At 28.3% G+C, this 144,179-nt stretch overlaps 3 protein-coding genes across 4 annotated transcripts in view; 1 reads left to right on the forward strand and 2 right to left on the reverse strand.

Annotated features, from left to right (window-relative positions):
• Nucleotides 1-11,498: 11,498 nt before the first annotated feature.
• LOC100200741 (profilin) lies at nt 11,499-14,838 on the reverse strand. The gene is made up of 2 exons (XM_065801209.1): nt 14,704-14,838; nt 11,499-12,064 (listed from the first exon to the last, which is right to left on the reverse strand). Exon 2 carries the CDS (start codon nt 12,055-12,057, stop codon nt 11,638-11,640), a length of 420 nt encoding a protein of 139 aa, XP_065657281.1. The 5' UTR covers nt 12,058-12,064; nt 14,704-14,838; the 3' UTR covers nt 11,499-11,637.
• Nucleotides 14,839-19,165: 4,327 nt separating this feature from the next.
• LOC100207829 (putative E3 ubiquitin-protein ligase UBR7) lies at nt 19,166-86,679 on the forward strand. 2 transcript variants are annotated; one of them, XM_065801210.1, is made up of 11 exons: nt 19,166-19,316; nt 23,699-23,826; nt 42,831-42,891; nt 45,521-45,616; nt 46,524-46,577; nt 47,790-47,886; nt 69,267-69,397; nt 74,885-75,004; nt 80,993-81,152; nt 85,838-85,896; nt 86,322-86,679. In XM_065801210.1, exons 1-11 carry the CDS (start codon nt 19,188-19,190, stop codon nt 86,415-86,417), a joined length of 1,131 nt encoding a protein of 376 aa, XP_065657282.1. In that variant the 5' UTR covers nt 19,166-19,187; the 3' UTR covers nt 86,418-86,679. The 2 variants fall into 2 exon arrangements, with proteins under 2 accessions (XP_065657282.1, XP_065657283.1); XM_065801211.1 differs by lacking the exon at nt 80,993-81,152 and having other exon boundaries at nt 86,322-86,454.
• Nucleotides 86,680-110,438: 23,759 nt separating this feature from the next.
• LOC100213720 (MATH and LRR domain-containing protein PFE0570w) overlaps nt 110,439-144,179 on the reverse strand; it is a 40,617-nt gene continuing 6,876 nt past the window's right edge. Inside the window, exons 3-12 of the mRNA XM_065801212.1 lie at nt 129,185-129,941; nt 128,614-128,831; nt 125,398-125,494; nt 124,696-125,083; nt 122,284-122,353; nt 120,577-120,703; nt 117,823-117,884; nt 111,403-111,822; nt 110,909-111,050; nt 110,439-110,791 (exon numbers count right to left, since the gene is read on the reverse strand). Coding sequence (XP_065657284.1) covers nt 110,675-110,791; nt 110,909-111,050; nt 111,403-111,822; nt 117,823-117,884; nt 120,577-120,703; nt 122,284-122,353; nt 124,696-125,083; nt 125,398-125,494; nt 128,614-128,831; nt 129,185-129,941 — 2,398 coding nt within the window. The 3' untranslated portion in view covers nt 110,439-110,674. The remainder of the gene's footprint in view (nt 110,792-110,908; nt 111,051-111,402; nt 111,823-117,822; nt 117,885-120,576; nt 120,704-122,283; nt 122,354-124,695; nt 125,084-125,397; nt 125,495-128,613; nt 128,832-129,184; nt 129,942-144,179) is intronic.

The raw sequence follows: 144,179 nt of genomic DNA on the forward strand, positions 1-144,179 counted from the left end.
ATGTTCTTTCTTCCGCCTCCAGTGGTTTCCGCCTTTCTATTCCAGAAGAAATTTTGGGGGCAAAGCCATTTGGAGGCCGCCCCCAATGACTTCTGCCTCTTAACTGGCGGCGGCCGTCAAAATGGAGGCGGAAATTATTGTCTCCCGCCGGCGGATGTAATGAAAAATAATTGCTCGTTTGCTTTAAAGCAATTAAATATTAACTAGAAACAAATGTTAAATACTTGACATCAAGTTTCATTTTATATGATTGTTTGCAAAAGTTTTGAGTATTTAAAAAAATTCTTATTTTTTTTTAAACTAATCAAGGAGAATATATTAGTATTTTAATTCATGCCCGTCGCAACGAGGGGAGCAGCAGGGGCATTTGCCCTCCCCCGCCACCACCACCACCCCAATAATTTTTTAAATAAATAATTTTGAAGGTATTGTCTGAAAAAATGTTAAAATTTGGAAATTTTACTTCTATGCAATTAACGAATAAATCTTTTTGACAAAAAAAAAAAAAAGTTATAATAAGTAATTAAATTGACTGATTTTAGTAAATGTTTTTTAGAACAAGTCGACATGCATAGATTTTTATCTACCATATCATTTACCATCACGTTTAATACTTATTTTTAATTTTGGATATTGTAAAAGTTAAAAGTTATTTAAAAAAAGTATCAGCGAATTTTTATTAAAAATTTGCGACCACGCTGTATTACGTTAATAGTTTTGCCAAATTATAACAACAACAACAACAACAACAAAAACTTATAAACTGACTCTAATAAAATTGATAAACTCACTCTATACCTTTAAAATGATTAAAAATTTAAAACGTTTAAATGTTTAAAAAGGTAGAATTAAAAATTGAACTTATAAAGTTTTAAAATATTTAAATTGATTTGATTAAACATTTTAATTGCTTAAGCGATGCTTCTTGTTTTTACGTTTAAAATTATAAAATGTCTGCAAGCATTATTTGTATATTTGAGTCATTTTCTCATTCCGTCAACTCCGTTACTGAAATTTTGTCCTACAGCTATAAAAACGCAATTCTTGTACAATTAACATAAAAAACAGCACCGTGGGTAGTAATACTTATCGTTAATATAAACTAGCATTTTATTGGATATTTCCAACTAAAATTTAAAATTTCGTGTGCACAATTATTAATCAAAAATGTCCACTCCGTAGATGTCCTGCATCTAAGACATATTGTTATACTCAATAATTTTTTTTTCTTTTGTATTAAGGCTAATCGGGGACTTAATTTGGCGCTTTAGACATGCTAATATATGGTATTTTAATACATGTATTAATTTACACCTTATCCTGCTGTAGCTCTTGTCAAAAACTTGCTGTCCCCACATTTTTTGTCCACTCCGTTATTACATTCTAAAATAGTCACAGGTTTGTAGTTTTTACTTATTTACTAATTAAAATAATGAAAAAAAGATGTTGTGAGCGACCACGACTTTTTTCTCATTAATGATGTATGGTAATGATCCAGTAACGGAGCGGACAGTATTTGTACAATTTAAATCCGAAAAAGATTTTTGTCCAGTTAGTTTCTTTTTTTAAAGACGCTTTACCTTTTTTAAAAAAACAATGTACTGAATTTATTTATATACTAAGATTTTCCCTTTAATTTAAAATGTAACTTACACTGTTTTGCTTTTAAATAATAAATAATTAGCAAATGTCAGTAACGGAGCAGACATTGTCACATAAATTAAATTTTTTATGTCATTAAATTTGGCTAATATACTTAACATGTAGGCTGTAGTTATAGTACCCAGTATATTTCATTACAAAAATAGAAAAAATTATAATAATTCACAGATGTAGTTACATTTATGTTACGGTAACGGAGTGGAAAAAATTATTGGGCCTCATTACTTGATGATATCCAAAAACATTTAAAAAACAGATTCGTGCAAAACCAAATCTTTTTGTACATCCCTAATGATGAAATTTAAAATACTTGTTAAAATTTTATAGATAGTCCAAACTTTATTTTCATGCAACATTAGTTGCGACAAAACCGTCTTATGAGAAATTGACTCATTTGTGCGTTCGAATATTTGTATGCGCTTATTTGTACATAAATTACAACCATTTATTTCATCGAAAAATCCAGTGTAATTTAACTTAGTAGCTTTTACTATAAATTAGATTAATTTATTAACAACAAATCCTATTTAAATAAAGACTGAAATGCTTTTAGTTTAGAGATGCCTGCCAAAACCTAAACCCTCTCTTTATGTCAGTCAATCTATATACACTACACTGTGACTACGGCTATATTAGTCGATGTATGTATGTGTATGTATTCTAAGAAACTTTGAAAAATAAAAACAGAAATTTTTAATAAACATTAGTTATAGAAAAAAACACTTAAAGTTAAGACGCAAAAAATAATTTTATTTTTTGCTTTTTAAAAAAGATGAGTCTAAAAAACACGTATCCATAACATATTAATAATTATTATTCATAATGATAATTTATATATTTATAATACAAATAATAACTGTTATTATTAATGTTATTAATAAATATAATATGCACAATAGTTATAATATTTAAACCAAGTTTTTTAAGATAATTTTAAGTCTCTTGGAACGAGAGCGCAGAATAGATTTATTGAGGCCGTTACGGCATTACCTCTTTTAGTGGGCACAGTACTTTTTTAAACGTACTTTGGACGTTTTTATTAGGTTTAAACCTAGTCAAAACGTACCGTGCCCACTGGGCTGGCTATTACATTAGCATGATTTTTACTCCCGCGTTTTTTTTTACCTTTTTATATACTACTTAATAAGATTTTATATACTACCCAATGTCATATTAAACTTTCACTTTCAGGTTAAAAATCTCCTATAAAAATTTTTTTAAAGTAAGTTTTCTATTTTAAATTGAATTTAATATTTTCTCTTTATATAAATTTTATGCGAGCCATTATTTATAGTTTTATGTAATATATATATATATAAATATAAATATATATATATATATATATATATATATATATATATATATATATATATATATATATATATATATATATATATATATATTCTAAAAATGTGCTACCAAGTTACTGGAATTATTTCCGGCAAGAGTTTCCGGCCACACGCGCCCTTATTGTTCTTGTTCTGTACAAATCAACATGTCTTGTACATGGCAACCTTGATAAAGTCATTATTCTGTTATTGATTGGTGTATAACTCTTTAGAATCTTAAGACATTAGAATTTCAAAACAAAAAATTGAATGTAATGTTAATGGGTCAAACATAAAACATTTTTTTAAAGAAAAATTTTTAATTTTCAAACGACAGATACTAAAATGTTTTTTACAAATGACTGTTCCTTAAACGACAGTTACAAATATATATTTTTTTTCAAATGACGGTTGCTCGTCCTTTAATAATGCTACCGATAGTGACCAATAGGTAGGTACCCGTTGACAGATGCATGTCGACAGCCTTATATATAAGTTTACAGTTCGCATTTGACCGATTAACGAAAATTTATATTGAAATTGTGCATTAATTGCCAACCTTTGACTATTTAAAAAAAAGTTGCGATTTCGTCGCAGAGAATGGTTTTTTTCTGATACAGTCGAATAAGCTAGCATTTTTATATTTACACCAAATTTCAATGAACATTCATTTAAGTATAAATGAATTTTATAGTTATAAAATATTCTCGAATTCTTGTACGTAACTTTTCTCATTTTATTTTACATTGAATAAATTAAAAACCAATTTGATTAACATTAAAAAAGTTAATTTTACTGGATTTGAATCTAACTTCTGTTAATTAAAGACTTGTTTTATTATTTAGAAAAAGTAACTGTTTGTTTTACAATTTAAATTAAAAAGCGTTACGTACATTCATTTTTTTATAAGGTTAACGTTCTTAAAAAAATTTTACTTTGTCAAGCAAATCCAAATTTTGTCTCACGAATAAAATCGCGTTTAATGTTTCATACGAAAGACGAGTTCTCAAAATGAGTGTAGACTATTGCAAAACTACTAAAATCTCGTTCAACTTTAACCTGAGAAAATGCAGCACCAAAAACAACTTGAGAAATCTTAATAATCATCACGTTTTAAATGCCAATATTCAAGAACATTAAAATTTTCATTTACCCCAATACGTGGCTCACTATACACAAAGTTTTTTTATTTCCTGATAAATTCTTGTATTTGGCTTAACATGTATGGATTGACATTGACCTCCTTCTTAAAGAAGATAGATTAGTTATTAGTTATTTATGAAGCAACAAATTTTATCAAATTTATCTGATGAAGTTCAATCAAATTAAGAAGAAATACAAAAGGTTTGAAAACTAAACTTACTTGTCAATAAAATGTGATACTTATTTTTAGTTTGATTTTTGAAAAGAAAAAATAGATGAACTTATGATCCTAACCCTTGACATTATTAATTTTCTATTGATGATGAAAGTTAATATAAAAGTAGTATTGAATTTTTATTGATTTACAATGAAAACTTTTGAATGTTAAAAACTTCTTTTATTTAAACTATTTCATAAAAATTTCATTTAAATCATTGTATATCGAATATTGATTAAGTATCAATAATTAAATAATATTGAAATACCTGAAAGTTGAGTCAAACGATCTTCATCTTTATCTCGTACATTTTCATCCTGTCGAGCAATTTCAGCAAATTCTATTTGTAAGTTTATAAAATAATGAATTTTAAGTAGGTGATATACTCCACGACTTTTCAATAAATCGTTGAAAACTTCATGACAAGCAGTACTCCATGCGAAACGAGGATCCAATAAGAGTGCAGCAATGAAACCATCGCACTCAAAAAATTTTTGCGAACGTATATTTAAAGCTTCGAGAAGTTTAGATTTGAAATTGTTTTTTCCATCGGGAATTTTTTTCAAGTTCATTACCATTCTCATCCATCGTAAAATGAAGTCCGATATGTTATAGTCTGATTTTTAAAAATCCTTCATTGCAAAAAAAATTGGTTCAAATACTTTTGTATATTCTTCAATAAATTTCCAGATTTCATCAATTAATCGTAAAATTTTTCAAACATGTCTGATACCATAATATACGTACTACCCCATCTCGGAGCAATATCTTTGCGTGATCTCTTAGGATTAATAAAAGTTGCATCATATTTAGGCGCTCGTGTATTTTTTATGAATTTTCTTATTTCAGAAAGAATGGCTTCAAACGGCTCAGTAACGTCTTTAGCAGCTTATTGGCAAACGTGCGCTCCACAAAACATCTTGGTGCAAATTGTACTAATATTGATTTCTAACATATTTAACCTTTTCCCATGTTCTAGAGTTTGCAATTGTCTTTCGCTTTCGTTATCTGTATTTTCGGAATTTTCAACAACAATTTCTTCTTCGAGATTGAATCAATCAAGCAAATCAAAATCTTCAAAATCAAACTTTTGTGCCCCCTCGACAAATTCATTACAAATAATCATTTGATTTTGCATTTCTTTGACAATATCAGAAACCTTGATCTGAACAAGTTGAGTAAATATCGTCTACTCCTTTCCCTACTTTTGCAAGCGTAGTAATCAGCTGGTCGGCTAAAACCATCCTAAATTGTCGTCCGTGCTAAGTGAGCATTACCAAAGTTCTATCATACAATTTTCCGTCTTTTGTAAACCGAATACTTCCAGAAAAAACATTCGTATTGAGACGAGACGCTGAATCAAACATTAATGATGGATATACGTTTTCTATGTCTTTTCTAATAATTTCATAAATTTGATTAGCAGCTTTAAGAATAAATTCTTTTGCTTTCTGACGATTTCATGTCACACATGGGGAAGAATAAGATAATTAGAAAAACTTGAAAAGCTTTTCTAATTTTTTCATTCTTTTTCATGTCATCAGCAACCGTCATTGGCAAATTTCTCATTAGAATTGACTGAAAATCTCTTACGGTATCGTTAAAATCAAAGTCAGACTTAACCGTTCTACGTGAAACAAAAGTAGCAACTTTTTCAACGTTATCATGATTTTTGTTTTGAACCCTTTTTTTTCAAAAATTCCAAGTTCTATGGCAATATCTTTGTGCTTTGAATGCAAATGATTCTTGAGGTGAGAAAAATTACCGGCAAGAGTTATGTTTTTTCTATACACACTTTGCATTTCCATTTCTTATTTTCAGTCACTTCAAAATATTCTTTAACTCGTTCGTTTTTCATCTTACTCTGTATGCAGCCTAAGTTGTTATGAACAAATTCTCAGAAAAAAAGTTACTTTTTTGAAAAAGTCATCCTTTTTACTTGTTATGAATGACGTTATCTATAATTATAGACAAACTAATGTAATTGATAAAGCTTGCATAAGAATAAACATCCCATGTAATCTTAATTATCAATTAAAATTACTTTAAAATCTAAAGCACTTATAATTGTATTTAGTTGTGAATATGACCGGTTTGTTAACGGTATATTCAAATATTTACTGTATATCAAATATTTCACTCGGAGTCACGTAACAAAAAAACAGTATTAATTCAATAATTTCAAACATTTTAAAGATTGTAAAGGTCGTAAAATAAATTTTTACGCGGAAAGTCAAAATCTCAAGAAAGTAAAAAATTAAAACAAGTTTTTTACTGTTGAATAAAAATAGTGAAAAAAAGTGATGAAAAAAAAAAGGTGAACAAAAATATAAAATGAAATTTTTTACTGGGTATTAAATATTTATCATTTATAAAAAACAGAATAAAAATCTCATACTACACCGCAATTTAAAAAGGTAAAAAAAATTTTTATACATTTTGAAAAGAAGAGTTTATAACAAATAATTAAATTTATGTCAGTTAGAATCAAAAAATATTTTTGTTACAAGATCTTTTTTTTTTTTTTGTGTTAATCCTCCTTAAATTTTTAATGAATTTTAATCATTCTTTATTATAAAAATAATTGAAATATACTACATTCATAAAAAATTAATAAATTTAGTTTCGATTTGATTTGATTTGATGTCAGCTTGAATTATATTTTTTTCCAATGATAAAAAATTTTACGAAAGTTAAATTTTTTTTTGATAATCAATTTTTTTGCAACCGAATTTTTAGCTTGTGTTCATATGAATAGTTTTTACCCTGCCTTAGCGGGAACCCGGTGATTCATAGGCGAGACCTCGCCTAGGCAGGATAATAATTTTTTATACGAACGCAATATTAAAATTGTATGAGTTTTAAAGAAGAGGCTAGATCTTAATGTTTTTTTTAATCCCAGTTGGGCGAGATGATTTTTATCCGTATGCACAGCCTTTAAAGCGCGTTTTTCATTTTCAAATCTGTTACAAAAAATTTTACTATCAATAAAAAAATTTTTTTGTTAAAGTTTGGATTATTGGAAAATGCTCAACTCAAACTGACATCGAAATAAATTAAATTTATCAATTTTTAATAATAATAAAAGATCTTGTGTTTTTTAAATATTTTTAAAACATACAATGACTAAAATTAATAATTTAATATTATGGTCCAAAAATTAAAGTTTTAGCGTGACATAAGGGTGACAAAATATCAAACATTGATCAAAATACTGACAGTTTAATTATTTGTTATAAACTTTTTTTTTGACTTTTTTACTTAAGGCATGTCAACAAAACTTTTAATTTTTAACATTTGTTTTGAAATAAAAATTACTAATTTATTCGATAGCCCTAGAAAAACAACTGCTCTGACAAAATCATAATTTTTAAATAGTTCATAAATCATATGAAACAAAACTTTGATGTCAAGTATTTAACATTTGTTTCTAGTTAATATTTAATTGCTTTAAAGCAAACGAGCAATTATTTTTCATTATGTCCGCCGGCGGGAGGAAAATATTTGCGCCTCCAATTTGAAGACCGCAGCCAGTTAGGAGACAGAAGCCATTGAAGGCGGCCTCCAAATGGCTTTGCCTACAAAATTTCTTCTGGAAGCAGCCACCATTGGCTTCCGTCTCTCTATTGGCGTCGGCCTCCAAAATATTTTGCCTCCAAAAAAGAACTCTGGCTTGGGCAGAAACCACTGGAAGCAGAAGAAAGAACATTTTGCCGCTAAGAATTGATCAATAGGCTGCCGCCAACAACTTCTGCCTCACAATGAGTCAAAATCCATAAAAAACGGCAAAAAATCCCCCACAAAGAACTATTGCTAGAAAATAATTAATTAAACTCTAATGTAACTAAATACCACTAAAAGACATTAATTAATTTTTTTGTGAATAATTTTTAAGATTTCACTTTTAAGATTTCACATTTAGGATATAAGTTAGATATTCAAAAATACTTTGCCAAATCCCCTGCTGAAAAAGCATCAGTTAAAAGGAAAAAATCGAACATTCAACTGAGGTTTTGAGAGGAGCTTATAGTTAATATGCCTAAACAAGGTTTTGACAACACCTACGATGAAAACACTACCAGAAGGGCATTTGAAAATGCTAAAACTTTCGCTGATATAACGGGATTGGCAGTAGATGAAATTATTAGATTGAGGAAAATCCTAATATCAGTATGCTCCTGTTATGAGTTGAACTCTGAAAGTTTTGGCCAGTATTGCTATGAAACTACAGCTCTTATACTCATAAACTACTGCTGGAATGTGATTCCCCCAATTGTTGATAAACTCTTGAAACATGGTGTACATATATCTGAGACATTAGAACTGCCAATTGCTTATTACTCTGAAGAGTCACAAGAGGATCTAAATAAGGAAATTCGCAAAGCTAGATTAAACTATACAGCCAAGATATCTAGAAAGAATGTTATAAAAAACCAGTACCAATGTTTGCTGATTAGAAGTGATTCTTTAACATCAAACATTTGTTTCAAAAAATACAAGGTTGAAAATGAAAAAAAACTTGCCCATGAAGTTTTATCTTTGTTAATACTGTAAAAATGAAATAAAGCTTTTTTATTAATATTTGCTTTTTTTTGTTTTCTTTATTTATTTTGTATTTAATATATTTTAATATTATTATAATATTAAGATATTTTTTGAACCCAATTTTTCTTTTTAATTAGTAAATGTTTTGGTTTGAAGAATTTAATTTTTTTAAGTTATATATTTATATATTTTTTGCCGTTTTTTCGCTTTTCTGATTCAATGTGCGCCGGGCGGCGTTATCAACTCTGGTGATTAATATATTTTACTATTTTGTTAAAAATTATTCTATCTATTCAATTACCCTGGTACAACTCCCGTATAACAATATATTCAATTACCCTGGTACAACTCCCGTATAACAATATATTCAATTACCCTGGTACAACTCCCGTATAACAATATATTCAATTACCCTGGTACAACTCCCGTATAACAATATATTCAATTACCCTGGTACAACTCCCGTATAACAATATATTCAATTACCCTGGTACAACTCCCGTATAACAATATAACAAAAAGTTTTCAAGTCATATGATTATTCTAGAACTCTACTTGTAAAAAAACTCAAATACCAAAAAATATCAAAACAAAGTTGTGAGACAAAAAACGATTTGATTTCAGTCAAAAATTAGAAGTTTTAATCTTTAAGAAAATAGTAAATTCAAACTGTAGGGAGTAATGGTTGTCAACGATCTCTAGTTCAATCTTAAATGGATCTATGGTATGACCTACAACACAAAGAAAAATTTTTTTAATTTACAATATTCATATTAGTATAACGTACATTGCTTTTTTACAAAAACATTTTTTTGACGTTAAAGTTTACAAATAAGTTATTATTAAACAAAGCTTTCATATTAATTCAAATGAGACATTCTTAATTACATAAAATGCATTTATATTTTGCTAAGTTAGTATTCTAAGAGTAACAAAACATTTACTGAAAGAAATTAACAAACCGAAAATGTCGGTTTATTTTGTAAAATTATTTCAAAAAATGACGCTAAGAATTCCAACCAGCATAGAATTTCAGTAATTGAAGATGTAGATTTAGAAAATGTACCAAATGGACTTATTTAGATTGTATTTCTAAGTGCCATTGAGTAAATTTGTTTATTTGAAGTAAAATTTTATACTAAAAAAAATAAAAAATTCAGTAATTGGCGGCGCCAATGATCTATAACAATGCGTTAAAGGTCCATCCATTAATACAACCTTGCTACTACGTACCTTTCATTGGTGTAAATAAAAAAATAAAAATCGTAACCGGCTAAACGTCAAAGACAATATGCGCCTTACGTTGTCAAAGACAATTCCCTAACATGGCGGGCTTATTATAAAAAAAGCGGCAACTATCGCATAAAATAACTGTCATGTGCCAAGTTTTACTTAATACTAACAAATAAAGGTATTTTTCAATGCTCTTATTTTATGCTAACATTTACAATTAAGTTTCCGTCAGATTGCTAAAACTTTGAAAATGGTCCGTAACTACAAAAAAAGTTAAGAACCACAGCTATGACTTAAAATTGTACTGGTTAGAGTTCTGGCTTCAGATCTGGAGGCCCGGGATTCTAAGTTGACACTAGTCGTATACGCATTATTAGTAAGGAAAAAATACGCATTATTGGTAAGAAGGAAGGACATTTAACCTCTGCTTAAATGCCGTGGTTCCTGATAAGACCGTTCTCGGAGCACCTATAACAAAGCGGGTACTATTTTTACTTGAAATTTTAAATTGTCATTTTGCTTATTATATTTTGTTTACTTGAAATTTCCAGTGTTATTGATTCGTTTTTAAATAATAAAAATTTGCTTTTGATTATCAAGTTGTATGAAAACAAGTTAAGCACTTACAACAATGGATAAAATACAGCCGTGTTAAACGCTTACAACAATGGATAAAACACAGCCGCGGAATATAAATATTTCTCAATTTATATGCATTTTTTCTAAATTATATTTATAGTTCATAAAGACGGGGGAGATAAGAGGAATTTCAAAAGTGTACTTTTTATGAGGGAGGGGGGTAGAGGGTTTAAAAGTGTAGAAACAAGGGAAGGAAGGAGGGAAATATATATAGGGGAATAAGACTTCTAAATTTTTGGCGCAGGAACTTTACGGATGACCTCTAATTAGCGAAAGAAATTCGTTTTTTGACAAGCCTCGCATTAATATATCAACACTTTCATCAAATCAACTTTGAAACACACATACACAGAGAAACAGTTGAAAAAAACAATTCTCCTCAGCATTTAGAAATAGTTTAAAACGATTTAATTTAGCACTTGAACAAATCTCAAAGAAATTATGCTTTGAATTTTTTACTTTATGCATTCCTTAATATGCAGTAATGCATTTTGTAACAGATCAGGTTACGAAAAAAATTTTCTCAACATAAATTTTTTTGGTTTAAATAAATAAAAATTATAATCAAAAATCCAATTTAATTTTAAATTTTTAATACCAAATAAAAATTTTTCACACAATAGTTGTTCACTACTGGAATTTCAATTAATAAATATGAAAAAGCTGTTTTTTTTTTTAATTTATATGTCAAAATCAAATCAGGTTTAAAAAAATACAAAGAAAAAGCTAACTTTTATTTAAATCGAGTATTATAAAACAGCAAACAAAAAATGCGCTTTTAACATTTAGTTCCGTAAGGTGATCAATACAACTACGTAAAATTCCGACATTGCAGCACGGTCATTGTCTGAAAATTGAATGTTTTAATTTTTACATTCCTACACTCTCAAGATAGTCAGCGATAACACCAACAGCCTTGTTTGTATTACCTTGCTGGCAACCTTCTGATGTATGTCCAATAACTACAGCTGATTTACTTTTTTGAATTGTTATAGCTCCATGATCTTTCTTTTTAGCAAAAGCTACTTTTCCATCTTCTCTGAGAAATTGATATTTAACACCTTCCATAATAATACCATTTGCTTGGGCAGATGAGTAATCACCAGACTTCATCATTTGGGCGATTTTCTGTCCCTCAGCAGGTGTCAATTGAATACCATGAGGATGATTTGGAGAGGTCCATGATGCACCTCCATCTAAAGATATTATAGCGGCTTTACCACAGTGCGCTTTGCCAGTTGAATCATTTGATTGTGCACAGAGATTATCAAGATAAGAGTCCCACGACATTGTATATCTAAGTTTGATTTAGAGATAAATTAAAAAGTTGAAACTTTCAAAATTATTTTTAGATTGACATTAAAATTTGTTATTCAAATAAAAAATATGCCTAAAATTTAAACTCTTTTAAATCACATAAATATGTAGATCATACAGCAATTGACACTGTCAAAAGTACTCAAAAGCCCAACCTCAACATGCTGTTTTTAAAATACCAATTTATACTTCATATTGGTCGGCAGATCAATTTGTCTATAATCTATATATGAACCTTCAAAACTAGGGTCTACACTCAGCAATACCAACCTACCTGCACCATCAGACACAGAAAGTGTTTTAAGGTCAATATTTTTAATGTCAACTTTGTTGATGAAAATATTATGACAATTTTAATGACAACCAAAAACACTGTAAGGTTAGGAATTATTGCTGACTTTTTTCCCTCTAATTTTAAGTACTGATATATATACATACATAAACATACATACATACATATATATACACACATACATACATAATTATATAAATACACACACACGCACACATATATACATACACACACATATATCTACTGCAAAGATTGCTTGTTATATCACTAATGACACATTGCTGTAATATGTATAAATAAATGTGGAAAGGTGGCATCTACATGTAAAAGAGATTTATAACAAAATAAAATTCAGGAATGTAAAAATACCCACAAACATGAACTTTAACCAACAGTAGTGTATGTTACATGCATGTGCAACTGACAAAAACTTTCAATACCATTATGAGTAGGAAGAACTAATCAATTTTGAATGACATCCTACTAGTGGAATATATATAGTTGAGGCTGCTCATTATTTGGGTTATTCATTTTCATTAGTGCATTTTTTTAATAGCACCGTCTCAACCCTTTCAACAAAAATGTGGTAATCTTACAGTTACCCGGCCTAAAATAATTATACTTTTTTGCTTATTAGACTTGTCCTGACACTTTTTAATCATAAAGGAATATTCATTGGTTTCAGTACATACATCAATTATCTTATAGCCTGCTGCCATAAAGAAGCGCTGCTACATTAATTGAGGGTTTGGCATGGGTCAACAATTTTTTTTTCATTTCTTATTGAAATAATGAAAGGAAAGATTGCTGCCTAATGCCAAACTCTCAGTTGATGTAGTGGCACTGATGTATAAGATGGTCAATGTAAGTACTGATGCCAATAAATATCATTCATGTTTGAAGAATACACTAACAAGAGCAAAATAAGCAAACAAAATTAACTAATTTAGGCCGCTTAACTGTAGGAATACCCCAAAACGTTATGTCATTATCATACATCTCAGGTTTGTGAGCATTCAAACAGACAGAAAAAAGTAGAAAATATAAAAAAGATATATTACATTAAATAATTGAATCGGTGAAAAAAAGAACAGTACTAGTCCAATATCTTCATTTCGAGATAATCAATGTTTAAGTTTTAAACAATTACAGTTTATAAACTATTTATCAATCTAATTTATGGCAAAAAAAAAAAAAAAAAAAAAAAAAAGAAAGATAGACTAGTATTATTTTTGTAGTACATAGAGATCAACATGTTATATGAAATTATGAAAAAAAAGTGCAAATAACAAAAAATGGACTAGCACTGGTCTTCTTCTCACCAATTAAATTATAAAATATACAAAATATTTTTACAAGGTAATAATTTACCAGCAATATCAATTAAGTAAAAAAACACTAAACTATTAACTACCCTGAAATAAATATTGTATAAATGCATTTGTATATATGTAGATCACATGTGCACACTGCGAAGGATATATATTTCTGGCACTCCTCTTTAGTAAGTCCATAAAAAACAAGTCACATTTTATGCAATAATATTTAACTACACTAACCCTGAACCTAAAATTAAAGTTTATTTTATTGAAAGCCATACCATAACCAAACACTAACCTAAACCCTGAGCCTAACCCAAAGAGTCAGGGTTAGGGTATGGCTTTTAGCAATACTTATTTCGTATGACTTTTTTACGGACTTACTAAAGGAGGGTGCCTGAAATACACGTCCACCCACACTATAGTTGAAAAAGTAAATGGGCAGTAGTAAGACAAAATATATACACATCAACACTATGTAACTTCTTTTTAAAGGGATTTTTATACAACACATTAATAATAAACACAATTTAATTCAATAAATAAAAAAACTACACAAATAAACTAGCACAACTCAAAGAAAAACAGTGTAGTAAATAAAATATCAGATTTTCTTTCTCTCTATAGTAAGACATTAAGATATTCAAAAAAGTAAATATATACATGCATTTATCATCTAGCTAATAAATACCAACTGCTTGTATTGACTACACTTTGAAAACTGTTTATAGATAATACACTACAAAAAGTAGTTTAAAAAAGACAAACTATTTACACATAAACATATTATTAGTTAAAATTTAAAAAATAAATATTTATGCATTCATAAAAGTCTTGATAAAAGGTTTAATAAATCGTAAAATAAATCATAAAAATAACTTCGGTAAGTGAAAGAAACCATTTTAAACAATAAACTATTATACAGTAATACAAAAACTTTAAAAGACTACTACTATCAATTGATATTTTTTTACTCTAAAGCTACATTTGTAACTCAAACATACTTACATTTAAAAATTAGTAGACACAAAATTTAGCTTTGGTTGAGACAAGACAGATGGCCAGCAAAAACGCCCAATCAACTGTATTAAGGGAAGAGACGCTCATAAGCTTATGAACAACAAACAATAAAAATTTTAGACACGCCACAGAATCTATCTGGGGGCTTTTTTTTTTAAATTTATATTAATAAATTGTAAATTAATTTTTTTTTATAAGTTTTATAAAATAATAATAAAATAATTTAAACATTTTTTAAAGTTTTACTAATTATATTAAAAAATAAATTTTCATAATTACAAAAAAAGTTTATTTTAAAATTTTGAAAGTTATATATTACACCCAAACATTTTAGTAGAGTTCATTCCTCTCAGTTGATGTTGTGAAACACTCAATAATATTACGGGAACGATTTATTTAAAAACTATTAAAAATTTAGCATTACTGTTTGAGTTAGGGCGTTTGATTTTTTAAAAGCAACAAGAATAAAAAATAACCAATACATCATTAAATCAACAATATAAAAATAATAAAAAATAATCGATTAATATTAACTTAAAAAGCACTCATTGTAGTTTTGCAAACATTTTCACGAAGCAATATTTGCAGACGAAATTACATCATGCGGGAGGTATGCATCCATCAAACCGTTGAGTCTATCTAAATAAAACAACCACCCAATCATGCAATATACAACTAAACATGTTCTACATTTTAGATGCATTTATACTTACCATATTTTTTGATACTCGCCAAAAATAAAAAATAAAAAGTTTTTGTATTTTATCAAACTAAATTACATTTTGTCGTCATTACAATTTTTTTAAATTTTATTTTAGCTTTTAATATTCGTCGATATTTATATATATATATTTTTTTTCTAATTTATTCTTTTTTCGACTTATTTTCGACTCGTCTGATTATTTTTATATATTCATCGATATTTATAGATCTTTTTTTTTTTAAATATATTTCAGTTAATATTCGTCGATATTTATGTAGGAACTAATTTATTTCTTAAACAAGCAAACAGGTTTTTAATCTAATAAAACTATTGGTCTCTTCGCTTATATATTTTTATTTTTTTGATAAATATAATAGTGTACTATCACAAGAAGATTCAGTTGGTACTCAATGCTTTAATTATCAATAAGAATTGGATGAATTGAGGATGTTTTTTTTTTCAAATTTTTTTCAGTTATACCAATAATAGAAAAATCAAAATTAATTAATGGTAGCATTATGTTTAAATCCTTTAGGTGTTTTGTAATAATGATGTTTTGGATGAAAAAGGGAGAGAGCATTTATTTTATCAAAATTAAATGTACAGAACTTGCTTATATTATTAAATATACAAACTATGACTAATGAAGAAGTGATTTCCTCATCGGAATCTAAAACGTGAGGTGAAACATAATCATTAATTTGATTAGAAACTTTATTTAAATGAAAAGACGGAAAAAAGTAAACTGAGATGTATCATCAGTTTAAAGATGAGAGCCTAGAGTAAGGGGAGTGTCATTTGAAGGAAAGTGTCATTGTAATGATGGATTGAATAAATCAGAGAAAACATTGGAATATGTCAACAAATATTACGTGAGAAGATTATAGTGTTTTTTATAAACTTAAATTTTTATAACAACGTGATAAAAATCTAAGTTAAATTAATTAATTTAACAGCAAATATTGAAAGTTTTTTGTTTAAAATTAATTAAATTTTTAAAAAGTTCTCCTTTATATCTTTGACTCATCATTTTATTTCAAAGCACTTCCATTTGAAAAAGTGATTCTGAGTTTTGACAATGATTGCAAAGGTTTTCACTAAATAACTTTTTAATAAATTTACACGGAGCAAAAGTTTTTTGACTTTTATTAAATCTTGATACGACAGAGTACTTTTACAATCGAACAAATGCCAACTGCTGCAAAGTATAGTTTAAGCTGCAGAATTTAGTTTAAAACGAATCAGGTTGCTACTTTTAATAACGAGGAACCAATTAACTTATCTAATTTTCTCATATCCTGCAAAGTAAAATTTACATAAACAGGTTTTGTAAAACAAGTTTTTCAACTTCTCTTGCAAATTCTGCAAGCCATAGTTTTCGCTTTAAACTTTTTAAAAAAACTTTCTAACAAAAATATAAAGATCAGCAATCTAATATTAGACGGGTGACAGATATCATAATATCATCGTCGTTATATTTTTTTTTACTCCGTCACTTGCAGGACTTGACGGGATTTTTATTCCACCTGTAACAACTGCTTCCTCAACATTTATGTTGTTACTGTAAACCTTTCATAAGCTTCTCAAGAACCAGTATTTTCTTTCCATAACTCTTATGCAGCAGTGCAATTAGAATAACTGATTTTCTTAAGTCACGAAGTTGTTGATCTATTTGGGTTATAAATGTATCCAATATATTGAAATTAAAGTGCATGGTTAAATCACCAACTTTTTATCTCTGTAAAGTTCTTTTGTTATGCGTTTCTTTTTTGAAACTCGCCCCCCAAGCAGTACGGAAAACGCCGGAAACGTTGACCCAACATGTTGTGGTGCTTTCTTCAAGTTTAGTTTCTGCATCTGTTTTGTACATTTTCTTTTCATAAAAGAATCGATTGCCGCATTTAGACCTTTAAAAGCGTCGTCACTTTTCATGTAAAACAACTTTTTTCTTGAAACATTGATTAATAGTTTTACAAACCAAATATCTATACCTTTGCATTGCAAATTTTTGAAGCATTTTTAAATTTATTAAAGATTAATAAATTGTAAATTTAGAAATATATTAGAATATTAAGGAACTTCATATTTAACTATCTGTTTAACATATTTGGTAACCATTTTTTACAAAAACAGCGTAGAAAAAATTTGTAGTGAATATTTTGTATAACTAATTTCATTAATTAGTCATCTAATAAAAGAACTGTATATTGTAATAAATACTTATTAAATAATTATTTAATTTACGAGCAACACTGGCACAGCTTTTATTCCGAATTTTAATTCCCGCTCTGGCGATTTCTGCAAGACGGCTGTATCTTTTTATTTAAAGCTCTTCAATCATGTTATGCAACAAGAGGTCTTTTTGTTGTATTTTAATAACCAGGAAGTAAAATAAATCAATAAAAAAAATTAAATAAAACAAGAATTGAAGATTAATAAAACTTATAAAGAAGAAACAGTAATAAAAACTTCAAATAATTAGACTAAACAAGTTTAAAAACTTTAAAAATATTATAAAGACGTCTTTATAATTTTTTTAAATGGTGTTTAACGTACTCCAAAAATATTATTTCTATCTAATCTTACATAGTGCAACAATAAATTGTCAAGTATTGATGTTCGTACTGAGATTTTTCTAAACCTATGACTCGAGGTTTAAAATCTTTTTTTTTTAGCAAAAACATTTTAGGACCCTTATTAAGTTTTCTTCATTACTTTTCCGTTCCTTAATTTTATCTGAGCTAACTTAATCGCGCGTAATTTTGAAACTGAAATCGCGCGCAGAGTATTGCGAATCTGAAATAATAATAAACATAAGGTAATGAATTTCTAAAATCAATTGGTGTGTTGAAAAGTTCATCTGAAAATGTCACAGTTTATTGACTTAGTAACAATGTATAAATTCTTTTAAAATAAGTTTGCAAAACTATACACAGGTCTGATCTTAACCCTAGCAGTAATTGTGTCTAACATAAATTGAGTCTAATTAATTGTGTCTAGCAAATTGATTACAGTAAAGAGTTATTAGAGAAACTTATTGTTTAGTTAGTGTCAAAAACTAGATGTACTGAAGAATTAGTATGCAGTTTTGAAAATGATAAAACTACAAGGAAAAGTTCAGATTCTTCATTAAAAGTTACAAATTCTTTTGTATTTAATGTTTCTTAGGGTTTCTTTTTTTAACTTATTTATACTTAGTTTACATGTTATCATAACAATTATGTATTTTTTTGTTTAAATAATTTTTTATTGCAAATATATTTTTCTAGTTATATAGTTTATATAGTTTTTTAGATTTTGTTTATGATTCCGAATTTCTCCACTGATAAATACATAAATATATGTAACAAAAAAAAGAGATAACATTTTTCATTAATCATTAGTTTAATGTGAAATATGATAAAGACTTTTTATCATCACTATTATTACAAAAAAAATTGCACATGACATGTCAAAATGTGTGAAGTTGAAAATGTATAATTATATATGTTAACATTTTAACTATATTATATTTTTAATACAAAATGCAAACTATTTGTTATAAAAAACATAATTTTTTTTGAAAGTTGGTCACTTTAATATGTCGTATTTACAAACGAATAATTTATAAAATTTATATATAATATAATAAGTTTATAATATATAAGTTGTCTGTTAATATACTTAGCATATTAAAGTAAGCCACTTGTAAAATATGTGATATTATAGAACAAGTTGTTATTACTATTATATGTAAAAGAATTTTTTCTATTTATTAGTGCTATAAATTATGTCTGATTGTCATGATGATGAAGATATCATTACTGTAGAGGATGCAGTATATGAAATGGATGCTCAGGTTGAAGAATCCATTGCAATTTTAGGAGCAAGCGATTCTGATAACTGTACATACTCTATGGTAAAATATAGCCCATTTGTTTTTATTTTAGTGTATAGTTGCGAATAGCAGCTTACCAAATATATAGCAATTAGATTGCAGAGTTTATTAGACTGGTCAGTATATTCTATTTAGAAAAGTTAAATTATGCCAAATTAAAAAAACTCTCATGATAAGATTTCATATATTTTTTATTTGAATGGATGGTGTCCCTGTTTAAACTTTTGGTGTGCATTATCAAGACCACATTTAAAGGCGTTAAAGCCCACAACTTATGCCTTTCTCAATCCCTAACTCAAATAGTCAACTTTCCAGTTCGCTTTCTAGACAACCCAAATCATTTACCTTCTCTACTCAACTTATGTCTTGTTTCTGATCCTAGTCAGTGCTCAGTTTTTTCACATTTACCCTTAGGTGCTTCTGATCATGGTTTGATTTCACTAAAACTAATATCTCATTCTTCTTAATCATCTGAATCCCCCTATTATTGTACCTCTTACAACTACGTTAAAGCTGACTGGGACTCTTTCCATGGTTTTCTTCATGATGGCCCTTGAGTAGAAATCTTTTGTTTCCTTGTTGACAAATGTGCTTCTTACATAACTTCGTGGATTCAGGCCGGCATGAAATCTTTTATTCTCTCTTGACGATTCCAGGTCAGACTTCACTCTTCATTTTTTTCCCTCACATTGTGCTGTTGCAATTTCCAATTGAAACCGTTACTTCCATATTTATCAGCAAAACAACTCTCCAGAAAACAGATGTCTGATTATTACTGCTAAAAACCATTGTAAAAAGGTTTTCTCTAATGCCAAAAACCCGCTATTCTCAGGTCATGAAATCTAGTATTTTATAACAAAAATTAGGCTCTCGTGACTTCTGGATAATCTTTAATAGTATCAATAATAAGGGAAAGTCTGTTATTCCATCTCTCTTGTATGGTTCAGACTTTGTCACCTCACCTAAAGACAAAGCTGAATTGTTTGCTAAGAATTTTTCATCAATATCATCTCTTGATTCCACTAGTTGCGTTCTACCTGATTTAGCGGTCCAACAGGTTGATCCATTGCTTGACATTCGTATCACTCCAGCTTCTGTATCTAAAGTGATTTCCTGCTTAGACTCTTCTACAGCTTGTGATCCAGACAACATACCTGTTATAGTCTTACAGAAGTGTTCTCCAGAGTTGTGATCTATACTTTCAAAACTATTTAACAAGTGCTTATCAGAGTCTTGTTTTCCAGCCTGGTGGAATCATTACCCCTATTTTCACAAGTTCTGCAGAGTGATCTGATTTGTCTAACTACTGTCCCATTAGTCTTATACCTATCATAAGCAAGGTTTTTGAATCTTTAATTAATAAAAACTTAATCTCTCATCTTTAATATAATAACTTACTTTCTAATCATCAATATGGATTTCAATTTTCTCTATCTACAGCTGATTTGCTAACAGTAATAACCAATAGGTTTTATCGTGCATTAGATAAAGATGGAGAGGTTAAGGCCATCGCTCTTGACATTTCTAAAGCTTTGATAAAGTTTGGCATGCTGGTCTTCTCCATAAGCTTTTTTCTTATGGTGTATCTGGTAACATCTTTAAGATTACTGAGTCCTTCCTTTCCAATTGTAGTATAAAAGCTGTCCTTGATGGACAGCTCTCTTCTTCATATTCTGTAACTTTAGGGGTTCCTCAAGGTTCTATCCTTGACCCTATACTCTTTTTAATTTACATTAACAATCTTCCAGATATTGTCACATTTAAGGTGGCATTGTTTGTTGATGATACTACCATTTTTTCTTGTCGTGATAAACCAACACTCTCTAGTTGCTTTGAGAGGGCATTTGAGCTTGAAAAGGATATCACTTCTGCTACAGCATGGAGCTCACAGTGGCTGATGAACTTTAATTCAGATAAAATTCAATTTTTTTCAGCCAATTTTATCATAATAATTTAGATCTTTATGAATGGTAATGTACTCGATGAGTCATCTGCCCTTCATCTTCTAGGATTAACTCTTACTTCTGATCTTTCTTGGAAACCATATATCATATCTGTTCCAAAATTAGTATCTGCTAAGGATGCATCTCTGTATCGAGCTCTACACTTTTTACTCAGGATTCTATTCTCTATCTCTATAAATCTCAAATCTGACCTTGTAAGGAATACTATTGCCATATCTGGGGCGGATCTTCTAATGATGCTCTTTCTCTTTTAGACAAGGTGCAAAAATATATTGTAAACATAAATGAACCTGCTCTTGCAGCCAACCATTGTTGTAATGTTGCTTTTCTTTTTCTTTTCTATAAATACTATAATGGGCACTGCTCTAAAGAGCTTGCATCTCTTGTGCTATCTACTATAATTCATTCTCGTGTTACCCGTCATTCAATCAAGTCTCATCCTTTTTCTGTGACTGTTTCTAAGTGCTCCAAAAACTCTTATTTGTCTAGTTTTTTTTTTTGAACATCAGTTCTTTAGAATTCTCTTCCTTCATATTGCTTTCCTGATTCATATAATTTGCAATCTTTTCAGTTGTTTCTCAATCATTATATTTTTTCATTTGTCAATCATTATAAGTTGTTTGTCAATCATTATCTTACCCTAGAATCTTCATCTTTTTTCTTCCAGTAACTTCCAACTCTAATAGTGGTTGCTTGCAGCCTTGTTGGAAGCGAAGATGTTAAATATATATATATATATATATATATATATATATATATATATATATATATATATATATATATATATATATATATATTTTATATATATAAGTTATCAGACAAATTAAAAACGTCAATAACTAATTTATAAATAAAGAAACAAACTACTATTATATTTTTTAAAAATAAAACATTTATCTTTTAATAAAAATGTATTATTTTTTATATGAAAAAACACCATCATCTGCAATTGATCTCAATTTTGCTCTGAAGCCTTTCATATGCGACTGTAAAAAGTTTAAATCAATTTCTTGTAGTTTTAATTTAATGCGATCAATCAAAACTTGCTCTGTTGAAGCTTGCCAATCTCTCTCGTAAACCTTCTGTGCCAAATGTCCCCCAAAATTTTCAATTGGTCGTGCTTGAGGCACATTTGGGGGATTGGATTCTTTATCAACGTAATAGACATATTGGTCCATCCAATTTAGAGAATCTTTAGAATAATGAGAACTTGCTAAATCTGGCATAAATAAATAGTTAAAGTCTCCATGATACTTGTGAATAAATGGAAGAAGTCGTTTTTCTAAACATTCATTAATATAGATTGATGAATTGATCGCTACAGCCTTGGAAGTGCAAAACAATGGCTCGGACATACCACTGTCAGATATGGCTATCCACATTAATAATTTTCTCTTTTCCTATAAAACGAACACTTTTTGGGCATATCTTTTTGTTGTTTGTGTAGTATCCAGAATTTCCAGACATGTTGTCCCCTGCAAAACAAAAGTATTTTTCGTCATCAATGATTAGAAGCGATTTTGTGTTATAGAGTTGGTTAACTAGTTACCTGCTTCTTTTCTTTGCCTTTATTTGTTGTTCTATTGTGTATTTTGGAGTCTTTTCACGTTTTCTATATTTAATATTCATTTTTTTTAACTGACGACCAATTGCCGATTGATTTACACCGAATTTAATACCTATTTTTCTCTGACTGACCCCTTTTCGATTGTTTTAGGTTATTATATATTGTACTTCGAGCAAGTCCTTCCTTTTCAAAATGATTTACGATTTTTTGTTTGTTTATATTAGGTTTATTTACAAAAAACATTCTTAGTCGCTTTCGAAAAGATTCTCGTTCAGCTGCATTTAACCTCATTTTAAATAATTGTGTTTTAAATAATAAAGTTTATATTTTATAGAACGTTTATGCCTACGCATAAAACCACAAAAACAAATTACTATGCTCAAATAATGAAATTAGGATTTGTCCGATAACTTCCGCATCACCCGTATATATATATATATATATATATATATATATATATATATATATATATATATATATATATATATATATATATATATATAGATATATATATATATACATATATATATATATATATATATATATATATACATATATATATATATATATATATGTATATATATATATATATATATATATATATATATATATATATATATATATATATATATATATATATGTATATATATATATATATGTATATATATATATATATATATATATATATATATATATATATATATATATATATATATATATATATATATATATATATATATATATATATATATATATATGTATATGCATGTATGTATATATGTGTGTCTTTGTTTTGCACACTTATATATGTTTATGGCTTGTTTTTTTTATATACTTATGACTGTTTTAAATTTTTCTTTTTACAATATTAGGGTTATATGGAAAGACAGGCATTGTTTGCATGCAAAACTTGTGATCTGAAAAGTGATGCTGGGATATGTTATGCTTGCTCCTTGACCTGCCATCATGAGCATGACCTTATTGAGTTATACACTAAAAGGTAAAAACTTCAAAATTTTAAGTAAAATATGTCATGATTCTTATTGTTATATATACACCTATTTATCACCTGTTATAGTTTTTAAAAATTTGGTATTTATGTTTATTATATCAGGGCATGAACATCAAAATATCTAATGTTAAAGTTTTTTTATAAGTTTACCTTCTAATTGTTGGGATAAAATTATGAAGTTATATTTTGCTAGGAAATCATGTAAAAAAAGACTTTTAAATTGCATTTACTTTTAAAACGTTTTTATTCCTACTTATTTATTCTTCATATTCCAGTGCAGCATTTTTGGTGAATGTTTATGAAGTGAGTGTTGCACCTAATGTCGTTTTGTCATAAAGACCAAAATAGTTTGAGAATGGATTGGGAGTTCGAAGGAAGGCAGTTAAATGGAAAATCTAATGCTTTAAAATTGATGCAAATGCATTGTACATAACCATCTGAGAATATGAATTTGTTTAATTTTCAAATAACCATTATTTTCAAAGCATTAGGTGTGCGTAAGGATCAGACACAAAAGCGAGTTGGGAAGGTTTGGATTTTTTTCCCAGGAAAATATTAACCACTGTTTGAGAGTATTATTATCAAGTGAGTTACAGTGGTTTACTACACTTTCCGATAACAGCGCTGCAAAGCAGTAATAGTTGACAGTTTTTATATGGCAGTATTTACTGTTACTTTTTATCTTTATTTACTGTTACTTTTTATCTTTATTTACTGTTACTTTTTATCTTTATTTACTGTTACTTTTTGTATTTGAATAAGCCTATAAATTTTAATGTACATAATTTATAGTTTTGTAATGGTTACAAATGAAAATGAGAAAAAATGTAGTAATAAATTTATCTTATTGTCATGGTTGTAAAAGTAAAAACCTTTAATGACTTAATTTTTACGATCTCAATAACAAAAAAATGTATACACAAATTTTTATATAAGGTACAAACAATAGGTTTTATTATTCATGTAACTGTTATCCAGTTGAATATATCAGAATATAGAAGAATATACCATATCATATTGCTTAAGCAATCCAGTTATGACCAATTGAGCTATGTAGACATTAGTCCATAAAGAAGGCCATCCTTATTGTGCATAACTTATTAAGTTTTGATTTGAAACAATTTAGGGAAGTGACTGTTACAGTATTATTATCAAGTGAGTTACAGTGGTTTACTACACTTTCTGAGAAGAATTAATGTCTGACCACAGTTGTGAATCTATGCTTAACCAGTGTAAGTGGGTGACCTATTGTTCTTTTTGTTTGTGGCTAATTCAAAATTTTTTTTATATGAAATGGCAGCAAACCTATCAAACATCTTATACACTTCCATTAAATCCGATCTGTTCCTTCGTTCCTCAAGTGTTCATAAAACTAGTTTAAGTATTCTGTCTGCATACGATAGATGTTCCACATCTATTATCATTTTACTAAAACAATGTTGTATTTTTTCGATTAGTTCTTTATCTTTGACATAAAAAGGTGACCAAACAGATATGCAATATTATGTGTGGACGAACTAACGGTTTATATAGTTTCATTATAATATCAAATTGTTTATAAGCAATTGTGCGATTTATCATTCACAGAATTTTGTTTGCATTGCTATATGCCCTTGCCATAAGGTTAGATGTTTTCAAATCATTTGATTTCACAACCCCAAGGTCTTTTTCAGTCTCAACTTCTTCTAAAATAACCCTGTTTATACTGTATTCATAACCAATGTTCTTTTTTCCAATGTGCATAACTTTGCAGTTCATAACATTAAATTGCATTTGCCATTCAATAGACCACTAAACAAGCTTTTGCAGATCTTCTTGGAATTGTAAACCATCACTTCTGGTATTAACTTAAGAGAATATTTTGGTATCGTCAGCAAATTTTAATATGGTTTGTCACACCGGTATCCAGATCATTAATGTATATCAAAAGTAGGATTGGACCTAATACTGATCCTTGTGGTATGCCACTAAGTACTCTCCTAAAAGAAGAGTTTTTTCTATTCAAAACTACCTGTTAATCAATCAAGAATTTATCCATTCAAAAAGTTTGTCTTCAATTCCATGACTATACAATTTTTTTAGCAATCTTTGATGAGGAACCTTATCAAAGGATTTTGCAAAATCTAAATATATCACATCTACACAATCTCCCTTGTCAACAAATCCTGTTACCTGCTCCAAAAACAATAATAAATTAGTCACTCATGATTTTCCTTTTCTGAATCCATGTTGCTAGTCTACTATTGATTGATTCATTTCAAGGTAATTGATTAAAGCATCCCGTATTATTGATTTGAATAGCTTACAAATTTGACTAGTAAGACTAACAGGTCTGTAATTTTCTATGTTTGATCTACTGCCAGTTTTAAATAGTGGAATAACATTAGCACTTTTCCAATCATCTTGCACTATCCCATTATCAAATGATTTACGAAACAGCAAGTAAAGTGGAGCACAAATTTCATTTTGAATATTGTAAAGTAGCCTTGACCCTATATCATCAGCTCCAGCCAATTTATCTATTCTCAGTTTAGATAATTTTATCCTCACATCATTCTTGGTAAAGATGCAGTTACTCATCCTACCAATATTATGCCTATTAAGGATACCTTTAGATTCTGGTATTATGTCAATATTCTCATTAGTGAAAACTCAAAGTCAATTTTTGCTTTCCTAATTAAACATTTGCATTTTTTATTCACACTAACCACTGCAAGATAAGATTTGTTTTTGTGTCTGGAATATATTTTCCTTTTTCATCTATAAGGGTTTTTTATTCTTAGGATTGGTATTGATCATTCGCTTTGGAACATGTGTTGATTCTAAGTCAAGCCCCCCATGTATTGAAGTTGTGAACATTGCTTACCAAATCATGTTCATTGCTAAAAACCAAGTCTAGAATACGTTTGTCTCTATTGGGTTCAGAAACATGTTGAATTAAAAATGTATCTTAGACGCATTCACAGAATAGCTGAGTTTCCTGTGAAGCTCATGGTATAGCCAAACAAGTCAACCTCTTCCAGTAAATATTGCCAATTTTTACTACAATTATCTTCGCAAAGTCAGTGTACAATATTCTATGTACACTGACTTTGTGAAGAAGATCTCTCAGTAGACTATCCACTTCTTTACCAAATATTTTAACATTGTTTGTTCTGTAGCAGACTCCAACCAGTAGATTGTCATTTTGTAAACCAGTTATACTACACCATATATGCTCAGGGTAGTTAGACCTGGGCTGATATGCAACAGGTTGCCATACTGCTTTGGTATAAAGTAACACACCTCCCCCTCACTTTGTGACTGGTCTATCATGCCTAAAAAGTATGTAATTAGCTAATTCAAGTTCAGAGTTCAAAACACTTTCTGTAGTCCAACTCTCAGATATCCCAGTTATATCTGGCTGTAAAGTATAGACAGTTGCTTGAAATTCAATTACTTTATTAATCAAACTTCTTGCATTTAACTACAAACATACTAACAATGATTCATTAATATAATCAGATAACAGGGCTTCATTACTTTGGTCAATTTTATTTGTGCAAACTCTATCAATTATATTTTTCCCTAAGATTTCTTTAACCTTATGATTTTCATTTATTCTCTGCCTCTTACTACATGTATCCATTCCCCCAAAATTTCTTTTTCTGTTTTTTCCTTTGCTTCTGCATCAAGAGTTTTGAAATTTTTTCTTTCTTTTATTGTCAAATCATGAGCCATTTAAATATAAGCCAGCCAATCAAATCATGAGCCACTTAAATATAAGCCAGGGTAATTCCTTGTCAATTGAGCCAGAAAATTTCAAAAATGTCACCATACGTCTCAGATTTTGCTGAATTTTATACAGTTGAGAGTACTTAGTAAAACAAGAAATTCTTGAAAATTTTAGCTTCTAGCTCCAAGAGGATCCTGAAATATGATCATTTTACTTTCAACTGATCTTGGCCAGGCCCCTCTTGTCCTCTCAGAACTGAGACCTTTGTATAAAGGTTCCAAGTCACATAGCTTTAAAAAAATTTGATATTTTGACTTAAAAATTTGTACCTGACTATTTTCAGGGTTGAAGAATCCAATGAAATAATCAAAAATATAAAAAAATATTTTTAAGTACTTGTAATTATCAATTTAAATCAATTTAGGCAATTTTTTATATACCTGATTTCGATGCTCAAGAAACCCACGTGGCCTTGATGATATCAAAAAAAAATATTTTACACATTATTCTAAATTTTATGATCTTTCAGAAAACATAAGAATTTTGATCTGCAAGTATATGGATTTCCATATATGGATAAGGGGGCACAGGCCCCACTTTTTTGTAGCGGAATCTTGCAATACATTTTCCACTACCTTTCAGACTAGCTAGAGCTATGAAAGTTTCTTTATTTTTTTAGTGTCAATAAACGAGCATTTTAAAATTAAAAAAGAGCCCAAGAAACTAGGGGAGGGGGCTGGGGGCATGTGCCCCACTTTTTTGAGCAGAATCTTGAGATGGATTTTTCACTATCTTCCAGACAAGCTGCAGCTCTGAAACTTTCAGCATTTGTGTAGTCCTGATGAACATGCGTTAAAATTGTTTCAGGTTAGACGACCAGATGGTCCATGGGGCTGGGGCACCTGGAACCATGCCCCCCTTTTTTTCTCCAAAAAATTTTTTTTTTTTTAAAACACATAAATGTGTCAAAATTTAAGATAACTTTGAAAATATTATATTCAAAAATTGTTATTGCTTTATACTTGTTCCGTTTTACTTCATTATTTACAAAATAAAATACAAAAAAAAGAAAGTCAAGATAATGTTAAGATTAGCTTAGATGCATCGACGGTCAAAGTATAAAAACGTCCATTTGTTGTTACAGGTGCATCAATTATACAAGTTATGTTGGTAATTTGCACCCAACACTCATCTACTCTAGATGGCCAGAAAAGTTTATTAAAAGGACCATGCGGGTGCATGAGCGTTACCATAACATCTTGCTCTATATTATCAATTTCATTGATCATACCAATCCAATCAAACGCATCATATTTACACATAATGAATTCACCCAATTTCAAGGCATCAATGTTAATTTGCTGATCATTTTGAGAACTTTGAATTCCAGAAAAAGAAAAATGCCTGTTATATGAACATCTTCACTTGTCGTTTAAAGCTAATAGTATCTATAGATTCTGGTTTAAATTGATGATAGCTCCTAGTTCCAGGAATTGTTCTACTTAGCTCAAAACGTGTTTTCAAAGTGGTGCGCAATTCTGTCAGTCTTTCTTTTTCAATCTTGAAAAAAATAATCCCTTTAATATTTTTAGTACAGTAATCAAACATTTTGTTACAATTCAATATCTGGTCATTTATGGGCCTTTGTAGACTTGCATTTGTAGTTAATCATTTTACAGTGCCACCAATACCATCACATAGTGACTTACCATGGCTTGTAGCAAAAAATGTCCACTCTGCATCAATGTCAAAATCATTTTTATGGAGACAGATATTGTAAAGGTTTTTGTGATTTTTATACTGTGCAGCACAACCATCAGAAAAATAAAAAATCTTTGAAATTTTAGGATGATATTCTTTTAAATAGTTAACTATTTGTGTTTGAACTTCATACACAAAACCAGTGTCATGCTCATTATCTTCTGACATGAAGCAAAATGATTTTTCTTCAAGTTGGTCATTTTCATTTAATAAATAGAGGGCAACGGGGTGCAATGTGCATTGACTTTTGCACCAATGGTAACTTTGGATTTGATCTTGAATCACAAAAGTGAAGTTTTCTGCAAAGTCACCTAAGACAATACAGCAGTCTTTTGCTAAATTTTCCTTTGTCGCTTTAGATATCTTGCTTGACATTTTGCAATGTAGGAATGAGCTGTTAACTTGTTTATTGCCTCTGATAACATCAATTTGTATTCTTCCATTGTTGTTGTCTGATAGATCAATGTTGTTCTGTCTGTTTTCTGCCACTGATTGAATGACACCTCCTCGTCATTGTCAATTAGTTGTGCATCCAGAAACTTCTTTAAAGAAACTATACCTGGACAGTTCGGACATCTATGAACCATGCACTCATTACTTGTAACATAACAAACAACTTTTGTCATAAGATCTTTGTAAGTACATTTTATTTGTATAGCATTGGTCGAGAGTATTGCATTTTGGTGGAGGGTATATACACAAACAGAATGAGTACCTGATGCTCCAACAGTTATACACCATTTTGGTCTTAAACTGCAAAACTTAGAAAATCCAATAACTTCTTGAGGATATTTAGTTTTAAAAGAAACATAAAGTTCTTTAAGATTACATAAAATAAGGCGCTTTTGCATGTGTTGTTTTCTACCTACTGTTTTCTCTGGCATCTTCTCTATAGCAATCAAATTTCTTTAAATCAATCTTTCTACAATAACTTAGTTTATGACAAGTATCATTTAACTTTTTTCCAAAATCACATGAATCCATTCTTACTGTAACACTAAAAACAATTTGAGATTAATTTAAAAATGAGAAACCAATAGTAATTAATTTAATGAAAGCAACTTAAGCAATCACCATGGTAATACAAAACTAAACAGTGATTGATTTTTTTTTTTTTTACTTTGACAAAAAAAAAGTTTCCTTTTCACAAAGTTTAATGATACTCAATTTGTTAATGTTAAAAATGTTAATGATGACTTTAATAGGTAACAAATTTCTTCTATACTAGTGTAATGACAGGATGTTTTTTGTTTCTGTTAACAACTTGCTGTTACCATTTTAGAATTAGCAAAATATATTTTTCTTTTTTAATTCAAATTTTAAATTATACAAAATAAAATTCTGTTAAAATCATTACTTTAGACTGTTTTTAATCTTATACATGCAAATCAAAATTTTTATAAACATTAAGCTTCTTAAAACATTTTTAAAAGATTATTGAACATAGAATAATCAAAACCAAATGGAACAAATATAAATCACAAAAATTTGGGAAGCAATGTTATCAATGTTTCCCAAATTTTTGGGAAACATTGATAACATTGTTAAACATATGAAATGTTTAACGTTGTTAAAAATGAAAATCTATAAAAAAATTTGAAGACAATAGTTTTAAAGTTATCTTAAATAAGTTTTAAAGAAAAAAAAATTTTTTTTTGAGAAAAAAAGTGGGGCATGGTCCCAGGTGTCCCAGCCCCATGGACTATCTGGTCATCTGACCTGAAATAATTTTAACGCATGTTCATCAGGACTACACAAATGCTGAAAGTTTCAGAGCTGCAGCTTGTCTGGAAGATAGTGAAAAATTCATCTCAAGATTCTGCTCAAAAAAGTGGGGCACATGCCCCCAGCCCCCTCCCCTAGTTTCTTGGGCTCTTTTTTAATTTTAAAATGCTCGTTTATTAACACTAAAAAAATACAGAAACTTTCATAGCTCTAGCTAGTCTGAAAGGTAGTGGAAAATGTATTGCAAGATTCCGCTACAAAAAAGTAGGGCCTGTGGCCCCTTTATCCATATATGGAAATCCATATACTTGCAGATCAAAATTCTTATGTTTTCTGAAAGATCATAAAATTTAGAATAATGTGTAAAATATTTTTTTTTGATATCATCAAGGCCACGTGGGTTTCTTGGGCATCAAAATCAGGTATATAAAAAATTGCCTAAATTGATTTAAATTGATAATTACAGGTACTTAAAAATATTTTTTTATATTTTTGATTATTTCATTGGATTCTTCAACCCTGAAAATAGTCAGGTACAAATTTTTAAGTCAAAATATCAAATATTTTTAAAGCTATGTGACTTGGAACCTTTATACAAGTCTCAGTTCTGAGAGGACAAGAGGGGCCTGGCCAAGATCAGTTGAAAGTAAAATGATCATATTTCAGGATCCTCTTGGAGCTAGAAGCTAAAATTTTCAAGAATTTCTTGTTTTTCTAAGTACTCTAAACTGTATAAAATTCAGCAAAATCTGAGATGTATGGTGACATGGCCTGGCTCAATTGACATGGAATTACTCGCCAGCCAATCCATACATGAGCCGCTTAAATATAAGCCAGCCAATCAAATCATGAGCCACTTTGATTGACTTATACTCAGTATCTGCATTTTTAAGTTTACTTAGATTCTCCATCACAAGGTTTTTTTGACATTGATTCACTAGTTTTACTAATAACGGTCTTGAACGATCTAATGCATTATCATCTTTTTTATTGGATCACTTTAATTATATCTTCTTTAACAATATCTGTTAATTACACTGAAAATTTCAAACAAAATTTATCATCTTCTTAGTATTGTTCATCAGCTAAGGTACTGTTACTTTCTGGTACTCTAAATAGTATTATATTGTTTCTACGAGTTTCTTTGTTCTGTATTTCATGAGCTTTCTCTTGAGCTTGTTGTAGAACATTTTGCATCTTGTCAACATCTATTGCTCTGGTCTTTAGTTCATTAACTAGCTATTGAGAAATGACTTCAGACCATTTTTTCTCTTGATAATTGACGCTTTTGTCTATTTGAATGTCTGTTTTTCGATAATAGAGTTTAATTCTTTTTGAATGTTGTTTATTTTTTATTAAATTTTTCTAGTTGAATAGAAACTTCTAGACAACATTTATCATCTGTCTCCTTTTTTCTTTCTTCCATATGCTTGATAAGTGATAGCTCAAAACCTTCAACTTTGTCTTGTAATCTCTTAATTTTCGTAATTAGTTTACCTGTACCAGAGCCACAACCTTTACAGAACCAATGTGTCTGATCATTCAAACTAATAACTTCATAGAACTCATTTGTTATTCCTACACACTTACAATGATGCTACTTGTCGCAGATTTCACACTATATAGCATCTTTGCTACCTACATTCTTGTAAGAAACAACACACTCATTTTTCTTGCAAATTGTGACTTTGTCTTTATCTTTATCTTCACTTATTGAACCTTAAAGGATTTGCTATTTCCACAGTTCTGATTTCACAATCCTTAATGACAGGAGGGCTACCACCTTTTAAAATAGTGAATTACCTTCTTGTTGTTTTTAATATGTTAGTTAGCTTATAACACAATAAAACAGGAGTTATTGTGTTTTTTTCTGTTTATAAATTTGAAAAAATAAAATAAAATGTATATTTTTTTCAAATAATTTTAGCATTTCATCAACAAAAAATAAACCAATTTCATCAACAAAAAAAAACACAATAATTTAAGGGGTAAACAGATTCTATCTGTTAATCAGCCTCGCACCCCTTCTTCATCTATTACGCTGGCGCAGATGTATTTTTAATACATTGTTTCCAGTTTAGGATGTTGAATGCTGGATCTTCTTGACTCAATGCATGGGTTTTGCTTGTGTCTCTGCTTTTATGACTAGGCAACTCATTCTATTACCTTGTAATAAGGGTACAGCTCTAAAACTCAGTTTTATGGTTCTTAGGCCGCCTGGTAGTCAGGTTTCCCGAACTCTATGGTAGCTCTCAGAAAGGCTGATTCCATCAACAGCTGAAAAATATCAAAGTATTAACAGTGCCATGTTGCGCATGGATGGCGTCCCTGTCCAAACTTTTGGTGTGCATTATCAAGGCCGCATTTATAGCCCTTTGTTATGGGTTTATTAATAATAATCAGGTGATTGCTTGGGCTATTAAACAGTGTACTGAGTACTGTCTATTAGGGTGACAAAAAAAAATCAAAGTGCTCGAAATTGAACTCTCAACCCTTTATTGTGTTCCTTTTAACTGAAAAATATACTGTGCAAAATATTATTAGGATATTTTCATATCTAGAGGTTGCTCAATGAGCTTGATATTATCAGATTTAAGGGTCAACGTAAAGTAAAAATGAATATACTTTTTTATTTTTTTTCATTACTACAAAATTTTAATTATTTTATTCAAGTTTAGTGTTATTTATATGATTTTAATCAATGTTTGATTCAGGTTGTTCACTTGTTTTTATTAATGCATTAACAATTGTAGACTTTCGCATATCTGGAATTTGACGTCAATGTTCTTCCACAATTTGTAAAATATATTGCAATTGATTTTCATTTTTTGTCAAGATTTTTGTGTAATCTGAAACCAGTTTCACTGCTCGTTCAGCTGTGTCATTCACAACTTTCATAGAGTTAACAATTTTATGTGCATCCTGGTATTCCGTTATTGTACTCCACTTGTCTGGGCAATGTTCCTTAATAAATGCCCAATTTATTCCAAGCAATTCAAATAGATATTTTGATCTATTTGTTACAAAGTCATCTAAGTTCATGCTTACAATTTTATCCATTAATCCTTTACCTTCAACCCTTTTTATCTGGGTTTTATTGGCTGGCTTTTCAACCGCAATCAACATTTTTTCTTTAGTTTGGTTATCAACATCATTACTGAAAAAAGAGAGACTCACAAGGTCTTCAGTTAAATCCATAAATGTCCTGCAATGGCTTTTATGGTAGATTCAGCTACTTCTTTGTCAAATATTTTGAATTTATTCAATTTCCTAATCAGTGTCAGGTCATTGTGAGGAGCAGATGAAAAAATGGGACCCCGAAACCAATGTTCCATTTTTTTTTTTTTTTTTTTGGTATTCACCTCCTCAAGGCCATGAAGGCCACTACAGATGAGGAGGCTACTTAATAGTGGTTATAACCCTCTCTCAACTCTATAACTCCGAAACACGAACCTCTACCAACAAGGCCGCTGCGCGGAGAAACAAGTTGAGCGCGGTACTACCAGGGACGTGGTGGGGATCGAACTCAGAACCTCTCGCTTCTGAAGCGAGCGCTTTACCACTACACCACTACCGCATCACTACCAGAGTTTTTCCTAAAAAAAATATTGCTAGTTGCAAAAACTCATTGTAATCGTTGCGAGGTTGTTTTGATCCTTGCATCATAATTACAGCAAATTCTATAGCTGATGGTACAAGTGAGCCATATACTTTGAGATCTGCATCAGTTAAGAGCCATGATTTAGAATTAAGTTTACTCCACTGATCACGAAATCGTTGAAACAACTTAACCTCTGGACCAGAAAATGTTCCAAAACAAGTTTTGTAAACATGGGATAAAATCACTTCATGAATATGGTGTCGACAGGCTGTGTATAATAAAGACTTTCCAATTAATTTTTCCAGCAAGGTACAAGCACCTGAATGTATACCTGTGTTGCTTGAAATAGTATCAAAACAGAGCGCCACAATTCTGTCATATGAAATGTTCCAATCTTTTAAAGCTGGTTCTGTTGCATAACTCATTTGTTCAGCAGTGCCTCTATCCAGTTTTGGGACTGACAACAGTTTTTCTACATCATATCCTGTCACTAATATGGGCAGTCGATCCACTTCATTTCTGCTTGTCAAATCGGATAACAATTTTCCATCCCAATGTACAGTTAATGGTAAAAGTTAATTGCAACTTCTTTACGATTTTCAATATGTGCACATCGAAGAGATTCATATGATGTAGATAAATGTTCAATATTGGCACCTAACCCTTGACAAACTGTAGACAAAACCAAGGAACCAGAACGATTGGGAATTTTCAAACGATCAAGAGCTGAACAAAATGCTGGAGTAATCACTTTCTTTCTTTCTGTTTTTTCCCTTTTTTTTCAGTTTCTTTGCTGATGATGTAATAAAGTCATCTACTTCATTATCTGTACCCTGAGAGGAGTCTGATTCTGTCAAAACTAGGTCTGTGACTTTGAACACATTCCTTCTTTTTTTCTTTTTAACTCTTTTATTTCTCTTTCTTCATTTGCTTTTTTTCTGTTTGAAATGCGCTGTTCTTGTTTGAATAATTCACAATCAACTGAACTCATATAACCTTTTCTTCCTTCTCTTTGTAGTGTAAGAAAGGTCTTGTCTTCTTCTATTGTCAGTAATTTTAAAGCATCTTCATGAGCAATATCAAATAGTTCTTCAATTTTTTGAGAAAAAGTTTCCACATTTCTTTGCTGAGTTTCTGTTTTTCTGCCTTTATTCTTTTTCAGCTTTCTGTATTTCTCAACAAGTTTTTCAACATGTGTTATAACATGATAATGTTGTTTTGTTGGAATTCTAGCTCTTTGCCAAAAGTCTAGAACCTGATCTGTCACAAGGCCTGCACTTTCTTTTACATTGTTGTTATTTTTGAAGAAAAAATAAGATTTTAAAACTTGTCTTTTAGATGGCAACTTGTGCCCTGTGATCACAGATGTAGCTTGAACAATACACCATAGTTCATTTTGACTTTTTGTCTCCATTTACAATAAATCAATTTTGAAAATATCTCTTTAATAATGTGTTTTAAAAATGTATTTTATATTTACAGGATAATCCAATAATTTTAGCAGTAGTGCAATACTGATGCAGTAACTTAACTGGATGATGAAATATTACAATGAGTGTTTTAAATGCCAGCCAACTTATTTTATTTTTACTTTCTAATTTTCTAAAAAAAACAATGTGTATTATGCATGACTCATTAGATTAACAAATAATAAAATATTGATAGCATTGTCAACTTATTTAGTAAAATAGAAAAGATAAATGATAAAATATGAAAAATGTGGGTTCGAGCAGCTTTGTAAAAATAAAATATTGGATTGAGCAACCCCTAAACCTTAACAAATTGTGTCCAAAATTTCCCAGTATCATTTTTTCATTAAATGGAACCAAATAGGTTGAGAGCATAAAAAAAAAAAAAAAAATTTTTTTTAATAAATTTATTTGTCACCCTACTGTCTATACTTTGAGTCAAGTTCTTTAACAAATTTAAAAATAAATAAAGTACTAAAAACTATAAAACACAAAAAACCATCATCATCACCAAGTTCTCTAAACCTATCATTCACTAATATTCGTGGTCTTCGAAGTAACTTTTCTTCTGTTGAGTCTTATCTCTTGCAAAGTTCACCAGACCTACTTGCTCTTTGTGAGACTATTTTGAGTTCAGCTGACTCATCTTGTGATCTTAGCGTTGATGGTTATCTTCCTTTATTTCATAAAGACTCCAATAGTCACATGCTTGGCCTGGGCATTTACATTCGTAAGAAATTACCCATTTGTTGGGAAACTAGGTTTGAATCCACAGACTATTCTTTTATGTGCTTTCGTTTAGCACCACTTCACTCTGTCGCCTTTTTCTTTGTTCTGTATCGCTCTCTTTTATCTCAAGACTGCACTCTTTTTGATGTTATTTCTGATCATACTGACCAAGCCCTCTCTCTTTATCCATCAGTTAATATAGTTGTTGTCAGTGACTTTAATGCTCACCACTCTGAATGGCTTGGCTCTAGTGTCAGTGATTCTGCAGGCATTAAAGCCCACAACTTTTGCCTTTCTCAATCCCTAACTCAAATAGTCAACTTTCCAACTTGCTTTCCAGACAACCCAAATCTATTATCTTCACTACTCGACTTATGTTTTGTTTCTGATCCTAGTCAGTACTCAGTTTCTCCACATTCACCCTTAGGTGCTTCTGATCACAGTTTGATCTCTCTAAAACTAATATCTCATTCTTCTTAATCACCTGAATCCCCCTATTATCGTACCTCTTACAACTACAGTAAAGCTTTCCGTGATTTTCTTCGTGATGGCCCTTGGGTAGAAGTCTTTTGTCTTCCTGTCGACAAATTTGCTTCTTACATAACTTCGTGGATTCAGGTTGGCATTGAATCTTTTGTTCCCTCTCGACGATTCCAGGTCAAGTCTCACTCTCCTCCATGGTTTTCCTCACACTGTGCTGCTGCGATTGCCAATCGAAACCGTTACTTCCATATTTATCAGCAAAACAACTCTCCTGAAAACAGACGTCTGTTTATTACTGCTAGAAACCATTGTAAAAAGGTTTTGTCTAACGCCAAAGCCCGCTACTCTCAGGTCATGAAATTTTGTGTCTCATCTTAAAAATTAGGCTCTTGTGACTTCTGGAGAATCTTTAATAGTATTAATAATAAGGGCAAATCTTTAATTCCACCTCTCTTGTATGGTTCAGACTTTGCCACTTCACCTAAAGATAAAGCTGAATTGTTTGCTAAAAACTTTTCATCAATATCATCTCTTAATTCCACTAGTTGCATTCTACCTGATATTGCCAACAAACGAATTGATCCGTTTCTTGACATTTGTATCAATCCAGCTCCTGTATCTAAAGTGAATTCCTGCCTAGACTCTTCCACAGCTTGTGGCCCGGACAACATACCTGTTATTGTCATGCAGAAGTGTTCTCCGGAGCTGTCATCTATACTCTCAAAACTATTTAACAAGTGCTTATCAGAGTCTTGTTTTCCAGCCTGCTGGAAAGCAGCATCTGTTATCTCTATCTTCAAAAATTTTGGAGAGCGATCTGATTCGTCTTACTACCGTCCTGTACAGTCTTCTTCCTATCATAAGTATGGTTTTTGAATCTTTTATTAACAAACACTTAATTTCTCATCTTGAATCCAATAACTTACTTTCTGACCATCAATATGGATTCCGATCTTCTCGTTCTACAGCTGATTTGCTAACAGTAATAACTGATAGGTTTTATCATGCATTAGATAAAGGTGGAGAGGTTAAGGCCATCGCTCTTGACATTTCAAAAGCTTTTGATAAAGTTTGGCATGCTGGTCTTCTCCATAAGCTTTCTTCTTACGGTGTATCTGGCAATACCTTTAAGATTATTGAATCCTTCCTTTCCAATCGTAGTATAAAAGTTGTCCTCGATGGACAGCACTCTTCTTATTCTGTAACTTCAGAGGTTCCTCAAGGTTCTATCTTTGGCCCTATACTCTTTTTAATTTACATTATTGATCTTCCAGATATTCTGACATCTAAGGTGGCATTGTTTGCTGATGATATTACCATTTATTCTTGCCATGATAAGAAACCAACACTCTCTGATTGCTTGGAGGGGGTATTAGAGCTCGAAAAGGATCTCACTTCTGCTACAGCATGGGGCTTACAGTGGCTGGTGAACTTTAATTCAGATAAAACTCAATTTTTTTCAGCCAATCATTATCGCAATAATTTAGATCTTCCTATATATTTATGAATGGTGATGTACTCAATGAGTCATCTACTCTTCATCTTCTAGGATTAACTCTTACTTCCAATCTTTCTTGGAAACCATATATCAAATCAGTTGCAAAATTAGCATCTGCAAAGGTTGCATCTCTTTATCGAGCTCGTCACTTTCTTACTTCGGATTCTATTCTCTCTAAATCTCTATAAATCTCAAATCCGGCCTTGTATGGAATACTGTTGCCATATCTGGGGTGGATCTTCCAATTATGCTATTTCTCTTTTAGACAAGGTGAAAAAATGATTTGTAAACATAGTTGGACCTGCTCTTGCAGCCGACCTCCAATCATTTTCACATCATCTTAATGTTGCTTCACTTTCTCTTTTCTACAAATACTATAATGGGCACTGCTCTAAAGAGCTAGCATCTCTTGTGCCATCTACTGAAAATCATTCTCATGTTACTTGTCATTTAATTAAGTGTCATCCTTTTTCTGTTCCTAAGTGCTCCAAATACGCTTATTTGTCTAGTTTTTTTCCTCAAACATCAGCTCTTTGGAATTCGCTTCCTTCATCTTGCTTTCCTGATTTATAAAATTTGCAATCCTTTAAGTCGTCCGTCAATCGTTATCTTGCTCTACAATCTTTATCTTTTCTCTTCCAGTAACTTCCAACTTTAATTAGTGGTTGCTTGCAGCCAATGAAAGATGTATTTTTTCTATTCTCTACTGTTCCACCTTTTTATTTTGGTATTGTTATATACAAACCTAATTTATCTTGGAAATAACTTTACCCTTTATTTATATAAATTCCATCTGTTACCAGAGGCCTTTTTAGGCTTGCAGATTTTTTCAAGTGTATTCACCCATATTCTAAGCAAACATAACTTATGAGGCTTTTTATGTAACAAAGCAGTTTGCTTTATAACTTAGGAAGATGCTTTTTAGGTGCAACTCTGAAATAAGATTTCATCCATAAAATTGAATTTGATATTTTTAATAGTGTCTGCAATTGCTAATTCTAAAGGATGTGTTACGCACCAGGTAAACACAAGCCACTGGTTCTTCTCGTAAAACTGTTTTCACGCTACCACCTTTATTAAGAGAATCTCCATCAGAAGTAAAATCAATACACTTCATTAGTGGTAGTAAATTTGTTAGTCGTTTTTGTAAAACTATTTACTCTCAACCAGTTTGGTTCTACTGATTCTAAAAAGTTGGCTGAAAGTTGAAGTACAACTTTGTTTTTAAAAACATATCTATATCTGTCATATAAAATATATTTTATCTGTTGAATTGTCAAACTGTAATTAGATCTTATAGTATTGTAAAGTGAATTTTGAAAAATGACTTTTTGCCTAACAAACAAATTTTTTAGTCAATGAACACTACACAAATATGAGCCAAGTGTTTATTTCAGGTCACCAGACCTGAAATATACATTTGGCTCATATTTACGCCAAAAAGCTTTAATAATTCTGCTACGAGACTTTACGCTAATTGATTGAACCAATTTCTTTACTGTCAGAACAAACTTAGAAAATTATATACGATCTAAGTTGTTTTTTTCAATTTTTCAACTCTTAAATAAAAGTTAAATTGTTTTCCCATTCAGATAAAGTTGTGGATGCTGATAAGGTTAATCAGCATCTATGACTTCATCTGCATTGAATTAACCTAATCAGCAATGAAAACTGAGTAAAAGTGTGGTTGTGTTTTATTATGATGAAGAATTTCAATGTTTTTATAGTTTGTTGATCCAGCTACAAAGACATCAAAAACATAAGCCCTAGTTTTTATATTTTAATTTTTTACTTTTTTTTATGTCATAAAAGCCATTCACAAACTGAATTCTTTACAATTTTTTTGCAACTTCTATGTTTTTGTCATTAATACTAAATTTTTGTGTATGACTGTTGTGACTTATGTGCTTCTAGAAGGAAACTATTCTCAAGAATTGAAAAACAACAGCAACCACAAAAAAGATTAAAATGTTTAAAATCAGTTTTCAAACCTGTTTTTTCTTTATTTTCTTTTTTCAATGAGTAACTTTTAAACTTGTTAGACATATGCTAAAATTTTTCAATTCTTCAATTATCGCTTTTCAGTTCATAACTTTTAATTCTGTTAGAAAAGATGCTTGTTTCTTCTGCATTTGCACAAATATTGCAAATAAAAGCTTCATAAGCTTCATTAGTAGGTATATTGCAATTCTTTTAAAACAAATGCTACAAATTGCCTAATGCTAGTTACTTTATTTTATGTTCTTTTGTATTTACACTTTTTGAAAGTATTAAATTTTGAACCAGGTACACTATTTCATCAGTTATAAAATGTATCATGTCATATATCAGCTTTTAAAGATTAAATCACCTTTTTTTGTTATTTGTTGGTTGTTATAAGAGTTCTTTTAGATTTTGGTAGTGTTTTTAACAACTTTTGAAGTGCAAAAAACCTCTTTAATTTGCTTTAAAAGCAATGCATTGTGCACAATACACATTGCATTACTTTTATATTCGTTCACAAAACACATTTCATTATAATTGCACAATAATTTTTATCATTTATATTTAAAAAACACATCTCATAACGCAGTTAAAATTAAAAGGAAAAAAAGTGTTTTCATTTTTTTGCAAACAAAAACATTACTATATTTTAAGATTTTTACATACCTTATATAAATTTTAAATTCAAATCCAGTTTTTGGTCGTCCATAAGGTATCTACACTTTTATTTTGACTCCTCCCCTCCCCTCTATGTATTTAGTTTAAGCTTTTTTGAGTACCTTCCACCTCCCTTAAAGTACCTACGCTTTTAACCAACATTTATTAATTAGTGTCTCCTTACTTTTATAATTGACCACCTGCCCCCTAACTCTTATACGCCATTTGTAGATCCCCTCTATCCCATCCGAGCGTACATACTTTAAGAAGGATCTCTTTTAAGTTAAAAACTTCAAAGTCATAAAAACATACTATGTTTTTGTAAGATGATGATAAATTTTAACAAAATTATATTTATACTAAAAAAAAATTCACTTAAAAATTGCAGCATTCTTTATTTTTTTCTTTTTTCTTTTTGCTGAAAAAAAGTCTGGAATAATATCTTTAATTTTAAAAATTAAAGAGACCTGAAAATATAAGTGAAGTCCAAACCTAAATATGCAGTAGTCAAAGTCTTGCGTCGTATAAGTTTTTCTATGTATGAAGGCTGTGTGTATGAAAGAAGTGATTGTGGCAGGGTATTGGTTGTTGCTATGCCTAAGTCTTAAGTGAGCAGATCTGGTGGTCCAACTCCACTTTTCTTTGTAAATTTTCATAACAGATTTTAGAGTAATGATGTCAAGAAAGGTTTATTTTCATTAAATTCAAATTAAATTGGACATTAGGCTAAATTGATTGTGAATAAAAAAGTTTTTTTTTTTGTTTGTTGGCAGCAAGCCTTATGACATTAAACATCTCTTCAGTTAATGTATATTGCTTAAGTATAATGCTTAAACCCTTTCTACTGTGCATTCCCTCAAAATGTATAATGATAATGGTAATAATAGTGAATAGTGCTTGATGTATGATTGTTTATAGCAAGATTCAAATATTTTTTTGTTTATTGTATTAAACTTAAAAATTCTTCTTAAATTTAAAAAGTTACAATCTCTCATAAAATGCTGATATCTATCTTTACATTTAAACATCATACAGAAAAAAACCTGACCATGCTTTATACTTTAATGTTTTTTCAATATAAAAGTTTGAGGGCTGTGAATAACTTGTGTGTTATACTGTGATACTTTTTGGTACTGTGTTATTCATATTGCTTTTATGCTGTGATATGCATAATGCTTTCCTGATGCTTTATTATTATACAATATAACTATTAATGGCTAAAAAGGAGGGGTTTGTTAATATTAGGAAGGAGGTATTTCCTAATATTTAAGTAGACTAATTTTAAAAGTAAAATTTTTGTGTTGAATTATTTATTTTGTTAAATTATTTAATTTAGAATTTTAGTTTTTAACTAATAATGTTTATTTTTAGAAATATTCGATGTGATTGTGGAAATTCAAAGTTTAATGGATTTGAATGCTCCCTAATTAAGGTAACGGGTTTGAATGCTCTCTAATTAAAATGAAATGGATTAAGATCTTTAAACTTTTAAAAAGTTTTTATTTATATATATATTTTTTAAATTTAATGTATATAAAGTTGAATACAAATCATTATTCTTGATAAATTTTTCATTGAGAATTCAATCATTTTGTATAAGAGTTACAAAGGCAAGCGGATTTTTTAACAGTGTATTCACCTATAAAAACAATACTTCTTTTTTACGTTGAATGTTTTAAATCTAAGCTAGATTTTGGAAATTGTTAAAAGCTAACTTTTAACAATTTCCAATCGACTAATGATAAATCTTAAATGTAAATTCTGAAAATAACTTCCTAAAAAATCTAAAAATAGATTCCTCAAAAATCTAAAAATAGATTCTTAAAAAATCTAAAAATAGATTCCTAAAAAAAACTACAAAAAGCAGCTTCCTAAAAAATTCATCAGTCAGAAATTCTTTTCTGATGAATTTCTGACTTTATTAAAAAATCTTTTCAGTATATGAGGAGGGTGTCATTCTAAGTTATTGAACATTTTTTCACCTTCAGAGAAGTTAGTGCACATTATGTTAACAAGTTTTTAAATTTATTACCTAAAACTCATTTAGGTCTCTACTTTTTTATTATTGCTTTCTTGGTAGCTACATCAGAACAACTGTTTACTGTACTGATCATCTTCTTTACTGTGTTATTTTAATGCTTACTTTGATTGAAAATATCTCATTAAAATATCTCATTAAATATTTTTTACACCTAAGCAAATAATCCCCAAAATTATTTGTGTAAAATTATTGTAAAGCTTATTTTAAATAAATAAAAAGAACAAAAAAATTGTCAGCCGAATTTCTTCATTGTTTTTAGAATGAACATATATAAAATAACAAGTTTTATTTTTGTCTTACACATTGATAAAAAGTTTTGTTACACATTGATAAAAAAAGTTTTGTGTTACACATTGATAAAAAGTTTCGTGTTACACATTGATAAAAAAAAGTTTTGTTACACATTGATAAAAAAAGTTTTGTGTTACACATTGATAAAAAGTTTCGTGTTACACATTGATAAAAAAGTTTTGTTACACATTGATAAAAAGTTTTTGTTACACATTGATAAAAAGTTTTGTGTTGATAAAAAATTGTGTTGATAAAAAATTGATAAAAAAATTTTTTGTGTTACACATCGATAAAAAAGTTTTGTGTTACACATTGATAAAAAGTTTTGTGTTACACATTGATAAAAAGTTTTGTGTTACACATTGATAAAAAAATTTTTTGTGTTACACATTGATAAAAAAGTTTTGTGTTACACATTGATAAAAAGTTTTGTGTTACACATTGATTAAAAAGTTTTGTGTTACACATTGATAAAAAGTTTTGTGTTACACATTGATAAAAAGTTTTGTGTTACACATTGATAAAAAAGTTTTGTGTTACACATTGATAAAAAGTTTTGTGTTACACATTGATTAAAAAGTTTTGTGTTACATATTGATAAAAAGTTTTGTGTTACACATTGATAAAAAAGTTTTGTGTTACACATTGATAAAAAGTTTTGTGTTACACATTGATTAAAAAGTTTTGTGTTACACATTGATAAAAAGTTTTGTGTTACACATTGATTAAAAAGTTTTGTGTTACACATTGATAAAAAGTTTTGTGTTACACATTGATTAAAAAGTTTTGTGTTACATATTGATAAAAAGTTTTGTGTTACACATTGATTAAAAAGTTTTGTGTTACACATTGATAAAAAGTTTTGTGTTACACATTGATTAAAAAGTTTTGTGTTACACATTGATAAAAAGTTTTGTGTTACACATTGATTAAAAAGTTTTGTGTTACACATTGATAAAAAGTTTTGTGTTACACATTGATTAAAAAGTTTTGTGTTACACATTGATAAAAAGTTTTGTGTTACACATTGATTAAAAAGTTTTGTGTTACACATTGATAAAAAAAAGTTTTGTTACACATTGATAAAAAGTTTTTGTTACACATTGATAAAAAGTTTTGTGTTACATATTAATAAAAAATTTTTGTGTGTTACACATCGATAAAAAAGTTTTGTGTTACACATCGATAAAAAAGTTTTGTGTTACACATTGATTAAAAAGTTTTGTGTTACACATTGATAAAAAAGTTTTGTGTTACACATCGATAAAAAAGTTTTGTGTTACACATCGATAAAAAAGTTTTGTGTTACACATCGATAAAAAAGTTTTGTGTTACACATCGATAAAAAAGTTTTGTGTTACACATCGATAAAAAAGTTTTGTGTTACACATTGATAAAAAGTTTTGTGTTACACATTGATAAAAAGTTTCGTGTTACACATTGATAAAAAAAGTTTTGTGTTACACATTGATTAAAAAGTTTAGTGTTACACATTTAATGTGTAACACTAAACTTTTTTATCGATGTGTAACAAAACTTTTTAAATAATGTGTAACACAAAACTTTTTTATCAATGTTATTGATAAAAAATTTTGTGTTATATTAATTATCTATTATATATTATTTATCTATTTATATTATCTGTTATATATGGTGTACATTAATATTTTGTATTTATATTCTCAAACGGTTTAAATAAGATGTTAAGTTAAAAATAACTATGATTTAGAATAAAGACCTTTTAAATGAAAAAAATGCATATAATCACAACTATAAAGGTTTATATTGCATTTGTGATCGACCTTATCCTGACCCTGAAGTAGAGGTATACTTTTCCTTTATTCAACATTAATATTTTGCAACCCTCGGAATTAGGGTCAGCATTCGGCAATGCCGACCTAAATGCCGGCCTTAAAGTATTTGAGATCGACAAAAAGTTGCTGACCTCGTTTCTATGTTTTATGGTTAGACCTTTGTATCAAATAATTTTTGCCGACCTGATGTCGACCTCAAAAAGATTGAGGTTGACAAGTTATTGCCGACTTCATTTTTCCTAATTCCGAGGGTTGATTTTGTCTAGTAATTTATTGTTTTTTATATTAAATTCAAGCAAATTGATTATAATGGTAATAGCTTTTATTTTTCTTCATCTAAATCAAATGTTATATTTTGTATTATGTTATATTATGTATATTTTATTTCTATAAAAGTAACTCCTAAATATTTTGATAAATGTTATTGCTACTTATGCTTTATCTTTTATTATATTATGCAGTAATTACTGTCTGTCAAGTATGTATTCAAGATTTAAGGTATTTTATTTTCAAGACAGTTAAATAAATTATTTCAAAAATCATGTCTGTTCATATTTTTGTTTTACAAAAAGATACTGTCTTTGGATACAGAATAGTTCAAAATAAAATACTGGGGAGAGAATATATCAAAAGTGCGTGTACTATTTTAAGGAGATGGTGGTTGTCTACCAGGTTTATTCAAACCTTATATCTGACCAGGACCGTGAAGAGGGTCAAACTTGAAAGTTAGGCTAAAACTAAAGACTAAAATAAACCTCGCCTTGAAAACAAATCTCAAATATTTTAGGTTATAAGCAATAAAAAAACTAGCCTTGTTTTTTAATATTTTTATGGATTTTTTTAAAGAGGTATTTGTTATCATCATTTACTAATAATTTTGATATATCTATTTAATTTTTACATATATTTTTTCTTTAGATAGAAGATGAAATGATTCAATGTGTAGCATGTGAAGATTGGTATCATTCAAGAGTAGGTTTAAATATTATTTGTATTTGTATTTTATCCTGTTATTTTTTATTTATTTACAAATCTATTTTCATTTTTTAATAAATAAAAGTAATACTTTAAGAACTTAAGGCAAAAGTTTGGGTCAGGTCAGGATCATGATTACTCTGATACTGGTTATATCTAAAAGGTTGTGATAGCACTCAAAGGCTGATTCTATCAACATCAAGCTGTAAAAAATCAGAATGTTGACTATTGTGCATGAATGGATCCCTATTAATGCTTTTTGTGTGCATTTATCTAGTTTTATAAGGAGTTGTTTGTTATGACTTTTAAGGATTTATAAACAGGAATGAGGCTACTGCATAGTGTATTGTTTAAGGTTCCAGCTATTTTTGAGTAAAGTTATTTTTAATAGTTCAAATCATGGCTATTGTACTAAATAATATTAAACACTAAAAAAATTTTTGTCACCACAAATTTGTTTAATTTATCTTTTACAAAATTTTGTGGTTTTTAAAGTAACTTTTTTAAATGGCTCTAGTATTAGCAACTTTAAATTGTTTTTTAGACTACCCAAATGACTTACATCCACTCAATAATTTGTATCTTGTCCCTGATTCTACCTTGTGTTTCCTAACTTGTGTTAGGAAAACACAAGGTCGGAAGTTTCCAAACTTATCATTCTTCTTCTACACTAGATTTGTACTTCTTACAACTGTCTTAAGGCTGACTGGGATTCTCTTTGTAATCTCCATGGTAATAATGCTTGGGATGATGTCTTTTATTTCTCTGCTAAGAATTGCACTTCCTACCTTTTTGATTTAAGCAGTTAAAGAAGTTTCTGTTCCCTCTTATTGGTTTTAAGTCAAGCTCTATGTGGTAGTGGTGTAGTGGTAGAGCGCTTACCTCATAAGCAAGAAGTTCTTAGTTTGATCTACACCACGTCCTTGGTAGTTCAACTTGTTTCTCCGTGCTGCAGCCTTGTTCATCAAAGTTTGTGTTTTAGAGTTGAGAGAGGGTTGTAATCTTAGAATTTTATACCATAAGTTAGAGAGTAAATCTTTAATAGTGTCTCTTACATATTTTAAAATTTTATTTCATTTATAGGTCTAACCAAGAAAAGACAATTTTCTCTGTGAAAAGTACTTTTTCTCATTACTTGCAAACAAAAGTTATTAACAAATTAATTTTTTATGTCCTCTTTTTTTTTAAATTATATTTCATTTATTTTAGCATTTAGGTTCTTTACCCCCTGCCGAGTTTCATGAAATGGTGTGCTATCTCTGCGTTGCTAAATATAATTTTCTTCAGTATTATTATAATGATCAAGGTAGTTTTTTAACAATTCCTAAGCTTTATATTAGGCATATATTAATAACTTTATTTAGATTATATACAGTGCTGACTTTTAGTGCTGTAATATATGTAAAATGTTAAACACATTCAAGAATTGAAGGAAAAGATTTGTTTCTAAATTATGTGCTTTAAATGTTTGAATTTTGAAATATATAGGTTTGAAATGATAGGTTTCTTAAAAAAGAGTAGTAGTAGAAAAAGGCAGGTCCTGGCTCATTTTTTTTTTCAACCATATCCTTAACCATAATCTCATATCATATTTAGCTATAAACATATCCATACTCTCATAAGTCATTTAAACCAGTCGTAGTATGAAATTCGGTTTCTTGCTCATAAAAATTCTTTGATTTTACATGGATCCGAAGGATCTAAAAAATCAAAAGATTTTTCCGTAGATCCAAAGGACCTTAAAAAAAGTGCATTTTCAAAAAAAGTGTCTGAACCAAAATATAAAGATAATGGTAGTATAACAACCATAATATATTAATATATTATGGTTACAAACTATAAACTCTGAGCTAAAAAAAATTTTTTGTAGTTTTGTAATTTTAAATCAATTTTTAAGTCTTTCAGACCCATGTAAATTCGAAGAATTTTTCAAGCTATAGTTTCATAACTGAAATCTAGCTACGCATAATAGTAAATTACTCCTATTAAATCAAAACTTCCAGATTTCCTAACTTGCTCATCACCAGAGTTTATTGTTACTACTAATCTTCTACCATTAGTAACGCTAGGCATGGAGTCATTTTTACCAAAATTTCTGTAAAAAGAGATAGTAGTTGTAGAATCAATTTTTGGTTTTGATTGATACAATAGTCCAGATGATCTATTAGCAAATGAAGTAATATTAATTCCATTCCATGAAGATAAATAAAAATCTACTAAACCAGATGAGCAGTATATGCATCTGCTATTATTTTCATATCCAGGAAATATTAAATTACTATAGTTATAGGGTGTCCAAGGTTGAATAACTGAGTCATTGTTTTTAGGAGAATCGATTCCGTCATACATGCGTACTCTTGATTCATACCAATTTCCAGATTTACTGATAACATGCATTCTAATATATTTTAAATAAACACCATTTCTATTACTTGCAATGTTTAATAATATATATTCATTACCATAAGTTGTGTTCAAATATCTAAATGTGGATGAGTATAGTTTAAGATCTGAAATAAATGGGGGTATTAATGAAATATTTGCTTGCTGTGTTGAACTTATTGTAAAAAAAGGTTGCAATGAATATGTAAGTGGATTTCCAGTTTAATTGTTTAATTCAATTTTTAGATTAGTTTTAAATGGTAAATCAAGTGTAAAGTATCCTCCTAATTCAATATTAGAATGTATATTACAACCTTGTAAAGAGTTAGTATAAAATGGCCCACCAAGTGGAGCGAATAATAAATCACAAGCTATACTTCCTATGCAAAGCGTATTATCTGCATATATCCTAATAAATATGTTACTTGATACACTTCCATTAGGATTTGTTCCTTTAAATTCTAACCATAGTTTTCTGAGAATACCAGGACCACTATTTTGAATAAAAACTGCTGTTCCATCAGTACTTGTATTTGGTTCATCAGTACCTGTATTTGGTTCATCAGTACCTGTATTTGCTTCAAGAGTCTGGGATTTTACTCCCATGCATGTTAAGCTTGAATTTGGTACTATTTCTAAACTGCGAGGATTAGGTATTATTGTGTCAACATAGTACTTTGTAGCAGCATCATTTGGATTTGTAGGTTCTGCTACATTCATTAATTTGTTTGTATTCATGTCAATATCACTAGTTGCATTATTTTGCCCATCTCTTCTAATAAACATACTATCAGCTTGAGATGCTGTTAATCCATTTGAAACTACTCAACTTGTAGTTGAATAAATTGTTGTACGTCCGAATTTATCAACAGGCATTTTATATATAAAGAAAAAAAAATTACCATAGATTATTAATGAAAAATCATATCCTTCATCTGAAAATCATATCCTTCATCTAGTTTTTTTAAAACATAGAGACACAAATGTCCACAAAATAAAGTATTTCCAAACTGAACTCTATCACTATTATAATAAACAAAGTCTTTTAAATAATTAACAACTTTGACAGGTGGGGGTTGTGCATAAGAGTCAAAACTTAATTTTTTTTCACTGTCTTTGTACCAGCAAATCCAATGAAAACCCTGTGTACTTGAATCTCCTGTATTTAATATTCCACATTCTTTTTTTTGTGTATTTTTAGGTAATTGATCTCTTACAAATACAGCTTTAAAATTTTTTATTTTTAGTTTTTTTGCTGCTTCTAACAATTGAAAATTTGTTAAAGGTTCATTAGGTAAAATTATCCCTTCAACATTGATAAGTTTATAATTATTTCTCATTTTTACTTATAAATTATTTTTTTTCTCAAAAAATAATTTTTGGGCTACCCTACCCCCACCCCTTGGGCTTCCCTATCCTCTACCCTATGGGCTCTTTGACCTCTTTGCCTAATTGACCTAAAAATTCTTTGAATTTCTATGGATCCGAAGGATCTATAAATTATTTTCTTTTAATTTGTAGTGTCCATATGCTAATGTGTGAATTCCGTCTTCTAAAATGACTCTTTTATCATCGTCTGTACTTAATGCTATTTTATTGACCTCATCTGTGTAAATTTCATGTGAATGTGATCTTATTACATTCATTTTCCTAACTTGATCCACTTTATTTAATAAACAATGTTTATAATCTTCATGTGTTATATGATTTTTTACAACATTTACTTTATTCCTTTACATTTTTTATTTTCTTTACCGTGTACTTTGTAGGAATACAATTTAGATCTTAATCCTACAAATTCTTCAATTTGTGCTCCTCCAGACTCATCTTTAAACATTCCAATTACTTTTTTATTTATTTCAACTTTGAATCCTACAAGTTCTTTTGCTGGATGCTTTGGATCAAATTCACTTGTATCAAATTTGCTTTCAATATCTTTAGAAATATCGGAAAAAAAGTCTACTGTTTTAATTTCGTATGCTAAAGAATCAGTATCTGTGAATAATAGTTTTGCTCGATCAGCATATTTTTTCTTTATGTAATCATAATGAAATTCATACATTGGAGTTTTGCTCAAATCTAATATACACATTCCTAAGTAAATTGGTTTGTTATACATTAATTTGGTTCTCTTCATGTGAATCGCTATTAAATTTTCATCAAATATCGTTCGACTCTCCAAGTTTGGTCTTGAAGCTAATTTAACAGCTTTATTTCTATTTGTCACTAATCTAACATCAACTCTGTTCTCAATGTTCTCCATTATTTTTCCAAATACTGAGTTGTTCATCAGTTTGAAAAAGTCTTTTTCAAAATCATTCGTTGTCTTGGTTCTTAGATTAGTATTTAGGTCAATGTATTCGCTTAACCAAGAGCTTTGTTCAAAACTTAGACCTCTATGAATTTTTGTGATCTTTAGACCTAATCTTTCATACAATTTAAGATTTTCATAATGGGTAACATAATTTTTCTTATTTTCCAAGTTAGGGACTAGTTTTTCAACTTTATCAATATTTTATCTTTCAGGAGCAAGTGGGTAGTCATTATGATCATCATGCAGATGTTCAGGATAATTTAAATCAACTTCTAGTATACATGGAATCGATTTCCAGTTTTTCAACTCATCTTCATCCATCCATTTAAACCCATGTGTTGGAAGTGGCTTACTCATCGCCCATTCATATAGATTATTAGTGTCTAGATATTGGATGAATGTTGATTCTTTGCTTTTGTCATATGCGTCATCCATTTACTTATTATTAGATGTTCCTAATCTATTCGATATCATACTGATTCCACCTCTTATTCCTTTCTTTATTATTAGTATCATATCGTAATCGCTCAACAGTTCTAATTTTACTTTTGTTTTCTTCAATGCTGCATCCCAAGCTAATCCTGGTGATGTATAATACCAAGCCGGATCTAATTTATAATTTTTCATGCAAACATCTCTAAAATTTTCAAAAACATCTGCTAGTAAAAGCACATCTGAAACGTTGTACAAGTCATGATAATCTCTAAATGTTTTGCAATTAAACTCCTACCATACATTTTGTGCATGTGAGTAATCATCATCAATTATATCTTCATCGTTCAATTTAGAAAAAAACGATTCTTTTGTGGGTAATTGAGTTTCATTAAATTAATCAACAGAGTCTACCCAATCATAGGGATATACGCCTTTTTTTAGTAATAAATCTAATTGTTTCCCTGAATACAATTTTCTGATATTTTTACATTGCTCTTTTGATAAATTTTTTGATAAAGAATCTTAACTTGAAGGCATAAATCTATAACTGTCTAAGAAACGAATCTGGTGCTTTATTTCAACACTCTTTCCATCTTTAACAAACTCTCCAACTTTAATCTCTCTAGAAAAGCTAATATACTTTTCTTCGTTGTTTGGGATACAGCTCAATTTACCTCCTGATAATTTCTTGATAAATAAGTGAGAATCATAACCAGATAAATTATGAAATAGTACTGGGAAGAAATCTGGAAATTTATATTTTAAGTTACAACTACTATGAGCAGCACCTCTATATTTTCCAGTAATGTGACAGTGGTCACGTACTTTATCATTATCCAAATCTTTTCCGCAAATGTGACATTCAGTTGCTGCATCGAAATCTTTCTTATTTGCATGTGTATATACAATATTCTTTTTAAATTTAATCCTGTTACAAATTTTTATGATATCTTCTTGTAATCTGTCAACAAATATTTGTGCAACATCATCCGTTTCATTACTTGCAGTAAATGAAACTGGATTGCTTTGGTAAAAACTTTCATCGAAACATTTAATGTAGTAGCAGAACGAACTTGGTATATGCTTTTGATACTGTTTAGTATAGGATTCATTAGGATTAGGTTCACAGTACTGATAGGTTTGATGAAACTTTCAAAGTCAGCATATACTACAAATGGTACTCTCATCGATCTATTGTGATTAGTAAACTGCATTGTCGATTTTGGTGGTAGAAGTTCAATACGCACTGAATCATATTACAATACGATTTGTGTTTAGATAATGATTCTTCAGAATTAAACCCAAGTAAGCAATTTCTACAATAGTGAATAGTACATTTTTGCTTGGATGTTTGTGAAGAAAGTAATTTGCTCAAACTTTTTATTAAGCAGTAATGGTTGGTTTCACTATTTGAGATTAATAATAAATCTATTAAATGCTGACGATCATTATTCTTTGAAACACGTAAAGGATAAACTTTTAGTTGCTAAATTTTTGTCAAGTGGAATATAAGATTTAGGTTTAAGAGGATTATTCTCTATAGTATTTATATCCATCTTTTTAACAGAAACAAATCTCCAATTTGACCCTAGCTGTTGAAATGATGATAAATTTTCTAAAATTCTCAACTTTGCTGTTTCATAAAGCTCATCTAAATCTGTTGATTCTAATACAACAGTACTCTTCATTGTAAATGGAACAGTTGTGGTTATAGTTTCTCCTGTTTTAATATCAGTACGCTCCATTTCACAAGTGAGAACTATATTAACTTTTGATTTTCTATTTTTAGTATTTTAATTGCACTTTTTTTAGCAGCGTTCATGAAAGATATAGCATCATATCCTTTTATTCCTTTAACTGAAAACTGGTTTGTTACATTCTTAACAGCTGATTGTGATAATTTAAATTCTATCGGATTTCTAATTCCAAATTTTTGATATAAATTTAAAACTGTAGATTTTAATTCATCAACTTGTTTATTCACAACCTTTTTAATCGGTTCTGGAACATATGATACAATCAAATCTGCAAGATTAGTAATCTTTTTATTTATTTCTTTTCTAATTTGTGTAATAGGTTGAAAAGGTGACGGAGTTAAAATTGTAGATGATATATCTGGAACAGGCTCATCAAGTAGATTTTCCATTTTTATATATGTAAGATTTTTTTAATAGAAAAAATTTCTTTATATCATTTTTCAAAATATTTTTGCTTGTCAATATTTCATATGTAAAGTTTCATATGAAATTTAAATGCATCAATATTTCTATATGGCAAGATCTTATTTAATTTTATTTAAAATCATATTTGAAGATATTTGGATTATGTGATAAGCAAGTCCAATCTACTTTATCTAAATTATCTTTTAATAGTTCAACTGCATTTGGATTTGCAGATAAGTTTTCCCAATCTACTTTATCTAAATTATTTTTTAATAGTTCTATAGCATTTGGATTTTTAGATAACAATCCCCAATTTACTTTATCTAAATTATCTTTTAATAATTCAATAGCATTTGGATTTTCAGATAAATTTTCCCAATCTACTTTATCTAAATTATTTTTTAATATGTCAATTGCATTTGGATTTAACGATAACATATGCCAATTTACTTTATCTAAATTATTTTTTAACAATTCAATCGCATTTGGATTTTCAAATAAATTATCAGATCCCATTTTTATATAGCAAAATAATTTTTTAAGTTTTTTAATTTTTTTTTAATTTTTCAGAATTTGATATTTCAATCGCATTAAAAGATAAATTTTTAATTGAATTTCAATTAAAAATTCCACATTTTTCTCCCTTTTATCTCAATCTCATTTTCTAGTTCTTTAAAGAATAATTTAAGAGCTTTTTCATAATCATATGTGAAGGTATTTGGATTATATGATAACCAATTCCAATCTACTTTATCTAAATTTTTTTTTAATATCTCAATTGCATTTGGATTTGCAGATAACCATTGCCAATTTACTTTATCTAAATTATTTTTTAATATTTCAATTGTATTTGGATTTTTAGATAAACAAGTCCAATCTACTTTATCTAAATTATTTTTTAATATTTCAATTGCATTTGAATTTAAAGATAAAATTTCCCAATCTACTTTATCTAAATTATCTTTTAATATCTCAATTGCATTTGGATTTAAAAATAAAAATATCCAACATACTTTATCTAAATTATTTTTTAATATTTCAATGGCATTTGGATTTTTAGATAAATAAGACCAATCTACTTTATTTAAATTCTTTTTTAATATCTCAATTGCATTTGGATTTTGAGATAAATTTCTCCAATTTACTTTATCTAAATTAGCTTTTATTAATTCAATTGCATTTGGATTTTCAGATAACCATTCCCAATATACTTTATCTAAATTATTTTTTAATAAATTAATCGCATTTGGATTTTTAGATAATATATGTCAATTTACTTTATCTAAATTATTTTTTAACAATTCAATCGCATTTTTATTTTCAAATAAATTATCAGATCCCATTTTTATATATAAAGATTTTTTTTTTAAATTTTTCAGAATTTAATATTTCAATCTTATAACCATTATCAATCTTCCCATCACGCATTTCAAGATATCTATATCAATGATCTGTTCCACGCATTGCACTATATAAAGATTTATATACTGTTTTTTCTCCTGTTTTTATGTTTGTTAATTTAATAGTGACTGTTTTTTTCTTAATTGTTCTTAATCTTTCATATTTTGGATCTATTTCTTTTTTTTCTTCTTTTACTGGATGTATTCTAGGTCTTCCAACTGGTCTTTTCTCATTTACTTTGCATGGATCCGAAGGATCTACTTCTTTTACTGGATGTATTCTAGGTCTTCCAACTGGTCTTTTCTCATCAGTTGCTTCTGTTGCTTTTGACATGATTGATTTTTTATCAATCAACCCATTATCTACAGCAATCATTAACAATGTAACATAATTTTTAGATGTTTGTGAAATGTTATTTTCTTTTAACAACTTCTGCAAGTTTTCCCTTGTATAATACATTAATATTATATAAAGATAAAAAATTTTTTAAATCAATTCAAAAAAAAGTTAATAAACAACGTTCAACTTATTTCCGTCTGATTGAAAGTGTAAAAACTTATTCGATATTACAACAGCAAACGCTTCAGTATCTGCTGGAACAGCTGCATTAAATGTTGCTTTAATTTGTACATCTACTACTGATGATTTTAATTTTTCTGATTGTCTACTAACATCAAAAACCATAAGTGGGTATAAATCTTTAAAGTCTGAAGGAGTTATGTTGCTTTGTGTTATCAAATCGTTCATTCCATAAAATATTTCACTAAATACAGATGCATCTCTATAGGCTCTTGAAAATTGATGATTTGGAAATGATAAGTTATAGTCAACAGCTGGATATCTTTCTTGATTAAGCATAATGTACATATTTTTCAAGTCACAATGATCAAATATCGAAGAATTAACTTCTTGATTTCCATCCTTATTTGTTTGGAATCCAACAATAATGTATCTTGGTTTTTTTGGAGATGTCTTTACGCTAAGTCTCCAAGAAAACGTTGTAGATTGTGGAACTGTTATAGTATCACACTGCCTTGCGCGAAAAGTTACTGGAAGTGTCACTTTTGATTCAATACTTTTATAAAGATTAACTCTCTCTAAATCTGATGGAATCACATGTGGCATGAACAATGATATTTTATCAAGATTAACTTTTCCTGCAGCTGCAAGAGCGTTTCTAAAAATTGCTTCTGTATCACCTTTTCTAACAAGAGTTAGTGTATGTTTAAATCCGTAAATAACTTTGTTGTAATCATCGCAGAATCCAAAAATGTGTCTTAAAGGTATACAAAATGAAAATGTTCCCTTTGTAGTGGGTTTCTGAATTATGTATGCTTGTCTTAATGTAAACCCTGTGTTATTAATTGTTGTTGTTGAAGAATCTTTGTACCACAATTGATTTAATCCTTGTGCTAATTGAAAGTCATTTGGATATTTAAGCATTCCTAACATTGTTGTTGCTTGACCTGGATAATAAGCTGACTCTATTTCTTGGTTTGATAATTGATATGATATTTGACTAAATAAGTGCATAATACCATTATTTGTGAGTGACACTACATCTGCATTAACATAAGCTGTCCCATCAAGTTTAAGAAGTCTTCCTTCAAACAAGAGATAAGCCTCAGATGGAAGTGTGAACAAATCTTGTTGCTCAATGTTAATTCTTATTTCTCCAGCGCTATTTAAATTTGTGCAAGCTACTGGTTCATATTAATGGAATTCAAATCTTTCAATTCCATCATCCACAGTTGGGATTTCTGTAAAATATTATATATCAGAAGTTGCCATTTTTTACATATAAATTTTTTTTTTTAAATGGAAAATAAATATAAAATATTATGCCAATCGAGGACTGCGGCCTTTTTTTGCTTGATCTGCTATCCTTATAGCTGTTGATTTTATTGAAGACCCCATCATTATATTATTTATATTTGGTGTAACTTCATCAGCTTTTTTATTTAAATTTGAGATTATGTCATTAATTCTATTATTCATGACTGTATGTACTTGGTTGTGAAACTTTAGAAGATGCTTTTCTACTTAATTGTTTTCCTTTTTCAACTGCGACATCTTTAGCAGCTTCTATTGCTGACGTTGAAAGTTCTTTCCCTGCTGATTTAGCAGCAGTTATAGCAGTTTTTCCTAAATCGCTAGCAGCTAACCTCTTCAACATAGCTGATGACACTCTTGTTACATTTGATGATGCTGCTCGTTTAAATAAATTTATTAAACTGTCAAATATACCACTTCCTCCAACAACTTGCTTCTTAACATATTTAACTTATTTTTAACAAATAGCATTTTTGTGTACGCAATTTTTTTTAATTTTTTTTACTCATATCATCATATTCATATTATCATATTCATGTTATCATATTGCTAGATTATTTTGTATTGCTTTATACTGATCACTATTCAAAACACCTTGTCTTAACAATTCATCACAAATTGCAACAGCTTCATTTCTTGATCCAGTATTACCTGCTCTCCATGCAGCTATGCGTAATTCAAGCATATCAAGGAGTGCAATAGGATCGCTAGGAAGAATTATTGGTCCTATTCTTGTTCCCTTTGATTCTCTTTGATACTCAAGCATTCTAGTTCTCTTTAACTCTCTCCAAATGGGAGCTATTATTTCTTTGTATTTTTCGCTCCAAGATGTCTTTGGTTTTCCTGAATCAGTAGTAATTGCATCTGTTTGTATTATTATATCTCGATAATTGTGAAGATCATCTATATTATATATTTCCTTATTAGGATTAGACTTTGTTAGTAATTTCCAAAGACCAGGAGTACCAATGTATTTTATTCCACTTATATCTATATCATCATTATTAATTAATATTGGAACTTTTCCTATAAAAAATTTACCCTCTTTAGAATGTATTCCAAATGTAGTGTCTGTAGACTTTTTACTATAAGTATACATCCTAAGATAGTCTGTTGCAATTTTTTCCAACTATAAAAATTCATCAGAAGGCATTATTTCTTTAGATCCATAAGTATTTCAGGATATGGATTTGAAAAAGTAAGAGCAAATTGATTAGCTTGATCTTGCAATTTAGATATATCCTCCTTTATTCCAGATTGACTATCAATTAATGGCTTGTACAATTTTGACAAGTCTATCTGCAAATTAGAATCTCCAATCTTTTCACTAAGATCATTCTGCTGTATTTTTTTTTTACTCTCTGATAATTCTTTTACAATTTGATCTCTCTTTTCAGTGTCTGTAATTTTTAAAAATAACATTTTGTTTTTATATAAAAAAGATTAAAAACACAACATAAAAGTTTATGTTGTGTTTTATGTTTTACGTTTTATGTTACGTTTTACGTTACGTTTTACGTTATGTTTTACGTTACGTTTTACGTTACGTTTTACGTTACGTTTTACGTTACGTTTTAGGTTTTAGCAAACTATTTAAATAAACTTGGTCGATTAGTGACAACTTTTTTTGTTCATCAATTTCATTTTTAACTTTTATTCTAATTTGCTCCATCATTGTCTGAAATTTTTCAAGTTCACCAAGTATTAATTCAAATTCCTTGTCATCTATATGCCCATCTACTAAAGCTTTAGAAATATAAATGCTTATTGTAATTAGTTTTGAATCAGCAAGCACTTTAATCTTTTCATACTTTTCTGCTTTTAAATTCATTTTTTTATTAATTTGTCCGCCTATTATTGATAACACACCTGCTCTATTATTTTTACAGCTCTATGATATTTTTTACTTAGCGTTATTCTCTTTTCTCTCTCACGCTCTATTTCTTTTTGAATCTCGCCAATTTTTTGTAACCGATATGATTGATCTTGGTTTTTAATAGATTTTTCTTCAGGTGCATTAGGAAGAACAGGGTAAATATTGTTATTCTCAGTAGGTATAGCTGAATAAATGTTATTGTACATTTTATTATTGTATTCCATTTTTAATAAAAAAATAAAAAAATTAAGACAATAGATTAACAGAACAAAAACAATTTTTTTATTCTGTTAATCTTTAATCTGTTAATTTTTTAATTCTGAACAAAAACTCCTTTTTTTATTAACACATCAGAATAAGATTTATTTACAATTGTTACTATAATATCATCAACAGACTCTGCTATTATACAATCTTGTAAACTTAACGTTTTTAATTTAAGTTCATGTTTTAATGAAACTAACGCAACACCTTTATTAACTACTACACCAAACTTTAAAAGAATATATTGATGTGATAGAGATTTTATTGTAATGTCGTGTTGTGCAAATACATCATATCTTCCATTTATTAATATTGCAGGATGCTGTAAATTTTTACGTGGTTTAAAAACTATAGGAGATAGTTCCGGTTGTTTATATTTGTTTATAAATTTATGCACTGGCATGTTATTTGACATTTTATTATATATAATTTGAAAATCAAAGAATCATATTTAAAAATGGAATATTAGCAAACGGAGAATTTGGTCCTAATAATAAACCTGATCCTGTTGATGTATAACCATTTCCACTACGTAAGTACAATCCATCACCTACAGAACTTCCTTTACTCCATGGTCTCAAATATAAACCAGATCCTGCACATGTTAATTTAACTCCTTGTCCATTCTTTTTCATGTACACAATACCATTTCCAGCAATTTTATTAATCATAGTTGATCCAGCTGCTGAGCCTACTCCTGAAAGCAGTCCTATTGCAAGTGGTGGTATAAATCTTGATGCTAAAGAACCAAGAAACGGTAAAAGTGCACCATTAAATCTACCCTCTATTTTAGAATTGAGTACTAGTTGTGTTTTACTTAAAATAATTGATACACCAGTACCTTTTTCATATGCTTTTCTAATTCTATTCAATTGTGTTGTTGTTACAGCTAATACATGTTAACCATTTAAATCTGAATGTGATAATTTAATACTAGCTCCAATACCACATTCAATTGCATTTTTAATTTTTTCTGTTTGGTTTTGTGAAAGATTTACTTTAATATTAGTATATTTACTCATTTTGTTTTTATAATGCATTATAAAAAAAATAATCTATTTTTTTTCTCCTATATGAAATCTAATAGCTAATTTTTCTCCTCGTAAAATTATCAGATTTCCATCTTGATCAACCAATTTAGTCTCCATCTTTGAAATTGTTTTTAGTGTTATTGGTAAGTAAATTAAGTTTAATGGCTCTTGAATAATTTTATATCCAGGACCAACACTTGGAAAAAATGAATATATAACGTTTTCTGTTGTTCCATTTACATAGGATGATGCTATTATATCATTTGTTACACTTATGCTATTAATAGTTAAAATGTTTACTATATTATCTGATTCCTGAGATCCTGTTGAATATACTTGATTGTTAAAACGAAGAATAGATCTAATTGAATTTATAGGTGTAAAATCAACTTTACAACCAGCTTCAATATTTAAAGTTGTTTTCAATGTGTTATTATCTGCTGAAAATATAATACTAGTTTCAACTCCATTAATAGTTTTACTATTTTCAGTAATTTTTTCCACAATATACTTATTTATATCATCAATCTCATAACTACTTTCTAGAATGTTTATATCTATCCAAGTCGCTCCATTATCTGAACTATATCTAAAATTGTTATTTGAAGAATCAACATTTGGAAAACTGTAGAATGTATCAAGACCAACTAATGCCATTTCATAATCTTTATCTTCACTTAGTTGTATAATAGGAGCAAACTTTTATATGACTACTTTTATCATTCAATATTATATACATTTTTTATATACAAAAAAATTATTTTAAACTTTAGATGGAAAATAAAAATTATCTAATCCACTTCTATATTTTCCATTACCTATTTTAGAAGATAAATCTGTGACAACAAATCCATGAGGTTCTGACCAAGCATGCTTACAAAATTTTTAAACTCATCTTCGTTCATATCATTAGAAACATGATCTCTATAAATATGACTTATATTCTTTGCATCTTGAGGAAATAAGCAAATAAAATTAGCATTTTCTCTAATAGTTTGTCTAGGTAACATAAAATAATTTTGTGCAAGATAGAAACAATCTACATTACTATGTCTTCCTCTTATATAATATTTTTCACACTTATTTTGTTTTGTTAATTGCAAATCATCAAATATCATCAAATTATTCTTGTTAATATCGAGATCCTCAGGATTTGGTACATCTTCATCTTTTTCAAAAAACATACACTCCATATCTGCTTTATCTTTCAACAATAATTCCTCTTCTACTTTTAGGTAACAACTTGTTATTGCTTTGCTTATTTTTATTTACATTCCATGAATAATCTATAATACCCATTTTTATATATAAGATTTTTTTTATATATAAAAATGTACTGTGTCAAATGTAGAAACAAAACAAATACACTAAACCAGCGAAGCGTCGTGAGCAAAAATAATAGAAATATATCACGTGGAACTTGCGCTATTTGTGGAACAACAAAAACTCAATTTGTGTCAGCTATGCACGGAGGTGATTTAGTTAGTTCAATTAATTCAATAACTAAAAAAATAAAATTACCATGGGCAAAATTCCCTGGTGAAATGCATTTACCTGGAATGAACTTTGCTGGTCCTGGTACTAATTTAGATGAACGATTAACTTCTACTGATGCATATAAAGAATGGAGTAAACCTATAGATAGAGTTGATAATGCAGCTTACCATCACGATCTTGCTTATAAATACTTAGATGATACTGCAAATAAAAATAAAGCTGATAGAATTATGATTGAAGAAATGGATTCTATAAAATATCCAACAATACGTGAAAGAATTGAACGAGGTATTATAAAACCTATTATATCATCTAAAGCAAAGTTTGGGTTAGGTCTTTCAGACCCATATGAATTGGGTGTTAAAACTACTCAAAAAAACTACAAATGATCAGTAAAAAAGAAGAGGATAAAGACCTGAAATGGACTGACAAACTTGCAAACGAACTTCATAAACCAGTTGTAAAACATTTCAGAAAAAGAAAAGTGATTGTAAATGGAATCGATGAAATATGGGCTGCTGATTTAGTTGACATGCAATCTTTCTCCAAATTCAATGATGGTATAAAATACTTATTAATGGTGATTGATGTTTTTTCGAAGTATGGATGGATTGTTCCATTGAAGAGCAAAACTGGAGTTGATGTTGCTAATGCTTTAAATAAAATCTTCCACGAAAGAAAGTGTCAAAAAATATGGGTAGATAAAGGCTTAGAATTTTATAATAAGCATGTTAAAGCATTAGGAGTAGAGTTATATTCAACTGAAAATGAAGAAAAAGTTGCGTAGTTGAACGTTGGAATAGAACAATGAAAGATAAAATGTTTAAGTACTTTTCAGCTAAATCTACTAGAAAATATATTGACGTTTTAGATGAAATGGTAAGTAAATACAACAGCGCAAAGCATTCTTCAATTAAAATGACACCAGTTGAAGCTAGCGATAAAAAGAATGAGAATATTGTTTGGTTCAATCTAAATGGAAATGTATGATCAGAGTCTGTAAGACCAAAATTTTCAATTGGTGATAGAGTTAGGATAACTAAAAAGAAAGGAACGTTTGAAAAAGGATACACACCGAGATGGGCTGAAGAAGTTTTTACTGTTTCAAAAATTCAGTTTACAGATCCACCAACTTATAAATTAACTGACAATAATAATGAAGAAATACAAGGTACTTTTTATGAACAAGAAATGCAAAAAACTGATCAGATTATATATTTAAGATTGAAAAAGTTATTCGTAAACTTAAAAACAAATCATTAGTAAAGTGGTATGGATATCCTGAGTCGTTTAACTCATGGGTTGATAATAAAGAATTGATAAGTCTGATTTAATAGGAGTAATTTACTATTATGCGTAGCTAGATTTCAGTTATGAAATTATAGCTTGAAAAATTCTTCAAATTTACATGGGTCTGAAAGACCTAAAAATTGGTTTAAAATTACAAAATTACAAAAAAAATTTTTTAGCTTAGAGTTTATAGTTTGTAACCATAATATATTAATATATTATGGTTGTTATACTACCATTATCTTTATATTTTGGTTCAGACACTTTTTTTGAAAATGCACTTTTTTTAAGGTCCTTTGGATCTACGGAAAAATCTTTTGATTTTTTAGATCCTTCGGATCCATGTAAAATCAAAGAATTTTTATGAGCTAGAAACCAAATTTCATACTACGACTGGTTTAAATGACTTATGAGAGTATGGATATGTTTATAGCTAAATATGATATGAGATTATGGTTAAGGATATGGTTGAAAAAAAAATGAGCCAGGACCTGCCTTTTTCTACTACTAAAAGTCAGAAGTGCATTCTTTCTTTGTATTGTGTGTATCATTGTTATCTTGTAAAAATAAAAACCTGCAATAAAGTTTCATTTATTACAGGTTTTTAAATATAATTGCTACTAGGGTTTGCAATCTGGATATCAAAATATCTGATTATCTGAATTATTAGGCGGATTTTGAATACACAATATATCCAGATATTTTTGAATAATCAAAAATCAAACAAAGTATTTGCAAACAACACAAAATGGTGAATATATATTAACATTTTCTTTTATTTAATTTGGTATAAATAAAATATAATGATGTTTGGCTCAGAAAATTTATTTTAAATGAAAGGATTCTATATAATGTAAAATAACAGCAATAATTTTTTTTTTCAATTATTAACACATAACACTTAGTATCATTTAGCTTGCTATATAATTTATTTGTTGTCATATTTGTTTATTGTTATTGTAAACTATAATATATGTTTTTAATGCAGTTTGTTTTTAATTTTTCATAAGCAAACAAGTTTAATAAGTCACTTATTACATTTAAGTAATAATTATTATTTCAAGCCTTCCCGGGAAATGTGTGGTTGCACGCCTTGTTATTCCACATTTAAAGTAATTTTTTTAGACACACTGACCAATGCAGTTCGTATCTTTTTTATAAAGCGTTTCAATAATTCGCAACAAAAAGCTTAACTACTGAAAAAATTCCTAAAAAAAAGGAACCAAAATTGTAGCGAAGTATCAAGTTTTAATTAAATAAACTAGAAAACTTATTAATAAAAAAGAAAATTGAAAAAAAAAAATTTTTAACAACTTTTGTATCCTTACAAGTTGACGAAAAAAACATATTATCTTTTATAAAAATTTAAAAACAACGGAAATGATATTCAATTTAATCATGATTTTTATAAGTTCGCATAATTATGAAACTAATTTGCTATGTACGCTTGAACTATGAGAAATTTTGATAATTTTTTTTTCTTATGTTTATTCATTTTGACGTCTTTTCGCTTTTAAAAATATTTTTGCTATACTTGACGTTTTTTCTCAGTACTTAATAGGAAAATAAGAAAATAAATTGCTATTTATTTGTAAAATATATTATTTGATTGATAAATTTTGTTATGACAGAATAAATTAAATAAAAAGATAACATGGTTTCTTTTATAGATATATTTACTACATTTGATGCATGTCTGAAATTGCTTCTTTTATATTGCCGAATTTCCTATGTTAATATGAATTACTATAAATAATGATTAACGAATTACTATAAATAATGATGCTTAACGATTGCTTTGTTTGAAAAAATGTATTTAAAAACAAACAAAAAAGTTTTAAATAGGGTCCTAAAATTTTTTTTAAAAAGTTCAGTAAATTAACCATTCATCAAGGAATAAACTATTGGGTTTAAATGCATAATTTGAATAATCTGACAAAAGTGCAGACTATTTTCATAAGGGTAGTGAAAACAACCAAATATTTTATATTTAAATATAAGTATTAATGACTTTTTATTTTTTTACATAAAAAACTTATACAAATATATTTATTAAATTTTTTTTTTTAATTTCTTACATTTAAAAATTTGTAGCAATGTCAAAGTAATCTGAAGAAACCATTTTTACTTTTTCTCACTTCCAACAAGGTTGCAAGCTGCCACTATTAAATTATGAGTTAATAGAAAACAAAGGATAGGGTTAAAGAGAAAGGAAATGGTTTAATGAAGACTTAAAAAGTTGTAGGTTATATGATCAGTAAAACACAAAGATGGTTTTTGAAGTTTTATTAATGTGCGAGGAAATAAACTAAATGAGAAATATTTTTATAGCATGGAGTGATAGTGAAAGGATGTGACTTTGCTAAATGATAATCCAAGTGAGAATGAGTTTTGATTGATCGAACTAGAGATGATAGCTCATTTGAGCAACAACCGTCATAGTATTTGTAGGAAAAAAAAAGAGATGTAACCTTACAATGATAGGAGAGTGGTTTAAGCTTGGCAGATAAAGCAGGTCTATCTACATTTACAATGTACTTTTGAACTTTGTCTTAAAGTGAGAGGGTTGTTATTTGTCATTATAGGAATATTGTGATAGTTGTTTGTAGTAAATAAGTTTTGATGGAATTAAAACCCACTTAGCCACTGCATGCCCCAAGCTGTTACAGAAGAGAGATCTGATTATAGATCGGCTGCTTGTTCTTAGCAATCAAAAAGTGATGACTTTGTGTCAAGACAAAAATATAAAGTTGAGTTGTCAGCAAATAGAGTCACTTTAGATGTAAAATTGTCAGAAAGATTGTTATTATAGATAAGAAACAATACAAGAGCAAAGGTAGAACCTTGTCATACTCCTAAAGTTACTGGAAATGAAGATGAGTGTGAAGAAGAGTAGGCCGTCAAGAGGGACTTTAATACTGTGGTTAGATAGAAATTATTTAGTAATCCTAAAACTTTTATATGAAGGAAATAATACTAGAGAGAACACTAATCGTAGGATAGTTGGAGAGGTCAGAGCAACTTTTTAGACAGAGGTTAGAAAAAAGTCGTATCAAACAACATTTGTTAGAAAAGATTAAAGTGGTTTGGGTATTAGCATGTAGAAAGTTGGCAACTTCAGGAGAGAATGATAGAGGTAGAAGTAAGAAAACTTGGAGAGAGTACATTACACATGGTATGAACGAGCTTTATTTAAGGAACCAAATTAACGATATTTATATATAAATATGCATACATATATATAAAATAAAATATAAATTTCAAATAAAAAATATGTATTTTTGAATGTAGAAATGTTTATGCAGCCCCAGTCTCAAACCGAGTCTCAAACCCGGCCCTAGCTTTTTTATCAAATCTGGCCCTGGTCAAATTGCAACCCTTGTCACTTATTAATTAAAGTTAGTTCACTTAAAAAGTTCAAGTAACTCAGAACAGAGAAAACTATATATTGAAAATAAATTGCAAGATTTTGGAATTCATATCAAGATATCAACAGATGATGGAGTTGCTATTTATGGTCAAGTATAAAAAGATATTAGGCATCATATCTCAACTTTGTTATAACTATGGTTTGCATTTAGCAATAACTGATGTACTGCATATAAAGCAATTACCAAAATTTTGTGAAGAAGTCAAAAAAATAACAAACCATGATGATGTTAGAGAAAGTATAAGAGATGAATTTATCGAAAACAATAATAACAACTTTTATACAAAAAATTTTGAAGATGCTAACAAAATCTTCAAACTAGAAGAAAACATGGAAGTTATAGATCTTATAAAGTTTTTCAAGAAGTTATACACATCTCAGAAAAATTATAAGAATGATAAAAACCAGTTCAGTGAAAAACAACATTTTACAAGAATTTGTTAATGAGCAAGAGAGTAAGGCATTTGATTGTAGATATTAAAACTTGGTAGAATTCATAGACAACAATGTTTACATGGTTCTTGAAAATAAAGGATTCTGTAGATTCAACTGTAAGAGAATTAGGGCAACAAAACATTTTAGATGAGAATATAACAATTTTAAAAGAGTTATTAAATGTCAAATATTCAATTGCTAGAAACTGTAAAAAAATGAAGTTAAGTAAAAATTCAGTAACTCTTTTGACTGCTGAAGGTATTTATAAATTTATATTTGAAAGCTAAGTTACAAACAAATATAAATACAAATTTATTAAAACAGATTTAAAAAAACAAACAGATGAATGTCAAGATCTTATGGCATAAATAGATAAATCTTCTTAGAGACAAGGAAAATTCCACATTGCACTAAAAATTTTGATTATACTTTAAAAGCTGCTGCCATTGTTATGAAAGTAGAATTTTCAAAAGGATTCATATATCTTGTTGAAACATTAGCAGTACAGACCAAAGCAAGGTGAAGGAAGTAGTACAAATAAATTGCAAGGAAAAATAATTTTAATATATTATTTAATGCACTTCTTACAATAAAATCAACATCTATAATAAGAAAGTGCATTTTTTCAATTGCAGGCTTGACTAGGGCAAAAATTAGAAATCGCTTGATTTTTGCAATTTTTAATGCAATTTTTTTTTTGGAATTTTTATAAATAAAATATGTTTAATTAATATAACTTTTTCATTATTCTTTTTGCATAAATTAAAAAATTTAAATTGATTTAAATAAAATAATCATTCTTAAAATCTTATATGTTATCCAAATATTATGAAATTTCAGTATTTTGTACTAGCAATCACTTGAAAGCATATTAGTGTACTTTAAGGTTAACTTTTTTCAGTGAATTTATATAATTATGGTTTTGATACATTTAAATTGATTGAGAGTATTTTTTTAATTGTTTTTATTGTTTGAAAATTTATGGAATATTTATTAGTATTATTAGTATTATAGTTTTAAGTATTTCATGAACAAGAGCTTGTACTTTTTTTTTTTTTTCATAATATTATTTCACTGTTAATTTAAGTTCAAAAGGTCTGTCATTTTTAGGACTCTTTTTTTATTTTAGTTGTTAATAATTTTTCAGCATTATTTTCATAATAATAAAATTAGCAATCTCCGATTTACTTTAATTTAGTTTTAATTTATGTAAGTAATTTGTAAGCGAAAAATGGTTTACATTAGTAATGTTATCAAAGAATAAATTCAGTTTAAAACAGAATCACGTACGGAACAGAAAAATGCAAATTTTAGTACTAAACTTTGCATTTTTTTACTAAATAAATAAACTTTATTTCCTTGGAAAAGTTTTAAAATATAACTTTAAGCAGTATTTTCTTTAAGTTACAGGATTGCACTATGTTTCATAATTTCACAGCAATCATTTAAATGCACTTCATGTATGGTCAGGCATGGAAGTTGCAAATTGGTCAAGCTCATGTAGTTAGTTTTATGAACGTAAGTTGCTTGTGAGTAATTCAAGTAAAAAGTTATACCCTATAACCAACCCTCAGAATCAGAACCTAACAGCTGACCTTAAAGTATTTGAGGTCGGCAAAAAATCGCTGTCCTTGTTTCTATGCTTTATGGTGACTCCTCTTTTTCAAAATTATTTTGCCAACCTGATGCTGACCTCTAACAGTTTGAGGGTGGCAATTTAATGCCGACCTCATTTTTTATTTATTCTGAGGGTTACCTATAACTCTCGTTTAATATATTTTCAATAAGAAATAGCTGTCATCAAATATTTCTAGCTGGATTATAACGTTTTGAAAATCAATGTATTTTTTTCAAACTATTGCAACAACACACAAAAATACACAGAAATTGTAAGAAATGCCTTGGAGTTTTTTTTTTGTTTTTTTTGAATGATAATATTTTTTTGTTTTTAATTCAATAAAAATGAGACCTGTTGCTCTTTTTTCATTTTTTTCTCTTTTCTTTAACTGATCTTTTTGTATCATTTAATGACTTGTAGTAGTAGTAATTAGTTTTGGTTTTTAAAATATTTTGCATTATTTTATTTTGATGTATATATGTTTTCAGTTTTCAAGTAAAAAATGTTTTAATAAACTTATCAAACTAACATAAGTTCAAAGGAAGCTTGGAAACTAGTTCACTTAAGTTTAAAGGAAGCTTGGAAACTAGTTTTCTTATTTGCAATTTTTTAAATTGATTTAAGTTGAATTAAATACTGATTCAATACCTTTTTTGCACCTGAACTAAGTTTTTATTTGATGTAATGTGTATTGTTTATAATATTTTTTAACATTTAGTTAATACACCAGATATAGATGTTGTATCTGTTGATAAAGAAAAGGAATCAAAAATTACAGACAGTCATTTTTCTCCATCAGACATTTTGACAAATGAAGAAAAGCAAAATAAAATTAAAAAAAATGAAGAGGTAAAAAAACTATTAAGATTTAAACTTTGAAATTAAAATTTTTTTTTTTTATGATTTAGTCTTTTTAATTTATTTTTGCATTTTATTAAAAAATTAGAAGTTTAAGAAGTTTTTAAAATTGAGAAATTAAAAAAAAATTTAATTTTTTTTTTGACTTGAAAAAAAGTTTTAAAAATAAAGTAAAAAGTAAAAATATTTATAATATTAAGCAGTTTTTTGAAAAATTGTTTTAAATGAGTGAATTTATTTTAGTAACAAAAATTTTAGAATAATTTTTAAAACTGAACTTTTACAATTTACAAAACGTACGTTGCTACTTTTAATATCTTTTTCTGAATTAAAAAAAAAAAGTTATGAATATTATATCTATTTAGCATGAAAAATAACGGCCAGTCAATGGTCAATGACCGCCCGAAATGACAAATCTGCTATTTTGATCTCCCAAAATCAAATCCTGCTGGTCATGGTTGACTGGTTGAAAAAAAAGTTAGAATTTTGAAAAACAAGTTTGACAAATAATCAGGATGTTATTTGGAAAATTAATATTCTAAAGTTTCATAAAATCATTTAAATTTTGAAAAAGCGTATAAATAGTTTTATTGTTTATGATATTATTGTTTATGACTTTAATTGTTTTTTTTCATAAACGATTGAAGTTTTTGCTTTATTATTAATTTAATTAAAATATTTAACATTTTAATAATATTGTAATATATAATAATTTCTTTATTTAACTAAAAACATTTTTTCTTTCAACTGCATTTACTCAATTTGTTTTATTTTACTTTAAATTTTCTTATAAGTTTTGCCGCAAATGGCAATTTGATTTATAAATAAATTTAAAATTACTGATTGCGCATTTGCACCTTTATTTTTATAATAGGATTATTAAAAATAATATCATACTTAGCAAAAATCTTGTTTTAAGTACTTTGTAAAAATCTTGTTAACAGTATTTTTTACAGTAGTGTTTTTTAAAACAATCATCTTATAAGTATTTAATTATTTAGTTTAAATAGTGTCTGCCAACAAGAGGTAATAACATTATTATTAACTAAATTACATTAGCTGTTTTTGAAATGATTTTATTGAGCATGAGATACAATGTGCACTAGTTTTAATTCTTTAACTTCAGAGATTAGAGTTCTTATTTTATTATTATTAAAAATTAGTGTGTAATTAAGAACATTATCTCAACATCACTTTTTTTTTTTATTCAATCTTTTAATTTATTTATATAGTAGCTTTTTCCACCATTTGCAAAGTCATTGCAATGAAATGAATTATTTTTAAATAAATTAAAATTATCGATTGCTCATTTGCACTTTAAAAAAAGTTTATTTAAAGTTATTGTTATTAAATTAACACAAATTCTTTAATTTTTATTTTTGCATTTATAAAATTCAGTCATGAAGAATTATTACTAAGATAAAAATTTAAACAAAGAAAAAAATAAAATTTTTGACCATCCAAAAAAATTATTGATTGTCAATTATTTGTGTTGGCCGGTCGATTTGACCACTCGCTTTTGATTTCTTATTGTTCATGCTGTCTATTAAACTAGTTTGTAACTTTTCAACAAACAAACTTGCTGCTCTAAAACTTCTTTCTTCTTTTGTAGACAATAGATGAAGACTGAACATTAGGGTTACGACTGAAAATATTTTTTCTTCTATGGTCACAAATGATGACCTTTTGTGACCTGATTATTTATAAATTGTTGTTTGAGCTAGATATAAAAAAAAGTTCTAGCACCAGGACACCCGACAACATGGTAGGTGTCGTATTTTACAGAAAATATTTTTCTCTTAAAAGATATTATGTTGAGCCTCAAAAGAAGTGTAATAATTTGTTTTGAGGCCCAACAATTTTATAATATTCTATAATAACCTCTAGAAAATAAAATTTTATAGAGGTTTCATAAATAACAATCTTTTTAACTTTCTTAAGAATAAAAAAAGCATCTTAAAAAGTGCCTTTTTTAATTTTTGTTATAACAAGTTAGTTTTTCCACAATAAATTTCAAAAAATGGACTTTGATTTAAAAGCTTTAAATTTTTAAAACTTTATATAAAATTACGCTTTTTTTGAGAACCAACTTGATACACTTTTTGAGAGAAATTTTTTTGGTAATATATTGCACCCATCTGCTAATTTTTCAGCTTTACAGTGACATATTCAGGTCAGTTTTGACATGAGTTACTGGTTTGGGTACTCAAAACAGTAACTCATGTCAAAACTGACTTTGCGTCGTGTCAAAACCTTGCGTCGTGTCAAAACTGACCTTGCGTTGTGTTTTTGTAGTTAAAGCAAAACTTTAATTGTCTGAATAGCAAAGTTTACTTTTATTAATTACTTTTTCTTTTTGTTCTCTTAGAAACAATAAATAGATTTTAACCTATTATCAAAATTTCTCTCATTTAGATTTAGTAGTAAAAAAAAAAATAGTTTCATTTGATTTTGTCAGGCCACAGTCTTTATTTCCTACATAACTCTACACCATCAAGAGCTTAAAACAGTATCAGGGATGTTCTGTTTCACATCAAAAAATAACATTGGATAATTTAGGCTGAATTCATTTAACTTGTCAATAACAATAACAAACTGCTTTTTCTGAACCATATATTCTGATTATTTAAAGATTTTAGTGACATTTGACCAGACATGTGCATGAGAGTGCAGTAAAAAATTTTTTTCTATTTTAGAAGGTATGATAAAAAGTTTATTTTTATGTAAAATCAAATTTTAAAGATTTTTTAAAAAATATTTTAATCTTATGATATCTTAAATATTTTGATCTTTTGATATCTTAATTATGAAGTTAAAATATACACTTGAAGAATATCCAAAAATATTAATAAAATATTATTTGCCACCAATTTTTCTCATAATTTCAATTCCTTTTACATGATTTTAATCATTTATTTTAATAGCAAATAATATTTAATGTAGATTTTAATTGCAATTTATTATTTTGATGACCTGTTTAGGGGAGAAGGGGAGGTCTACAACTTTTAATGAAGTTTTGCCCACATTATGATTAAAGAATTACTTTTTTTTTCTGAAATTGAGAAAATTTAAAAACACTCCTTAATTTCTTGAGTCAGTTGTTTTGTCATGCCCTCTTAAGAGTAATTGGTCATCACAAAATTTTATACATTCTATAATTTTTAATTTGTATATTTTTTTATACAAAGACAGTCATCAATCCAGTGTCAATAAAAATGTTAGTTTCGCTGAACATTTAGAACTGCAATGAATTACTTAAGTATTTTTTTGTGTTTTTGTATTTGCTTAAAGAGATGCTTTATATTTTTGCAGTCTTTGTCAATCATAACAAATGTTACAACTTTATTGTCAAATTTTATCAGATATGTCAGTCATAACAAAATGTTTTTATATTGTCAAAATTTTATCAGACACTTTAAATATTAATAGTAATATGCAAAAATGATTCTCAGTATTTCTTAATATAAGTTTATACAATATAGCTTTTCAGCCTAACAGCAGCAGATTGTTAAGTATGACAGCCATGCCTAGCCACTAAAGTAACATCTTAAATGCACAGACCATTTTTTTCTATTTTAAAATCATTGGGAAGTTGATTCCACTGCTTTACTATTTTCTGTTTTCAAAAATGTTGAATATCTGAATTTTTATCTCACAAAATTTCTCTCACTAAATTTACTCTAATATTGATTGTTAGAGGTAAGTTCTTTTCACTATCTCTATGTGATTTTCTAAATATTTTTGTTAAATTTGTGATTTCTTCTTATTTGTGATTTATATGATTTCTTATTTGTAATCTCTGTGACTTCTTATTTGTGATCTCTATGATTTCTTCTTATTTGTCTGATCTCACTGATTTCTGCTTGTTTGTGATCTCTCTGATTTCTTCTTTTTTGTAATTCTTTTTTGTAACCTCTCTGATTTCTTCTTTTTTGTAAATCTCTTATTTCTTCTTATTCGTGATCTTTCTGATTTCATATTTGAGATCTCTCTGATTTCTACTTATTTGTGATCTTTCTGATTTTTTTTTTGTGATCTCTGATTTCTTCTTATTTGTGATTTTTCTGGTTTCTTCTTATTTGTGAATTCTCTAATTTCTTCTTATTTCTAGCATTTTTAGGTCAAAACAAGTTATCATATTCATATTACAAGTGACCTTTTTAGGTGAAGTTACTCACTCTTCTTTTAACTTTTGTAGCTCTTTGTTGAACTTGTTCAATTTTAGTAATGCCACCTTTAAGGATTTGTCTCCATTCAGGCATAGTAAACTCTAGTTGCATAATCAAAAAACAATAATATATGGAAAAATCTATATATGTGGTATATAGATTTTTCCATATATTATTGTTTTTTGATTTAAATGTTTGTTTTTAAAGTTCAACTATTAGCTTTTGCTACTATGTGATTTATATTTTACGTATATGCATATAATATATATGTACTTATGGAGATTTAGTTTCATAAGATATGTTTCACAGCATTGTTTACATTATCAAAGTTTTATATGATACTTTAATTATTTTGTGAGATTAAAAATAAAAACTTTCTTTAAGGAAGTCTTTAAGGAAGTATCAGTTATTGATGGTGAATTTCAAAATTTTGTATATCCAGACTAAATAATAGTCCATAATACAAGAATTTATATTAGAAATACAAAATAAAACTTTGTTGTATATTTTTTTAAACATGTGTCAGGTCTTATGAGTATATGTGCTAAAAGCTTTTAATGACTGAAATTGGTAAACCCTCTCTTGTTTGGTGTTCTAAAAGTTGGTGACCTAAATGGTAATGCACCTTTTTGCACTAAATAATGTAAACAATGTATTATGGCTGATTTGATATTCCATAGAATAGAAATAGATAAAATATATTACTATCATCTATACTATCTATCTATCTATACTATCATACTTTACTATCATCTATTTGCAATAGAACACAAGTTTCAAAAGACCAAACTGTAATTTCCATCATCTAGTTTTGCCAGCTTTACGTTAGCTTTTATATAGATTTTGAAACTTTTACCAATTTACTAAACTATTTTTATGAATTCCAATATGTTTATAAATATTTTTAACTGTTTATGTGACACAATGATTGCATATAGGTAACCAATTGAGCGGTCCAGTTATGTAGACCTGGGAGATATAATAATAAAAGCAGATGAGATAATGATGAGAAAATGATGTATATGGTGTCATTAAATTTTAGTATAACTACATAAACAAAATATATAAACCTATATAAACAAAAACATCTTAAATGGTTGTTTTTTTTTTATGTCGTTTTTTTATTGCATATTTATGGTTTATTTATATATTTTAGTTTCTATAACTTGAATTAACATATTGAGTATTGACACCAGCCTTGTTATAATTTTTGTTTTATTTTTGTTTTGTTTGTATAATGCTAGTGGTCATATTTGTTATCAATTCATAAATGTTATCTAGCTTATAAATATTTAATATTATTTTTTAGATGTGCAGACTAGAAAAACTGAAACATCAATTTGGTAACCTTAGTAACTTATATAAAAATGTATCTTTTTATTGGAATGATGGATGGAGGAGCAGTTTATGTAATTGTGCTATGTGTTTGGTTAGTATTGTTTAATTTAAATATGGCAAATTAATTGTCACTTTTATTTTCTTTTGTTTTATTTAATTAACTTTTTATTGTTTTTTTAATTATCTGCTAATTGATTTTTTTTTTAATTATATTAATTGGCAATTTTACTAATGCACAAAAAAAAATTTTCTTATAGTTTTTTTTTTGAATTGCTCACAAAAAATATTTATTGGAACAAATTTTCTTATCCAAACTTTATTTTACCACTGTTACCACTGTTAGGGCATAGTCAGATCCAAGATCCATATCCAAGATCCATATCCAAGATCCATATCCGAATACCCGGGTACTTGTATCCTAATTTTTAAATCTGGACCTGGATCTATTTCATTTGGGTATTTGGTTACCCAATTTTTTCTACAAAATTTACTTTTTATAATGCTGATAAACTCGCGTACACTTTGAAGCTTTATTTTATTTCAAAGCAATTTTAAAAGCCAATTTTAACATGACTTTTTCAGAATTTACATGCAGTACTCTTGTTTAAGACTTTTATTTCTTAAAGTGAAAAGTAAGCAAAACTGCTAAATGCAAAACCTGTAACATCATTGTAACAATCTACGGACTTTCATTTTTGTTGCTAAAAGTAAGAGATTACGAGAATTTGATTTAACCAAAAGAGGCAAAACATATATTTTAGTTTAATTTCAATTAAAAATATTTTATTGACTCATGCCAAAGACTTTAAGAATCAATTGATGGCTGATTTAAAAAAACCTTAAAAATTACAAAGAAAAACATTAGATTTAACTGGACTGTTGATTAATACACTTTTTTACACAATTAAAACATGTCGTTATATAAATATTAATGTGCACACAAACAAGTCTTTATAATCTTTGACTTTTATGTGTTGTTGGGAGTTTTAGATTTAGATCACTTTCGCTCAACAGCATTAACATGAATTTAGTTAAAATCTTTTGAAAAGGTGCCTTAACTCACTATAGATCCTAGTTTTAATTGATTCTGACATATATTAACTATATATAGTTGTCAAAATACAATATTTCTATCAATTTTCACAAAAAATACTAGTATTCCGACCAAGAAAGAGCATATAATTAAGAAAAGTTGCCAATAAACAATCATAACAGTTCATATTATTAAACTATAATATTTTTTTCACATAAAAAGCATATTTATTTAAAATCTTTATCAAATTGGAACAAGCAATCATGATTTTAAGAAGATTTTTTTTTAAAAAAAGAATCTTCGATCTGGGTTTTTTTGCTACAAACATTTATATTTTATGTTACCTTAAAATTTATTATTTAAATTTTTTTTTGTCTTTTCATATTTTCTTTAACATTATTTTCATGATCTCATTTAACAGAAATATGTGGTAGTCAACAAAATATCATACAGACTCTATAATATTTTAAAATTGCCTTAACTGCACCAAGTAATGAAAGAAAATAATGTATACAATAAATTAAATGTGTAAAGATCTATTAATATTCTTGTAAAATGCAATGTTGCTGGTTTTTGAAGCATTCACAATACCAAGTTTATATGCAATTGTACCAGACTACAGCATTTACTAACAGGTATTTTACATAACTAGCTTGCCCTGGTATCTAAGAACTCTAATGAGATTTTGTTTTTTAACTCAAATTTTGAAAAGGCTCATCAGAAAGATATCATCACGTAGTCCTAATGACGTAGTCCTGATGACATAATCCTGATGACATAGTCCTGATAACATAGTACTGATGACTAGTGTTGTTACGACTTTGAAATTATTCGACTGTCGACTTAATCGATTTTTGTAAGGCGACTAAAAGTCGGTTTAGTTGAAATATTTGAACAAAAAATTTTATTATAATCATATACTTTAATGTTGCTTGACAATTTACTTTTTAGATGGTATGAAACAAATAGAACTTTAAGAGAGTAAACAAAAAAACTAGGTGATATTTAATACTGTTATAACAATGCATGGTGTTATAACAAGAGCATTTTTTTGTTTGATTTTAATTCTTCTAATTTACTAGATGAATTAAAATCGAGTTAACAAACAAAATAAAATGGAAATTACAATTACAAAGTAAAGAAGAAAAAAAACAAAGATTAGCATTTTATGTCTTGGCTCAACAAGACACATTTTTCAGCTAAACCTGGTTTAAGTCTATTACGCTGTTCTGTGATGATCTCGGCAGCACTTGAAAATAACTTTTCTGAAGGAGTTAATGAAGCAGTTATGCAAAAAAGCATCTTCGCTACCTTTGATAAAACAGGAAATTGGCATAAATTATTTTTATAAAATGCAAGGGGACATGAATTTTCTTTTATATTCATATTTAGATAATTAATGATTTCATCGCCCTCTGATAACAAATCTTTTGACGACACTGCTTCATCTCATAACAGTATTTTTCTTTTTTTTGATGGAATTCTTTGATTAGACTCTTGGCTAGACAACTTTGATTAGACTCTTGGCTAGACAACTGAAGGCTTATCGTTGTGAGCTGCAATTCATGGCTCAATTGAACAACTAAAGAATGAGCTTTTTTAATACAAGCAATTTTTGCTGTTTTGTTCGATATAAATTTAAAAGTATGAAATTGAGGATCTAAATATGTAGCTGCATATAACTTTTCAATTTTGAGAAAATCTTCACATCTTTGATTAAAACTGTCTTTGAGTTTAATGGCAAGGTTCATAATTGTACGATTATTTGATTCACTTTTAAAGTTAGCAAAATAATCAATTAATTTATCAATGGCTGGTAATATAATTGAACAAGTGGTATATTGTGATCTGCTTTTTGTAAAATCATGTATTGGTTCTAATAAATCAATTAGCTTGCCAATGATTTCCAGTTCCCAGCTTTTTAACAACAGTTCTTTATTATCTTTGTTCTCTGGTTTAAAACTTCTTTGATTGAGTCACTAAGTTTAAAAACTGATTGCAGCATTAAAAAGGTTGAATTCCACCGGATAGGTACATCTTGTTTTAATTTGTTAATTGAACATTTATCTTCTGGATTGTCAATTTTCATATTATTTAATTCAACACAACTAACTAGCTGAGCAGAAAGTTTATTACTATGTTTAGATAAGCCAATCAGTTTCCTACATTTCTTTAAAATTATGAAAACACAATCATTTTCTTCAGTTGATTGCTCATTCTCTTTTACAAGAACATCTTTAATAATTAAATTTAATGTGACAAAAACAAGGTATGTACAATTTATTCATTAGATTTTCTAGACAATGTTTGATATTCGCAGCAGTGTCACTACTTGTTGAAAGTGTTTTATCGTTTATTTTCCATTCATTTAGAATTAATTCAATTTGCTCCTTTAAATATAGACTAGTATGAACTTTTGGGCTGTGCTTTAATGCAATGCAAATCGATTTCAAACAAAAATTTTAATCAACAAAATGTATAGTGGCGTCGATGTATGAATGCGAGGCTTGTGATGTCCATCCATCTGTTGTTAGATGCCAAAATTCAGCTTTGTTTAAAAGATGCATAACCTTTATTTTAAATGATTCAAGTTTAAGCCGCACTATTTCATACGAAAACCTTTGTCGGCAATTTGTACTTGCTATCAAACGAATCTAGCATTTTGATAAAATGCTTGTTGTCAACAATCGACAACAGTTGGTCTGTTTGAAGAGTAAAGTTACACATAGATTCTTCTAAATCTCTATATTTCTGCGAGCTTGAACAATATGAGTAAGAGTTTGCAAATGCAGCTTTGATAGATAGATGACCAGTTGTTGTACTTGGAAGTTTTGACTCTTTAATATTAATATAATGGTTACTATACAAATGATTTGCCATTGAGCTGGTATTTTTATTGTACTTTAGCTCATTGTTGCAAATTTCGTTTGTTAATGCATCTTGATATTTACACGTGGTTATTGTAGAATCATTGTTTTTACAAAATAATTCCAGACTTTACTTTTATAAAAATTATTATTCAACATTTTGTTACTACCATAAAAAGAGAACTAAAGTAAATAAAATTTATTTTAAAATTAGGTCAAAGGAATAGCATAAAATCTCTTCATCGTTTTGGTCTCTCTTAAGTTTAGTCGCACGGCTTTTAAGTGCATTTGTAGGAGAATTCCTTCGTGCGGAAATATTCTCCGAAGGGATTTATTTGTGTACCAATCATTATTATTATTAGTCCAAATGAAGCTATACCAATCTTTAATAATGTCTAAAGGGAGTTAAACCAATTGTTGATAATGTCCATTGTGAAATATTGTGTATTAATCATTACATAATGTATGGAATTTAGTTAAATATAAGAATACTACTTGTAATTTCATTTGAATTTAAACAAAGAGAATTTTAAAAATGTTAATTTTTTAAATTCTCTCTGTTTAAATTCCAATGAAATTATATAAGCAGTATTCTTACATTATTTTATCTTATATATTATCTCATGTAAAAATGATACAGAGATAAAAAATGTTAATTTTTAAAATTCTCTCTGTATCATCTTTCACAACAATTTAAAAAAACTATTAAACAGTTTAATTTTAAAAAAAACAGTGGCATAGCAAAGTGCAGACCTCTTTTGGGGTGACAGATTTATTAAGCTTATCTTTTTCACATCCCAAACTGAGTACCATAATACATTACTTAACATTTCGTTTTAAAAAGCATCAACTGGTTACAATAATGAAAAAAAAGGAAACATTAATGAAGTTGTGCTACATACAGTAAGCATAGAGTTAAATTTATGTGATACAGCAAATTAGGTTCAATGTTCAGATATTTTGGCTGACTTAAAAAATATGAATAAGTTATGAATAATATTCTTACACATCTTTATAAATAATTTATCTTTTTAAGTTAAACTACTAATAAAGATATCTCTTTACTAATTGGTCAGCATCATAACAAAATTAAAGGTTAATAAAGCTATATCAAGTAAAAAAATAGAAATAAGGATGTCACGATGATTACCCAACTAAATCGACATTTAGTGGAATAATAGGAAACCCATAGTCGATTAAATCGACTATTCAATTTTTCAAAGTCGACTAATTTCGACTAGTCGACTTTTAGTCGATGTAGTCAAAGTCAATAACAACACTACTGATGACATAGTCCTGCTGACATAGTCTTGATGACATAATCCTGATGATGTAGTCCTAATGACATAATCCTGATGATATAATCCTGATGACATAGTCCTGATGACATAATCCTGATGGCATAGTCCTGATGATGTAGTCCTGATGACATAGTCCCAATGATGTATCATCACGACTATATCATCACGACTATATCATCAGGACTATCAAGATAACTTCTAACTCAAATTTTGAGAAAGCTCATCAGGATTATGTCAACAAGACTACTTCATCAGGATTACATCATCATCAGGATCAACTACATCATCAGGGCTACTTCATCAGGAATATGTAATCATGGCATCATTACTTAAATCTAAGAAATCATCTTCCCTAATTCTTTAAACACTTTGTAAAAATTTAAAAAAAGTTTGACAGAGCAAATTAAATTATATTTAAAAAAAAAAGATGGCAATGGGATATTTAATCCTTTAATTGAAAATTTAACAAGAAAAGAGTTTATTTTTTTATCTACTGAACATTAGTTTTTAACTACTGTTTAGTAGATAAAAAAATAAATTCTTTAAGCACATGTTGTGTTTATTAAACCTAAAATGGTTTTAGTTGGTTTGTACCCATGATGGGTTAGTTTATAGTAAAAAGTTATAGTATACTTGACAAGTGATGATGTAGCCATAATCTAAGATAATTAATTTCACAAGGTTTTTCTATATATTGAGCATATAAGATGTTCTTTTATTTGTTGATAATTTATAAATATTGATTAAGTATTTGTTGTTAACTACACAATCAGACAGGCAAAGGGTGACTGTTCATGGTGTTGCAAGTACTCATATTTTGCATTTATAATTATTTATAACAATTTATAATAATGAATTTTTACTACACAAATTTTTAGGATTTATATGAGAAGAATTCAATTCCTTTCATCATAAAAGAATCAGATACAATAACATTCTATGAAAATAAAGGAAAAGAGAAGGCTGATAATCTTTTAAAGGATGCTGCTAATACAATCTCTTCGATGCCCATAGTACAACAAGTTGAACTTGCTAGAGGTTTTTTTCTTCTTTTCTTAAGTTCATACTATTGTGTGTTTTGTTATTACTATCATTATTATTTATAAGTATTTATAAATATACATATACAGTTCTAATTAATATGTCATAAAAAACTGTTGCAATTCAATTTTATTAAACATTATTTTAACAAGTTTTATTTAAACATAAAATTTCAAAAAACTTAAAACAGAAAAATTCACAGTTGTGTGAAAGTATCTTTTAAATTTATAAATAATATAAATAAACATTAATAAAATAGTAAAAAGTAAATTTAAATCATTATAGAAATACATTTAGATCAATAGATATCTGAATAGATATTGTAAAAAATCTCGTCAAACTTTTTATTATACTGTTTTTTTTAGAGGTTTTCAGTTGAAGTTATTTTCAGTAGTTTGATATGACATGGAAAATGTTGAAAAAAAAATTAATAACCACATTTTTCAAGTTTTTTTTTTCAAAATATCTTTTACAAAATTTATATGGTTATAATTTTGAGCACCAAAATATATTCAATAAAGTTTGAAATCTAACCCTAAATCATCATCCTATTTAAGGTAAAGCATTTTTATCTAAGGTTGTTTTGAGTATAATTTTGTTTCAGGTCTTGAATTATGTAGTGTTTTTATTAAATGAAGTTTTTTTTATTAAGAGGGTAATTGCAAAAACATCCAAATTTTATGTCAAAAGTTTATTTTGCTCTGAATGATGTCAAATAGCTAGTCCTGGTATTCAACAATATTGCAGCAAAAAATAACTAAGGTCTAAGTATCTTAGATGTCGGTGGTAGTATTAATATAAACAATAGAAAGAAAACTTGTTTCTAATAATAAAGAAGAGAAGAAAAGTTTTTGAAAGATCTGGAATATTACAAACAGGTATAAAATTGACCAAAGAAATTATCAATATAATTCCACTACTTAAATAACTTTTTTATGAATACTATGTAGATGAAATTGTTGGTCTCATCTTTACTGATCGAAATCTGAAAAACTTTCTAAAAAAGAAAGCTCATATTAAGCAAAGTATGGTGTGGTGTTTTGATGAACACTATGGTGGTGTTATTATGATGAATCCAGCTATGCCTTAGTTTTAAAATCATTATATAAAATGACACTTTGTTCTCCAATTGAATATCTGGAATGAATTGAAACCCTGAGAAGGTTTTAAAAAAGTGTTTTTTTAATTTTTAATTTTTTACAGGTAGGGAAAGATTGATCAGACCTCCAATCTACATAATTTTAAGTTACACGAATGTTTGCACTATTATTTTTAGTAAATTAATGTTAGGTTAGCTGTTGTTTGGTTGCTAAATGCTGTTTTGAATCTTGATATATCCTACAAAAAGAAAATAGGTAAGTTTGTGATGTTCGTGCTTTGCTTGAAACTATCCATGATGTAAATGCAATGTTTATGGTGTAAATACAAAGAAGATTTTGAATGAAAGTTTATCAATTCCATTTCAAGCAGAATCTTGTTAAGTAGAAGATCTTTGTTGGTTTTACATCTAAACTATTTGAAGCAATGCATAAAAATCTAAACAAGACTTAAAAAAAACTTTGTTATATCTGAACAAAATGTCTATCATGGTAAGAAATAATTAGATATGGTTGTTGATTACAGTTCCATGAAAAAAGCTTTTCAAGGATATAAATGTTTTAAAAGAATACAATTTTTTTTTGTAAAAAAATACTACTAATATAATATTTATAAATAAATATTTTTTTGTATTTAAAATACTATTATGACACAAAAAAAAAAAAAAAAAAAAAAAAAAAATGAGTATCCTCCTCGACTGTAGTGACCCCCCTCGGGCCTTGGGGAGGTGAATAATCTATAAAAAAAAAAAAAAAAAAAAAAAAAAATTTTCATTTGTCTGAATTTTTATTTGGGATTTTTTTGCATGTTTTGTGTGTATCAATGGAGATATAACTTTTTTTTTTTGAGCTATATTTTTTTAAATGGTTTATGTAAAAAATCACGGTGATTAAAGTACAAGAACAATAGTACCCTAAAGAAATTTCCCTAGTCCCATAACCCAATATTTGGAGGGAAGTTTCTTAAAAATAATTCCTTTTATTTTTATAGGAGTTTTTATTTCGACTTAAACTTTTATTAAAATATTTTTTGATAAATATATAAAGTTTAGAAACCCCTCATTTGTTTTCAACATCAATTTTTCTAAACTATTGGCCTTTTTTTCTCTAACCTTTACCCCTCCTGCGTCTTACAGGGTAAGACATGAGAAATTTCCTAAATTTCTCCACTGTCAAGTGTTTCCTCTGAATCCAATGACGCCCTTCATCATTGGATACAGAGGAAAGACTTGACAAATGACAGCATTTCATTGCAAGTTCAATGGCAAAAAGTCTGAAGATTGTGTTGTATGTTCTGACAGGAAAAAAACAGGGCAAAGGAAAGAAACAGTGTTTTTTTGTGAAACTTGCTCTTGTCACGATTGTTCAACATTGTGTGAATTTGTCAAACGGACTTGTTGATGTTGATGTTATGTTTTACTTATAATGTTGAATTGGAGTTGGTTTTATTATTGGTTATGTTATTCAAAAAGATTCTTAATCAGCAGTAGATACCATATAAATATTTATATGTTAATTATTATGGTAGATATACAGAAAAATTAAATTGTTTTAATTTTTTGTCTTATTTTTTATTTATCTATAAATAATTGATTTAAGTTTTGTTTCGTTAAGTAAATATATTTGTTTGTAGAACTATTTTATGAAATACTCTAATAATAGAGATTTTTATCAATGAGATGATTAAACGAAAATTTGGAATGGAATTCCAAATTTTCGTTTAAGGAATGCTTATGTTCTGTTAAATTTTTTTTTTGTTTTTTTTGGTTTTTGTTATGTTTTTGAACTTCTAAAAAAACAATACAAAAATAAAGATTGAAATTGGCTTCTTGAAAACTCAATGGTTTTTTTTATGAAATTTTTACTATTAACATAAAATGGACAGTTTTATGTCAATAGCGAAGTTCTTTTGCGATATATATATATAAATACATATATATTAATATATGTATATATATACTTTTGCGATATATAAATATATATATATATATATATATATATATATATATATATATATATATATATATATATATATATATATATATATATATATATATATATGTATATATATATATATGTATATATATACACACAGCTGTGAGCATGAAAATAGCAGTACTAAAAATTTATAAGTATTTTCATTATTACTCTCCTTCTGTATAATATAGAAAAAACTAATTTTTTATGTGAAGAATGAGATAAAAAATTGAGCATATCAGAATTCAATACATCCAAGAATACAGTTATTTTTGATAAGATTATTGTAATTAAGGGAATACATTTTAAAATTAGTTTATAAAATTTATATTCTCTATTTATTTGTGTATGCTCAATGGTAAAAGTCTTTTCTAAACCTTTCAAAGTGGGCAGAGGTTGTCATTGTACACCAGCAGAATGCAACATTATTTTGAAGCATCATAGAGAGGGTAAATCTTACTCATATATACAAAATATTCTTGGATGTTCAGAAAAGATGATTTCAAATGCTATAAATTATAAAGCAAAAGTTGAAAATGAGGTAAAAAATGTAAAACTACGGCACAAGAAGACCAAAGAATTGTAAGTTATCTCAAAAGCAAATCGTTTTCATCGGCCAAGCAAGTCAAAGATGATCTTAAATTACAAGTGAGTGACACAACTGTTCATAGGCGCTTAAGAGAGAACAATTTATATGCATACAGTCCACGAAACGTTCCTTTGTTGACAAAAAAACATACTGCTAAATGTTTGCAGTTCGCAAACCAACACCTGATTCGGCCCATCAAAAAGTGGCGCACATTGTTCTTTATGGAGGTACAGGTTCAAGACAATATGTAAGATGTACAGCTAATACAGAATTCCAGAAAAATATACCATTAAGTCTGTGAAAGATAGTGGAATCAAAGTCATCGTATGGGGCTGCTTCTCATATAATGGTGTTGACCCTATTTATAAGATTAATGGTATCATGGACATATATATAACATAACATATATATGTCGACCTCCTCAATAATATCATGCTGCCCTATGCTGTTGAAGATATGCTGCTAAAATGGGCCTTCCAACAAGACAACAACCCAAAGTACACTAGTCACGAGGCAAAGGAGTCAATAGGGTTGAGGTTATGGAGTGGCCTGCTCAGTCACCCAACCTAAACCCCATTGAAATCTTATGAGAAGATGTTAAAAAAGCTGTTTCTGATGTTAATCCAATGCTCAGCAGTTATGGATAGCTATTCAACAAACACAGTACACAATACCGGCAGAAAAATGTCAACGCCTTTTTGACTCAATGCATGCCATTATTCAAAACAAAGGTTTTGCAACAAAATGCTAAAGGTTAAATATTATATTATTATTATACTTATTTTTAACTTTTTAATGTTAAAAAATTTTTAACTTTTTAATGTTAAAAAATTATATTTTTTAATATTTATCTCTAAAAAAAACTATTATTTTCTCTCCATTTTCAGACACAACTGCTTTTTCAATGATTCCAACCTTTTTTTAATATTATTGTATTGTTTCTGAAATAAAATGTAAAACTACTATTAATGTGATTTTTTTGATTCTAATTTGATTCTTAAACTTTAGTGTAATTTTAGGTTACCAAGAGCTTAAGTCTGGTCTGCAAAATTTTTTACGTAGCTTTCCTCCAAATCAGGTATTTAGAAAAGTATAAATTTTTTAATTACACAAGTGCTGCAGCGACAAAGTGGAAGTGGGGAGTGACCTACTTTTTTACAAATATTTGTATGGCTAACAACACGTTTGTTCAATTCTAGAAAACTATGTTCAAAGACTGTTGTCGTATCTATACTTCATACCACCTCACTTCGAGGTGATATGAAGTATAGATACAGACATTCCGCCTCAATTCGAGGTTGCATAAGTTAACTTCAAAAAATTTAATAACACAACAAACTTTGTTTTTACTTCTTTATTTATCAAAATTTACCTAAAATATTTTAACTTTTCCACTTTTATCACTGCGTTGCTGTCTTTGCCTAAATTACAGACTAGTTTATCTAAAAAAGGTCAAGCTGTTTTTGTTGTTATTAAGATGTTTTTATTTATTTATCTTGAAAGATTGTCAAAAAGGAAGATGTAGAAAGCTTTTTCGAAGAGCTCAATGAACGCAAACGTAGAAGAGTCACTAACATCCCACCGAACACTTGTCGTTAGTCTTCTATTAAATTCAACTGCACTTTTAATGAAAACGGTGAGATGAAATAGCATTAAACATTGAAGTTTTTCCAGAAAAAGATAAAATTGATGCTGCGTCATGTTATTGTTGTCGTGAATGTGTGGTGATGTTGCCGATGCCGTTTTATTGCTTCTCGTGTTATAATAAAATAAAAGAATTCTTTACATTCGTAAATATAAAATTGTAAAACATTTTTACGCATATTAATAACTTAAAGAATAAATTTAATACTTGATAATTTATCAGTTTATTAATTATTTATACTTTAAAATGTTATACTTTGTTATGAAAATCATAGTATAAATGTATTTATAATTATATAAAGCCATAGTTTATGTAAGACTTTTTTTATCCTCTTGTTCCAAAAGTCTATTTCAGGGTTGACACTCACCCTGCAAAATGCATTATTCACACGTTTAATCACATATTACTATTAAAACCCCAATAACTTACGAAACTTACTTTCAAATATATATATATATATATTTTTTCAATAAAAAATCTTAAATTGCTCATTTGTTTTTAGAAAGGGAAGTTTTAAAATTTATTTGTATAATTCTCGTAAAAAAAACAACCTGAAAGCATTTTGTAAAAAATTGTTATTACCTAAATTCACATAACGTTTTTTTTATCTAAATTTAGGTAGCAACTTACTTAAAAACAACTGTTGTTAGCAACACTTCGTTCTAGTTTTACAAGATACTATCTTTAATTTTTAGTCTTGGAAGAATTTAGCAAACACAACAAAAATAAAAAACTATGGTACAAATGATTTTTAATCCATTTAAAATAAATTCACCGAAATCTTTTGGGTAAGTAAAACCACAAAAAGAATAATGTATTAGATTTTGAAACTGATTAAAATCATATAAATATTACCGAATATAAAAATTTTTAAGTTAGAACCTTGTCAAACAAGCACAACGCTCTAGTGTTGTTCTAGATACTGTGTTTGAGCGAATTTTGAATGTCGAGCTTGAAAATTTACCTTTTAAACTATTTGGCCAGTTTTAATAGATTTTCTGCTTGGAAATTTAATGCCACGGTTTTTCTTTTTTTATAAATCTCTGATTCATAAATCTTGAAATATAAAAAAAAAATTATTAAAATGTTATAAAAATCATAAATAGTTTGTTAAATAGAAGAAAAATAAGAACTAAAACCCAAAACAAAAGCATACTAAGCTGAAATTTTTTAAAACTTATCTAGTATATATATTACTCCAAAAAGTCCTCATCATTTAAAACCCCCTCAAAAATCTTCATCATTTGAAACCCCCTTAGAAATGATCATTCATAAAATAATGTTTTGCATAAAATTATAACGGAACAAAACGATATAACTGGTAAAAGCAAAGTTAATTCTAACAGCCTTTAAGGATAACGGTTAATGAAAAAGAATTAGATGAAAACTTATCATTTAATTCTTTTTCGCATTTATTGTTAGAATTAACTTTGTTTTCACCAATTATTTCCCAATGTTCCAATTTATTTTACTGAGAAGGGTGGTGATATCTCTAATCAACAGCTACTTTGCCAACATTGGTGCTAATTTTGATTCTAGATTTCAATGTCCAAAATATTCATTGAAAAATTACTTAACCATCTCTAGATGGTTAAGTAATTTTTCAATCATCTCTAGATGGTTAAGTAATTTTTAAATATATATAATACAATAAGTAATTTTTAAATATATATTACTCTATAATAGAGTATAATATAACGAAATACCAATAAAATAACTAATAAAAACCAATGCATCTTCCAAAAGTGACACTAATCAGAGCATGTAATCCTTAATCTTATAAATGGGATAAGCAAATCATTTTTAAAAAATTTATAGTGGGAATCTTTAGTGACTTGTCAAATATGTTTGACACCGTTGATCATGAAATTTTACTTATAAAAAATACGAAAATATTTTTTAAAGTAAATTATGCAATCTCAAAAGAAAAACGATGTGTGTTATTATAGATAAAAGTAACATAAATAAAGTTTAGTAAAAACTAGATCTGTGATGAGACCGTAAGGACTTTTTGGAGCACCTAAAATTACATAAATAAAAAAAATTATAAATATAAAAAAATATCTATAAAAATTAACGACCTTCCTAATACTTCAAGGATAACGACATTCCTAATACACTTTAAACTACAACGTTTGCAGTTTATACAAACCTATTTAATCACTCCTCAATGACAATCGAAATCTTAATGACAACTCCTCAATGACAATCGAAATCTCAATGGCAAAAATGCACAAATATTTGTTGAACAAATAATGAAATGAGATGATGATAAAATATAAAGAGATCAACAATAAAAGAACTTTTATGTTTGTTAAAATCTTTCATCTTTTTTAAACTTTTTCCAACTAAACTTTGTTAAAAGTTGAAAAAAAATTAGAATATAATTCACTTTCAAAATCTAAAATATTTATTCTTCTTACGATTTTAATCAGTTTCGAAATCTAATACATTATTCTTTTTGTGGTTTTACTTACCGAAAAGATATCGTGTTAGGTGGCAATAAATTGAACTTTAAAAATATATAAGTAATAATTCTACAAAAACTAAATTGTATTATACTAAATCTAGAGATATAATAGAGGTGTATCGGATGTGTAACGAAGATTTATCGGGTGTTTAATTGTGGTTTTACGGAGTCCGAGGTTTAAACTAAGACTTTTAATTCATAGTTTATAATCAACTTAAAATTTTTTTAATTTTTTTATTATAATAAATGTTATTAAATCGTTATTAAAAATAAAAGAACTCGTAGATAAATGTTATTACACGTAAATAAATGTTATTAAATCGTAGATAAATGTTATTACTCGTAGATAAATGTTTGAAATCGTAGATAAATGTTATTACTCGTAGATAAATGTTATTAAATTGTTATTAAAAATAAAAGAACTCGATCGTTATTAAAAAATAAAAAAACTCGTAGAAGACCATACGGTCTTGTCGTTGAGTATCGTTAAGAAATGTTCGTGTTAAAGTGTAAAAGATATTTACAAAATAAAAAGTAAGTAAACAAAGTAAGAAACTTAAAATATTCCGTTATAAATAAAAGATACTAGATGCTTCTGCTGACAATAAAGAGGTTCAAGTTTTTTTTTATTTTTACTACCCCAAACAATGTTTGCATAGTTTATGTGACATTGAATAAATGAGTGATATAATTGTAGTAAAGTACGTTTATTTAAAACATTTCTTGCTTCTTACAATATTCCTATACTTTTTGAAATTTTACTTGATAAGTTTTAAATGCCATTTTTTATGTAAGATTTTCATTTATACAAACATCTAAAAAGTTGGTTATTGTTACTTTTTTAATTTGTATATTGTTAATAAAAAGTTGAGGCATGTAATGAAATCGAGTAGCAATGCTTTTGTGTGACTTGAATAAATTAGTGTCATCGGCAAACATAAATGCTATTAAATTTCAGGCTTTGTATAGATCATTAATATAAATAAGGAAAAGAGGACGTCCTAGTATGGATCCTTGAGAAACTCCACATGTAATAATTAACAAATTTGATGAAAATATTTCATCGGCGTAAACAAATTGTTTACGATTAGTTAAATAACTTTTCAACCATTTTAAAACCTTTTTATACTATAATTTTTTAATTTTTTAGCAAGAATTTCATGATCAATTGTATAAAACGCTTTCGCTAAATCAATAAATATTCCCATTGTGAATTTAGAATTGAAAGGCTTATTGTGAAACAATGACAAGCCACAAAAACAAATATTTGAGAAAAATGACTTTTAAGTTTTATTTAAATCTATAAAATCACATTTTGCAGTAAGATCGTTTTATAATTATAGCTCCAATTTTAAGAATTATGCCTTAATATCTTTTTGGCTGTTGCGTATACTATTTATGATTATAAAAATGATAATAACTCATTTTTGAAAAAAGTGTGGCTTGTCATTGTTTCACAATAAGCCCTTCAATTGTTAAATGAGTCTTGTATTACTTGAATTACTTCTTGTAAGCTGAATAATAGCATGCTCTGTTGAATTATTTTTTTTGAATCCATATTGCATGTTATATAATAATTTGTTTGCGAAAACAGGTGATTGTATGTTCTGTTGTACAAATTTCTTTCTAAAATTTTAGAAAAACAGAGAGGATAGAAATTGTACGAATTGTTTTACATTAGTTTTTTCTCCCTCTTTAAATATAGGAATAATTTTTACTATTTTTAAATCATTGGGAAATTTTTTTTTCCACTTTTATCAAAACAAAGTTGTCAAAAATCGAAACTCTTAATTTATCATAGCTTGAGAAAATCAATTGAAACTTTCAATCTACCAAACCAGGAGTCAAAGCCTCGTAGCACCTGCTTGTATACGCAGTTTTCTATATAATAATTTGATTCCAAAATTAAATTTTAAACTTTCGTTACACCTTCGATACATCTCTGTTACACCCCTAGTTAAATCTAAAGAAACAAAAAACCTTAATACTTTGGTATGATACTCAAACCTCCGTTTTTTATTAAATAAAAACTGTTTGCATAAAACCGAAAACAAATGATGTTTATCATTATCAAAACTGTCTCTCAAACCTGAAAAACTTGAAAGTGAAGATACTAGGTGAGAATATGACATTGAACTCTATTTAAAATGTACTAACAAAATTCCTATTGATATAAAGTATCGTTTTGTAACCGATCAGTACCAGTCTCATCCGTCTTACGATTTAGAAGGTGACATATATTTTGAACGTTGTTTGAGGAACTCTTGGCTCACTCAGTATAGTCCATGGTTCTATCTAGATTAAAAGATGCTTTTTTGGTATTTTGTTTTATTTCCACAACCAGTTCAAAAAGGAATTCAAGGTGCCTTCAATACTAATCCCTTCACAAAGTATAAACATTGAATGTGCCAAAAACCATATCAGCTCAGTATGGTTTCGTGAGGCTCAACGAGATACAAAAAACTTCGCATTAACAATAAGAGATAAAAAATATTCTTGGCCAGATAAATAATTCATTAAAACTAGTTGTTAAAGGAAACCTAAAAAATTTTGCGGAACAAATGATTTTAATACAGCTGCTAAAAAATGCCCGTTATTCGTCGCATCGAACGCAAAAGGATTTAATCAACTTCTTTAACGTTGTCTGAACATACTTTATAAGAAGATATTGTAAAAGCTGCCAACAATCTTGATGGATTTTTGGTCATAGTCGATGAAATAGCAGATATTGCAAGAACTAAACAGTTATCACTGGGAGTTTGTTAATACATCTAGTGCAGTAGTCGGAAACCTGCGGCTCTTGTAATGAAGAAATGTGCCTCTCATATAAATTAACAATATTAAAAATTTTTATTCTTTTTACTTTTACTTTTGTATTTTCTAAAGAAAATTTTTACAAAAATGAAAAAGAAACATATCGTTGATGCGATGGTGCTTCGAATGCAAAGTGCAAAAGCAAAAATATATTTGAACAATTATTCGAGTTTATATTATATATAACAAACTTATTTTATTTATTATTTATTTTGACTTTCAATTATTCAAATATATTTTGTAATTGCAATTTAATTTTAGTTTTTTTGATATATTAAGACTGGTAAGTTAATTATTATTTATTTTAGCTTTAGTATTCAATTATATTTTTTAATTTTTTTTTAACGCATTAAAACTGGTAGATCATAATGAGCACCAAAAAAAGAAAAGTTGCGGATGAAAATAGAAGATTTAATAAACTAAGGACTGAAAAATATGCAGTTATAGAAAGTGATGGCAATCCTCTATGTTTAATATGTTCTGTGAAACTTCAGAATAATAAATCAAGAAATGTTGAACGACATTTTGAAGGAAAACATAAAGAATTTGCCCAAAAAATATCCCGAAGGTGAATGCAGAAAAAAAGCTATTAATGAATAGCAAAGAAAACAATTAATTCAACAAAATTGCTTTTCAAATTATATTCATTCCGGATCGACCACAACTGAAGCAAGCTTCGCATTATCATTGCAAATTGCAAAAGCTGGTAAACCATTTACAGATGGTGAGTTTTTAAAGGATTGCATGTATACTGTTTTAGGAATTCTATATAATGATTTTAAAAAGAAAGATTTAATAATATCAAAGATTAAAGATATACCACTCTCGGCTAGAACCGTGAAGGAACGAATTTTGAATATTGCAGAAGAGGTTTTAAACATGAAAATAGAAGATATTAAAACGGTTGAACTTTTGTCCCTGGCTATCGATCAATCTGTAGATGTCACTGATATATCTCAATGTTGCGTAATGGTCAAATACTTAACAGCTTCCGGTGTACAAGAGGAAGAGACAAACGAGAGTAGAAGAAATCGCAGAATCAGTTTTGAAATGTTTGGAAACAAAAAATATAAACATTGAGCGTATAGTATCTGTTGCAACTGATGGAGCACCTGCTATGATTGCAAAAAACAAAGGTTTTATCAAACTATTTTCCAGTCATATTTCTCATGAAGTTATTTCATTTCATTGTATCTTACATCAGGAAGCTTTGGTTGCAAAATCTTTAAGAGCAACACCACAGCTGAAAAATGTAATGGAAGTCATTGTGCTCATAGTAAATTAGAAGAAATGGATTTTATACATAAAGAACTAGTTACATTCACAGCTGTACGTTGGTTGTCAAGAGGAAAAACTTTAAAACGATTTTCTGAATGCTTAAGTGAAATAACTAAATTTTTAGCTGTTAAAAATTATAATGAAGAACATGGCAAACTATTAAAGAATTCAGAATGGCTGCAGAATTTTTACTTTTGCTTGATATGACAGAATATTTTAATAAACTTAATCTGAAGATACAAGAAAAAGGAAATATATCTGCCCAGCTGGAAGAACTGGTTCCTTTTAAACAAAAATTACAGTTATTTTTAGATGGTATTTCAGAAGACCAATTTATATATTTTAATAATTTACGAAACTTCAGGACGAAAATAATTTCAGAAGCAGAAAAGGTTGATCGTAAAAATTTTTTGAGATAACAACTACAATTGTTCACCAATTTGCAAGCAGATTTCATGATTTCAGGAAATATCAGCAAACATTAAAGTTTGTAATGCTACCATTAAAATGCAATTTGACATTGATGGATTTAAATGCATTTCCTGAAATAAATATTGCAGACTTACACTTGAGCTTGTCGAGATTTGGAATAAAAGTATCTGGGCTGATAAATTTGAAGCAATGCTTGCACATATCGCCATCTATGAAGAAAACACAAAAGATACGCCACAGTATACCATATTCCAATGCTGGACTTCACTGCCAAATACTTATATAAATTCCAAAAAACTTGCTTTTGGTCTATTAACCATTTTTAGTTCAACGTATAATTGTGAACAATTTTTTTCATCGATGAATTTTATTAAAAATAAATACCGAAGTAGGTTAACAGATGAAAGTACGCAGGCTCTACTACAGTTGCATTCAACGAAATATCAGCCAAATTTAACCAAATTATCAAAAAAAGTTCAAATCCAGAAATCACATTAAACTTCATTTCACCAATAATAATTGTTATTAACTATAGCTTTTTCTATCTTTTTAATATAATATGTGAATTTCATTTTATGATTTCAAGTTAATAAAAAAAAAAATTTTAATTCTGTATTTTTGTGGCTCTTTATTACTATTTTGAATTTCTTTAGCCGTTATGCCTCTTAGGTTAAAAAAGGGTTCCCGACCCATAATCTAGTGAGAAGACTAAGATTTGTCAGGAATTTTTTCGATTTTTACCGCTAAAAGATTTTGCTGCTGCCATGATATTTGATTGTATCATTCAATATTGCAAAACATTTGGCTTACTCTTTAATAACTTACTCGTTCAGGGTCATTATTGGTGCTCCAAAATGGCTGGGAAAGAAAATGGTGTTCAGGCAAAATTCGAAGGATTTAACCTTAATGCCGCCTTTGCTCAATGCGCCTCTCATATACTCAATTTCGTAGTTAATGATCTAAATGATAGTTTTTTTGTATGGTTGTTAAGGTGTTCTTTATGTACCAGATGAAAATAAATAACTTTAGTTACTTATTTTACACTGGAAGAATTTTCATTACAAACGAAATTACTCGACAAGTTGCACATCAGCTTTATTGTTCATCAAAGTCCAGCACATTTAAATTTTGTCTCCATATTGTTTTGCATTACTCATCCATATATAAGCCAGTTAGTCAGACTCTTCAAGATGTTTAAGTTGATCTTCAATAATTCCATACAACAGGGCCGACGACACGGGTTTCGAAGTGGGGTAACACAATCATCAATTTGTTAAAAAAGTCCTACATATCTAGATTTTTCTTTTCCTTTCTAATAAAAAAATGGCGGGGGGGGGGGGGGGAATATGCCCCTCCGGCCCCCCGGTGTCGTCTGCCCTGTATAAAGGTGCTTAATGACAAAACTAGTTTCAGTCTTCATCAAGTTCCATATGACTACATATAAGTAATTTATTTTTTTTAGAATACAATATAAACTAAATTATTAGACATATTTTTTAGAAATTAAAATAATAGAAAACCGCCTATTCTTATTAAAAACACTCTCTTCTTGCTTTTTTACCAGCAATATTTGTTATTATGTCATCATATGATAGATACTTAGCAATTTATTTTCAGCTAATAGCATCATGGATCCAAAATGCTTTCTTTTCCCATAATAGCTCTCCAATAGTTCTTAATCAATTTTAATTTATATATATACTGAGATTGTATTAAAAATGTGAATCAGGATGCATACAGATGAGAATAATAGACTGAAGACTATTTAGTGTATTTGATTGAGAAGGCTCAAAGAGTTTCCAAGAGTAATAGCATATTTTTAGTTGAGTTAAGATCATTTACTTTTATTCGATTGCAGCCTTAAACTGAACAACACTGAGAAAATGTAGTTGCTGTAGATAATGCTGTTGCAACTTTACGACCTATCAATATTGTGAAAAATTGTTAAGTTTCATCAAATGGTGGCAAAAAATTTTTAATCAAATCATTAAATTGATAGTCGTATTTCAGTACTTCAACAGTTTCTTTTTTAAATTAGAACCTTATTGGAATGCACTATAGATTTGATAATGAATATGGATTAAACCGGAATTAATATTTTTTGTCATTTATGTATTTAGACAACTCAAATGAAACAAAACAAGAAAGAAGTAAGCTGGCTTCTTCCATGACGTTTCTCATCTATTGGCTAGTATGAATGCTTCAACCGGTTGATCTAAACAATTCAATCTAGTCTTTAAAGATCATTTATGATTCAATAACTTGTATCTGCAACTGTATTAGGCGTATTGCTGTATGATATACTTATGCCTGAATGTCTCTTTCTGTTAGAAAACCAGTAACAGTCGATACTGTTCATTCTGGAAGAAACTTTTCCTTAGTAACACGAAAATTGTATGAATGATAGAAATTACAACCTTGTAACGGCATTGTTTCTTAAACGTTGATGAGCGCAAAAGCTTTATTGAAAGTATTTTATGCATGTTCTGAATTAGGAGGTTATATTAGTTAAAAATTTCTAACTACTTTATCTTTTCTTCTAACATCTTTAAAAAGATTACAATTACCAGCCACAGCCTTACTATTGTCACTTACTATTGTCAAATTTACTATTGTCATGGCAAAATATTCCAGTTTCCAAATGCAACATGCATGCATAAAAGTTAGATAACCTTGTCTTTAATAAGTTTGTGAAGCTCATCCCTAATCTGGGAATAACCATTTACAAGAGCAATAGTGGCATCTGCTATGCAAGGCCAGCGTGTTGGGCTGATACTTTTAGGCACACATGCTCAGTTCCTATCTTCTTTTTTTAAAACTTCTCCAAACATCTCATAGCGACGTGTCGAGCTGGTGAAAAAAAATGTTGCTCCTCAAGCAAGTTAAAAAAAATCACAACAATCGAACAACACTCAGCTGCAGTCACCTTTACCAAATTTAAAGGATATCGAGCATAAGATATCCAAACAGCTAGAATACCTGTTTTTTAACTTTTACCAAAACAATACTGTATTTACTATTCATAGCTGAGGTATTATCGCATGGCTGCGCCCAACAATCTAAAATATCAATCTCATGTGAATTTTTAATCAGACTTTATAAATGTTTCTTTTTCTTAAAAGTTCTTTTTACATACTTTTATTTTTACTAGTTTCAATTAAAAAGTTTTTAAAGTAATATATCAACCTTTTTGTGAGTTTCAGTTAATTCTGTTCGTATAATAAAACATTTGCTCTAAAACAAAAAGCTCAAGTACTTATTTAAAAAATCCCTGAAAAAAGATTCAAAAACGTCCAATGCAAAATCAAAAAATTAAAACTTAACACTATTATCTAGTCTATAACTACCAACTAGTGCATAAACTTCTTCTCGTCACTAGATTTGATATTCATTTCCTTGACACAAGAAAAAATCATTCGCGTACCTTTAAATTTTTTAAAACGGATAAATTCTCCATCATTGAATATAAAAACGGCTGATGCAAACGCAATTTCAATAATATGCTTATCAACATAAACAATTTTTTGAGCTCGCATTCATACAAGCTATGCATGAAGTTCATTTTTTATTATTAGATAAAGTAAGTACAACATCCAAAGAAAAGTATCCACAACGCCACGCTACTTGTTATATTTCTATCGGTTTCATTACATTACATGCAGAACAATTGTCAACACGGTGTTAAGCTGACATAGATATTTATTCTGCCATGGATTTTGATTTTACATAAGCAACGTGCTTTTTTTTTTTTTAATTTACGATATTGTTGTATCCTCGTAAACGTAAACGCGGAATATTCACAATATTGAAAAATATCTCAATGCCACTATGTCTTTTACCGGCTCTTAAAAAAGCTCTAAAAAAAAGTTGATCTAAAAGCATATCAAAAGTCTTTTTTCTATTTTTAGAATCAGGATTGGTAATCTCTTTAGAGCTATAAAAGTTTTTGACATGTGACACGTAAAAAAATGCAAAACGGTTTTAGGTTTTGTTAAATAATTATTATGAAAAAATAGAACCAAGGTTAACTTTATAATTTTAAAAAAATTATAAAGTCAACCTTGGTTTTTTTTTGTATTATTTACACCTATTATTATATTCTTACTATTATTACCTATTATTACATTATCGTGTTATACTTTTTTTTTTTTAGTATTATTTAGTTTTGGTATTACTTATTTTATTAATATTATTTACTATTATTAATAACATGAGTAAATAATATTGAAAACATCAATTTTTAAAAATTACAAAGCTAATCTTGAATCTTTAGCTAATTTAATTTTTAATAGCTAAAATTATATAATATAATATACATATATTATATTGTTATAATTTTTAATAAATTATAATAATATAATATTTTGTATGTCTAAATATAGGTAATTGAGATCGGGGAATTCAAATTAGGGTATATTTGATCTCTGGGAGTGGTCATAACCGTACAGATCATCATTTTAGGGGTAGTCAAGGGTGGACCTGGGATGTTCCAATGTTTTTCCAATTTGATGGAATAGTTGTATGTCTATATATAGGTATTTGAGTTTCGGGGGTTTAAATCTGGGCATGTTTGGTCTCCTGGAGTGGTTATGATTGCATAGGTAGGTGTGGTTTTTTAATACAGTATTTTCTTTGTTTATTTTATGCACTTAATTTCTCTGACATTGTGAATATAAACATATAAAGTTCAATAAAATTGAATTTTATTAACTTTTTTATATATATAAGAATCTAGGTAATAACATATATCATACATTAGTACATCAAGAGCACATTGGCCTCCTCAGGTTGATTGAAGTCTTTTCCCTAACTCCTCCTTATTCCGGAAACCCTAGCTTATAGTTGCAAAGCATTTTCATCATAAGATCATAGTTTGTTTTGGGCCCGGAGAATTTCATTGTGTAGTGTTATGTATTGTTTTAGTGTAAAAAGTTAATATAAGGGTGTATGAAATCACTATTTTTCGCAAATAATATATTGTTTTTCCATTTTTTGGACTTTATTTAACAGAACCCACATTTGACCCATCTAAGATAAAAAAAACAATTTTCTAAATGAAAACGGCATTTTTAAAAAATTATTTAGACGATATTAAAACTTTCTCACTTTAAGCAAAACGAGAAATTAAAAATCCTTTTTTTTTCGTAAACAAACTAATTCCTCTTTCCTCAACTAAACTTTTTTTTAACATAAATAAAAACATTTCGGATACATAAATACAAATAATAAATCTTCTCTTCCATAAATCATCGTTTTACCCATGTTCACATAAAATAACCACAGTACAACAATCCACAAAAATGTACATTAAAAAACCGTTTGGACTAGGGATATTGAACCCAATTATTTGTTATTTGGGTATTTGGCGTTTTTAACACTATTTGGGGTCACCCAAATATTTGTATTTTTACCCAAATATTTGTATACAAACAGTGTAAAAATTTTTAAATAATTTTTCAGCATTTTTTTACAAAATAGCCGTCACATTTTTAAAAGTCTACTTTGTTACGAACCCTTTATTTCAATTTTCGTGATATTTATATCATAATTAATTCACTACTACTGAAATTTTAAAACTTCTCTTTGTTTAATTGTGAACTTAATCAAGTAACTATTGAAATTATACAAAGAAGTGCTATAAATACTACTATCAGGTATGAGTCTCATGCTTTTTTAGGTTACGTTGACTAAACTAAAATTTTATTTAGAAAATAACGAGTGAAGGGTGGAAACATTTTGTAAAAATCAATAAAAATCAGGCAAAATGTCAAGTTGGCAACTGTAATGAAGTTTGTACGATTGTTAATTATGAAACAACGAACTTGATGAATCATTAAAAATTGAAACATGGCATCGATATATCTCTTAAAAGAAAGAATACATTCAACAGAAGGTCCAAGTAATCAAAAAATTCAACGTCCAATAACAAGTTTTACAGTTTGAGAGTCTAGATAGTTGTTAATATCAAAATGTGCAGCCAAAGATGGATTTTCAGTTAATCAAATAATAAATTCGGATGCTACTAAATCATATTTGTCATCACGCGGTCATCAAATGCCTAAATCAAGATCAACAGTTTGGGAAGACATTAAAAAATACTACGAAGAAGTTTTTCATGAATTTGTGTTAAAAAGTCAAGAGTCTAAAGTCATGGGAAAGAAATTTAGTACAATAATTGATGAGTGGACTGATAATACATTCAAGAGATATTTAAATATCAAAATTCACAACGGCACTAAACCTAAGCAATTTGCATTAGCTTCTGTTGGACCAGGTAGTTGTAATGCTGAAAAATTGAAAACAATTGTCAGAAAAAAACTCCAGGACATCAAACTTGACATTTCAGAAGATATTGTCTCAACTATAAACGATGGAGCTTCCGTAATGAAAAAATATGCCACCTTGATGCCATTTGAAAGTCAACTTTGTTACAATCATGGAATAAATTTAACTATTGTTGACTGTTTATATTAAAAAGATCGTGAAGAGATGGATGAATATAATGATAATGTTGAACTTGATAATGAAGATGAAGATTTTAATGAAAAACTAGATTTTGATGAACATGAAAGCTCTTTACCAATGGAAAAAACCTACTTTGATGTTATATCAGTTGTTCGAGGATATGGGAGAAAATTTCAAAAATCTTTATTTAAAATTGCTAGCTTTAAAGAAAATGTCCAAAAAAACACAGGAAAAGAGTTAACTCTAGTAATTGACTGCAAGACAAGATGGAATAGTGTACTTCCTATGCTGCAGAGATTTTATGAACTGAAAGAAATTGTAAAATCTACAATAATTGAATTTGAAGGTTCATATGATGACAACATTGAAACTGAAGTAAAGGCATAATAGATTGTTTGATTTCTGTTGAAGAACTTATTTAAAAATTAGGCTGTAAATGCAATTTGATGGTGGCAGAAGGATCATTTATTTATTTATTCAACACACTCAACGCACAGGAAAGTGATATTTCGCAAAAAATGCTCGAAAATTTAAAAACTCGAATTGATTCACGAAGAAATATTAACTTAATATCAACACTGATTTTTCTTCACACTGGTGATTATCCAAAGAAAAATGATTATTTTAAATATTCGTCAAAACTAACTATTAGAAAAGAAATTAAGGAACTCAATACAAGACTATTTGCAGAATCATTGTTGGAAGAAAATGATGATGAAAATGATTCAAATACAACATCCAAGCTTGATGGCACTATCAATCAATTTGTAAATCATCAGAAAACAGTCAAAACTTCGATCGAAAATGAAACTAAGGCATTTGAAGGAACAAAAGAACGTACAGATAAAATTCAGATGACCTACGATGCCTTTTTAACTGTGCAAGCAACATCAACAGACGTTGAAAGAGCCTTTTCTGTAGCTGGAAACTTCAAGACTAAACTTCGTAATAGAATGAAAGAAGAAAAATTGAATATGCTTGTATTTTTAAAATATCACTTCTTAAATAAAAGCTAAAATTTGAATTGAAATCACTTGATTTTTTTACTATATTACTATTTGGTATTTGTACAAACATTTGGGGGGTCACTATTTAGGGTATTTGGTATTTGTACAAACATTTGGGGGGTCACTATTTAGGGTATTTGGTATTTGTACAAATATTGAAAACTTAAATATTTGGCATCCCTAGTTTGAACATTTATTATTTTTTTAACGTCTTCGCTTCCAACAAGGCTGCAAGCAACCACTATTAGAGTTGGAAGTTACTGGAAGAGAATAGTCACAGTAAAAGGATGAGACTTAATTGAATGACGTAACACGAGAATAAATTTAAGTAGATGGCACAAGAGACGCTAGCTCTTTAGAGCAGTGCCTATGATATTATTTGTAGAAAAGAGTTAGAGGTTGGCTGCAAAAGCAGGTTCAAATATGTTTACATTGCGTTTTTGCACCTTGTATAAATGAGAAAGGGCACCATTAGAAGATCCGCTCCAGATATGGCAACAGTATTTCATACATGGACAGATTTGGGATTTATAGAGATTAAGAATAGAATCCGGAGTAAGAAAGTGTCAAGCACGATAAAAAGATGTAACCTTAGCAGATGCTAATTTTGCAATGGATTTGATATATAGTTTCCAAGAAAGATCGAAAGTAAGAGTTAATACAGCAAAATGAAAGGTAGATGACTCGTCGAGCACATCACCGTTCATAAGTATAGGAAGATCTAAATTATTGAGATAACGATTGGCTGAAAAAAATTGAGTTTTATCTGACTTAAAGTTCACCAGCCACTGTAACCCCCATGCTGTAGCAGAAGTGAGATCCTTTTCAAGCTCAAATGCCCTCTCCAAGCAATCAGAGAGCGTTGACTTCTTATCAAGACAAGAGTAGAATCATCAGCAAATAATGCTATCTTAGATGTAAGAATTTCTGGTAGATCGTTAATGTAAAATAAAATAAATATAGGCCCAAAGAAAAAATCTTGAGGAACCCCTGAAGTCACAGGTAATGAAGAAGAGTGCTGTTTATCTAGAACAACTTTTATACAGCGTTTGGTAAGGAAGGATTCAATAATCTTGAAAATGTTACCAGATACATCATAAGAAGAGAATTTACGGAGAAGACTAGCATGCTAAACTTGATTAAAGACGTTAAAAATATCGAGAGCAAGAGCCTTAGCCTCTCCACATCTATTTAATGCACGATAAAACCTTTGGGTTATTACTGTTAACAAATCGGCAGAAGAACAAAAAGATCAAAATCCATATAGATGATCAGAAAGTGATATATTAGATTCAAGATGAAAGATTAAGTGCTTGTTAATTAAAGACTTAAAAACCTTGGTTATGATAGGAAAAAGACTAATGGGACGGTAGATAGAAGAGTCAGATTGCTCTCCAGAATTTTTGAAAATAGGGATAACAGATGCCACTTTCCAGCATGCCGGAAAACAAGACTCCGATAAGTACTTGTTAGATAGTTTTGAAAGTGAAGACGACAGCTCCGAAGAATACTTCTGTAAGACCACAATAGGTATGTTGTTTGGACCACAAGCTGTAGAAGAGTCTAAGCAGGAAATCATTTTAGATACAGAAGCTGGAGTAATACAAATGGATCGACCTCTTTGTCTGCAATACTAGGTAGAACGCAACTAGTGAAATCAAGAGATGATTTTGATGAAAAGTTCTAAGCAAACAATTCAGCTTTGTTTTTAGGTGAGGTGACAAAATCTGAACCGTACAAGAGAGGTCGAATAACAGATTTGCCCTTATTATTGATACTATTAAAGATTCTTTAGAAGTCACAAGAGCCTAATTTTTGAGATAAAATACGAGATTTCATAACCTGAGAATAGCGGGCTTTAGCGTTAGACAAAACGTTTTTACAATGGTTTCTAGTAATAGTAAACAGACATCTATTTTCTGGAGAATTATTTTGCTGATAGATATGGAAGTAATGGTTTCGATTGGAAATTGCAGCAGCACAATGCGAGGTAAAGGAGAACAAAGTGAGGCTTGACTTGGAATTGCAGAGAGGGAATAAAAGATTTCCTGCCATTCTGAATCCAAGAAGTTATGTAAGAAGCACATTTATCAGCAGGAAGACGAAAGATTTTTCACCAAGGAAGAACGAAGGAATAACGAAGAAAATCACGGAAGGAGTCTGCTTTAAGGTAGTTGTAAGAGGTACGATGATAGGGGGTTTTGATGATGAAGAATGAGATAATAGTTTTATAGGGATCGAACCGTGATCAGAAGCGAATGTGGGGAAACTGAGCACTGATTAGGATCAGAAACAAGACATAAGTTGAGTAGAGAAGGTAAATGATTCAGGTTGTCTGGAAAACGAGTTGGAAAGTTGACTATTTGCGTTAGAGATTGAGAAAAACAAAATTTGTGGGCCTTATGCCTGCAGAGTCACTAATACTAGAGTCAAGCTATTCAGTGTGATGAGCATTAAAGTCACCAACAACAACAATATTGGCTGATGGATAAATAGAGAGAGCTTGGTCAATTTGATCAAAAATAACATCGAAAATAGTGCAGTCTTAAAATGAAGGAGAACGATATAGAACAAAGAGAAAGGCGATAAATATAAATGGTTCTAAACGAAAGCACATAAAGAATAGTCTGTGGATTCAAACCTAGTTTCCCGACAAATGGGTGATTTCTTATGAATGTAAATGCCCCGGCCAAGCATGTGACTATTGGAGTCTTTACGAATTAAAGGAAGATAAACATCAACACTGAGATCACAAGATAAGACAGCCGAACTCATATTAGTCTCACAAAGAGCAAGTAGGTCTGGTGAAATTGGCAAGAGATGACTCAACAGAAGAAAAGTTACTTCGAAGACCACGAATGTTAGTGACAGATAGGTTTAGATAACTTGGTGGTGACGATGGTTTTTTGTGTATTCTAGTTTTTGGTACTTTAGTCATTTTTAATTTTATTATTCATTTATTTTCTGATTTATTTGCATTTAAAAAAAAGAAATTCAAAAAGTATACAGGTAATATCAAAATTATTCTTATGTAACACTGACAAAAAAAAACAACAAAAAAACAACTAGTTAAAATAGTATGCAATGGTGATGAACATTGTACTTTTTTAAATTTGATTTAAACAAAGACAAAATGAGTAAAACGTTATAATCAGGTAGAGAATTCCATATCTTGATAATTTTTTCACAGTAGAAAAATTTTCATGTATCTTTTTTACATTTAATACGTGGATAAAGTTTTTATGCATGACATCTTATAGTATAGTAAGAAGGAGCAAATGTAAAAAACTCAGAAAAAAGTAGATCAACAAGGTTGTGTATAATTTTATAAATCATTACAAGATCAAATTTTATTCTATGGCATTCAAAGGATTCGAGATTGCAGATACTGAGTCTTGAAGAATAACCTTTATAAGCAATACGACATCTTTTACAGACACTTCTAGTAAAGGATTTCTGAACCTTTCTAACCGACGTATATCTTTTAAAAGATGGGGATTCCTCACAAAGGTACAAGATTCTATGATAGGTCGATGATACTTTGATGATACTTTATAGGCTTTGATCAGAAGCTTGAACTTGTTACTGATGAAGGATTTTAAAAGTAGGTACGAGAATGTGCCTTGCTTGTAATGAAAGAGCAGCGATTAAAAAACTTCACATCCGAAGACACGACCGATATCTTGAATTGAATTAAAAGATTCAATAGGTGTACCAATATTCATTGAGTATAAATTTAATAGTAAAGAACTGTTTCCATAACGTAGATGAAAATATTTTTTGGTTGCTATATTAAGTTGCCAAACTTTTGACAATTCTGAAAATTTTTTTAAGGTATTGATGAGGTGTATGTTGTTTCCATCATTGCTTGCTTAATATAACTTGCTGTCATAAGCAAACTACTTAATGCTGCAATCACTATCAATACATGAAGTTACATTGTTTGTAAAAACTAAAAGATAAGATGGGTCCCAAAACAGTCCCTTGAGGTATTGCGTTCTTTACAAGAATTTTTTTTTGAATACGATTTACCAACGCAAAAAAGAAAACGCCTAACTCGACAATTACCGTCAATAAAACGTTTTACTGCCATATCTCCTCAGCCCGAATTATCGAAAACTTGTTTAGTAAAGGTTTTCAGGAACATCAGTTTCTGGGCAAATCTATGCTCACTAAATCAAACGAAAATTGACTAATACAATCAACCACCAAGACGTGGTTTACTGAGGCTTTAGATACTGCTATTACAGGTTATAACATTTTTTCACAAAACAAGGCCAAAAGGATAGGAGGTGGCGTAGCTATCTATTTAAAAAACGATGTTAATTCTCAAAGTGCCACAGTAAAGATAAAAATAAATAAATTAACGAGGCTTGATGGTTGTACCGGTTGGGATAGTTGAGGCTGATTCAGGGTTTGCTCTAGCTGGGGCGGGGGGTGAAATTTCATCAACAATATTTGTAGTGATTTTTGATTTTGAGTCATTAGCAATAGCCCCAGCAACGTTCTTGATATTGAGAAAGATTGATCTTTGGTGAGCAGCTGATTCTTGTGTGTTTATTGGCTTAACGCATTTAAGGCGTCAACGGATGACGAAACGAAATGGCGAGTCGAGCAGATTTAATTTTGCGAGTTCATCATTTTGCTCTTTCTTTTTGCAATTCTGTTTGTTGAATTCGTGTTGTTCTGCCTCCGTTCTGTTTTTTTTTTGCAAACACATCTTTGTACTCAGGTGTGATACCAGTAAACACACTAACGTCTATTAAACGTCAAATCAACGTTTAGACAAAACGTTCAGATTTGGTCGATTATCCGTTTAAAATGAAATCCAGATTAACATTCAGAACAAACGTCTATAAAACGTTTATACTCAAACGTATTTTAAACGTCTATTACAGGATTATTATGCGTATATAAAGCGTTTATATTTTGTCTAATTTACGTTTAAATCTAGTCTAATTAACGTATATAAAGCGTTTAGATTTAGTCTAAGTAAACGTTTAATAAACTTTTAGATCTTGTCTAATAGTTTCTTTGATTTTGTTAAAGTAATTTCAGTTTATTTAAGTTTTAAAACTTATGTAAATTAAAATCATGTTATAACTTTTTAATAAGATATAGTTATAAAAGTGATGAAATTTATAAATAAGATATATTAAAAAAGTGATAAAATTTATAAATAAGATATAGTTATAAAAGACCTGATCTTATTACCAAGCCCCATGGGTGGTACAGAAAATTTCGGAAGTTTCCGAAATTTCCTGTACCATCCATGTTTATTTTTGACATAACGTTAGTAACGTCGCGACATAACATATGCAATGGTTTTTACCAGCTCTGTTCCACCAATTTCCTTTAGCAAATGTAACTAAATTAAGCTAAAATGCATCTAAAACAAAAAAATGAATATTTAATTATTAAACCTCTTGATTATTGCAAAGATGAATACCTACACTCTTAAAAAAGATTCGGTAAATTATATGAACTCTCAGGCGTTTCGCCTGAACTAGTTTCCTTCAACAAGTGCCAAACGAACATTCCGGCAATTCACCTGAACCTGAACTGAAAACTGAACAACCGTGATAGGTAACCTGAAATAGTTCTTTACAAAAACCTGAACTGGCGCAGTAGAAAGTATGAATCCAAACTAGTTTTTTAAAAAAATTAAATATGTTAGAAAGTTGCTTATAATGAGAAAATTTTTGGAGATTAATATTTATATAGACTTCTTTGTTTGAAAAAATATATTTCTGATATATGATCTATAGATGGAAGAATATTCAAATAAATTTTGAGATAATCAAAATAAGTTTTTTTTCCCAAGTTCTTCGCAGTAATGAAAATATCATATTTTTTTTTTTAAATGCTCATGTATATTCAAATAAACATTTTTATAATAATTTTAATAGAATTACAAATATCATTACAACTAGAATTTACATGTCATGTATCGATAGCTAAACTCCAACATCACGTATCTCAAAATTTGGCCGTTTTGAGTTAAGTAGTGAATAAGAAACTATGGCCAATTCTACACCTGATTCTAACAACACTTATTTTAAATAATACCGGGAAAAGTGTTTAAACTAGGTAAACTTGTTTCCTGTATCTTGTTAGTTAGCAAAACTGAATTCTAACACCACGTATCATGAATTTTTCACATTGAAAACATGTTACAATATTAACCAGCTGGTTCATTTCAGGTAACTATTGTTTAGTTTGTTAACTATAATTTAGTTAAGTTTATTGATTATTAGCTTAGAAGTACACATTGAGAACGATTTGTTAAAAAATTGGTAATCCAGTTTAGCAATTCATACTAGATACCATAACAATTCAGTTTGAACAGTAACTTAGAGTGAGTCACAGAATGAAAGGCTTTTTCAAAGTCTATTTATACAACATTAATTATCTCTTTGTTATTAGCAGCAGTGGTCCACTCATTTAAGGTTGCAATATCTGTGTACAGGCGGACCTAAACTTTAAAAAGCCAAACTGATGAGCGGTAATAAGGTTATTGATTAGTAAATAGTTTGTAATGCATTCTGCAATTATTGACTCCATAACCTAACAAATAATGCACTTCATAAAAATAGGTCTATAAATTGTGGTTAATGACGGGTTTCCTTTCTTATAGATGGGGCACACTATGGCGGTTTTCCCAATTAAAGGTGTGGTATTTTTGACATTGACAATTCAAAAATTATGAAAATAGGAATAGCAATGGCATTTGCGATTTTAAAAGTATTTCTGGGTTTCCATCAGATGATTTGGAGGACTTTGATGGAAGATTTTGTAGGGATAAAACTGCAGAGTTGTATGGAAACATTACATTATTTAAAGAGTTCGAGTGTGTTGGCAAATCTAAGACAGGTGCAATACCATTATCTGTAACAAAAACTGAACTGAAAAAATTGTTTAAAAGATGTGACTTTTCACAATCATCTGTGCAAAGAGAACCATTTGGTCGTAATAGTGGTGCAAATAGTGGTGTAATAGTGGTGCGTAATAGTGGTGCAACAGAGCTACAGCATTTGATTTTTACTTTTACAAAAGAACAAAACAATATTATCTTTCTCTCTGAGAATACAATATTTATTTATTTCTGCATCGTATAAACGAGAACAAACCTTATATTTAATATGAATGTATTTATTACCAGTTCTTTTGTATTCTTTATAGAGAATGCGTTTTTTAGAGGCCAATTTCCAAATGGCTATAGGTTGGATATTATTTTTTTTATTGCAATGTACTGGAATATGTGCGGAAATAGATAAGTTTAAATATTTATAAACAATTTGCCAGAATACTTTAACATCTTAATTTTGCTCGGCAATATATACCAGTTAACATTTTGTAAATCTGATTGTATGGCGTTGTAATCACCAATTTTTAATTGATTTGGATTTCTCCAAATTACAATCGAAATCTATCATACTGTAGTTGCAAGTACTTGTAAATGGGGCAATAGCTTCTACATTAAAAACATTTTTTGAGTTATTGATTAGTATTAGATCTAGGAGGCTATTATGTGGAGTATTATCAAATACAAGTTGGTTTAAAGCATTTGCCGAACACGTTTCTACGAATAGGTCATGGAGCCAATCTCTAAAACTAATTGGAATCGACCAACTAGTTTTGGAAAGCTTTGTTAAAGAACTTGACTCAAAGCATAGAGAGTACTCAGTGCACTATTTAATAGCCCAATGCCTCGTTACTATTAATAAACCCTAAGCCGTAACAAAGGGCTCCAAAAATGGCCTCGACAATGCACACCAAAAGTACGAACAGGGACACCATCCATGCGCAACATGGCTCTGTTAGTACTCTGATATTTTACAGCTGTTGATGGAATCAACCTCTCTCAGAGCTACCACAGAATTCGGGAAACCTGACTACCAGCCGGCCTCAAAACCATAAAAATGAGTTTTAGAGCTGTACCCTCATTAGGAGATAATAGAATGAGTTGCCTAATCATAAAAACAGAAACACAAGCAAAAACTATGCATTGAGTCAAGAAGATCCAGCATTCAACATCCTAAACTGGAAACAATGTATTGTAAATACATCTGCGCCAGCCTAATAGATGAAGAAGGGGTCTGAGGCTGGTCAACAGATAATATCTGTTTACTCCTTAAGTCTTTTCCTAAGAGGCCTTCTACAAGACAGTAGCCGGATGCCTTTAATATCTGCCCAAGTTGAGTATTTTTATCGAGACACCATCTCTAGCTTTTACTCATCCAAGAGCCCTAAGGCAAGGGGTGTTTTATAGCGTATCCTACAAGAAACCAGGAAATGAAGCAGGTTGTACTACGTCCACAAATTAGGGGCAAGTGGGGTAATGGCGAACGCGGGGTAACTCCGAACATGGTCAAAACATCGTTGTAGAAAAATAAATTCAACAATTTCTTTTTACCTGCTGAGAAGGGGTCCTATGCGCAGTTCCAGACGTGGAGTAGTGTAATGAAGCTGCGGATGTTGTTTACTATAATTTGATTTTAACTTTTTTTGATAATTTTATGCAGCTTTTTTCTTGATTAACACTCTGTTGTACTTCTATGGAAATAAAGCCACTACTTTTTTTTTATTGTTGTTGCATAATATAATTTTTAGACTTAGTTATTGCAATTAGCATTTTATTCGTTATTACACAACAGTGTTTGTGATTGCCCCCCGATGTGTTCGGAATTACTCCACGTAGGTAGGGTAATTCGGAACACCAATGGTTTTATTTTTGCCATAAATTTTTATTTTATAATAAGATTTTTAAAAATTACTTTTGAGGATTTGTGACTGAATAGTTAAACTAATTGATAAGCAATAAATATGATAAACTTTGTATAACTGGTGTCTTTATTTTACATTCCCGCTTAGGTGTTCGCCAATACCCTACTCTCCCCTACGTTACGCAATTTTTGACCGTTTTAGACCCCCTTCACACACACACACGAACAAGTTCCGTATGGAGTTGTCACAAAAAAATTCCCCCTTCCTCTTAAGCGTGACGTAATTTATGGACGACTCCTATTTTAAAAAAACTTTAGCAAGATTTAAATGCTAAAAATCTAAAACCGTTCTTTATGCGTCTTCTTCAATTTTTTAAAGAAAAATCTACATTTAGATATCATTTATAATAAAAAGCCTAGCACCTACTGCTCTCAGCTGAGTTTAGAAAATTTGATTGTAAATTTTTATATCTATATAAGAGAGTGTAATTTAAAGTTGATCACATATGCGGCCTTGCGTATTTCTGCTTGCACCTACCAAGCACCATTTCTACAATTAATTTTTGTTTTTCCCTAATCCTTCACCAAATATTTTTCCTTTTATGGTTTGGGACGGCCTTAATTAGGTACTTAATTTAATTTTTTATTTATTGTGTGATTTCAAATGCACATTATTAAATTAGAAAAACAAGGTATCTAGGAGATTGGATTTTAAAAACTTGTTTATTTACTTATGTAACCCTATAAGGTCTACAATATAAATTTCTAAAAAAAACAATTAAGTTTTTATAAATAGATTTTTTATTTTTCTCCACCTATTGGCCCACTGATGAGTCTACTAGATTTTAAATTAAATTTCTTTGTGCACTATAGGAATCGATATTTTATTAAAAAGCTTGGAAATAGATGTGGATGAAGAAGAAAAAAGTTTATATCATTTAAAAATAACAATAGAGCACCCAGACAGAAAATTTTTTTTGCGACTTTGTTTGCAAAACTACTTTTATTTCTTATGAAAATTATGGTGTGTTCAATATTTTTTCTATTTCATTCCAATCAATACTTTCTGGAAGTTTAACTGATAATTCGCTTTGTGCTGGTTCTTTTTCATCTAGCAACGCCATTTCAGCCTCAGCCTTGAAAAAATATTGAAAGTAAATAGATTTAAATACAATATCAAATGCTGCATATCTTTTTAAAACCATGAATAAAGTTAACACATTAATTCATAATCGACTTGAAAAATAACCTACCAGTAATTGTATTGTTTCGTTAGATGCATCAACCGGATATTTAAATGTTGTTTTCTCGATAGATTTTTTATGAAATGTAGGCATTTGATCAGTTTGACGTGGCGAAACATATTTGAAAGCATCTAATAGAGAATCGTTCGTACTGAAAGAGAAAGCAGCTACTAAATTTTATAATAAAATTTAGTAGATATATCATAAATATATAATATACATATATATATATATATATATATATATATATATATATATATATATATATATATATATATATACACTCATATATATGTATGTTTATATTAAAAAGTAAAAACATATAAATATTAGTATGTATTAACTTATGTATGTGTATAAACATGTGTGTGTGTGTGTGGGTGTCTATATATATATATATATATATATATATATATATATATATATATATATATATATATATATATATATATATATATATATATATATATATATATATATATATATATATATTCATATATTACTTTTTGTTATTGTATAAACTATTAACACTTCTTTCTAAATGCTGTTTTGCAGATTTTGCTTTATACAGTTCATAGGACTTTTTGGTAATGAACACTTGGGGATCAGCAAGCCTAGGGGAACTGCCAGACAACTTTTGAGTCTTTTCTTCTAAGAGATTCGCCTTTTTTACCTGTAAAGGCTTTTTAACAAACTTTTCGTTTTTTATTTTTTTTAGATTTATTACATCTATCAATAAAGCGTTCTTTCGAAGTCTACTGGAATGCGTATCTCTTACTGGAATCTTCGTGCTTTTACGATTACTGTTTAATTTTTGTTTGGTTGCATCATTTGTTTTTGTATTTAACTTCGACGATAAAACAGCTTGTGCTAGTTTTTCACCTGCTAACATTCTTTCAGCATTATTATCTTCAAATATGTTACTAAAAATAAAAATGCTTTTATATATATATATATATATATATATATATATATATATATATATATATATATATATATATATATATATATATATATATATATATATATATATGCGTGTGTATGGGGGTGCATGCGTGCGTGCGTGTGCGTGTGTATATATGTGTGTGTGTATATATATGTGTGTGTAATCTCGAGTCCTTAATAAACGTCCCCACCCGTTTATTAATTTTTGGATATTTTTCCCACCCACCCTAAGCTTCTTAAGACCCCCCCCCCCCCCCATTTTTCATTTATTTTCTACTTATAAGTAAAAACATATAAATAGAAAATAAATGAAAAAAAATTCAGTGAAAATCGGCCATAACATTAGAAAATAATTTCAGTCACCGATAAAAACAAAAACTTTCAGTGTAAACTGGCTTTAAAAATCGTCGACTTAAGAAATCTTGATTTGCTAAAAATGAACTTTTAGTTAATTTCCCACTGAAGCATTGGTTTTACTCTTTTTTAATTCTTTTTTTGGTTTAAATCCTATAATTAAAACCATAGATTTGCAAAACTTTAGTTTTAATTATAGGATTTAATATGCTGAATATAAGTTTTATACTTTGCAAAGTATAAAACTTATATCAGCATATTAAATCCATTTGAAATTATGATAAAACAGCTGCTAAAAAATGCACATTTGACCGCAAGCCACGTTAGAATAGTTTTATGCGTGTTTTTTAACAAATATTGGTGCGGATTTATAAATTAAAATTTTTTTAACATTGTAAAAAAATTTTGTAACATGGCGTCAAATCGGAAATTTTCGGCCAGTTCATTTTCAAGAACTGGCCGAGATAAATACAGTTTAGGAGAAAAATTACTTTGGGAAAACTTTGTTAAAGTTACAAAAAAGAGTACGATTTATCGGTTGCTGAAAACTTTCAAATAGTAAACTTCCGTGAAAAAAGAAGGAAACACGTTAATACATTGCTACGGAAAAGTTACCTTGCAAGAGCTGTGAGAGAGTTTTATTCTGACCTTAAAGACATTAAACATGATAACCTCACCTTAAAAAAAGTCCTAAAACTTGGGAAATGATGTCAAAACCAAGTTGAGACAGATGAAGATGCTGTAACTGCTCCTCCAAGCAAATCAAAGTATCGTCAAGCAGGTGGAGGACAAAAATTAACCATCCCAGATGTAGAACACCTTTTATTTGAGTGGTTTGTAGACATCCGTGGAACCCTTAAAGCACGTTTACCCAGGAGAATGTTTACAGCGCAATGCAAAATTTTTTATGAACAGTGGCTTGCCCAACAACCAGAAGAGGTGCCAGAGGATAGGAAAATTATTTTCTCCAACCATTGGGTAAATAACTGGATGAGTGAGCATGGTGTCAGTCTGTGCCATCCTAACAAACGCTTTCAAATAATACAGGCCGACTGTGAAGGAAGAATATTTGAGTACCTGAAAAACATTTGGACTGTACGTAAATACTTTATTGAAAATTTTGGAGTTGATCCACCTGTGCTGAATGGTGACCAAATGCCACTCCACCGGAATGAAAGTTCTAGCCAAAAGACCTTGAACTTTACTGGTTTGGACACATACATCAAAGAAAATTATTATCTTTCAAGAGAACGAATTACTGTTTACACTCCAGTTTGCAGTGACCCTAAAGTCTTACTTAAACCAGAATTTGTGTTTAAAGGCAAAGGTGTTCGGGTAAAACTTAATCCTCCTCAAAATGTAAAGTTTCAATGGGCAACTAAAGGTTCCTATCAATTGGAACATATGCTGAGTACAATAGCTAATTTATGTTAGATGAGGGAGATGAACTATTTGATTGTGAAGGTGAAAAATTATTTATAAATCAACACAATGAGGAACATCAGACAGACGAGGAAAACAATACAAACGTGGAAACAGGTGCTATAGAAAATCAAGATTAAAACAATCGAGTTAATTTAAATACTGTTAGCTCATCCAACATTTTATTAGGTGATTCATGTTGAGGCAATAATGATTTAAGAAAAGATGCTGTTTTCATTGATGAATTAGGAAAACTCTTAAGTAATGCAGAAACATCTACCCAATTTATTCCACATCTTACAAGATTTAAACGGAGCTACATAACATCTCGCTGTGCCATTAAAAGTCGTATTGAAAACAACAACCTTGAAGCAGCTGACAATGAACAGTTGGATAATGAAGTGGAACACCGCGATGAAAATAATTCAATCAGGAACACTTTCGAGGATCTGTTTAAATAAAAAAATAATTTTTATATTTTCATATTTATAGCAGCACAAAACTTCATTCTACCATAGGTGTAGGCACAGTTTTTTGGTGTTTGAGACTTCATATGTATATCATTTTATATAAACATATTTATAAAGATTATTTTTTATATCCTCCAAGTATTAATTCAAACCCCCCCCCTCCCTGTTTATTAAAACCCCCCGTTTATTAGATCTGGACTAAAATTCCCACCTACCCGTTGATTCCCACCCTCTCTTGTATTCAGGACTCGAGAGTATATATATATATATATATATATATATATATATATATATATATATATATATATATATATATATATATATATATATATAAATATATATATATATATAAATATATATATATATATATATATATATATATATATATATATATATATATATATATATATATATATATATGTATATATATATATGTATATATAAATATATATATATATATATATATATATATATATATATATATATATATATATATATATATATATATATATATATATATATATTAGGGTGGTCCTTATTTTTGCAAGTTCATATTTTTCCAAAATTATTTGTAATTTTGTTCAGTTACACCAAAACATTAAAAATACAAAATTTCAACTCAATCCGATAATATTAACACGTGCCGCATTGGCCTTAAAGTTTCATGCATCTGACTGTCTAACATGCTATGATGATGCTATGCGCAACTAACCACCAAGTGCATTCTGAATTCGCTACAAGCGCAACTACAAGTCTCTACAAGTTTTGTTTTTACATATTATTTGTTCAATGCTACATTCGTTTTAGTTTCGTACATGAAGTGCATAAGAAAAGACGTGCTATATAAGTAATTAATAAAAGTGCTAAAATGTCCACTTTTCGGAAAAATGTTTATCTAGTTGGAGTGATGAAAAATCAAATCTGCGGTAGTAAATTACCATGTAAATGAGATGTTTTGAGTGTACTTTTTTATAACATGAGAGTGGTAAATTTAAATCTTAATGACAGCAGTGCTTTAGTTATTGATGAAGTGGTCGTTTTTTGGAAAAAAGCAAGAATACAGTTCAAAACCGTTCAAACTGTATTTTGAAATTAAAACCTTTGTACAATAATGTCAGAAATTTAGAAAAATCTAAAAATACTGAACGGCAGAGAGAAAAAGAAAATGATTTTAAAGATTTAGACAACCTTTTCGATATTGCCACCTTAAATGCGTTAAATGAGATTAAAATCGCCGAAGATAGAGAATTTTTAATTAAGCAAAGGGAGAAAGGTAGAGTAGGTTGTATGTTGGGAGTAGATATCAAATTATTACGTAAGGAAAAGCGGAAAGAAGAACGCACAGCTGCAGAGTTGAAAAGAAAAGAAGATTTGTTGGAAAATTCTAGTTGTTCGATTGCATATTTTGAAATGGAAGATAAAGAAAACGAAGATTCACAGAAAAAAGTAATAAATCAAGACAACAGTGAAGATGACACATATTTAATATCGAATCTGAACAGGGTCCATCTTCAAACAAGAGAGGACGAAAGACGTTAATGACACCTCGCCTGGCCGCTGCCTTGGACAAATGTAAAGTGAGTGACAGGGATGCAATGCATATTATTTCTGTCGTCCTAGAAGCTCTTAATATAGATATCACCGAGTTTATTCTCAATAGATCGTCTATCAAAAGAAATAGAGAGATTTTGCGGAAAATAAAATATTCATTAATAAAATCGGTAGGAAATGATGCAAATTTTATTGAAGTGCATTGGGATTCCAAATTATTGCCTGATATCACAAAAAATCAGAAAATTGATCGGCTTCCTGTGATCGCAGTTGGTTTAGATTTTGAACAATTATTAGGAGTACCTGGAATTGCATCATCAGGAGGATTGGAAGTTTGCTCTGCTGTGTTCCATATCACTGATGAATGGAATTTAACCGAAAAAATTCAAGCCTTTTGTTTTGATACTACAGCATCAAACACTGGACGTATAAAAAGAGCTGCAGTTCTGCTTTAACAAAGGTTAGGGCAAGATATTTTGTGGCTTCCATGCCGACACCATATATTTGAGGTCGTTTTGGCTGGTGTATTCACGAGGACAAAAGCAATTGTAGCATCCGGCCCTGAAATTGCTCAATTCAAAGCACTGAAAAAAAACTGGAAGAATATTGATAAAATGAAATTTTTAGATTATACCAGCGATGAAGCCGTTTATAATGCACTGAAAGATGTAGCGCCCGAAATTATTTATTTTGTGAAACAGAAACTTGCAGAAGAGCAACCACGTGATGACTACAAAGAGTTTTTGCAATTGACGCTCATTTTTTTGGGAGATAAAACAAATGTGAGTTTTAGGGCCCCCGGTGCATATCATTTAGCGAGATGGATGTCTAAAGCGATTTTTTGTTTAAAACTTTTTTTATTTCGTGATCAAATGAAAATGAGAAAGGATAATTCAAAACTGAATGCAGAAATTTGCGTTTTGGTTGTATACTGTTATGTAGAGGCCTGGTTTTCAGCAATGAATACTACAGGAGCTCCCCTAAATGATATATATTTTTTGAGAAAATTGGTTAAATTTAAAAATATTAATGAAAACATTGCAACCATTGCAATAACAAAATTTTTAAACCATTTATGGTATCTAAGTGAAGAGTGTGCTGCCATTGCAATATTTGACGATAGAATTGAGAGAGTTGAAAAAATTAGAATGGCTCAAAAAATTATGGAATGTGCAAGTAAAAACATAGAGACTGAATAAAAAAGAAGAAGAAAATGAAGAGACAGAAGTCATTGAGAAAAAAATATCGTTGCAAATCCGAGATGTCCAAAATTTTGTTCAAAAAGATCTACCAACTGAATTATTGTCCGCCAATTCACTTCAGTTATTTAAACGATTCGGTATTTGTGTTGAATTTCTTCAGGACGATCTGCTGAATTGGGAAAACAGAGAGGATTATCGCACAGGAAAAAATATCATTTCAACCTTAAAATGTACAAATGATATTGCAGAAAGAGGAGTGAAGTTGATTGAGGATTACAATGAAAAAGTGACGAAAAATGAGCATCAAAAACAATTTTTGATACAGGTATGTATAAACAAATTTAATTTTTTGTTATTTTTTTCTCGAATACATTCTATAGGCTAGGTTTAGAAAACACATTCAATATTATTTTTATTTTATTCAGGTTGTTCAGGAGTACCGGAGAAAGTTCCCAGTCGCCACAAAAGGAGGCTTACTTTAATCCAAAATATGTATCTGAAGTGGATGTATCATTTCAATAAATAAAAAATGTAGTATTAGGATAAACTATATCTTTATTTTACGTTTTCATTTTAATTAGTATGTTTTTATACTAAAATTTAAAAAAAAATGCGTAATTTTATGTTTACAGTCGAGCGTACATTGTCATTCTTATAGGTAACTGCCTTACATTGAATCTCACAACTTCAGCGTCGATGCGGCACGTGTAATATTAACCGATTGAGCTGAAATTTGGTAGATTTTCATGTCTTATATAAAGGTACATTCTGGCAAATAATTTCAAAACAATTCGAAAAAAAAATTTTTTCCTTATAAATAAGGACCACCATAATATATATATATATATGTATGTATGTATGTATGTATGTATGTATGTATGTATGTATGTATGTATGTATGTATATATGTATGTATGTATGTATGAATGAATATATGTATGTATGTATGTATGTATGTATGCATCTATATATATCTCACCGCGTTTTCTCAGCAACCATGTATGTATTTTTATAAGTTTCATTTGGCGACACATTTTTAACCTAAAATAAAGATAAGGCTAAACAAAGAATCATGACCATCATCATTAAAATACTTCAAAAATGTTCCAAAATCTCAGAACATTTTCTGAAAGTAAAAAAAGGACTTTAAGAGCTCTATAACTTTCAAAGATTTTTTTTGTATTAATCAAACTGATTCTGAGCTCCTGAATGGTCGCTTCAACAATAATATATTCTAGGACTCATAAAGTGTTATACCCCTTACAAATTTCAGAAGTTTTCTAAAGTCTCCTAAAGTAAATCCTTTAGGAGCTCTAAAACCCAGGCAAAAATAGTAAATTTTTTACGGTAAACCCTGGAGTCCCCTGGAATTTAGAAAAATGTAATTTTTTTAGGACATCATTAAAGAACCAAGTACTTCTTATTAATTACTGTTATAATTATTAATTATATAACTAGTTTAATTATTTAAATTATAAATTTTTTAATGCAATTATATAAATATCTTAATAATATCTTATTAAAATTTAAAATAAATATCTTAAGTAAATATTTTAATTATATAATTATAAAATAATTATATCATTAGTAATTATATAATTATATAATTAGTAATTATTGTTATAATTATTTGTTATTTATTAATTAAAAGAAAATTTTTAGTCAAATAAGAATGAATAAGAATTTAAGAAATAAGAAGAGACATAAAAATTATCAAAAATATCAATAATACAAATGACAAATTTAATACGGCAATTAAAGAATTATGATTCAGTAATTTTAAATAAATTAAAAAAAAAAGTAAATTTAAAACTTTGTATAATTTTATTAAATCTTAATAAACTGTTAATGAAATTTTCTGTTATAACAGTTAACAAGTCAGCAATATAAGTCACACCTTGTTGTCAGACATTGTTAGACTCAAGATGAGGTATTAAAAATCTGTTAAATAAAGATTCAAAGATTTTGCTAATAGTAAGGAGATTCAAGTACTTTGCTATTAAGAAGATTGGGGGATTGCTAGAAGGGTCAAAATTGGAACAATATACAACAATAAATATATACAACAGGTGTCATTTTTCATCAGACAGGAAAACAAGTTTAAGTTAACCTCTTGTTAGAAAATTAAAAGTCGAGAGAGCTGGAGACAGTTTTGGTGAACACTTTAGAGTTTGACAGGAATGTTTTCCAGACTAAAACCTGTAAAAAGAGAAATAACATTTGCAACAGAAGCCACATTGATTTTTTTTCAAACTTATTCACTTCCAACAAGGCTGCAAAGCAACCACTATTTAGGTTAGGAGCAGAAAACAAAAAATGTTGTTGACATAAGTGAAAAAAAATGATTGACATAAGACTGTAAATTGTATGAGTTGGAAAAATATAAAGATGGGAGAAAGTTCCATTCTATTAATGTGCAAAAAAAAAAAACTTGATGAATAAAGGTTTTTAGTGCATGAAGGAACAGAAAATAAAATAATACAATTTTGCTGAATGACTAGTCATGCAAGAATGAGTTTTGATCAATGGAACTAGAGATAATAGTTCTACCATTTTCTCTAGTTCATCTATTATTTCATAACCCTTTAACCATGTGCTTCGACACATTAGCATCTCTTCACTCTACCACTTTTCTCTTTATTCTTTACTGTTCTTCTTTATCTGAAAACTGCACTCTATTAGATATAATTTCTGATTTAATTGACCATACCCTTTTCCTTAACCCTCTACCAATATTGTTGTTAGAAGTGATTTTAATGCTCACTACACTGAAAAGCTTGGCTCTAACACCAATAAACTGCTGACTCTAAAGCCCAAAACTTCTGCATTTCTCAATCTCTAACTCAGATGTTAACTTTGTGACTCATTTTCCTGACAACCCTAATTACTAACTTTTCCTTTTGGATTTGTGTCTTGTCTCTGATCCTAGGTTGTGTTCAGTTTCTCCTTGCTACCCTTTAGGTGGCTCTGACAATGCAATGATCTCTATAAATCTTTTATTTCACACTTCTTGTTTGGACTAACCCTATTATTGCACTACTTACTACTACTTTAAAATTTTCATTGTGAGTGTCCTTGGGCTATGTAACCTTCTGAATACAGGCAGGTATGGAAGCTTCCTTTTTGTCAGTTCCAAGTCAAGCCTCCAGTTTACTAAATCTCAAATCTTATCTAAGAAATTAGGCTCTAGAGATTTTTTTTCTCTTTTATTACTTAGAACAGACAGACAATCCTGAATCTGATCTCACTTGTGTAACATATTAGGCTTGCAGTGGGTTACAAACTTTGACTTCAACAAAACTCAGTTATTTCAGCAAACAACTATCACAATACTGAGAACATTCCTAAAAAAATACATATTACTTGCGTTTTTTATTTAAGTAAATTTTTTTTTAATATTAAACTAAATACAATATGTTTAGTTTAGTAAAAAATGGTAACTAGTGATAATAGTTATGATAAATAATGGAATGGAAAGTCACAAAGTAAGATTAATAAGGAATTGAAAAAGACAAAAAACTAAGCTTTAGAGCCAGCAGAAACAGTACTAGGCTCATGATATTCAGTGTGTTGAGCATTTAAGTCATTATTAACAACAAAATATTGTTTTATTGATTTAGGGATAATAAGAAAGGTAAGGTAACCTTATATGATATGATATTTAGGACCAAATATGTAAACCTTAAAATAAGCAATTTAAAAAATATTTTATTAAAGAAAAATTGAAACTTACATAAGGTTTGTGTTCAGTAGAATGTTGTTTCTCCAGTTGTATCATGTAGTCTGTCAGTTTTTCATCTTGTCTTGTTTTCATCCAAGCTAATAACTTTGTACGCTCTACAGACTTTTCTTCAGAAGGGCTAAATAGTTAATAAAGTTTTGAAAACTACTTAATAAGTATCAAATTAATTGATAAATTTTAATACAAGTATTTGATTAAGACAAATGAGTTAACTAAAACGAAAATCATATCTTCTAACCATAGTTGCTTTGACTAAAAGACAAACATCATATATGATTGATTAAATAAGGCAATTGTATACCTACTTCAATTTACGCTTCTAAATTTCACCAAGCTTTAATTTATTAAATGAAATACTACTTCTATTCATAATTTTTATAACAAATTGAAGCTTAAATCACACTCTAGTTATTGCATAACTAAATGATCAACTGACCTGACCTGATCCCCTTCTGACCTGCTGATCAACAAATAGTCAATATATTAGCTAATGAGTTGTCATCAAGAGCTGTCATAATCTATGTAAAAATATTGAATAATTACAGTAATTATCTTTCAAATTTGTACTTTGTTTGGGATTGCAGATTTCACATAACCTTTTTTGCAACCCAGATTAGATTAAGTGAAAAAAAAAACATTTAAAGATTTAGAAGCATATGCCAAATCTTTTATCCAAATAAATCTTTGAAATCAATTTTTAAAATCCTTAGCTCCAAAACAATAAAAAACTGAAGTTTTCATTAGGCATTAATGAATTAATTTATAATCTTAAAAAAAAAACTCTTTGTTCTGTGAAAAAATGTTCTTTAGACTAGAAATAAACTCAAAAATTCATTAAGAAAAATCATCTGGAAAATTTAAGACAAAAAGGAAATTTTTGTCTTAAATTATAAAATGTTTTTATAAAAAAGTCTAAAACTATTGCAATAGTCTAAAACTATTGCAGCTGCTTATAAACTTGAAAGCTCGCAAAACTATTATAGAGGAATATCCATTATTCAGATATCTAGTGTCTAAACTTTGTCTCCTTTATGAAGACTCTTGCAACTCTTCTTTAAGACAATTTTTTATTTGTGATATATTTCTTTTATCTTTCAAGATGTCAATTGCTCCTCATTGTCTAAACACTCACAACTTTCCATAATTTCAGCTTAAAAGTCATTTAAACTAATCAAAAAATAAATATACAATAAACTTCTTACAAAGTTTTAAAATTTTTCTGTTAAAATACAGTAAAATATAAATTCATTCTTTACATAAATTGAATCATATTTTCTAATTAACTTTGTTTTCAAGTGTCAAATATTTCAGAATATTAAAGAAAAGGTTTTTAGCATTTTTTTCAAATCATAATTCTATTGGAATAAAAAGCATAAATTACTGCAAAAATGATCGAAAAAAATTTTTTTGAGAAAAATTTTATAACTTTGATTAGTATTCTAAACATGTTAACACAACAATTGGGATGTCTCAAGTAATTAAAAATAAGTTTTTCGCAAGAAACATCATTTACCTACAACTGTGTTTTAAATAAATTAACTAAATGATAATAGAGGTAAACAATTTACAGGTGGTTTCTAAGTTCTTATTTAAAAACAGATTTGCTCAGTACAATCAACTCAATTACTCAATACAAGATGCATTTAATACAATTCTTATACAAGTGATTTTTTCTATCCATTTAATGACAGAACTTACCTTGTTTCTTGAAAATTACTTGAAAACTTTTTTCTAACTTTTTTCCTTATCTCTTCTTTGAACAACTCATCTAAAAGATAAACTCGAATATAAAAAAATAAAAAATAAATAAAAAATGAATGCAAAGAATAAAATAAAACTAATAACAAACAATTTAAAAGATTATATTTCAGCAATTTTATTATAATTCAACTAAATGTAATAATTTAAAATAACATTTTTGTTTTTGTTTATTTTTTAATCACATTTAAAATTTAAATTTTTTTTTCTAAGCACTTAGTTAAAGCCTTATTTGAAAATAACACTTTTGAAAATTATATGAAAACTAATGAGTAGAGATCCAGCTCTGGTCGGGGTATACCACGTTGTCCAAGCATCCCCTTAGATGTGAGAAGTTCTAGGAGATCGTTAATGTAAATAAAAAAAGTATAGGGCCAAGGATAGAACCTTGAGCAACTTTTGAGGAGCCCCTGAAGTTACAGAAAATGAAGAAGAGTGCTGTTCATCAACTTTTTTTACTATGATTGGTAAGGAAGGATTCAATAATCTTAAAGATGCTACATGATACACCGTAAGAAAAGAGCTTATGGAGAAGAAACACATGCCAAACTTTATCAAAGGCTTTAAAAATGTCAAGAGCAATAGCCCTAACCTCTCCACATCTATCTAATGCACAATGAAACCAATTGGTTAATACTTTTAACAAATCTGCAGTAGAACAAAAAGATCAAAATCCATGTTGATGATAAGACAATAAGTTATTAGATTCAAGATGAGAGATTGTTAAATAGTCTTGAAACTATTGATAACAGCTCTGGAGAACATTTCTGTAAGGAAATCACTTAAGATACAGAAGTTGGAGTGATACGAATGTCAAACAACAGATTAACCTGTTTGTCAGCTATATCAGGTAGGATGTGATTATTGCAATCAAGAGATGAGATGAAAAAATCTTAGCAAATAAAACAGCTTTGTCTTTAGGTGAGGTAACAAAATCTGAACCATGCAAGAAAGGCAGCACTTATTATAGACACTGTTAAAGGTTCTTTTGCAATTCTTGACCCCCTCTTTTCCCTTTGTCACAACATTGTAACACTTTTTTAATTCTGATTCACTCCCAACAAGGCTGCAAGCAATCACTATTAAGTTGGGAGTTACTAAAAAAAAATAGAGTTATAGAGCAAGGAAATGGTTGACAGAAGACTTAAAAAGTTGAAGGTTGTATGATACAGAAAAATATGAAGATGGGAGAAAAAAAATAGAAAAATAAACGTTTTTGGAGCATGCAGGGACAGATACAGTAAAAGAATGAGAATTTGATGAATGACAAGTCAAGCAAGAATAAATTTTAGTTGATGGAACTAGAGATGATAGCTTCTTTGAGCAGCGACCATAATAGTATTTGTAGAAAAGAGAAAGAGATGCAACTTTACAACAATGGGAAAGAGACTCAAGCTTAGCAGATAGACCGAGTCTAACTATGTTTACAATGCATTTTTGGACCTTGTCTAGAAGAGAAAGAGCATCACTAGAAGAACCAGCCCAATTATTACAACAGTATTCCATACAGGGAGGAAAAAGAGATTTGCAGAGGTAGAGAATAGAATCAGGAGAGAGAAAATGGCAAGCACAATAAAGAGAAGCAACCTTAGCAGATGCTAATTTAGCATCTGCTAAGGATTGTATATATGGTTTCCATGAAAGGTCAGTAGTAAATGATAATCCAAGAAGGTGTAAAGAAGGGGACTCAGTGAGAGGGTTGCCATTCATTAATATAGGAATGTCGACAGTGCTGCGATAGTTGTTTGCAGTAAATAACTGAGTTTTGTTGGAGCTAAATTTACAAGCCACTGTGAGCCCCAATCTGTTGCAGAAGTGAGATCAGATTCAAGATCAGCTGCCTGTTCTCATTCTTAACCAATTAGGTGTGTGTGCTTATATATGTCAGTCTATGGTCTGGATTACAAATTATTGCCATTACAGCACTTGATCACTTAAACAAATTGAAAAAATTTTTTAAATGAGTAAAAATAAGAATAACAAAAATAAAATTACATAAATAAATACTAGTTTTAAATTAAAATTCGAAATGAATACTCAAATATTCATATAGAATTTATATTTTAAAACTGGTTTCAGTTTTATTTTCAAATTATTTTATTTTATAAATTTTTATAAAAAATTTTGATTTAGAATTAACAAAATATTACTTTCAGACTTTCCACAAATATTTTGCTACATATAGTTACTTTTTTTTCTTATTATTTATATTTATATCTTATTATCTTCTTAATATTTTATGCTAAAAATAACAAAACAAAAAAAACAAAAAAAAATCAATAGGGAGATAAGTTGAAAACCAATATAAAAATCAATGTGCAGTTGATACAATAGAAAAAAAGTTACAACAACCTTGTTTTATCCTTTCACTTTCCAAATCATTGTTTTCCTTCACATTAACAAATTCGCCTTCATAATTTATTATGTTTTCATCTTCATAACTTTTTGAAAACTGGTTATCAGATAAGTGAAATTTTTCCTTTTTAAACTTTTTGAAATCACCAAACATAAACTGTGACTTTTTAGAATAATGAATTGAATCAGAAGAGTGAATTGGCCGAGATGTTTTTAATGACTGTTTAACATCATCATTTTGATCTTTGATTTTACAGATGACATTTAAATCATCATCTTGTAAATCACTAGAACATTGATCATGAGAGATATTGATATTATGCAATTGATGTTGATGTGTTTTAACATACTGATGCTTTGGTTGTGAAGTATCTGTTGAATAAAGCTAAAAAAAAAACACACAAAACAAAACACATAAAAAAAAGAAAAAAAGAACACACATTCACAAGAACAAAAACAAAAAAAAAGTAGAACACACAAAAAAAAAAACACAAAAAATTAAATAAATAACTACATAGCTACATAGTAGTTATAAAATTTAGTTTTAAATTGAAAATAAACAAAGCAAAAATAAATTTAATAAAATCATAATAATTTATCATAATCATAATAATTACTTTAAAATCATAATAATTACTTTAAAATCATAATAATTACTTTAAAATCATAATAATTTACTTTAAAATCATAATAATTTACTTTAGTTTTGTGAAGTTCTGATTCAAGATTATGATGCAAATCTTCCAATGCTTTCAAATTTAACGAGAAACCACTAAGATTCTCTTTTAACAATGTCCTTAAAATTAGAAAAAAATAAAACTTTAAGTATATACAACAATTATAAATGCATACATAAAGCATATATATGTATAAGTAATAATAATTAACCATTTTAAGTGGCACCTAAGTTCTAAGTTACAACCATTTTAAGTCTAGATTCTAAATTCTACATCTGATAAATTTTAGTTTTGGTATTTAGTTTAGAAATGGTCAATTTAGGAATATGGTGCACCGTATTGCATTATGGTGAACTCATTTTAAGATGCGTGAACTCATTTTAAGATGGGTGAACTCATTTAAAAACAGATGAACTCACTTCAAGAAGTGTGAACTCACTTCAAAAGGGATGAATTCACTTTAAAACCCTTGAATACACTTTCACAAGGGGTAAACTCACCTCAAGAAGTATGAAAAAAACTTCAAAAATTGTGAACTCACTTAAAGAAGTGTGAACTTACCTAAAAACAGATGGACTCATTTTAAGAAGTATGAACTCATTTCAAAAGGGGTGAACTCATTTCAAAAGCAGGTGAATTTATTTTAAAAGGTGTATTTATATATTTTTTGATACATAAGGGGAAATGGTTAGTAACCACTTTTTAGATTGCTTTCAAAATCTGGTCTCCCAGCCTGTGCAAACATTGCTTAATCAAACCTTAAAACTCTTGAGCTTCAGCTGACAATAATTTTCCCCCTAATTTTTAAAAAACTATCAAGGTGACATCACTATTTTGACCTTCAAAATAATGAACTTATTTGCCTAATAAAGGCATATAATTTCAGGTATGTTTTGGGGTTATGGGGGCAGGGGGAGGCAATAATAAATTTATACTTTATTTATATTTTTTTCGCGCTTGCAGTAGGCTCAAAGTTAGGAAGAGAGACACAATTAGGCATTTTACCCCATCCCTCTCCCCCTCAACCTTCTTCTTCAAAAAAAGAATATTAAGTATTAAGAGAAAAATTTATAATATATTTAATAATCTCATAATTTTGTTATGCCAATAAAAGTTTTGTTTTGTTAAAAATTTTTCTTTTAAGTATTTTGAAGACCTTGTAAAGCAATAACTAGAAATAATTTTATTTCTAGTTATTGCTTTACAAGGTATTTTTTAATGTTAATTTTTTTGTCAAGGAAAACATTTTTTTAAGTATAAAAACATTACTAGACTGTAATCCAAATGCAGTAACAATTTTTTTGTCTTTTATAAAAATTTGTCTTTTATTTTCTTATTATTTTATTGCTTCAGTTTTCATGTTGTAAATATAAGTTTCCTGTTACTTTGCAGGAAGTTTATATTTACCACTGGAATAAAACAAAATGTACACATTATTCTACAATTATATACTATAAATCATATGGTAAGCTGATATTTAAATCACTCTATATTTTTTTTCTGATGACGTTAAGCATAATGTATACTTTGGATATAATGTCCATCAGATCATTACCAATTACATTAAAGTAAATATTCTATAAATTAGTGATATTAAATACTTCACGAACATATATGCAGCACAATATAAAAACTTTCTAAACTTTTTTTGCTACAAGCCATAGTAAGTCTGCTTGTAATGGCATTGGCCACAAAGTAAAAGGAATAACGTCACAATTCAGTTTAAAAAGTGACTAGACATATTTTAGATGTAGATAAGATGTTTGAACTTTGTTTAATGAATATAAAAAACATTTGACTTGACATCGAATATGTGGAGAGTTAGAAAGATTTCAGTTTATAAAACAGAAATAAATGAAGTTTGATCATCTTTACAACCAAGGTTTACTATGGGAAGAACCTTGCCAGGAAAAAGATGTTTTCACAACTTTATATCAATTCATAAATGTACAATTTATTTTAAAAGAGTGAGTGAATAAACTGATGTTAAGATACTTAACTTTGTGCAGATACCAAATGAACTGGTTGTTTAGCAGGTTATTTATAAACATATCGATTATGTTGCTTCCAAGTATGATTTTGGTGTGATGGAATTATAACCAAAAAAGATGAAGGAGAAGAAGATTATAAAATTAAATTTATGCCTCCACATGGTCCCAGTCCAAGTTTTTCTTGGCTTGCACAAGAAGATATGTGTTAGGTCCCATCAAATCATGTTTTATGTACCATAGATTTGCCATCTTCAACAAATGGCTGTGTATTGAAAATTTTAGAAATGGAGTTGAAAAAAATTGTTGAACAAATTAATCAAAATTTATACAAAACATTTCTAATGCATCATTATTTTTACACTTGTATGTTATCCTTTGAAATATAATTATATGAAATTACAATATAATTGTATGTATAATTGGCACAGTTTGCACACACAAAAATAATTTTTCTGATCTCTTGTATACAATATTTTAGAAATGGAGTTTGAAAAAATTGTTGAATAAAATCAAATTTTATAGAAAAAAATTATGTGCTTAATGAAAAAAATAAGAGGGAGAGAGAGGGAGAAAGGGGACTGGTTGGTAAAGTGCGTAAAAATGGCCTAAAAAACTAATAATGCCCTTTCCCCTTCTCCCCTGGTTCTTGAGCCCTTCTCAAGTGCAAGAAAATTAGAAACAAAGTATAAATTTATTATTGCCCTCAAAAAGACTCTTAAAAAAACTTTTTACAACATAAAATTTCGATATAGCTAATTTTGTCATAAATAAGTTAGCAATAAACTTTATGCGGGCTCTTAAAAATTTAGAAAAGTCAAAAAATGCAATAATATATTTTTCATTAATAGTGATGTTTGATACCATAATTTAAAATAATATCTCCAAAAAAATTATCAAGATGACATCAACATATCACCCCTCAAAATATATGCCTTTATTATTTAATTTACATATATTTAAAGTGGTCTAAAAATTTTCAATTTGATTTTTGTATCCACCATATAGAAGATTGTCTATGTACTAAATTTCAGAATGATAACTCATTTTGTTCATAAAACATTGCTATTTAACAACAAAAAGTATTATTATGTTAAGCATATAGTTTATATGCTTTTAACCCAAATTGTTATGCAATAATTATTTACAGCATAATTATAACTTTAATAATACTAAAAAAAATAAAAGATTATAACTGATTATAAATATGAACTTAAATTAAATATAAATGTAAAATCATAAATATGAACCTTTCATCTGTTTTGGATAACATTTCCATTGAGTTCTTGCTTGCTCTACATTTGTGTGTGTCACTTGATCTTAATGGTATTGATTGCATACTTTGGCATTTTTCCTCTTCTTGAGAATTGAGAATAGGATTATACAACTGAGTGAAATCAACTTTTTCAGTAACAACTTTTTGATTACTGTGTAATGAAGAAGAATCATTTTCTGACAATGGAAGATCCTAAAGCATAAGCAAATAATAAAAATAGTGTTTTTGAAAAAAATGACAATAATTTTTAAAATTATTTAATTAAAAAAAAAAAAAATTGAAAACTTTTTTTTCAATTTTTTTTTGTTTTGTTTTGTTGAGATTTCAAGAAGAAATAAGTCTTGTCACAAAGCTTCACCAAGGAAATAGAATTTAATGAGCAAGTTTTTCTATTAAATTTTTCCTTGCTCACTAATGTTACTTTAATGGTCAAAGCGCAATACAAGTTGCAAATCTTTTGGCAGCACTCTAACTCACAGACCTTTTGGCAGCACTCTGTGCAACTGCTGATTTTTCACATCTGCTTTAAAAATAATATAAAGTACCTTTGCTACAACTTTTAAAGCATCAACTTGTGCATCTTCATTTTTTTCAACATGGGTTTCAATTTTTATTAAATCTACTTTTTCCACATTCGTTTCTGTAACTTCTTTTGATATTGCAGTTACATCAGTGATTACATTTTGAAATGAATTACTTTGTTCTAAAAATGTTATAGTTCTTGGAATTTCTATCATCTCTTTAAGTTCAGTTTGGCATTCTTTTGTGAAGAATGACATGTTGGATAAAATTTTTTCTGTTTGTGTATGTTTCGTATCTAGACGTGCAGCTCTAATTATATTTAACCAACTAAATGGATCATCTGAAGGATCTAAAAATTTTGAAAAATGGTTATTTTGAATTTCCGCTAAGGGATTGTCTTTTTGTAAAGTATTGTGAAAATTTTTTTCAGATATATTTATATTTTGAACAGTTTCGCTTGCTTTCACAAGACAGTTGCAAGAATGAAGTTTATTTGGAAAGGTATTTTCCTCTTCACTTTCACTACTTAAAGGAATGTTATCTATTATATCAATGAGTCGAACATTATGCTTTCTTATCTTTTTTCTTTTTTTCCTCCTAAGAATAAGATTACTTAGTGCTTTATAAAGTTTGTCTTCATTGTCATTGTCAGAAGTTTCTTTTTCAGAGGTTTCTTTGTCAGATTGTTTTTTAGGTTTTAATTTCAAAACCTCATCATCACATAAACTCTCGTCTTGATTATTGAACTCGCTTTGATTGCTGAACTTTTTTTCTTTTAGCCTAATGAAAAAAATATAAAAATAATTGGAGAAGCTAATTAAAAATGTTTTCTTTTTATTTTATTTTTAAAATTTTTTTTTTTGTATACACACGTCAAAATATTTATATAATTCTATATCAAATGTATTTGTATAAATTTGTGTGTATATGTATAAAGTTAGGCAATGTTAAATGCTGAATATTTTTTTAACTTCAGTTACAAAGTTTAATAACTAGTACTATTCGTTAAAGAAACATTTAATGAATGTAAGGTCCTCATAAAACTTCGGTCAATAAATCTTTTGCAATTTATTCCACTATTTGTTGAAATACAGTTCAAAAATCTGGTTTTAGTTTCTTTTTTTGATTACTAAACAATAATTTCCTTGGGACATTATTTCGATTTGTATAATTCTTTATAGACATTATTAAAATTTGGAACACAAATAAATTCATTAATTCATTTATAATTTCATATTAATAATAAATTATTTATAAATTATATGATAATAAGAATAAATTCATTGGGTATTATATTCATATGAAGAAATTTATGTGAGAACGCAGGTAAAATCCGAAACACAAACATAAAAATAATAAAGATAATACAAAATAAGGCAACAAATAGTATAGATTATTTAATAAAGTGATACTTTTTAGTTTGTTTTTTTTTGCTTTATATTATTTAAATACTTAAATAAAAATTTGGTTTTATTTAGTTCAATTAAAGCTCACCTTGCTGAGTTTTCATTCAAATCTGGAATTTTCCCAGGTTCAATCTGGTGTCACAGATATTGCACTAAAAAGGCTGACATCATACTTGCACTTTCAAAAAAATTTTGTTTCTATAAGCTTAACAAAATCTAGATTGTCTAGAGTTCAACTAGAGTACCATAAGGTAGCATATTAGATAAGGAGTACGATAGGGTAGCATATAAGATAGTAAAGATAGCGGATACTGAAGTACCATAGGGTAGCATATAAGAGAGTGTATTATGTTCATTTTTATTTTCTATTTTTGTTTCACTAGTATAACGTATTATAGTTAAACATGGCACAAATTATCATCATTATGTCGATGATACCCTAAAATATACTTTCATCAACCCAGGAAAAGAAAACATCAAAATAATTGAATATACTTATGCAGTCACCAAATGGTTTCTTAAAAATGGAGTTCTGCTTAACTCAACAAAATAGAAGAATAGTACATTGTCAGGAACAACACTAAATACAATTAATTTGATAAGAATTCTAAGTATCACAGGCCTCAGCAGGAGTAAATGAGTGCACAAGCAGAGAGACACCTATCTAAAATAGACTTGGTGGGGGACATGTTCACCCATACTGATAGTGCTTGTGTGGGTGATCAGCTTTTTCAAGGGCTTTTTTAATATATAAAAAAAAAGTTTAATGGAGATAATAAAATGATAATTGATTACATTTAAGTAATAGTTTTGTTAGTTACGCTGCAATGTTTTGTATTGTATCATAAAGATGTAGGAGAAACAATCATCAGCAATGATTATTTTTCTGATATATACTTATTCAAGCATCATAATACTTTCTAGAAAAATTGTTAAAAAGAACATTGCAATTGACCAAGTTTTTTTAACTCTAATTTAGTATATATTTAGATCAGTTTTTATTAAAACTATTAATTATTTTATAAATATAATTTTGTTTTACGTTTTTTCCTATTTTTATTTTATAAAAGTTCATTCGTTACCCTTCTTCTTTGTGAATTTTTTTTTCTAATCTGAAAAGTTTCATAAACAGCACTGAAATAGCTCCAAGCTAAAGAGCTAAAAGTTATAACAGTTATAAGAAAAACAGTTATAAGAAGTTAACAGAAAAACAGTTATAAGAAGTTAACAGAAAAACAGTTATAAGAAGTTAACAGAAAAACAGTTACAAGAAAAACAGTTATAAGAAAAACAGTGATAAGAAAAACAGTTATAAGAAAAACAGTTATAAGAAAAACAGTTATAAGAAAAACAGTTATAAGAAAAACAGTGATAAGAAAAACAGTTATAAGAAAAACAGTTATAAGAAAAACAGTGATAAGAAAAACAGTTATAAGAAAAACAGTTATAAGAAGTTAACAGAAAAACAGTTATAAGAAAAACAGTTATAAGAAAAACAGTTATAAGAAAAACAGTTATAAGAAGTTAACAGAAAAACAGTTATAAGAAAAACAGTTATAAGAAAAACAGTTATAAGAAAAACAGTTATAAGAAAAACAGTTATAAGAAAAACAGTTATAAGAAAAAGGCTTTTGTAATTAAAACTTGAATGAATGAGTTCGATACTTTTAAAACAGCTCAAATGTTACATAATTCAAATTTAAATGAACAAATTTTCATAACTGTTAATAAAAAAATATTTTATTTAAGTTACGATATTTGTGTATCTATTATTTTCGCTTTAATTAAGTTTTACTTTAAAGTTTTTAAATTTTTTTATGTAAAATGCGCAACTATAAAAATATTCTATATTAAAAAGTTTTGTTTTTTAAAGTTAAAGGTTACATGTTATATTTTATTTTTAAAAAGTTTTTTATTAAAAACTAAAAATTTATGTAGCTTTTTAAAAATTATTAAAGCTCTTTAGTTCTTTGTTGATTTTTTTTTTTACAGTTTTTATAATATGGTTTTTTGATGAAACTGATATAGTGGCCCTTTGAACTTCGAGTTTACTTTAAAGAATTTTTTTTTGTCAAAACAATAAAAAGTACGTACAATAACGAACTGTTTTGTTCTTTATAAGTATTTTTCACTTAATAAAGAATAGAAATTTTTTTTTTTTTTTTTTAATTATTGCTAATTATGCTAATTATGTAGTACTTATTAAAGCCATATTTTATTTTAAATGTGCTGTGATGTTTTTTACAATTTTTGTTTATGTAAAGTAAAATACAATGCAACCTTTAAATTTTAGTATTATTAAAAAAAAAATGTATTTTACAAGGCGCGACCAATCACCCGCCATTCCTGCCTTGTGTCACCATATTAGTGCTCTTCACTTCACATGCCATTCCTGCCTTGTGTCACCATATTCGTGCTCTTCACCAGTTTTATGGATTCAGGCTGGCATGGGATCTTTTATTCCCCCTTAATAATTCCAAGCCAAGCCTCACTCTTCTACATTTTCCCTTCATTGTGCTGCTGCTATATCCAATCATAATTATTAATTCCATATCTATTGCCAAAACAATTCTCCACAAAACAGACATCTGTTTACTTTTGCTAGATACCATTGTAAAAAGGTCTAACGCCAAAGCCCACTATTCTCAGGTCACAAAATCTAGTATTTTATCTCAAAAAATAGGCTCCCCACATTATTGGAGAATCTTTAACAGTGCCTATAGTAAGAGCAAGTCTGTTATTTAACCTCTCTTGCATGGCTCAGATATTGTTACCTCACCTAAAGACAAAGCTGAACTGCTTGCTAAGAACTTTTCATCAATTTCATTTCTTGATTCCACTAATCTCACACTACCTGCTATAGCTGACAAACAGGTTGATCCATTGCTTGACATTCGTATCACTCCAGCTTCTGTATCTAAAGCAATTTCCTGTTTAGACTCATTTACAGCTTGTGGTTCAGACAATATACCTGCTATAGTCTTGAAGAAATGTTCTTCGAAGCTCCAAAGCTCTCCATAACCTCTCTTCTTTTATTGAATCCTTCCTTACCAAAGGTAGTATAAAAGTTGTCTTAGATAGACAGCACTCTTCTTCATTTTCTGTAACTTCAGGGATTCCTCAAGATTTTATCCTTGGGTCTATACTTATTTTAAGTTACATTAACGATCTCCCAGAAATTCTCACATCTAAGATAGCATTACTGGCTGATGATACTACTATTTACTTTTGTCTTGATATGGTGTTGATATCTTTTCATAAACATCAACCTATCAAAGTTAGCATCTGATAGAGTTGGTCTTTTTGCTCTCATTATATGGCAGTTAATTCAAGTAAAAAAAATTATCTTAAATAATATAAAGAAATACATCTAAATCTCTAGCCATTTTAACCATACATAAAATTGGAGCTAAAATTATTACTCGATACTTTACTTAAAAACATATTTGGTAACCTTATCAAGTGTTCATTTAACTGTTGATAGCTCTCTGTGATCCTTCTGACCAGTGTGTGTTGGAAAATAGATAAAGGTTCAATGTTTGTATAAGGCTCACAAAAGCAAGCATATATATATATATATATATATATATATATATATATATATATATATATATATATATATATATATATATATATATATATACACATACATAAATTATGGCCAGTCAACGGTCACAGACCGTCTGAAATGACTAAAAATGCTAATTTGACTTCCCATAATGAATTCTTGTTGGTCATGCTTGACCGATTGAAAAAAATCAGAAATTTAAAAGCAAGGTTTGTTAAATAATCAGGATGTTATTTGAAAAAAGCATATACTAAAATTTCATAAAATCATTTAAATTTTGAAAAAAGTTTAAAATAGTTTTCTTGTTTATGGTTGTTTACAATATGCTACTTTAATTGCTAGCCAGTCGTTAAAGCAAAAAGTTTGAAAGCAAAAAGAAGTAAAAGTGAATTTTTTCTTTTATGCTTTTACTTTTCAATACTGTTTTTATCTTTTTTTTAAAAAAGGTTCTATTAAATTAACTTTTTATCAATATAATTTAGTAATCAAAAATTAATAACTTATTAATAATTTATATAAATATAATTAAATGATTAAAAATTAATAACTTATGAATAATTTTATATTATTTTTTCTACTACTTAAAATATATTTGAGTATATATTAAATTTATTGTTGTTAAAACTTTTATCTAATAATTATTGCATATTAATAGAAACCAGTAAGATTTCTGCTTTAACAACCTTGAACTCATTAATTCGCTTCGTTGACGAATGTATTATACGCAACGTAAACTATATTTATTAAGTTTTTTTGCTTCATTTATTTAAATTAATTTCATTTTACTGATGGTGAAAATCCCTTTTTCTTAAATGACTAAAGTTCTTATTCTATTACTAGTTTAACAAAAAAATTTTATACATTGTTTTAATGTATATATGTATTTAATGTATATATGTATGCAATGTTATTTTAATGTATTTATGATATAATAATATATAATATATATGTATGTAATATATATATGTATTTATGATATAATAATATATAATAAATGATGTATTTAACTATAAACATTTTTTCTTTCATCTGCACTTTGTCAATTTGTTTTATTTTTCTCTAAATCTTTTTATGTATTTTCTCATAGGTTTTGCTGAAAATTGCAAATAAATGAATTAATGATTTATAGATAAATTAAAAATTACTAATTGCATGCTTGCACATTTTTTTTTATAATGGAATTATTAAAAATATATATATATTTAGTAAAAATCTTGTTTAATGCAACAGTAATTATTATAGTAGTGTTTCATTAAACAACCTCTTCTTAGTAATAAATGTTAAGTTCATATAGTACCTTCAAGCAAGAATTAACAACATATTATTAACTAATTAATATTAGCAGTTTTTGAAATGATTTTAATAAGCAAAAGATATAAGTGAGTTTTTCTTCTTTAATTTCAGAGATTAAAGTTCTTACTTCATTATTTCGAAATTATTGTATGTAATTAATAACATAATCTCAACTTTTTTTTTTTTTATTCAACCTTACACATTATTTTTCTCGTAGCTTTTTCCACCATTAGCGAAGTCATTGCAATGAAATGAACTATTTTAAAATAAATTTAAAATTATCAACTGCCAGTTTACGCTTTTAAAAAAAGCATTGATTTTATTTAAAATTGTTATTAGTAAAATAATACGAATTCGTTAACCTTCAACCATTAACTTATTTTTGTTTTTATAAAGTTTAGTCAAAAAGAACTATTACTGAGATACTGAGATATAAACAAAGAAAAAAATAAAATTTTTGATTATCCAAAAATAAAAATTTTAAAGAGAGCTTTTCTCCGCTCTCGCACTTATTTGCCTCAACGGAAATAAGTGCGAGAGCGGAGAAAAGCTCTCTTTAACTGAACACAGCGAGCCATGCAAGCAGCTCCACTAAACAGCTTCTTACAAGAGCTTTTGGTTTTTGCACAACCTATCTATTTATCCCTATAAAAAATTGCTTATTAAAAACAAATTTGGTTTTATACTTGTTACAATCATATGTTTGTAACATTAATACTAAAAGAATGTATACATAACAAGCATCATTTATTACGTCATGAAAAAATTCTTTAGACAAGCCTTGTCTTTGAGTTTTCACGCTAATTATCCATTTATTTGTTAACAATACTACTTATTTGATACATTTGACAAAGAACTATAAAAGTTTTTACTGCTTATAAAATTTTTTTTATATTTTCTTATTGTAATAGAATTTGGACATTTTAAGAATTAATACAAAAATTAAAAACTCCACAATAAAAGTGAATAATATATGAAAGTAAATAATGTATAAAATATATAATTCATTACATAAAATAAAAATTATTATGCAATAATTTGAAGTGCAATAATTTTATATTTTATCAATATAATTTTATATTTTATCAACATAATTTTATATTTTATCAATATAATTTTATATTTTATCAATATAATTTTATATTTTATCAATATAATTTTATATTTTATCAATATAATTTTATATTTTATCAATATAATTTTATATTTTATCAATATAATTTTATATTTTATCAATATAATTTTATATTTTATCAATAAAATTTTATATTATATCAATATAATTTTATATTTTATCAATATAATTTTATATTTTATCAGGAAGAGTGCGACTAGTTTTTTAAATTTTCGTTTTTTAATGTTCAATACTTTGGCAATTCTTTCGTTATGTAACTTTAACTCTAACTAATAGATATAAAAAAATCCACTATAATAATTGCTCGGTAATGTAAGTGATGTAAGGTAAGTTAAATATATAATATCAAAAAAATGTAAGTGGCATTTTCAGTAATAAGTTTGCCTTCTTTTGGCCAGACACAAAACTTTTTAGTTTATTTTATTCTTTAGACTAACAGCTTTCATACAAATTAGCTTAAAATTTACTTTTACAGCCAAAAGTTAATTAACAGTTTAAATAGGCAAATATTTGATAAAGTTGTTGCGTGTGTAACATAAGTTAAAATTGGAACTGCCCATATATATATATATATATATATATATATATATATATATATATATATATATATATATATATATATATATATATATATATATATATATATATATATATATAATATATATATATATATATATATATATATATATATATATATATATATATATATATATATATATATATATATATATATATATATATATATATATATATATATATATATATATATATATATATATATATATATATATATATATATAGGAGTTTAGATAAACATTTAATAGTTCCCCAGTAATTACTGAGCTTGCATTCTGTTCACACTTTATTATATGTTTCACCAGTAATGGTATCATCATCAATTCACTTCCTTCATCTTGCGTTCCTGATTCATATAATTTGCAATCTTTTAAGTGGTCTGCCAATCTTTGGCTAAGTTATCTTGTTCTATAAACTTCATCTTTTCAGTTCCAGTAACTTCTAACTCTAATAGTGGTTGCTTGCAACCTTGTTAGAAGCAAAGAAGTTGAAAAAAAAAGGTAAAAATTTTCTTTCTTTTCTCTTTGTCAAATTTGTCCCATCTCTTTTTATAATTTCTGTTACTTCCATAACAGAGTTTTCTTTTTCAATATTTTCTATATGGTTATGAAAAACAAACATTAGAGAATAAATAAACAAAATATAAGTTTCACTTATGGGTTTTCAAAAAATTTTGTTATTATTAAAGAACCTTAATCTTGAGATGAAAAAAAAAACAACTTTATTGCTTTATGAACTTCTAAAATTTTGTGAATAGCTGGAAACAATGACAACCAAAACAAAGATAAACAAAAATAATTTGTACTACAGCTTTCACCCACAAATGCAATGTATTTTTTTTTTATTTTCTATTTTTTCTAGTGTTTGAATTAACTGCATACAAATTGTGGTAGCTTTTTCATCTGTTAAAGCAGCAAGGTCTCCAGGTTTACGCGTAGCACCACTATTCTTATCAAAAAACTGAACTATTATTATTAGAAACAATTTTAATGCATTGTGGTTAGATGCATCAGTAGAAATTCCAATATAAGAAATGTCTGTTAATGATTCAGGGTGTAAACTAGCTCTGTGGGGCCCTGTTAAATGTGGTATTCCCAAATGCTCATAAAATTGAAATTCCCAACTTAAAGGCGAAAAAATCCCATTTTCCAAATAAAGTTTGCCTAATTAAAGTTTAATAATAATACTGAAAATTATTGAAAATTATTATTTAAAATTAATAGAAAAATAACATTAAAAATTCTTATTTAATTATTGTGTAAAACTTGAAATAAAATTGCCACAATACGCGAAACTAAAATATGAAAAACTGAAAATAAAATTGGCGTTATAACTGCAAAAATATCTCTTGGAATAAACATCTTAAGAATTGGGCTTTTCCAAGTGATTTTAGGAACTTTCTTGGCAACTTGCTTTTGAAATTCATTTTGCAAAGTTTGCAAATAATTCTTCGCAACGTGTTCCAACAACAGCAAATAACCGGTGGGAAATGAGTAAGCAACTAGCTAGAAAATAGCTAGCTAGTTATTGCCTCTGGGTAAAAGACGTGTTTAGACATATAAAATATGTAGTAATATGTTTTTTAGACGTTTTAAACACACCTTGCGTCATCTAGCTATCTTTTTCCCACCTGGTATTGCATAAAAAAGTTGGCAAGAAATAAAGTACAATCTAAAAAAACAAACAAATTTGTTTGGTTTAACATTCACAAATGCTATTTCTTGACGAGTTTTGCCCTTTTTAACCGAAAAGATAAATAACTTATTAAGTCTTACTGCAAACTCTACTTTAAATGTGCTTTGTCAACAGAAATATTGAGAAGTCGTTTACGCCAGATACTTTTGAAATTTTGATCAATTTACAGTAAGTCTTTTAGTTTGTTTTTTTTTTTGTTATTTTATATCAACTGAATTAGGTACTTGCATCGACTAAAATCTTTTTTTACTTATCTACTATCATTTCTCAAATAACTTTTTTAAAAGACCACTTCTGAATTATAAATTGAATACAAAAAATGATTTATGATTATAACAAACTGGTACTAGAAATTTATTTAGAGAGGAAAATAGATTTCTTTACTTTACTGCTTGCTTTTATTTAAAATGTAAAATAAATTCATTTAATAACAAGAATTGGTACTCTTCGTTGCCACAATAGCGTGCAATCACTTGTGATTAATACTCTTTGTAAACAAAATTTGTTGTTGTTTTTGCTTGGACTTTGTAATTGTAGCTTTATTTCGCTATGCGATTTATGTATAGAGAAAATTAATATTAATTATAAAATTGAATGCAATAAATGTGAAATATGAAATTTACAAGTTCGTGTTTACAAATTTCTAAACCTTTTTTATTTTTCTATTTTTAAAACATTTCTTTTGATGTCACAACTTACTACATGATGGTGTGAGAGTTCGTCCATAAAGGATGACGAGCAGAATTTAAATAATAATTAGAAGTAGAAGATCATTGGCTTTCTATATTATTGCTATATTATTTTAAAAATCGCCCTTTAATGCCCACCAGTAAAGGTAATATAAAGAAATATATATTCAAAAGAATACTCTTAAAATGAAAGCAACAATGATATATTAGGATTTTAAATAAATCAAATATATTATTTAAGTATAATAATTAATTAATATACACTGATTATTTTATAATATAAAAATATATAACTCCTACTATATTTTTGGAAATTGGAGCTTAATTTGCCATGTCGTTGTGAAACCATTTTTAATTTTATTTTAATTTCATATTCATCTTCAATAATTGTTACAGACGGGTTTTTTTTTATTTTTGCTGCCCAATCAATGTATACAGCACTGATGTAAAGTAGAAGAATAAAGAATATAAAAAAGGACCACACGCATTCCTGCAACACATTTAAATCTCAGGTGTGGTGGGAAGTTGATTGGGAAATATTTTGACAAATTCCCAATTTTTTCAAAACGCTATATCAAATTTATTGCGGGTTAACATCCTGTGTTTATATTGTTCTCTGTAAAGAATTAAACGCCAACACGTTATCTGCAACACTTAATCTATTTTCATATGAGCACATAACGTTTTACTTGCAATTTAAGAATCAGAAAACAAGCATTTATATATTTTACAGAACAATCAGTTGATCAATAATTTTCATGATGCTATACGGTACCAAATGCGTGTGTCACTTACGCTTTATAACAAAATGTGTGTGTCACTTGCACTATATTCTTGCACTATACATACTCCACTAGAAGTTGTAGCTAACACCTCCCACTTCTGTATATACTCCACTGAGGTATATATATACATATATATATATATATATATATATATATATATATATATATATATATATATATATATATATGCATGTATATATATATATATGTATATATATATATATGTATATATATATATATGTATATATATATATATACATGTAAAGTGCTTTTTTTCTCCTAGAACGCAACAGAATTTTGTTCTGGCACTTTTTTTTAATATATGGGGGAAGAAAATATTTCTAGCAGCTTAATTTATATATTTAAAAAGTGATATAAAAATATCAATTAAACAAAATAACGCGAAATTAAATATGAAATAAATTACCAGTTTCTTCTCAGTTGACTTTCAAAAAAAAGTCAACTGAGAAGTTGACTTTTTCAACTGAGAAGTTTGACCGTTTCAAAAAAAAATTAAATTAAGTGAAAAAGAAACAGCAGAAATCAAAATTACATTACAAAAAGTGGCTTTTTTTTCGACAAAAAGGGCTTGGCTACACTACCTGCCAAAAAGTGGAAACACTTGGCATAGAAGCTATGATGAGAATAAAAATATCTAAAGAATGGTCCAATTATGAAATTTCTTATTATGGCAAAGATAGAAAGCATCAGTTAAGTTTGCTACATATGTAAATATTTGATCACAAAAAATCTGCTGGACATCAAGCTGCATTAAAGATGGTAGAAGAAGCTAAAAAAGAGTCTCTTTCAAACATTATTTTAAAATCTTTAACGCGTAATAAAATTGTAACAGCAAACATTTTTTGAACTGCATTTAAAGTTGCAAAAGAAAACCAGTTTTTTAATAACCTTGAAATGGAAACTGATCTTTAAGGGTTGTATTCTTCATTCTACAAATGCATGCATTAATATTTCAATCATATAGGAAAAAAATTGTTGCAGAAATCTTAAAATTAAAGAGTAAAATTTCGTTAAAAAGTAATGAGTCAACCACTATAGGTCAAAAATTACACTGATAGTGTATACTCTGTGCTGTGTAAAAAACGGTGGAATGAATTCACCAATCAATTTATTTTTCGATTTAGTAGAACCTGAAAGGCTCATGGCTAAAGAACTATTTGATGCTTTACTCAAAAATCTTCATTTTTATGGGATGATAGAAGAATATTTGAAGAATTATTTAGTTTTTGCAGGATGCATTACATGCACACAGCAGTGATGTTAGAATGCAAAAGTGATGTTTTCAAATTAATCAATGAAAAGTTTCCTTCTGTTATAGTTTGGCATTGTGTTAATCATAGACAAGAATTATTAGTAGCAATACTATTAGGGAGATCTCAAGTATTAACATATTTAAATCATTTCTTGATAAGCTTTACGTCGTGTATCATGCTTCCCTTAAAAATAGTAGAGAGTTACATTCATGCGCAAAATTACTTAATATTCAGCTGCTAAAAATTGGTTGAATTTTAAATATATGTTGGGTTATCTAGTTTCTGTTCAGTTTTGCGGGATGGGAAAATTATGAAGCATTGGTGAAACATTTTGAAGAAGCGATTGTTTATCCAACAAGGGACAAAAATGAAAAATCCACTAATGAAGGTTTAAAATAAAAAATTACATCTATAGAGTTTTTAATGGATCTAGGATTGCTGTGTGATGCTCTCTAGGAATTATCGGAATTGAGTTTGGGAATACAAGGTCCAAATTCAATTCCGCAATATTGATCTGTACAAAGAAGCGTAATATTGATCTGTACAAAACAAATCAAAAAATTAAAGCACTTACACAAAGTATTTGAAGAGAGAAGAAAAATGCTGGTCCCTATAACAAATATGCTTTAGTTTCTGCACAGAATTTCAGTTTTCATGGAGTTTTACTCCACAATAAAAATTCCCAAAATGATTTGACTATTGATCTTAACATAAAACTAAAAGTGTCAATAGAGAAAAGGTTGCTTGCTAACAAAGATGTTGAATTAGTGAATGAGCTTGCATATTAGATCAAAAATACAGTGACATTTCTGCAACAATTTTTTTCCTCATTTTGTTGCCTATATGATTGACAATATTAATGCATGCATTTGTAGATAAATAGAGAGAAACGCTAAATACTTACTAAAGATGGCTGACATCTTTTATTTGTGAAAAAACAATAACAAACTTATTTTTGCACTTTGTGTCAATAAGATTAAGAATGTAATAACAAATTAAGTTGAAAAAGTTTAAGTTGAAAAGCTAACATGGTTATTGGTTATCATAAAAAATTATTATGGCTCAAACTCAAAAAGTAAATGAACTATTTAAAAGAGTAAAATCATTGGAAACTTAACAAGAAAGATGATAAAAGAATTAGAAAGAAGACAATGAATGACAGAAGCTGAAAGAAATTTAATGAAACAGATGAGAAATGAGGTAAGGAAATTAAATTCAAATCTGAGTAATCCATCGAGCTTTTACTTTAGCATTAGAGATGGCAAAATTGTAAAAATCACCAAACAGCAATAAGTATATGATTTGAATGTACTACGAAATGATTTAAAAGATCCAAATTTATATTTATCACTAAGTATTTCACATTATAATCATATGTAAATGATCATCATTTTAATTTATCATCGCGTCATTTGTGTACTGACTTAAAGAATCCACTTTTAAATAAACCATCACGCCGACGTAATGATTTTAATAATGAATGTTTAAATGAATCACATCATATTTTAAGCAATGACATAAATGATCCATGTGTAAATAAATCACCTGGTCGTACATCTTATAATTTTCAAAAAATTCATTGAGATATCATTATAATTTTCAAAAAAATTCATTAATATGTCGTTATACTAATGCAACGTCTTTAAATAACAAGTTAGATCAATTTTTATCAGAAATGGAATTTTCTAAACCAGATATATATATGGTTACAGAAACATGGTTCAGAGAAAGATCTATAACAAAAATCAAAGGGTATCAAGAATTTATTAATAATAGAACAAATATAAACACAAGCAAAGTTCGAGGTGGTGGAACTGCTATTTTTATAAAAGATATCCATCTTGTAATTCCAATCACAAGTATCTGTTTACAGGATACTTCATAGAACAAACATGGTGTTGGATTAATCTGAATAAAGAAAAAATTTTAATAGGTTGTATATACCGACTTCCTGATGTAACAGTAAAAGCAAATAACAAAATATTAGACATTTTTAAAATTGCAAAAACTTTTATTGAAAATAATACGTTTAATGGATTATTATTAGCTGGTGATTTTAGTCTACTAAATATTGAATGGAATGAAGGAAACATACAAACAAATAAAATCAATGAACGCCTACCAATAAAATTTCTAGACACTATTAATGATAATTATATTTACCAATGTGTAACAAAACCAACTCTTAATAATGGTCTGTATGTAGCAACAACCACATTAGATCTAGTTTTTACAGAATCACCTGATCATATACAGTTCATTAAACATAACTCACCTTTAGGAAGTATGTACAAAGCTCACCATGTATTAGAGTGGCAGTATTTTGTAGCAAGTGATAATTCATTTAAAATAAGCAAAGGTAAATCAACATTAAATTATAAAAATGGAAAATATGAAGAAATGGAAAATTACTTCATTTCAATAAATTGAGACAATATATTTAAAAATAAAGATATAAATAAATATAATGAAATTTTTTTTAGAATTATACCACAAAGCATGTGAAAGTTACATACCAAAAAGACAAAGTAATCATGTTAAAATAAAACCATGGATCAATAAAGAATTAAAGGAATTGATAAAAAAGACCACTTTGT

The sequence above is a fragment of the Hydra vulgaris genome, chromosome 07 (genome assembly GCF_038396675.1).
Source record: "Hydra vulgaris chromosome 07, alternate assembly HydraT2T_AEP".
Lineage (NCBI taxonomy): Eukaryota > Metazoa > Cnidaria > Hydrozoa > Anthoathecata > Hydridae > Hydra > Hydra vulgaris.

Excerpts from the sequence above, each read along its gene's own strand:
- LOC100207829 (XM_065801210.1), top strand. The coding sequence starts at position 19,188 with ATGTCTGATTGTCATGATGATGAAGATATCATTACTGTAGAGGATGCA. Across the intron at positions 75,005-80,992 it reads GTAATTGTGCTATGTGTTTG|GATTTATATGAGAAGAATTC; the intron begins GTTAGTATTGTT and ends ACAAATTTTTAG. Across the intron at positions 85,897-86,321 it reads GTAGCTTTCCTCCAAATCAG|ATTGTCAAAAAGGAAGATGT; the intron begins GTATTTAGAAAA and ends TTATCTTGAAAG.
- LOC100200741 (XM_065801209.1), bottom strand. The coding sequence starts at position 12,057 with ATGTCGTGGGACTCTTATCTTGATAATCTCTGTGCACAATCAAATGAT.